The sequence below is a fragment of the Sinohyriopsis cumingii genome, chromosome 10 (assembly GCF_028554795.1).
Source record: "Sinohyriopsis cumingii isolate HCF-2022 chromosome 10, ASM2855479v2, whole genome shotgun sequence".
Taxonomy (NCBI): Eukaryota; Metazoa; Mollusca; class Bivalvia; order Unionida; family Unionidae; genus Sinohyriopsis; species Sinohyriopsis cumingii.
In genome coordinates, this window is record NC_142970.1 from 112,741,749 (window position 1) to 112,885,927 (window position 144,179).

The 144,179-nt window shown below is 36.9% G+C and overlaps 2 protein-coding genes across 7 annotated transcripts; both read left to right on the top strand.

The window, feature by feature from the left end:
- Positions 1 to 11,811: 11,811 nt before the first annotated feature.
- On the top strand, positions 11,812 to 44,811 carry LOC149791037 (sodium-dependent glucose transporter 1A-like). 3 transcript variants are annotated; one of them, XM_089972940.1, is made up of 4 exons: positions 11,812 to 11,929; positions 33,886 to 34,541; positions 35,686 to 35,971; positions 40,361 to 44,811. In XM_089972940.1, exons 2-4 carry the CDS (start codon positions 33,900 to 33,902, stop codon positions 41,425 to 41,427), a joined length of 1,995 nt encoding a protein of 664 aa, XP_089829066.1. In that variant the 5' UTR covers positions 11,812 to 11,929; positions 33,886 to 33,899; the 3' UTR covers positions 41,428 to 44,811. The 3 variants fall into 3 exon arrangements, with proteins under 3 accessions (XP_089829066.1, XP_089829065.1, XP_089829067.1); XM_089972939.1 differs by lacking the exon at positions 11,812 to 11,929 and adding an exon at positions 27,265 to 27,538; XM_089972941.1 differs by lacking the exon at positions 11,812 to 11,929 and adding an exon at positions 31,801 to 33,172.
- A 4,439-nt stretch (positions 44,812 to 49,250) lies between these two features.
- Positions 49,251 to 70,705, top strand: LOC149791038 (uncharacterized). Of its 4 annotated transcripts, none has more exons than XM_089972944.1 (6): positions 49,251 to 49,501; positions 56,500 to 56,588; positions 58,053 to 58,107; positions 58,350 to 58,456; positions 64,250 to 64,315; positions 68,458 to 70,705. In XM_089972944.1, the coding sequence occupies exons 2-5, from the start codon at positions 56,549 to 56,551 to the stop codon at positions 64,306 to 64,308; spliced, it is 261 nt and encodes an 86-aa protein (XP_089829070.1). In that variant the 5' UTR covers positions 49,251 to 49,501; positions 56,500 to 56,548; the 3' UTR covers positions 64,309 to 64,315; positions 68,458 to 70,705. The 4 variants fall into 4 exon arrangements, 3 of the variants coding, with proteins under 3 accessions (XP_089829070.1, XP_089829068.1, XP_089829069.1); XM_089972942.1 differs by having other exon boundaries at positions 64,250 to 64,304; XM_089972943.1 differs by lacking the exon at positions 49,251 to 49,501 and having other exon boundaries at positions 55,576 to 56,588; positions 64,250 to 64,304.
- Positions 70,706 to 144,179: the final 73,474 nt, after the last annotated feature.

Genomic DNA, 144,179 nt, shown 5'->3' on the forward strand with positions numbered 1-144,179 from the left:
GCATTATCCTGACATGAGGCCGACCAGTCCTAACACTAACCTCTTAATACTGAGCAACTAGTGAGTCAGCTGCTAGTACCATTTTTACAAGACTTTTGTATGACTCGGTCGGTGTTCGAAACAGCGACATCCCGCATCCTAGGCGTACGCTCTAACCACTTAGAGTTCTTGTGAATAATGTAACATTCGTCTACTTTACTAAAACACTCAAGTTTGGCCGTTTGCACTGCGCTTCTAAACTTGTTTTCGTTTTTCCTTCTTAGATTACATTCTTTTAGGCAATAGGGTGTTATTTTTCGTTGCTGAATTAAGTTTCTATTATTTGTGTGCATTCCACAACAGATCGATGAAGCGAATCGTTGCTGTAGTGTGCATGTAATTGATAGAAATCGCACAGCTCAATCACAATATTAGAAATATCCCAATTAGCCGTATCTTGGTAGTCCAATGGTTATGTCACTGTGCCCCAGACCCAAGCTAATTCCCAAACTAATGGTGACTACGATAACTTACGATCCAAGCTAATTATAAGGCAAATGACAGCATGATCTGAGATGAGAAGGCAGGGTGTTACTAATACTGGTGGCACTAATCTTTGGAGTAGATCAGCTTGAAGGTAGCAAAAAATGCAACTATTAGTAAACACCATACAATAATCCAATGTGAAAAAAGGAAATTACAAAGACTAAGAATAATAGCTGAAATAAGTAAAAAAGATACATATAAAATACAGAACATCTCGTATTTAGACGGCATATTTGACAAGGAAACACTCTATTTGATTACAGATTATATAATTGAGACAATGAAAGAGTGCGGACAAATCATTGTGATTGGAAGAGACTTAGTGCTGGGGGCGAGAAGGGGGAGGGGAGGGAGCCAGGGTATACCACCCCTTAAGGATGGATACCGGAAACGGACCTTGGCACCCCAACTCGCCCACCGGCTTAAACCTTAGTACTCAGAAATAAGAATCCAATCTCATAAAATGCCGTAAGTAAATTTTATTAAGAATGATAACTATCAACAAAAATAAAGGAAAAATATATACAAATATAGGGAAGGGACAGGGGACCTACATGGGGAAAGTACGAGTCGAAGACGCCATAGGGCTAAGTCACAAGGCGCTACGCGAAGTGGACAGGCCCATGAAAGAGCTTGGAAATACACCCCATATAGGAAACTATGCATACACACAGAAATAAAGGGGTGTTATAAATATAGGTTAATAGGGCTATTACTTACTGTCACTATACTATCCTTTCTAGACTATACAGCTCCCACTGTATAGTCTCCAACCCCCCTTGCGGGTTTGACTCCAATAAAAGTAATTTCGGCCATTTTGTTTCCTAAATAAAGTAGACTCGGCCTGCTTGAGCGAGGAGAAATATATACAAATAAATGAAATATGGATCTAGCTCGAGCACAGTCAGTCTTATTCTAATTTATGCGAGAAACGACATAAATAATTACACACATGAGACACTAGGCCCTTTTCTATTCAAATATTTACGCCGTTTACTCGGCAAAATTCAAAATTCAAAATACGTTTAAAGGAAATCATTAGAGACTACATCCAATAATCATATAATAGGACAACTGGGATTTTGAATTTGATTAATTGATGCTGTCCCCACATGAGAACGATATAGCATACACACAATATAGCATACACATACAGCATACATGGGCATAGGTGACCTCTAGCAAAGGTCAACTACATAACAAGGGAAGGAATTCTGAGAAAGGTGATTAAAACCTATCTCGGATGAACAACCTATAGCAACACTAGTGAACTGTAGAAATACCCCAACCAAAATATTTCTAAAATAAACCTTTCATTCAAAATTCTTTTTATAAAATTAACAAACAACGCACCTTTGGGGATACAAAAACACATAAAACAACCTTTCTATTTGGACTGGTGGGGGTGGCATCTGTCTGGTGCCCCCCACCCCGAAAAAAAAAAGGTAGAAGTCTGTCCGTTCATTTAATATAGCTGCTTAATAAAGGAATAAAAATAATATAATAATCTGAGTTTATTGACACTAGAAGAAGTAAAATATGTGAACAGTTAGGCAGCCTTGACAGGTATCGTTTGAAACTATTTTGCCAAAGAGTCGTTTAGTTTGTTTAACAATATGTGAGCTATATTCACTTCAAAATGAACCCAATACACCTTTTAATGGATTTAGCGTATAACTTATAAATATTAAAGAAGAAGATGTAATCAGTACAAAAAGCAAGCTGTAATTATGACAAAAATGACACAATACACATTTTAAGAATTTAGTCTATCACTCATAATTATTGAATCGATCAACGTCGACATATGTTCAGTATTCTGTGTAAATTAATCATTTTAGTAGTATCATTTACCAATCAATGACATGGTATAAGCCAAATGTACTCACCAATCCCATGATATAAGCCAATTGTACCAATTAGTAAATAATAATAATAATAATAATAATAATGAGGACTTTGTATAGTGCCTAATCTTTACAAGCTGTAAGCGCTTTACAACATTAGACAACACCTGTAACATACAAATCATATATAATGATGTGATTACACCAAAAAAATAAAATGAAGTTAGAAAACATAAAAATATGCTGAAAATATTTAAGGTAGGAAACATTATTAGATCTTTAAGTTGGTTCTTGCAGTCGAAATAAGTGAGTTTTGAGAGCCCTCTTGAATGTGATCACTGTGTCTTTGTGTCTAAGTTCAGTGGGCAATTCATTCCACGTTACTGGGTCCTGGTATGCAAAAGAACGTTGTCCATATGACTTGATTTTCATAGTGGGAATAATGAGTATACGTTTGTCAGAAGGGGAGCGTAAGTATCTTGCAGGTGTGTACACATGGGTGAGATCGGATAGGTATGTTGGACGGGAGTCTGTCAGTGAAACGTAGCAGAGAGAACAAATTTTGTGTTGGATTCTGGATCGAATGGATAGCCAATGTTGGGTGCATAGCAGCGGGGAGGTGAGCTTTGATCGTGGTACTCAAAGGATGATCTGAGCAGCTGTGTTTTGAACTTTTTGAAGTTTCTGGAGTAGATATTGAGATGAACCAGACAGAATTGAGTTACAATAGTACAGTCTTGAAAGTACTAATGAACATACAAGTGTTTTAGTGGCATCAACTGAAAGATATTTGCGAATGGAGCTGATGCGTCTCAGCTCAAGGTATCCAGTTTTGCATATGTTCATGACATGCTGGTGCAATGTGAGAGTACTGTCCAGAGTAACACCTAGGTTTCGTAATGACTGTGTGAATTTAATGTTGGTGTTGCTGATATTTATTGTGTGAGGTAAAGGATGTGAATAAGAAAGTCTTTGTGTTGTGATCAGAATGGCCTCATTTGTTCTCATCATTCATCTGCAGTTTGTTACATGCCATCCATGATTTCACATCAGAAATGCACCTCTCTACACCTTGGATGGTAGCATCAACTTCTGTTGGATGGCTAGATTTCTATATTTGGCTGTCGTCTGCGTAAAATTGGTGAGACACTGAATAATGATCTATGACATTTGAGAGCGACTGAGTGTATAGAATGAAGAGAACAGGTCCAAGAACAGATCCCTGTGGAACACCACAACATATATCAACTGGGCTGGAGTGTACTCCAGTTGCGGACACAATTTGTTTCCTGTTGACCAAATAAGATTTGAAGCACAGTAAGGCTGTATCATGAATGCCAAATACATGCTGGAGATGGTGAAGTTGTTGTTGTTGTTGTTGTTGTATGGTTGAACGCCATTTGTCAGCACACGATAGGCTATACATGGCGGCCAGTATTTAATGGTGGAGGAAGAACCCGGGAAAACCACGGAAAGAACCACCGACCCTCGAGAAGCTACTGACAAGCTTTCTCACATACCCACATTGGCCGAATCCGAGACTCGAACCTACGCAGACAGAGGTGAGATGGCAGTGATCCGCAACGGAGAGCGCTTTAGACCACTCGGCCACTCGGGGCCCCAGACGGTGAAGTAATATATCATGGTCTATTGTGTCAAATGCTGCAGACATATCAAGGAGGGTGAGGACTGTAATCTTTCCGCTATCCAAAGCACAGAGAATATCTCTACTTTTAGAAGAGTAGTTTCAGTACTTTGGCAAGGGCGTTATGCAGATTGTACGTTGCTAAAAAGACTGTTTGAATTCAGGTGAGATACAAGTTGGGATAGAACAACTTTTTCTAAGATTTTTTATGAATGGGAGATTAGATACTGAGCGGTAGTTCTTTAAATCGTTATGGTCGAGTGTTGGTTTCAGCAGATGCTTTACAGTGGGAGATTTGAAAATGATGTGAATTCCTCTGATGAGAGAGAGAGGTATTAATAACATCAGTTAGTGAAGGTAATACTGGATCTAAGCATTCAAGCAGCAGTGATGTTGGAATTGGATCAAGTTCACGTGACTTTGGTACACTCTTCATCAAGATTGTACGTAGTAAATCCATCGAGACAGGTTGAAATACTGCTAATGGTGCGGATGAAATTCTGACGATGAGTCAATTGAAATTGTGTTGTCAAGCTTATCCCTAATGCATTGTACTTTGTCACGGAAGAAATTTGCAAACATGTCCAGAAGGTCAATCGGAGGGAAGGTAATTGGAAGTGGTGCACATTTGTTCCTTGACATTAGCTTGTTAGTAATCTCGAAGAGCTCTTTGCAGCTGGATCTTTCCATGATCATAGTACTGTAGTGGGCTGATTTCGCTGCATGAAATATGTTTGTGACGTTCTTTTTATCGGCTTCATATATTTACTTATGTATAGTGAGTCTTTTGGAAATCTAAAGCCTCTCAGCTTTACGGCGGTCTCTTTTAGCAGTGCGAAGCTGGTCCCTAACACTGCTATACCACGGAGAACACTTTTGAATTGATACTCTGCGATTGATGGCTGGGGACAATCAATCATTTTGTATTAGCTAAATGTACCAAGTAATCACTTGGTATAAGCGAAATGTACCACTCAGTCACTTGGAGTAAGCCAAATGTGCCAATCAATCACTTGGAATAAGCTAAATGTACCAAAGATTTACTTGTAATAAGCCAAACGTACCAATCAATCACACGGTATAAGCCAAATGTACCAATTAATAACATGGTATAAGCCAAATGTACCAATTAATAACACGGTATAGCCAAAATGTACCAATCAGTCGATTGGCATAAGGCATATGTACCAATTAATCACTTGATATAAGCCAAATGTATCAATCAGTCACTTGGTATAAAGCATATGTACCAATCAATCACTTGGTATAAGCCAAATGTACCAGTCCGTTACTTGGTATAAGCCAAATTTGCCATTCAGTCATTTGACACAAGCCATATGTGTCAATCAATCACATGATATAAGCCAAATGTACATATGAATCACCTACAATAAGCCAACATATATCAGTCATTCGGAATAAGGCAAATGTATCAGTCATATTGAATAAGGCAAATGTATCAATCAGTTACTTGGCATAAGCTATATGTATCAATCACTTAGTTTTAGATAAATGTATTAATTAATCACGTGGTATAAGCCATATGTAAGAATCAATCAAATGGAATAAGCTAAATGTATCAGTCACTTAGTTTAAGCCAGATGTAGTGTGTGTGTGTGTGTGTGTGTGTGTGTGTGTGTGTCATTTCACGTTTTAACGAAGCTTTAATAATGTTTTAGTTATATCGCTACGATATCTGCAGTGTGACAGTTTATAGGGGGCCCCGAGTGGCCGAGTGGTCTAAAGCGCTCTTCGTTACGGATCACTGCCATCTCACCTCTGTCTGCGGCGGTTCGAGTCTAAGATTCAGCCAATGTGGGCATGTGAGAAAGCTTGCCAGTAGCTTCTCGTGGGTGGGTGGTTCTTTCCGGGGTTTTCCGGGTTCTTCCTCCACCATTAATACTGGCCGCCATATATAGCCTATCGTGCTGAAAAATGGCGTTAAACCCCACAACAACAACAACAACAACAACAACAGTTTATAGTGATGTCTAGCACTGGGGATCATGCCGCAGACATGTAGCATGATGTGCCACTCAGTCACTTTATCCTGACACGAGGCCGACCAGTCCTAACATTAACATCTTAATGCTGAGTGCCAAGCGAGGCAGCTGTTAGTACCATAGTTTCCTGTGAGTCCATGCTTCTATCTGGGGTCTTTCAGTACTCGTCCTTCACCAAATATATTGTCCGCCATGTATAGCCATGTGTGGACTATGACGGTCCAATTTGTTTTATATTATTGTGACACTTTTCAGTCAAGAACCACAGGTGATAGAGAATCCAATTATATCATCTTGCTACATATAAGAATGACGAAAATAAAAATATTATTTACTAGGGTAATATGTTAGGAAAATATAAATATGCAAACTCAGTCAAACTTGTCTTTTGTGTTGGAATATACTTTTTATCTTATACCTTTTATTTTTTTTAATTAAATGTTACTTGTAATATTTTCCTAGTATCAGTGATACCAGAAGTAACTTGTTTTCTGATATGGGGTACATACATACATACATACATACATACATACATACATACATACATACATACATAAATGTTGTGCGGTATGCATCACGGTATACCGCATTTATAATAGGGACCTAGAGTATAATGTTCTGGGGTAGGGCATGAAACATTTTTATTTAATTTCCGTTTGTCAATACCTGGCAATATATCTTGCTCTGATTTACAGTAAAATAACGTCATAATCATCCATGATGTTATTTAGAAGAATTGAATCATACGGAAGACTAAGAGATGTATTGTCTGGCTAATCACGACACACATTACAAAGGAGGAAAACGTCTACAACTATGTCAGACGACTGGGCTGAGGAAGGCCAACACTAGATATGGATCAGATAACGGAATAGATAAATTTAGATGTATCCGCGGTAACTTGGCCTCAGCAATAGATTATGTTTATGCTGACGTATGTGTTTTAAAAACTATATCGTCCTTTGACATAGGTGATAGACTGGATTATATATATGGGCCCATTGTATTTTTCTTTCACTGCATGGGAAAATTATAACATAAAGCTTTTATTTGACTGGGGGGGTACTGTATGTAATTACAAATAGAACAAGTATAACGGTATATGCTTTACATAAAAAATGCAAGAATCTATTATCTCAAAATATGGATACGATTTAAAGTGACATCAACGATAATAAACGCAATGTATGTGTCGCAACAATTACTGCTATTTACAATGATGTAGCAAACCCAATGCAGACAGTCGGTAGAAAGCAAAACCTGGTTGCGACTTCTCCAAGAAAACATCATAAATGTCGCTGTGGTTTTGACAGAGATTGCATAACTGACAAAAACAAAGCTTTAAAATATCTAAAAGGTACAATTGAGGCACATGAAGATGATAATTTCCATAGACATATGTATAGATCGCTTACAAGAGGTAAGCAAAATCAGTACGAATTTTTTTTTTTAAAAAAGCCTTTTATCTGCACTATACTCTAAATATATTCAACTTTGGTGCCTTGTAAAGAATCCGAGTACTGGTGTACAAAACAGTATCACACCTACAGCTTGGAATGATTATTGTGTTCAGAATTATTTACATATTTCAGTTCTGTTGTCTCACAAAGGAAATGAAAACATTTAACCAGTGAAGAGGTTTGCCATCCACTTAGTAACTTGAAACATGACAAATGGGCTGGGGGGGGATGCTTTTTACAGCAATATCTTTATATGCGCGGGCAACCTAATTGCACCAATATTTACAATATTATTTACTGAACTTTCAATGTTGGATATTATGAAGAATATTGGTCAACGGCTATCATAACTTCAATTCTGAAGAAAGGGGATGATGCAAATGGACACTTCCACTACAGATGCATTTTTACTCTACTGAGTGCATTAAGAAAATTCTTTACATCGAGTTTAAATAATATAATAAATGAATGGGTGGTCGAAAACGAATTACTGTGTGAAGAATAAATTGGATTTAAAGCGGGTTTTTCTGCAATATATAATATGTTTATATTATATACATTAACTTATAAATATTTAAGCAAATGGGTGGGTAGATTCCATGCAGTATTTATACACTATGAAAAAGCTTTTGATAGGGTAAAAAGACGTTTACTGTACTAAAGGATAATTAGTGAAAATGTTAGCGGAAATGTTAAGAATCATTACAGCAATGTATAATGGTTTAAAAGCGTGAGTTAAGTACAACAATTTTATTACCGGTTTACAGGGCTGTGGGTGTACATCATGGTTGTGTTTTATCGCCTTTACTCTTTTTTATTTATAAACGATTTAAAACCTATTGTAGCTGACGTAAACACGAACGTGTCTGTAGAAACATTAGAACTACTTTTACTGTTGTGTGCAAAAGATTTAATTGTATTTGCTGACACTCCCATCAGTCGCAAAACACGCTCAATAGGCTCATTACATATTAGCTAAAGTGGAAATTAAAAGTGAATATGGAAAAAAACAAGAGTGGTTGTATTTCGCAGAGTTGGTTATCTGAGAAGTTATGAAAAATGGTAATATGACCCTACAGAGGTAACGTTTGAATCATAATACAAGTATTCCTCAACAAAAAAAAAACTTCCGGTATGTGTGTCAGACAACTGTCTTACCAAGCTTGGAAGGATCATTATATGGAACGAAAAGTCTTTCAAAATTTGGCAGATTACCTGTAACTGAATTGCATCGTCTGTGTAGCTCCCGTTCTTTATTATAGGGCTGAGGTTTGGGGGTTTTATGAAGCCGATGATACTAAAAAACTATTTATAAATACATTATTGGTAGGTCTAAGTCTACTCCAAATGCATCCCTATGTAATTAATTAGGAACAGTTAGTAAGCAGAGCATAATATATAAACGTATTTTGAACTGTTTGTTTAGAATTTAAATTTTTACAGAAGGTTAATGATCTAAACATTGCTACAATTTACAGATGAGGAAAACTTGTGATTGCTGGGCTAAGAATGTTAAAAAAAAACTTATATTTGCGTATGGATTGGACAAAGTTCGATGTACTCAACGGGTAAATGATGAAATTACATTTTTTAGATTGTTTAGTCAGACACGTGAAAATAGACAAAGGCCGCAGTGTGAGATTACGTCAACGAAAAGACTGCGTTTCTATAGGTCACTGGGAAGAGAATTCAGTGGTCAAATTAATCAAGAATTTTGGCCTGTAATCACTATGCTTAGAGTGGGGAACTTACCCATTGGAGGTAACACAGGAAAATATGAAAAGATATGTTATGAAGAAAGATTGTTTCAGATTTGTAATGTTAATATCGAAAATGAATTCCATCTTATTACTGCTTGTCCTGTTTTTGGAGGTTTACGAATAAATATTTACATTAGAAACATTAAGTCTTTTATACAAAATGATAATGGAAAAATTCAGATGACTAAATTAGCATTATGTAAAATAAAAACCTTACCAATTATAGAAACCGTTCTATCACCAACTTCTGCTACATAGACACGGAGATCAATATCACAAAATGTTTGTTTGCTCCTTTCAAGCGTTATGGTTTACTTTAATCTACTGTGTGATTATTGTGCATTTGTATTTGTCTTTCACCCATATAGAAACAATATGTAATAATTGATTACTTGCATGTATAAAATTTCCAGTAAATACGATCTTTTTTCTGTTCATTCGTGATCTGTATCCTGGGCCAGTGGCTCGTATTACAAACATTCACTAATATAAACAGTTTACGTTATACCGCGGTATTTCTAAATATCAATGTATACCGCATTTATAATAGGGACCACCAAATTCAATGTTCTGGGGCCGCGACGTCATACTTTTATGTTTAATTTTCAATCCGAGTGGCCGAGTGGTCTAAAGCGCTCTCCGTTACAGATCCCTGCCATCTCACCTCTGTCTGCGTGAGTTCGAGTCTCGGATTCGGCTAATGTGGATATGTGAGAAAGCTTGCCAGTAGCTTCTCGTGGGTCGGTGGTTCTTTCCGGGTTTTTCCGGGTTCTTCCTCCACCATTAATACTGGCCGCCATGTATAGCCTATCATGTGCTGAAAAATGGCGTTAAACCCTACAACAACAACAATAATTTTCAATACCTGGAAAAGTGTAAGGACTGGGACAACAACATAATGTTGACTCTGATATTAATGTTTAAAAGTATATTGTATATTAGGCCTTCATGATACCTTTGTTCTTTTTATGATATTTTTTACTGACTTATTTATGTCTTACTAAAGAATTTGAAATCCGACATCATGCATTTATGGGCTTAAAGTCCATCTTATTATTGCAACAGATAAACGTAAGTTTTCATACTTATTATGAGTATGTCAGGTTTGTAGCCAAATGGCTTTAACAATAGCGAATCATAATGGAGTTATCTTCTTAGCGCTACCTTAATTTCACGAGGTGTTATGCACTTGCAGGCACTTCTCATACACATTCAAGGACAAGCTTTTCGAATATCTTTCACATATTTTAGCGTAAAATTTGGCTTAAAAGAGAAAGTTGTAGGACCCTTCTTTCCATTGTTTCTTATACATCATACCGGTGATCATGTTTGACCAAGTAATGTTACATAATGCAAATAGACCTCAAAACCCAATCTGGCATTCACACTTTGGTGTGAGACGCGATAAAAGCAACAAACAAAGCAAAATAAATAAACATCACAAAAAACAACAAAACAAACAGCAAAACGGATAACCCGAAAAAAGTGGATGCAGTTTGATTTTACCCGGTTTGGGTAGAATATGCCTCCAAAGAGACTAGATTTCGGACACAAATATTCGTTTATCTGTTTTAACGTAGCAGAAGGTTTGTGAAAGATAGGAATGCAAATGTGACGCTACTGATTTGTTATGCTACTTATCACTGTTTTCACCATATACATTTTTGGGGTGTTAATTACCTCTATTTTTACCATATAAATCTGTTGGGTGTAAATTACCTGTTTTCACCATATTAAATTAATTACAGTTAAGAAGGCTACACTTGTATTTGCTCTGTAAAATGCTAAGGAATAAAGAGTCACTTATTGGCGGTAGAACAGATTCATGTCATATAGTAAACTTGGTACATAAAACAGCTTAAAATGAAACTTTAAAAAAAAATACTTTCCCTGTTGAGAAGAGAGGCACAGTCTCTTTAAAAAAAGACGTGTAAGTTCACATTTTCTTCAATCTGGTGAAGGTATATACAAACTAATATTAGATATCAAACTTATTCGATGCTGCAGATATGTGACAACGAGTTCTGATATATATATATATATATATATATATATATATATATATATATATATATATATATATATATATATATACTTTTATAATCGTTAAGCCTTCTTTACATATGATTGATATACGAGTACCTTGTCCTGTATAATCTTTATGTCCCTTTATTATATTGCTGTTTAAATTAAATTAAATTAAATTACCATCCTTTAGGGTTGCATCTGTTACAGAGTATGGAAAAAGTCATACGTATAAAATGCTTGATTAAAAGTGGAGCAAATGCACCAGTTGATCAAGTGATATGCGGCGGGGTGGGGTGGGGGCCTTTGCAAATTTCTTCTGGGCGTCTTACCACCTTAATCCGACCTTGTACGCCGATAATATTGGTGTCAAAATCGATTCAAACAAACATATGACATAAATGGTTCACACTCATTAAATTTCACGGATAATAAAGTACTAATTTGCCCCGCAGGGTAAATACCTGGATTATGCAATAATTAAGACTTTGTCCGGAGAATACCGGTTTTTAATAGAGCGTATAATAGGCGGTGTTCTGGCGATAACTTATCAATTTAAACATTCCACCAAATAGGAGACCTCGAGGAAAAACTTGACATACGCAGAGGCATACAGATTCCGCCTAGTCAACGTTGACAGCTATAGTAGGGATTCCACCGCTAGGTAAGCTTTAATTACATTACAAAACTTTTCGGTGTGTAAGATAGAATCAAATATGTGTTATATTGATGACACAATTTGTTTTGTTTCTTTAGTTTTTTTGGGTGGGGTGGGGGGCGTACACACTGCACAGTTTACCTCCTACACGTTGGATTTTAAAAGATACGTATTGAACTGCGGGTCGAAATAAAAGGAGAGAGAGAGAGAGAGAGAGAGAGAGAGGGCCGGTGTTCTTTTCCTCTCCAGGCTTTGTTGTTTTTTTTTTTAAGCAATCCACGGTTGAGATATTGTTCTGGCTAAGATCGAGGCAACTATTATCTCCGAAACAATCAAGTATTGGGCTGAGTATTGTATATGACTGTGACATTGTGCCAGATTTATTCATCACTACATCACTGCAATTATGCCATCGGTATTATTGAAACAAATAAACTTAGACCACAGAGATTTCAATGTAGGAGCAGGTATTTTTGTTATGGACTATGCACATTTGGGTCTGTGCCGTTATACCGTATTTCAAAAAGGTAATTTGTTTAGTATTGTTTCTTTAACAACATCAAACAGCATGCGCTTTATTGAAAACTGAGTGCAAATATCGATCTGATAAAAAAATCTAGTTTATAAGACACTTTAAAACTAGTTATGCATTAAAGTCACAAAATAGTGATACATGCAAGTAATTATAACAATACCTTTTTTCTCTGCAGCATAATATTAATTTTTAGGCTAAAAGTTTAATCTTACTTTTAACATTATATATATCATCAATTTGACATTAATAATGCAAGCACATCCAAACTATTTAATTTAGTATGTACATAAAACATCACGGAAAAGTGCTTATAAACACCCTCGTTTACTTCAGGCTCTTGAAAGTTTGAATCTCTCATATTATTTAATTGATACTGAATGTCTTTGGAACATAAGGCGCAATTCAAGACGTGTTTTGTTTGTAGTATCGGTGCATCTGACGTATAGATGTTTTTCATTAGGTATTATTGTGTCTTTTTGTCCAACTCAGCCTATTAAACTGAAATAAAAATTGAGAACTAGTAAGCACGCGTTCACTTCGATAGACCGGTTATGGGTGATCGAGGGGACAGCAGCACGGTTATTGATATGCGATCTAATTGCTGGCCTAGATAATTATTGGCCTCGAACTGCGTTCCATGACCCGGTTTTGTTTAGAAAACGACAGACTGCATTCAACACTTTTATTATAGGGAAGGTTACTTTACAGCAGTTGCTTGATAGTTGGCGAGGGTCCATAGGAATTTTTGCATAATGGTGGGTGGCGACTGTGGAGTCCGCCTTCTCATGAAGCGAGTTACATCAATGAATGTATATGTTTTGCTGAAATTATAGAAGACTACTTCCAGTCCCATTTGCATCAGTTTCTTCGTCAGGGGCGGATTCTTTCTCCTCTTCATCTTTATCCTTTCTAGCTACTTGTTCGCCTGTTCCTATTTTCTGCACTCCTTGCTGTTGAAACAGGTGTTGGGTTAAACTGCAGCGCTCATATCAGACTGCTTGGAGGCAGGGAATCTAAGCGGAGCCATCTTCCTCGTTGTTCCGTTATTTCTGGTATTTGTGTTGATGGCGTTGCTCGGGTTATTTCTGCTCTTGCGGGCGTTGCAGGGGCAGGGCTGGCCTATGGATCCCGTTTTATATGCATGACCTATGTGTTTTGTCTTTACTGGTTCCGTTCAACTCCAGTCTGACCTTATGGGTAACCCATTGTTCTGCTGTATCTATATTGCGGTGTTACATTAATCTTTTTGTATACATTTGCTATTGGCAATGCTTCCAAACCACGAAGCTTGACGCAGAAATTATGTAGTACAAGATGTACTATCATGAACGTTGTGAATGATCTTCGGTGATATGCGATTAAATCCGGATTGCGTGGTCTGGGTTCCAAGGACGTCGGTAGGTTAATCCGACCATGGAACCCATTTATGTACGATACGTCTGACTTCAAAGGATACTTTGTAGAAAGTTTATCCTTCTGTCTTGTGTCGTCAGATGTGTTTGAAAGAACTTGTTCTATAACGGATAATTAGTTCTGCAAAGAGCACAGTAGAACCTCACTTCACATACATGCATGTATATATACATATTATACATTAACATACATTATGTATGTCTATTCCTTAGGGAGAAAAGAGACTGACCAGGAAATATGTGTGTATGTATCCATGTGTGTGTGTGTGTGCGTTTGTATGTGTATGTATACTTTATTTTCTTAATATCATATTGACACAACGTTCAAATTACTTGTATTTTAAATATTAAAGGAAACAAAATAAAACCGCCAAAAATGTTTTTATTTGCCTCTCAACATATTTCACACAAAGCAGACTATTTTCCTCCAGGTTTAACTGCTCCATTGCTCAACGAATATTTTAGACATATGCCCCTGGTAAGTCTCTTTTGAAACAAATCACTTGTCCTTACTTATAACCCACTTGCTTGAAAGGCCATGTTTTTTAAATAATATTTTGATCCACCCACACCGTCTAGAAAAATAAAATGGGCCATCTCCGTGATATTCGTCACTGAACCCTCTGTTAGTTTCTGCTTTATAGGGGCTCACAACTAACGAGGTCTCGAACAATTTCTGCATGTTCAGATGTTAAATTCTAAAACATTGTGGCATACAACTCTATTCTTGTGATTTCTGACTGGATATCTCGAGCCATGTCTTCAGGTCGATGGTCTGTATTTTATCGTATCTACTTGTACGGATATGTGTTTAGGATATTTCGGCTTCTGAAAGCTGCAAAATACTCCAGGTTTCTTGAATATGGAAATGATGAACCGGAGAGATATTGATTTCTTTTATATCAACCAATTAACTGGTGGATTTAAGTTTGTATTTTTTGTGATAGTAATCTAGATACGTTACAATTACCGAAAACACTCCGTTGGCCTGGTACCCTGGCCTCCCATGATGCTCCGTACACGAGGCCAGGCATGCACCACTGAATAGCAATACCATCTGAGAAATTAAAGATGGCGGAGGTAATACAAAAACATTAAACCGGTTATTTCCAGCTGTGTCGCTGCTGACATTAGCGTTGTATTAGTCGTAACTATGTAAATTAAGGAAGTACTGAGTGTTTGTTTAAAGTGTCGCTATGTAGTACTGTCACTTTCAGCAAATGTGTGACTGGGGGGTGGGGTGGGGTCAGCTAGAGATTTTTGAATTGTATGGCTGCACTTTAAAAGTGCCAAAAGATGCTTCATTTACCGGACCGTTGTGTCGGTTGTATCTTACCGTTATTTTACATTACGCTCCAATATTTTCGAGTATATCGTCTTTCATGTCATGCAGCATATTTGTACCGGAACCGGAAATGGGTGTGGTGTGTGTGTGGTGATATGTTGGTAATGTAATAGATATATAGTTATGCAATGAAATGTTTACAGCTTTTTTATATACTATTTACTATCTATTTTATGTTTATAAAAATAATATATTGATAGTTACTGTGCTTTAGGCACGACTGGATTGTTAGTATCAATACTGGTCTGGATTTAATACATGCTCAGAGAAAAGATCGATATCTTAAATCACAGGTTTACTTTTGACCCATAAATTATTGGATTTATGTCACTATACATGAGCAATGTTAACATCGAAAAATGTGCCATGCGGCAAGATAGATGCTAGTTCTACGTGTCGCTGTTAACCACTAACAATGTACAAATAAAAAAGCAATTTTTGGGGGGAACTAAATGTTCCTTTTTAATTTAGTGTGATATTGATGATATTTTGATTTAAAACAACATTATCAATTTATGCAATTTTGAAAATGGAAAATATTGTTTGCAGCAAACTGGCCGCCAAAAGGAACTTACAATTACCACTTTCTGAGACGTGAATGAATACATATTCCTCGTGGTGCAATTTGTAAAATGCCACCAAATAAGTTACAACATAATTATATCGAATGAAATAAGTCAGCACAGACCTAAGGTGCCATTATTGAAGAAGTTTCTATATTATAAACTGCTGCTTCTTCGTAACTTGAACTATAACCGGTCAAATATGCAGGGATCTTAGTATTGTCTATGATCTTAGTGTTGTCTATGATCTTAGTGTTGTCTATGATCTTAGTTGTGTCTATGGTCTTAGTGTTGTCTATGGTCTTAGTATTGTCTAACTTAGTGTTGTCTATGATCTTAGTGTTGTCTATGGTCTTAGTGTTGTCTATGGTCTTAGTATTGTCTGACTTAGTGTTGTCTATGATCTTAGTTCTGTCTATGATCTTAGTGTTGTCTATGATCTTAGTGTTGTCTATGGTCTTAGTGTTGTCTATGGTCTTAGTATTGTCTGACTTAGTGTTGTCTATGATCTTAGTGTTGTCTATGATCTTAGTATTGTCTGTGATCTTAGTGTTGTCTATGATCTTAGTTGTGTCTTTTAGAACCTGCTTTAAGTGTGATAATACAAGACTTATCACGATACCACTCCTGCAGATCTGAAAATATTCGATGATGTCTAACATTTAGTTCACTATCTGGGTGTACACTTAGTTCACTATCTGGGTGTACACTTCACTATCTGGGTGTTAAAACATGAAGCTGCTCTTTATTTGAATATATCTACACTATAAACTGATGGCTATCAACACATTTTTCTTTCCAAATGAAATATTTTAATATTATAGCGATACGGAGTCTTCATTTTTCAAGGTTATTAAAGTCAAATTACATGAATGAATTGCACGATTTTCAAGGTGCAACAGTTTACCTATACAAGCACGGATACCATGCAAAACGTATACACTAATATACCCATAGATCACCAGAATAATCATTGTTATTACCAAGTGTATTTTTAAAGTTTCAAAATTTTTCTAAGTATCGTTTATCTTGCGAGTACGTCATATAGAAAATATTTTTAAAAGGAACTAAACAGGTGTAGATTCTGACCAAACATTTTTCTCAAAAACATAGCTTGAATAAATAGTTATATATTGTATTATCATTCTACTTACACCCATCCCACCTCGTTTTCTCTTCTAATGCATTCTAAAATACGAGTATGTTCAATGACGTGAAAATCGTTCCTTTTAAAACATTTTAAACTCTATGTAAAATGACGGTAAAATGCAATCGATCAATGTTGAATTTTAATGTAAAAAATTAGTAAAATACATTCGATCAATTTTGAAACTTAACGAAAAATAACGATGAGAAACAATCCATCAAACTTTCATTAACACAAGGTACAGACATGCGATTTTGCAATCTCTCACCGTGACCAACGTGTTGGTTGAAAATGACTTTTGCTAAGCGACAGCTTAAACACGTAGGGCAATAGGACATAGTTACTACTAATATAAACGTTAATTAAATGTTGCCATCATATATGAAACACACACACACACACACACACAAACACACACACACACACACGTTCACTATTCGATGTCACATACGTAGATTTCTACACAAAATTGTTATAGTTTATTTTACGTAACGAATCGTCATACTGTGGAAGAATTTAAACATGGGGCCCATCAGGGAGCTGAGTATTTAATAATGTACCAGTATCTTTCAGCAGCTTAAAAATAAAAATGCAGCATTTCGTCAGCGGGTTCAGTATTTTTTCAGGCTTAGATAATTATATCAACACATTTTATCAGGGGTGGGTGGGTGGTTTGGAGAGTCCCCGCAGACAGCTCAGTCATATAAGGGAAGCCTGATCTAGACCAGAAGAACCCCGTATGTTGGTCGATCGGACCTTTTAGTTTAGCTATGACATGAAAGTGAAATAATCCTTCCGAAAAACGGACAATGTTCTGCTTACTCAAATCTATGACTTTTATTCAAAACCAGATGTTTCTGTGATGAAAAGCCTCCTATTGATTGACACAAGATTCATTAGCGAAGTGCTAACATTTACTAAAGGTTACATAAGATACGTAATAATGAAAATTCCTCCTATTTGTCCTACTCATTTGGCTAATTTGTGCCCGTTACGTAATTTGTGGCGTACCCGATTATGCAATGGCTTCGCACGTGCTGGAAATTAGCGGTTCACGGAATGTCTATGCTAGACAATAGCTGATATACCTCGGCCAATGAGTCGGTTACACAATAAATCATAAAATATTTATAGGTTACTGGCCTAGTTTTGTTTCCTTTAATATATTAAGTACGCTCAGTCTGATAAAATATTTAGTCATTTAGAGAAACATTGCATCTGAATTGATATAGCCTAGTTTATTTGCAGTATAGCGTAATACATGTGTACATTTGGATTTCATCTGAAAAAATGCGTTGAAATGTAATTCTGAACATTAGCGCTTTTATGATATTTAAATTAAAGCTGTGTTTGGTCGTTCGAATATGGACTTGAGCCATCTGCTTGTTTGGGGATGTTAAAATTGGGCCATACCGTAACTTCAAGCAGAACCTCTCGACATTTTCTGTCAAGTCGAGAACGAAGACTCAGATGTTATTCGTCGCCATTGAGATCCATATTCTAAACTATACATTCGCTCAGGTAGGAAAATATGGTGGAGAAGGGAGACAAAGTCCCAGTTGGAATCAGGTCACAATTATTTTTGTTTGTTGTTTTCTTCATTTGTTTCTGAGTACGGATCTTTCAACTGTGTCCAAATGATAATAAATCATATATTATCCTAAAGTACCGTCAAAGACGAACTCACGGTGAAGTTCTTGTCATTGGTTATCTGGCATGTTTTTTGAGAGGCTGGATTATAAAAACAGCACCGCACATTGGGTCACATATTTCACTACCGGGTCATCATCAATGCCTAATGCTCACTGTGCACTGTCGCCAAAATGCATACAGACAACCAAGTCATATTGCTCAAATGTTAAACAAAAATAAGCAATTACTTTTAAATCAACACCAATAGTGCCTAAATCTAACTCTTGTTTCACCAGCAAAAGTCGAGAAAGGATAAAGTGCCCTAACAATACACTGGGACTACTTTACTGGCTACTGAACCGGAAGTAATATTTGTGATCTGATTTTAATTGGCACAAATTCAGGCGAATAAAAAAAGGACACATGCAATTGATCTATATTCCTATAACTACTTCCGATGCTTATTTCACGATCTGACGGAAGTGACTGAGTGATGTTTCGATCGGCTGTAAGTTGTGGTTGTTGGCGGTTGTCCACGACTTAGGAACCATGATAACTGCATGAGTCACTATCACTCTTCACGGAAGAATAAACTCAATACCGTTGTGGTTTATACAAACAAGTATATACATTTGCTTTTATCTCTATTACTGTTGGACTCACCGATAATAATTCATAAGTCAATATACATATAGACGAATAATCAAAGTGAATTATAAAATTAAACACTTAATAATTGACTAAAAATGTTTCGGAGAGAGAGAGAGAGAGTTGTAACCATATACATTACTTATTGTATTTTCCGATTATTACATTTTTGCATTTATGGATTTTTCATACGGTTGGTTAGGATACAGGAGTTATATCAATATGAAAGCAGTCGCATTAACTCAGTAATGTGTGTCCATCTGCAGAAGACACCATGCAATTGGGTGTGGATGGAGGCGTCCACGTTCATATTTATTTACTTTTTTATATGCTTTTGTTAGGGTGAGAAGGGAGGTTGGAACGTCTTTACCGTTGGTATTTTGTCTTATCATCTCATTATATATATATATATTTTTCCATCGGTTTGAAGGAATTAGGGTTACTCTAGATTTTAACAAAGTGCTTGACCAAGTCATTTGTTTCTAACTAGTTTTTTTTTTCGGCGCTACACAACCAGGATTGTGCTGATGAAGCCATTTACAAGTATCAGACAGTTGATACCATTTCTATGATTTTATATCTGGTTTATGTTTAAAATAGGTATGAATCGCTTGATAATGCTAACAAAGTATTTTATAACATATGTGCATGGTTCTTTCTTAAGGAAATTATGATGCTGCAAAGAAAAATAAATTTGATGTTTGCTTCTCTAATTCGTTACGTGGGCTATGAACTCCCATCAAAGACTTATATACATATTCGGCTAACTCTCACTATTTTAATCACTTTGACTTTTCAGCCTTAATCAATGTTATTTGTCCGTCTTTGACGCTTTGCTTCGTGTCAGAAAATATTACTTAGTAGCAGAATCAGAGGCAAGAATGAACCTGAAATGGTACGTGTATTCAACACTGTATACCAAAGTACCTGAAATGATACCTGTATTCAACACTGTATACCAAAGTACCTGAAATGGTACGTGTATTCAACAATGTATACCAAAATGATTATCATCTTCCATTTTCTTTGCAATGCCTTTTATGCAAATCTTAGAAGCAGATTCATACCAGGAATTTTAGCGAAAACCGCCGTGTTAACGAATATAATTAATTGATTAATTCAACGAACCATGTCGTAATAGCTGACCTTGTACAATGCGTATTTTTGGCCTTACGAGGAGAGATCAAATAAATGTATGTGTAGCTATGTTGTTTCAACTGGAATATCAATAATATTTAATGATCACTCCATCCATTTCATCTTCCTACCTAGTTTGTTTCCTTGACTTTTCCTTTTATTTTCATTTGTCACCTCACCGTATCAAATATGTTGTTTTATTTTTAAATATGGCGTCATACATTACTGTATTATTGATGTGTAACTGCATCATTATGGAACCATGGTCTTCACTGCCAAAAAACTGTTATCATTGTCTTTATATTCAATGTGGCAGCGTCAATACGAAATAAGTTTAGGCTCGTAATTTAGCTAGAAGCAATTGTTCGCAAAACTATGTAGCGCACCATAGAATATGTGGAATATTAGCCATTTACTGATTTCTTTAACCATTTCCACCAACTGACCAAATTAGAGATAGCCACGCCTAATATATAGCATACGACTGACCCAGATAACAGATAAACACTTATATGACCGCTGTCTAGTCTTTCAAACTTATCACCAGACACGTTATTACCTAATACAAATATAAAAAGTCCAGTTTGGGACACGTCAGCTGTTAATTCGAATGCTCAACAAATAACACACAACTAGCATCTTGTGGTACGTAGATATGTATCAGACATTCAGGGTGGTTGATACATAGAACAACTACCAAACATTTCGAAGTATTCTGTTTGCTCCTGTCGTTGGATGAGATTGTTTTACGCATTGCAATGAATTGTACAGGTTAACCTTTGGAATCCCGCTCCATTGTATTGCTCTTATTCTCTGCCAATAAATCAACATAAAATGTTTAGAACAATTTTCTTACACGGCATATTTTAAATAATGATCTGATCCTTGTATCATAACAAACAGATCTCCCCTTTCCTACTTAGGACACTGGAGATCTGAGTTTTAATATTCACTTAGGACACTGGAGATCTGATTTTTAATATTCACTTAGGACACTGGAGATCTGATTTTTAATATTCACTTAGGACACTGGAGATATGATTTTTAATATTCACTTAGGACAGTGAGGATCTGATTTTTAATATTCACTTAGGACACTGGAGATCTGAGTTTTAATATTCACTTAGGACACTGGAGATCTGAGTTTTAATATTCACTTAGGACACTGGGGATCTGATTTTTAATATTCACTTAGGACACTGGAGATCTGATTTTTAATATTCACTTAGGACACTGGAGATCTGAGTTTTAATATTCACTTTGGACACTGGAGATATGATTTTTAATATTCACTTAGGACACTGAGGATCTGATTTTTAATATTCACTTAGGACACTGGAGATCTGATTTTTAATATTCACTTAGGACACTGGAGATCTGGTTTTTAATATTCACTTAGGATACTGGAGATCTGATTTTTAATATTCACTTAGGACACTGGAGATCTGAGTTTAATATTCACTTAGGACACTGGAAATCTGATTTTTAATGTTCACGTAGGACACTGGAGATATGATTTTTAATATTCACGTAGGACAGTGGGATCTGATTTTTAATATTCACGTATGACAGTGGGATCTGATTTTTAATATTCACTTAGGACACTGGAGATCTGATTTTAATCCGATTGCTTGTTGTCTTAAACCTATGTAGGAACAGTGAAATTCTGCATTAAATGGCCATTTCACAATCTAGCAGTATCAGTTCGGAATTCGCAAATAATCGAAACCGACGGACTTAGTTAAAGACACTCTTCTGTAAGAAAAATGACCATTTATCAGTGTTTGAATTTCTGTCTTGGACTCCTTGCCCCACAGAAATTTGGCTAAAGCGAGGCGACTTTTAAGAGGACAAGCTAAGATTTGTATGTTTTCCTTTAGACTAAGTAAACAATAATTGTCACCATTTTCAGTTTAAAACTATATAATCCCAACCCAAGTCGCACCCTTGTGACTTGTTGTGTAACCTAAATAGCAATGTAACCCGAAACTCATAATAGCAATGTAACCCGAAACTTATAATGATAATTTTTTTTTTAGCTGAGTCAGACGTATCGTCACTGGCAAGGAAAGTGAACGTCGGTTACCCAATATAAACTGGTTTCGACATTGTTTACTTATAATGCATATTTCATTTTGTACCTTGCTACCAATCTGCACACCCACCCATATACGTACATACCTGCTTACATATCTACCTGCCACTATGACATCAGAATGATAAATATTTTCACCATACCTACCAACCTGCCTTTGTATCTTCCCTCCTGCCTATCTACTGATGTGCATTCCCACTTACTTACCTATCGCCACTTTTAAGCACAAGAACAACACTTGTTATCAATGTTTGTTGTCAGACGTGCCCAAATTTGATAACTGTATTGCGTATCCATGCAATTTTAGCTTAACGGTTAACAGGTACTCGTGATACGATATCGTGTTGCCCGCTAATACCATTTGTTGCAATCTCTCAGCTGACTGCTGGTTATTTACCGCCGTACGTTTTTCTGAAAGCGTTCCTTTTACTCTCGAAGAATTATTAAAATGTTTTACACCATCTTTTTCTTTAATGTTTTAATAAAAAATGACCTTTGAATTTTTGTACTTAGACGACCGTCGAAAGCACGTGTTTTCTGTTGTTGATGGTTTTATTTTAAGCATCATGGTGCCTCTACAGTCCAACCATCTCCTGGCCGTTCCTTTACCTACTTCGCGGTTTTTCATCACGAGCGCTCACTTTCACGAGAGTCTACTGAGCACATCGCGATTTCGAATAAGGTTTAATGAATGTTGTTTCTTGTTGTTTTCTCTTTCTCTTTGTCTGTGTCAGAATGGTGCCATGTTAGGATGATCTTGAACATATGCTCTTGCAAGGTGGATATTCAATATAGTTTCAACGTTACATCATGTGATGTGCCATATTGATATTGTAGATACAGATTTGGGATGGGTGTCCCGGGTGGCTATGGTGTCTCGAATAGGTTCGAGTATCGCCTTCACAAACGTCGATATGTGAGATAGCACGCCAGTAGCTTCCCGGGGGTTTGTGGTTTTCTCGGGGCCTTCCCGGGATCTTCTTACTCCAAATATAGTGGCCGCCATGTATAGTCTTTCATGTGCTGACAAATCCCATTTCGAAAATTGATTGGCTCTACTCATTAGTGTAAACAAGAAAAAATAAAGGAAAGGAAAGAAGAAAGGAGTAAAGAAAAAAGTAAAAATAAAAAAAGAGGACAACCTGTGAACATGAATATACGTATAATGTAAAACGAATAATTCTTGTTCGTGATGATACCGATATGCTACTGTTTTGTTGAAACTAATCTAAATAACTGTTATTCGGACTAGTTTGGCTATGTCTGCGAGACACATATATGCATTGTACATATATTAGCGCAGTAATTGACAGAAAAATCATCCCTGAACAGTATGACAATAGCTCTCGTTGGATCACATCGGCTATATATAGAGACAGATTGACCGAGATGTTGCGAATGCGTGGAACTATTTTTTCACTCGCAATTGATCTGTCAATCTTGCAGGCAATCCAGTGGTAGAACTGGAGGAGTTGGTCCTAATGATTGGAGTTTTTTACTCTAACGGAGAAATTTCCGGCGAACAAAATGTATAATTTTTATATTTGCAAATCAATTATACGACATACACAAGAGGGAGGCATTTTCTCTTCCCACAGAAATAGCCGAGAATATTAAAAATATACAGGTATGTTACAGATATTACACAGTTAATATGTTTAAATTAAAATCTACTAAAGTATTAGTCAAACTTTCTTTGATAAGCCTGATAAGCCGCGTTATTTTCTTCAAAATGTCTATTATTTTCTCGGACGGTACATCATCATACATTTTGTTCTCATCAAGTTTACATCTAAACACAAGCTTGTCGCGTTTCACCCTTCAAAAGAAATGCATGACTAAGGTATGCATGACTAAGGTATGCATGACCAAGGTATGCATGATTAAAGTATGCATGACTAAAGTATGCATGACCAAGGTATGCATGATTAAGGTATGCATGACTAAGGTATGCATGACCAAGGTATGCATGACCAAGGTATGCATGATTAAGATATGCATGACTAAGGTATGCATGATTAAGGTATGCATGACCAAGGTATGCATGACCAAGGTATGCATGACTAAGGTATGCATGATTAAGGTATGCATGATTAAGGTATGCATGACCAAGGTATGCATGACCAAGCATGACCAAGGTATGCATGACTAAGGTATGCATGATTAAGGTATGCATGATTAAGGTATGCATGATTAAGGTATGCATGACCAAGGTATGCATGACCAAGGTATGCATGACTAAGGTATGCATGACCAAGGGATGCATGACTAAGGTATGCATGACCAAGGGATGCATGACCAAAAAAAGAATGCATGAGTAAGGTATGTGTGTCCGTTACGTGAATGCACGAATCAAGCAATGTATCCGATACGTGACTGCAATCATATGGTATGTGTTTCCGTTACGTGAATGCACGAATCAAGCATTGTGTCCGATACGTAACTGCATTAATATGGTATGTGTGTCCGATACGTGAATGCACGAATCAAGCATTGTATCTGATACGTGACTGCATTAATATGGTATGTGTTTCCGTTACGTGACTGCATTAATATGGTACGTGTGTCCGATACGTGAATGCACGAATCAAGCATTGTGTCCGATACGTGACTGCATTAATATGGTATGTGTGTCCGATACGTGAATGCACGAATCAAGCATTGTATCCGATACGTGATTGCAATCATATGGTATGTGTGTCCGTTACGTGACTGCATTAATATGGTATGTGTTTCCGTTACGTGACTGCATTAATAAAGTATGTGTTTCCGTTACGTGAGTGCACGAATCAAGCATTGTGTCCGATACGTGACTTCATTCATATGGTACGTATGTCCGTTACGTGACTGCATTAATATGGTATGTGTTTCCGTTACGTGACTGCATTAATATGGTATGTGTGTCCGATACGTGAGTTCCTGCGTAGGATTTGTGTGTCCGATACGTGAGTTCCTGCGTAGGATTTGTGTGTCCGATACGTGAATGCCTGAGTAAGGCATGTGTCCGACACGTGAATCAATAGATAAAGTACCGTGTCCGATGCGTGAATGCATGAGTAAGGTACCGTATCCGATACCTACTGGCACAATATCTCACCATCTCTGTTCTTTGTTCATTACAAGGGCTGCCACTCACTAATGGCGGGTTTAATGTGACGTTTTCTTTCAACTGAACTTGGCAAAGGTGAGGAAAAGCAGTGACTGGAACACACACACATAGACACAGGTGTATTGGGGGCCCCCGAGTGGTCGAAAGCGCTCACCGTTCCGGATCACTGCCATTTCACCTCTGTCTGCGTGAGTTCGAGTCTCAGGCTCGGCTAACGTGGGTACGTGAGAAAGCCTACCAGTAGCTTCTCGTGAGTCGGTGGTTCTTCCCGGGGTTTTCCAGGGTTCTTCCTCCACCAATTATACTCGCCGCCATGTATATCCTATCTTGTGCTGAAAAATGGCGTTAAACTCTACAACAACAACAACAACAACAACAGGTGAATTTAGATAAAGCATTGCAAAACGTGATCCACGCTATCGTACTTCCTCACACTGCGGATCTTACCTGTTCATTGTGTAGACTATTATGGTTTTGTTGCCTTTACAAATTGTCCTGTGTACTTCATATATCAACGAATCAGTATCATGCATACGCAGTAAGTACCAGACCTTTAGGCTTTTAAGAATTTTCTACATGTTTATATGTTCGTGAAAAGTTTAAACATTAGCATGTTGGTGAAACTTAATGACGATTATTAGTTAGATGTTTGATTTTAAGTACATATACATTTTTTAACACATTATCTCACCCGCAAACCTTGGAATCATTTCCAGCGCTCTAGCTTCCTTTGTGATTCTGTGCCCGTTTTTTCAAAATTTACTACGTAAACTGATAGGGTTAATCTGTTTCAAAACAAATGTAAAGTGAAACATAACTCTATTGACGCATTTATATGAGGGCATATGTTCTAAAAGGACACCTCATTTGTGTACCTGGATATTTGACCTACATGCAATGATACCTGTCTACACAAAATAAAATACTGTGACCCTTGGGGTGTCATTTATAAACAGTGTTTCACTGTATTTGTATAGTGGTCATCGTGAGGAAGCCTTTCAGATATGACCCTTACAGTTTGGACAAGTAAAGAGGTCATTATTACTTGTGAGATATAATCACTAGTAATCCTTTTTAGTCGGTGTGAAGTGTAGTCACTAGAATCCCATTAACAGGTTTGAAGTGTAATCACTCGAGTCCCATTAGCAGGTTTAAAGCGTAGTCACTGGTAATCAGTATTTAGGAAACTCTTGCCACCAGCATAGACCTAGATATGCCGTCCCATAATGCACTGGTGGATACGGATCTTTGTTAGGTGAAACAAGAAGAATCATACATGTCGACCTCTTTTTAATGCCAATCTTGTTTAAAAGGGTCCAATCCAGTACATTATCGTCCCTTATATTTTCTGGGTGTCAAAGGTGTGTCATGCTAGGGAATTGTGGGATCATGCCGTCCCCCCCCCCCCCAACCTAGCAATGCTTGGCATAATTTTCCCAGTATGTTCTGATCATTACGGACATAATTATCTCCGTGTAATTTAAATTATGACGGACTAGACAGTGTATATACATTGCATTGTGGCATATAAGTTAGAAGTCATTGTACCCATAACAAACTAAACTATTGGTGTCTGTTTTTAATTGTAGATCTGAATCAAAACGATGAAAAGTACTTTCATTGTTACAGGTCATTGATAAACATACGACCTTTACCTAGTTTCGAGCCATCGCCCTCAGATTGATTTCATATCACTGTCTTACACACGTGACAATGTAGCATCTCAGTTAGGTACCCGCCTGTTGCGTTCAGACTAGGTTGCACTTTCGTACTGAGACACTCGACACCGTTACAGTCGGATGGTATCGCTACGAATATCAGTGACACTTGAACACCGGGTAGAACTGGTTCTTGACGGATAAGTAAACCATTGTACATTCAACCTATGGAAAATGTGTGGTAAGATTGGGACATGACTGCATAGTTGGAGTTTCAGAGGAAAGCGACAGTCCTGGCGAGGTCTGGATCATGCCGTTTTGTTTCATTTTCGAGGTGAGTAGGGTGTGGGGTGAGTTGAAGTATCGTCTGTGCATCCGAGGACGTTTTCGTTTCTGGCGCATGCCTCGTAAATTGTTTGGTGCATTTCGACGAAGTTGAACGAGTTGCGTAGAGTTCTCATAGAAGACTGCTACTATTCATAGATGTAAGCTAGGTACTTAGTCTAATAAGGAGTAATGGGTGCAATGATCACAATCGGATTTACTGTGTATATTGTCGTAACATGCGATTGTTAAAAAAAAAAATGTTATTAAACCATTTAAAAATTATAACAAGAAAGGGTGATGATGGCGTTTGAAATCAAGATAATACAGGCATTCGTTTTAATTTGATTATTAAATGACAGAAAAAGCCACGCAGATTGTCTAATACATGACTAAACTCACTATTTGAATAACGTTTTCCCACAAAATGTAAACTGTATTGACAGTTTGTAGCAGGTGTTATGGCGTTAGATTCTGTACGTGACAAGACTTCACAAAGGTATGCATGACAAATTACTGATAAAGGCATATTATTCAAGAAGTTGATACACGTGTGTGTCTGTGTGTCTTGAAGAATTATAAAACGTCTATTTTGATTAAGGAATCATGTCACGTGGATCACTAAAATATTGATTAAAGCAGTTATGCTTTTGCCGCAGATCCCTGCTAAATTTCCGAACGTATCGACGGGATAGATTACTTGGAGTGAACTCCTGAACACATTCAGTCGGTTTGTCAGTCAATACACCAGGAACAAATGTTCTAATTAAAGGGTTTGTAACTACATGGCTTTTTTATCCGAGGTGTTTTTTTCGTTGTCTTTCTTTACCCCTTTTGGAATTGGCTAACATTTTGAGTTTGGTCCTATTTATGTTTAGCTCCAAACTGATTGTTTTACCATTAATTATATTATATATGACATTCCTTTACCATTAATTATATTATATATGACATTCCTTTACCATTAATTATATTATATACATATTACACACTCTCTCAATCTGCTGCCACAGAATAATTAATAGCTGAATAAACCAGAACGATGAACGTGTACTTTTATGTTTTAATCCACAAGGGAATTAACATCTGTCTGTAAATTTCGCCTGATGCATTCACTATGCTGCGAAATTTATGTGTAGGTAATCATTTTAGGCAACTAAATCATTTACAACAGGGCCTTTTTATTCCGATAAATAAAATGAAGACACTAACTTATGATAATTATATTATATCACTTGGAATTATGTGCAAGTTACGGAAATGCTTCGTTTTTATCTCACCTATGACGTATGCGAGAATCTTGGCAGTGGCTTCTAGTTCTTGGTTTTTCATGAGTTCTTCCAATTATACTGACCGCCATTTATAGTCTATTTTTTTATGTATAGCCTATTTAATATTATGATCTGAGAAATGGCAATGAGTTCTGATACGACAGTTATTATAATACTGCGTGTAAAATTTTCTTACCGATCGATAAATGCACTGTCCGATTATCACTGGGATAAACAGTAAGACATTTCTTGTCTCATTTGAAGGGGTGATTAACCAGTAATTTTTCCTACATGTTTACTAAACTCACTGTCCAAAATATCTTTTATTAGCCTTTGTCTAGAGTTTATTTTTAAATTTATATTAATATTACATATTGTATGTTATTTGTGTGTGGTTTAAATTCATATTAATATTACATGTATGTTATTAGTGTGTAGTTTAAATTCATATTAATATTACATATTGTATGTTATTTGTGTGTGGTTTAAATTCATATTAATATTACATGTATGTTATTAGTGTGTAGTTTAAATTCATATTAATATTACATATTGTATGTTATTTGTGTGTGGTTTAAATTCATATTATTATTACATGTTGTATGTTATTTGTGTGTGGTTTAAAGTGCGTACCGTTACCGATCACTATCACGTCACTTCTGTCCGCGTAGGTCTAGGGCTCGTCCAGTGTGGGTATGTATAAAATCTTGCCAGTAGCTTTCCGTTTGTCCCTGTTCTTCCTCCATCAAATATACTGGCCGCCATGTATAGCCTATCATGTGCTGAAAATGGCGTTAAACCAGTATGAACAATAAGAGCAATAGCGCCGTCTTTGAAAATGCGTCAAAGATATTTCTGTAAATAATTTACACATTGAAATCACCAGTTATCTTGGCGTGAAACTAATTATGCTCTGTACACGAGGATGTGACAAAAAATTAAAACCATTAATGCCAGCGGCACATCCTTCTGCAGTTATTCGGTTATGTGAAAATCAGTGTCGTTTAACTAGCTGCCGTTGCTCGAGGGCGTTAGTTCCTATATTCGGACCACTTCCTCATTATTAAATCTGGACGACATAGAGGGCCTGCGATCCATACATGTGGATATTTTCCCGATTGCAAGGATTTGTGTCATAGATACAGATATAAGTTTGTGTTTCAGTTACTATTTAGTATTTGTTTCTTGGAAAGACGCAAATTTGTACAATAGATTTACTGTGTTTATAATTTGTACTTACAATCGTACATAACTATTTTTACTATCAACCAATTTAAACGTCGAGATAGAAACCTTCCCGGGATTTTTGCGTTTTCCTGGCATTTGTATATTTTTGGTAAGTCAGTTTTATTTTCGTTCAGTGTGATATCCAAAATTCATATGACAAATATACCTTCAGAATTGATATTACTTTCGATAATCATGCGAATAAGAATTTGTAGGGAAACTTCACGTCGATATCTTGGTTCTAATCCAAGTAATTGTAGTCTTAACGTGCAAGGTTATTTTAAGTCAGAGTAATAAATATGTTAGTTAGTTCCATTTTTTATATAACCTTCAGGAAATGTTTCTTGAATTTTTGTATTTGATTAATACCTTATTAATTTCTCCTAGTATATTTTGTATGAAGTCTGTCTACCTGTTTGTATCATGCCTATTATTTATTTTATTTTTTATGTCATCTCATCACTCGGATAAAATATCGCTGCAGCTGTTGCTGTCGTAATTTCTTATCACACTGCCATTTAGACCACTCGCTATTGCTGTCGTCATTGCTGGCGTGGTTTCTTATCACGCATGGTAATTTAGATCACTAACTATTGCTGTCCTCGTTGCTTGCGTTGTTTCATATCACAAGTTGTCATTTATATCACTAACTATTGCTGTCGTCATTGCTAGCGTGATTTCTTATCACACTAGTGGTTAGTTCTGCATGATATTAGGGCGACCACACGTCAGTAGCAAACTATCCGTATCAGAAGGCAATGACTAAAGCGTGCAGTTCACGTGTTGAGGAGCCTAGAATGAGGTGTGTTTAGAGTTGTTTTCTCGTAGAATTTCACTGTCAAGTCGTAGAGACTGACATATGTATGCAAATAAATAAATAAATACATAAATAAACAAATATTGTACGAAGAACTAATTTTTCAATAAATGATTGGTATCATAAAATAAATTAAATAAATTAAATGTTATGCTATTTTTCAGGTGTTTTTATTATTATTTTGGTTATAAGTTGGCCATTGGGTCCGGGAAGGCCATCACAAAGTGAAATTTCAGTGAAACGTAATCTGGGGACAGTGAATGTCGAGTACAGAAAGATAGGAGAAACAAATAATAACAGAAAAACCTCAGGCATGCGTACATATAGTACAATCTTTTTTTTTTTTGATGCATAGTTCAGATATACAAAAATATATATAGCAGCGCCTAGGTGTTATAGACTAGATATTATAATTTTTCCTTCCTATTTTTCATCAAAATCAGACCCACATAAATATTAAATATTTTTTTTTATAGATTTTATCTTATATTGCAACATGCAGTATGACATAATGTTGCTAAACATGCATTAAACATGTAATATGGTTCTCACTGTTCCCAAATCACAAAAACTCTTTCTCTTGAGATTTTATTGCAATATATATTTATAAATTATTATGGTCTTTTGGCACAACAAATGTTTGTACGGTCGGCCGACCGTCGCTGCTTTTCGTTGCCGACCCTAGCACCCCCTTCCCAGCCGCCGCCCCCCCAAAAAAAACAAAATCATAAAATGTGTGCATCTAACTGAGCCGGTTTCTGCCGGGTATTGGTTGCTCTCATATATAAAAGCGCAACGGGAAACACATTTTTGTGTTTGGCCTTAAGAGAAACGTGCAGCATATCTTATTTAGTCATATCCTTGTTGATTTGTACATATGTAGCATATGTCATAAGAAAACAAATAAAAGGATTCATATATTCGTGGGAGGTGCCATCTGATCATCGTTATCGGAAACGTTATCTTTCCTCCATTTTTGATACAAACACTGCTTAGAGGCTTTTGTGCACATATACTGATGCGGTGGGAGATTTGATTCTATTTGATTGGGTTTGGCCACGTGACTTTGTTTTTTAGTATCTGAACTGATTATGAAACCCCAATTTCTGAAGTCGGCACAGATGCACTTCGGTTGGGTCCGACTGCTGAGCAAGGAAATATTGTTGACATGTATGTATGTATGTATGTATGTATGTATGTATGTATGTATGTATGTTTTATTGTATGTTTTATTATATTGCATTGCATTGTATTCTAATGTATGTATGTGTCTGTGTGATTTGGACTTTTTAAACGTAACTTTAACTGTTTTTCAGTCATATCGCTACGATGTCTGCAGTGTGGCAGTTTTTAACGGTGTATAGCACTGGGGCATCATACCGCAGAAATATGGCATCACAACCCTACCCAGTCACATTATCCTGACACCAGGACGACCAGTCCTCCACCACATATACTGGCTACCATATTTAGCCCATCATGTGCTGATGAGTAGCGTAAAGCCTTAGCAACCAACCAAGTAACCTTTCCACAGAAGAGTTATCTTGAGCTAAAAAATAAAATATTAGCCGTCTTAATATTTCTTGTAGGATTAAGATTAACTTTCTGAGGGGAATGCAAAATACGGCCTGCCAGCCGGATTAGACCCTTTTAACGTTTTCATCGGCCCGCGATGACTACATGCAGTCGAGAGAAAAAAATGATCGTGAGGTAATTTCATTAATATAGTACAAATGTGCAGCCAGTGAGCACAATTCTAGTATCCCCCACCGATAAAAACCCCAACAAAAACTATTGGCCACATACGGTGTAGAGGGAGACAGTATATACAGTGTTTAAATACAGTGTACTTGTTAACCTCTGAATAATCTTTTCGACATTAAGTAGGCCACCTGCAACTACATTAACCTGACAACGTCGTTATTCGGGCACTCACTGATTAAACATCCATGAAAGCAAACTTTTTCCGGGTGTCTGAGGACAACGGTTTAATTGGGTCAGTCCGTGAGTATATATCCATGAAAATAAACATTTCTCGGTTGTCTGAGGACAGGGCATAATATCGTATAAAAAAATGTTTTGGTGCTTTGTACCTTCATGACGGTAAATATCAAGTAGTGTAAAATCCCATGTATGCCGGTACACTGTTCTTTTTCAAACTCGAACGTTAGATTGAAAAACAAAACAGTGAGTGAACCTGCAACAAAAGGTGAGGATCAAGTTCAGCTAATTATTCAGACGAACACATCAACACATACAATGTGAATGAAATTGGAGCTACGTTCGTTTCCCAAGGATGTACCAACGCAGCCAATCTGCGCAGGACTCGGTGGGTATCTAATCCGTTATCTTTGGATTACGAGAACGACAACGTATCAACTGAGTTTGTGCGGCTTATTGAAGCAGTAAATGACCGAGGGATATTGCAATACCATAGGGAAAAGGGTCCTACTACTATTTGTGAAATTTACAATTGGATAAGAGTATTTATGCAAATTAGTTTTCGGTCGTATCTAGTTTGTATTTATTAGATCACTAACATAAAATGCGTTATACAGGGATTGAAGAAGTAATTCCAGTGATACATTGTCTTAGAGCGATTCTTGTTTAGTACCGTAGCGTGTTCATAGTGAGTCCAAAAGTATAATATATGCCAGGTACTCTCAGCAATAAAGAATGGAATTTATGATCTGAGTCAGAACTCGGATGTTTGAATTCATAGTTCCACCGAAAATCTACAAGACTACTGAATTAGACCGATGTATCAGAGCTGAATTTTTTTTAATCAGGACATTTCGAGCAAATGCTGAATTTCAGTATTATTAACGGATTCGGGTTTTAATGGAGATAGTTTAGCAATTTGTTTCAATATTTATTATTTTACTCTAGTAAAATAGGTAATGAGACAGTCTGGACATATTTTACTAGTTTTCTACCCCATAATTTATGTTTTGAAAATGTTTTTGAATATTTTATTAATTTTAAAACTAGCAGTAATTAAAACTTACGATAACTAAATTCCTGAATATAACTTTGTTTCAGGTTAAATATTAAAGATGTCAGGTGACGTAAAGCTGGAGGCGGAAACGTCTTTATCTATAGAAGGTGATGGAGAAGGAAATCCATATTGCGATGACTGCCCGACTGAAGATGAGCGTCTTAAATTAGAGGAACATTTCGAGGAGCAGAACTCTGACATAAAGAAAGAAGACCAAGTTAAGCTTCATGTACCACGTAAACATATAACCTTTGCCAAAGAAGACTTCATGGAGGGAAACGAGGCAGCGGAAAGAGGTCACAATCATCATGGAGACGAAGAGATACAAGGCGATCGAATGCAACTGCTAGATGACCAAATAATGGTGCCAGATAGGGAGACGAAAGAAAATTCTGTTCCGTCTCCGGACGAAGTATTTTGTTTAATCCAGAATAAAGCCGATGGGCACCAAAGTGAGGGACCAATCGTCACAAAGAACCGTCAAGCCAGTACAAGAAGCAGACAGTCCATTCAAAGAAACAGACAAGCCAGCACGAGAAGTAATCGATCCAGCACGAGAAGCAATCGATCCAGCACGAGAAGTCGACGATCCAGCACAAGCTATGCAGACCTCCCCTTCTGTGAAAGACTGAAAAAACATAGAACTTTCCGCCGCAAGGTCATTCGAACGGCATGGCTGTTAGCATCATTTGTGATATTGGTAAGTCAAATTCAGCAAATATGCTTAGGTCATTCAGTACATAGATCTGAAACCGGATAACACCTAATTTCGCAGACAATTATTTTACAATGCTTCCAGATTTTATTTTAATTTTATTTGTTAAATGCTGAAATGACCAATATGAAAATCCAAGTCGAAGTTAAGGTACATCTGCAGTGGTCCATGGGTCTAGTTTAGTTCATTAATCGCATCTGTAAATTGTTTTGATTGTTTAGCACAATTAGCCCAGTAGTTGGAGGAATCAGCGATTTTACGTTTATTTTGAGGCAGGATGTTCGTCATGTTCTTGTGGAAGAGAGCTGCATTTGTGTCGTGTAATCGGCTAAGCTCGTTAGTCACGTGTTATTGATCTCAAACCTGATCCTCGACACGCTTGTGTGTTTGTTCGAGAACACGTGTGTGAGTAAGTTCTGTGCAACTGGACTGCACGCATTAACATTAAAGAATGTCCACCAGAACCACGAAGTTACATTTTATGTCCAGGTTTTTTAAAAGGGCTTCCCTTTACCGGTCACTGTCATCTCACCTCTGTCCGCGTCGGGTCAAGTATAGGCTTGGCCAGTGTAGGTAGGTATCAGAGAACGCTGGATAGTAGCTTCCCGTTGGTAGCTGGGTCTTCTTAGGATTATTCCTTGTTCTTTTTCTGCTGGTTACAATGGATGCCATGTATAAGCCTCGTGTGTGGTGAAAAATGGCGTAAAACCCCACTACGACGACGACGACGAAGTAACATTTGAGAGAATGCTTGGAATTTTAATTCCGTTGCAGATTACTCTTTTTAACAAGGTCTCGTCGAGCATGTCCTTATATAGACCTGATCTGTCAGCTCATTACGAGACGGTATCTCAGGGTTCATGTTGTTTAGTTTGACTCAACTTCTGCGCCGATAAGTAGAATTACAGATACGGTATATCAATGTTTGACCCGGAACTCTATTAACTTTGAAAAGTTATTATTATTATTATTATTATTATTATTATTATTATTATTATTAATCAGGAAAGCAAACAATCAGGCAAATAATTAATGACATTTATTGATAATGCCTCCTAAATAAGTCACCGTATTTAAGTATATTAAATGATGCATTTTAAAAAAATCTGTTATGCTTTGTGTATTGCAGGGCTGGGTAGTGGCACAGATTGGTCCTTCTCTGCCTGACCTTATGTACCTGTATGACCTGAAACTTTACACAATATCATGGTTGTTCACGGCTCATACAGGGGGCTACATAGTTGGGTCCCTAATCGCAGGAGTACTTTTTGACAAATACAATCGCCTGTTACTGCTGTTCTTTTCCATTTTCGGCATCGCCATAACAACATCTGCGTGGTCATGGAGTATCTATTTCGAAGCTATGGCAGTTATCAGATTCCTGGATGGAGTGTTTTGTGGAGGTCTCGACACAGGTATTTGCTTCGATTTGCTCCTTTAGCACTGTTTTCCTGTTTTCATTTTCTTTATTTAAATTGAAAATGTATCATACACTGCATTAGTCCGAGAAATCAACCCGCAAACCTGATGTCACATATTCGTTAAATTGCGACATTGGTGCAGTTGAATGTGTTGGTGTTCCTTTTTCTTTACCCTTAAATTTATGTTTTGCAGTTTTTCAATTATTGTCAGTCGTATGTGCAGAATATGTTCCGGATCATAATTTGTTCGGCAACTTGTAAATCCGCGAGGAAATACATACTCCTACACCATGTGGTCATTTTTAGGAATTGTATAATCCTACATCCTGTGGTCATTTCTAGGAATTGCATAACCCTACATCCTGTGGTCATTTCTAGGAATTGCATAACCCTACCTCCTGTGGTCATTTCTAGGAATTACTTAACCCTGCATCCTCTGGTCATTTCTAGGAATTGCATAACCCTTCATCCTGTGGTCATAGGATTACATAACCCTACATCATGTGGTCATTTGTAGGAATTACATAATCCTACATCCTGTGGTCATTTCTAATTTCGTGGGTGCATCTGCTATTCCACCAAATCGCAAAGTTGACTAAGGAAAAAAATTGTTCCTAGACTGGCAAGCTTACTCTTTCGAACTATCTGAGAAGTTCAGAGATAAAATAAATAATTTAGAACCTAAGACAGTGGCTAACACTTTTGTTTACATAAAACCGTTTTCCTTCAGTATTTCGTATTTTGTTATATATCGTAGGAGACTGCATCTTTTATTTACATTTAAGTTGCATTGCATAATTATTTGTGACCTACACAAAACACCTCTCAGATGTATTGAAAACTAAATACGATTTTATAGCCCAGCATAGAAGACCTCTCAGTATGTGCATGAGTCCGTGTCAACTATCAAGACTCGTTGCCCATTTCAATTGCATGTTTTTGGCACATCAAGTAATGCACGTCGGATCGTTTCATACGAAAATCGTCACAAAAATGTGATTTATGTACTCTACACTCATACTCACTGGTCTCATGAAAGCGATTAAAATGGAAAAAAATGCACTTATCTTCGTTAGTCAAGGTTCCGATATGTTAACCTAGTTATACCTTTGCGGATCGATCCGATATTTCAGTGATTTGTATTACTATTGGGTTTAACGAGTTAATGTCATCTAACGAATATAATAGCGTGCAACAGCGGTGAGTGGAGGCAGCCGACAGGTCGCCATGCTGTTGACATTGACAATGATACATGTATGGACGATTTTGGTTGGATGCCTGTCGCTTGCATCACATGAATTTTAGACCGGAAGCACTGAAATACCGGATTGAGAAGCCACATTTTAGATAGGTTTACATATCGTTGGGTAGTTCAACTTTCTGATAATTGGCCATGCAATCACAATGCTCTCTGAGCATTGGCTCCCTAATAATGAAACTGTCAGACTATTTGTCCATTGTTCTAAATCATTGAACACCGACACTTTAGTGATGAATCTGCCTGAGCACTCGCTCTGATATCTTGAACTTACCTGAGCACTCGCCCCGATATCATGCGAGACTTACGCAAAATTTGTACGAATTTGCGGAATGATAGAGTAGTGGTGAGATACCTCCCGCAAATTTAAAATGTACTTTGCGAAGTATTCTATTTTTATTTAGCTAAAGTGATCTTCGTGATATGAGTGGCGCTACCAGCTGAGGTGTTTCTCGCTAAATATCTTTGCTCAGGTAGGCAACTATTTACACTGGTAGGTACTTCGTAGTGACGAAATTGGTTGCCAAACTAAATTTGATTTGGTAAACTGGTCAGTAGAACACGCATTCTTTAGTTTTAACACCATATTCATTTTATTTTAGAAACACATGTTTAAAATATGGGCTACATACAAAACCCCAAACTGCTGACTCGCAACATGATTCATCTATAGATGATTTGATTCAGCAAATAATGGCTGATAATTCCGCTGATGAATATATTTGTTTTTCAGTTTTGAAGTATATACATTATTGGAGCAGGAAAGAAAGTACTGGAAAAACCAGTGCGTGATTTTGAACCAGAAAATGATGTTGAATGCAAGTCAGATCACAGTAGTTTATACAGTTGCTTACAAATATACCTATGTCTATGATTTATATGTAAATAGTAAGCATACGAGCGCTTGTGTACATGCAGGATTGACAAGAACAGACGGTATGCCAGTTAAGTCCCTATTCAGCGGCGTTTCCAAATTAAATGCTGAAAAGGCAGAATACCAAACCTAATTAATATACAGGTAATTTGAAAGTAGCGAGCAGTTATTATGATTTTACACAAACAGTTCAGCATTTAAATATCTTATGCGAAACGATTTTCTGGTTGAAGATAATTTCGTTTAAAATACCAAAAATATGTAAAATGTTAGGATATTCATTGGATCCAAATGCATGTCTGAACAAGAAGACAATTACGGCGATGGTATTGCAATCCTAACATAGAATTGTAGAACACGTCCGATTTCTGGTAGTGTACCCTTCAAAGCCCCAATTGAAGAAAGTTCTTTGGCAGAGTTCATGTTAGTACATACTCATATTTTCAGGCAGAGATATCCAAAAGACAGTAGTATGAGCTGTAGACAATCATACACAATAACCATAAAGAACAGTTGTACAGTTTGTACACAATAACCATAAAGATCAGTTGTACAGTTTGTGCAAGTTTGCCAAGCTTGCTATGAATAGGCCTCTTCAGATAGCAAACTGAAATGGGTTGTCAGCACAGAACAATATTCACACATATAAGGAACAGATTAACCTTAGAAACAATAAACAGATTAATGCTTATATAATTAGGGAAACCATCTTTTGAGGATTTTTGTTTTCAATGGAGCTTTAACGGAATGGAGTAGGCAGAAAGTCGGATATTTGCATGTTAAGTAAATATTGAACTTTGACCGTTTCCTGCCCTCCTCTCCTCTTTTTCCTGCTCACCCATAATTTGGTGACAAGAGTCCCTCCCCCCCCCCCATTTGATAAAATCCTGACAGCATATCTGATTTAGTCCTGCTGTTTTCTGAGCATTGACCTGGTGGTAATCGACCGGTCTTGGCTGCTGAACCATAGTCATGAAACTAGATGAGCATTAGACCCGTAGTTAAGCAACTGAGTACCGGCCCTTTTGTTACGAAGCTGTATGAGAACTTTCCATCATCCCATCATCTTGAAACTGACCACTGATCCACTTGCAGTTAAACTGGCTGAGCACTGATCCACTTGCAATTAAACTGGCTGAGCACTGATCCACTTGCAATTAAACTGGCTGAGCACTGATCCACTTGCAGTTAAACTGGCTGAGCACTGATCCACTTGGAATTAAACTGGCTGAGCACTGATCCACTTGCATTTAAACTGGCTGAGCACTGTACTTATAATCACAAACTGTCTAATTACTGGCCCGGGTCATGACGGTGGGCAAGCACGGGATCACTAGTTATCAAACTGTACTGACCCCATAGCCTAAAATAGTTTTGTAGTTGATTATTATACGATTTTGTTTTATGCATCGGAAACTTTATTCAGAACCCTACACCTTAGCAGGTAAATGTTTTAATGCATCGGAAACTTTATTTTAATCCCTACGCGTTAGCGGGGAAAATGTTTTAATAGAGTGGAATCTCGTATTTTTAGATTTGCACATTAGCGGGGATGAAAATTTAGTTTGATCCCTACGCGTTAGAACGAAAAGTTTCAATACAGGGAAAACATGTTTTTTCGATCCCTACGCGTTAGAACGAAAAGTTTCAATACAGGGAAAACATGTTTTTTCGATCCCTGCACGTTAGCTGGGAGATGTTTGAATACAGAAAAAGTTGTATTTTGATCCCAACGCGGTAGCATGGAGATCTTGTAATACAGTGGAAAGTCGTATTTCGATTCCTACATATTAGTGGGGATATATTTTCTGTACTGTTGAATTTATATGTGGACCTTTACGTGTTAGCGATGATATGTTCTAAAACCATCTGTATTATGCCCAACTGTATGGTCGTCCTTAAACTCGATGTTGAAATTCACAAAGATGGGTACCTATTTTGAACAGGTCGCGTGATCCCCAATGTCCCGTTCTCCTCAAGGGTCCCATGTGGAAGGCGGTATGAAATATAAAATGCTCAAAATAATTGTAATTTTATAGCTTGCTCGAGTTTGGTCATATAATATGGTTACGACCTGAAAAGGGGCTTGGTATTAAGAGGAATCGTGTAACTGGAAGCTTAGAGATTGTCCATGATGAGATACGGAAGTAAGTCTCCTTATTTTAATCCCTAAGCGTTAGCGGGGAAAATGTTTTCAAAAAAATAGGTTTTCAAATGGTGCTTAGACTAAACAAGTGTTTTCGATTTTCAGGTGGTAATACGGAAGTAGCTTCACTTTGGAGGGAGGAAGGTCGACCATACATGCAAGCTCTACACTTTACGTTCGCCTTTGGGGGAGTTCTTGCCCCGATGGTGACGGAGCTCTTCATGACACAGAAAAATTTTACAGAGCTACAGAAGAGGAAACAGATCAGAGTAGAAGACTTTTATTTGCCATCCAGTGGGGTAAATAACTCCAACGTGAATGATACAGGCGTCTCAATGACACTGGGAATAATGGATTCTGTTTTTGTCGTACCAAACACAACCGATCTTACAATGGATAAAAGTGACACGAATATTCGCTATTCTTTTCTTGTGTCTGGTTGTCTTGCATTTATTGCCTCCATTCCTTTCATCGTTATGTATTTCAAGTACCTCAAACGGCTCGTTCTGATGGACAAACCGAAACCAGAAATAGAGGAGAATAAACTACACGGTGGACAAATACTAGCCCTGGCTGTTATATCTTTGATCTTTTTCTGCTACTATTCTATTGTGGAGTCCTTTGGTGGCTATATCATGATGTTTTGTATAAGTGAACTCGAATTTAACAAGGTATTAGGTTCGGTTGCAACTTCTGTATTCTGGGGAGCATTTGGAGTGGGACGTTTTTTCGGTATTTTTGTTATCCGGTGCCTCAGTCCCAATACTATGCTGATTGCCTTCTCTGTGTTCGTTTTCTTCTCCCTGCTGGGCCTCATTTTGGCCTGCGTGTTCAAGGTTTTCTTCCTGATGTGGATATTCACAGTACTATTTGGATTGTCGACGTCTGTGATTTTTCCCACACTGTTCACATGGACGGAAGAAAATGTACAGCACGTCAACGGGAAAATATCGTCGTTATTTTTAATCTCAGCTTCATTTGGCATGATGATTCATCCGATATTCCTTGGATACATGATGGAAGTGTATACTCCGTTATGGTTACTATATGTATTAATTGCTGAAAGTGTTCTTTGCCTGTTTCTACTCGGAGTGTTACTATTTGTACGCAGAACATGCGTCAACAAGCCGATCACCAAACTTGTGGGAATGGAAGTACATGTACAAAGGTAGCACTGCATTGAAAATTTTGGTAAAAGAACCAGTTCATTATCAGATATGTAAATTCGTTTATGTAATGACAAACATGTCTTTATTTCATCCCTTAAAAATTGTACATGTTGATAAAGTGATAAAGTAATCATTAACTTATTGCTTATTTGTAACAAGGAAAGGAAAGGAGTATATAAATATAAAATGTAAACTAATGACATTTCTGGGAATATCTTTCCGATTCCATTTAACATTTTTACATCATCACACTTAATGTATGTTATAGCTATACTGTATTACTTACCGAGCGAGCCATTACAGGTAGAACTGATGTAAACCCCACGAAAACACACATAAAATTTATGTTTTTAGTGTCTAGAAGCCCCATGAAAACTTATGGAAAAGCTTTTACTGATACCTGGAATTTACCAAACGAAAATATTCATATACTTAAGAATCACATTTGAGAATTTAAAACAAACTTCTTTTTGCATAACATTTTAGAAATATTATATTTGTAATGAGGCTTAAAACTTGAATCGCCACCCCCACCCCGCGTGTCTAAAAAAAGGTTTGTTAATATTATGCAAGTCTTGCATCCTGAATAAGTTTTTGCTTTCATACTTTTGAAGGATTAAGTATCAGAGCTTGCAAAGAATAGTGACATCAGCCCTGCTGATTTTGACTGAGGTTGCAAAGAATAGTGACATCAGCCCTGCTGATTTTGACTGAGGTTGCAAAGAATAGTGACATCAGCCCTGTTAATTTTGACTGAGGTTGCAAAGAATACTGACATCATCCCTGCTTATTTTGACTCTGATATTGTAAAAAATATCAACATCAGCTCTCTCGATTTTAACTAATCTTGTAAAGAATACTGTCATCAAACCTGCTGATTTTGACTGAGCTTGCAAAGAATACTGGCATCAGGCCTGTTGATTTTGACTGAGCTTGCAATGAATACTAACATCAGCCCTGCTGATTTCGATTTAGCTTGCAAAGAATATTGATATCAGCCCTCTGCTGACTTTGACTGAGCTTGCAAAGAATACTGATATCAGCCATCCTGATTTTAACTCTGATAAATAAAGAATTGACATCAACACTGTTGTTTTTGTCAATCAGTGAAAGTGTAAATTGTCCATGATGTATTTCAGTGGAGAATGGTAAATTATATATGGTTTCAGAAGTTAACGTAGTTAATTGTAAGTTTTCATTTTAATGGGAAAATGTATATAAAAAAAACTTTTGAAATGCAAGATTGCCCCCACCCCTTATTTTTCAATCAGAAGTAGCGACAAAATATATTTAGAAGTCCAAAGTTTTCAAGATAACTTTTTAGTTTGAAACAGTCTAGGATTTTAGAAACTATTTGAAACTAAATAAATATATTTGTAAAGATAAATCAGTCCAGCAATATTTTTTAAAAATAAGATGATCGTAGATGTAACATTATTTTTCAAGAATGCGATGCACTGATAGTCTTTTTTACAAAGTTGTTACTTTGGTGGGATTTTTAACTGTTGTAGGTGAAAACAACTGGATCTTGCATATGCATCAAAATTTCCATTTCCTTTTAAACGTTTTACTGATATAGTATGTTTTAATTGTATATATAAATTATCCATGCATGAATCGTTTTATTCGTAACAAAATGTCTTGATTTGTTTCTTTGTTTGTGTAATTTCCAAATGACGTTTTTCTTTTTAAATGTAAAATATTTTCTTTCGGAATAAAAAAAAATATCGATCGATCCAAAGGATTTTGTCATAGGTATACTTACATCAACGTTATTGTTCGGAAAGTACATATCCACTAGGACAGAGAATCAAGACACAGTGCTGTGAAGGAAACTGGGAAAGCCACTTTAAGAACAGATTTTCGTTTCAAAATGATTACACCATGGAATGTGATAGTGCTACGGATAAGTAAACTCGATAGAAATTATAAAGAGAAAAGTAAGAGAAAATTGCAGAGACGTTCCAATAGGTGCTCGAACGTAAGCGGGATATATATATATATATATATATATATATATATATATATATATATATATATATATATATATATATATATATATACTTATTTTTTTGTGATTTTCTGAGAGGTTGGGGGTGCACTCATGTTTTATAGCGATTGGAGATTGCGCTAAGTCTTTGACCCCTAGCCAGATCCATACGCATCGACACTCTGTGACCAACACTGACTTTTAATTATCCCGTATCTGTAAGGATTAAACTAAGTCGATAAGAACATTTTAGGAATATTATCAGTGAAAGTAATATTGCCAGTGTAAGTCTTATCTCGGTTCTTTTATGTATGGTCTCAGCTTATCTGGAGAAGAGACGTTTTGCTACCTGGTGATAAGAAGTATTCATTTGTACTCAGTGCTATCGGTTCCAGATAAGAAACCATCTCCATAGTTTGGGTTGGAACACACAGCTGTTGTAATGATAGAGGCTTTATCACTTGCTCTCATCTGTCAAACTTTACCACCTGGACTCATCTGTCATACTTTACCACCTGGACTCATCTGTCATACTTTACCACCTGGACTCATCTGTCAAACTTACTTGATCATTGATCTTATTATAGTCGACTGATCTTTAGTAAGTGCTCTACTGCCCCGCCTCGCTTCCTCCCAATCTCTCCAAGTGTGAGCCAATACACAGGTAGAACTTTTCTTTCGCAAAGCTCACAAACGAAACAGCCTAAACACAAACAAGCAACTAACCCAGGACAAAACTAGTCGGGTCCAACTGTAAACAAGACTCGGATCTGCTGTCGCATAATACACGGGCATATCAGGTTCCATAGTATTTGCTCTAATGATTACCACTTACAAACTACGTTGACGCGTATCTGCCCGTACATTTGGTGATAGCAGATTTGGATCGGAGCAATTGCATTTGGAACCACCTTGCACAGAAGTATTTGTTCGGGGATATCTCTGTTATGATTTTGATACGTCGATTGTCTCTAGCAAGCGACGATAGCGTTGAAATAGTTATTTGTATGAAATTCGAGTAGTACTCAAATAAATCTATTTCAATACTGTACCGTTGAGGCTCGATTTCGAATTAAGTGCATACAGATGCAATGAAGATTGTACAGTGTCATGGTTCTGATTATACATGAAACAACATTCAAGTGGCTGTTCTCAACTGTACGGGAGATTCCTTATTTTCGTGCAGGAGTTTTAAGGATGCGTTTTGTGGCGGGTATATATATATACTGATTTATTAGCTGATCTGTACCAAACTTAGTTCAGCTTCTTTGCGTGTTTTTATGTGATTTAAAATAATAGATGGAATTACTGGTGTGTTTACTTCAGCGTTCAGAAAACGAAATGTACATTCATTGTGATTTTTTGTTGTTGTAATAAAATAAAAGAAACTATCTTCATCCTCGTTTTGAGAAATGACGGCTACCCAGACATGACAAAATAGGTTAGAACGTCCGCCTCGGATGCGGGAGATCGTGGGTTCTATCCCCGGCCGAGTCATACCAAAGACTTACAAAAATGGTACTAACAGCTTTCTTGCTTGGCGCTCAGCATTAAGAGGTTAGTGTTTGTACTGGTCAGCCTGGTGTCAGGATAATGTGACTGGGTGGGACATGCTACATGTCTGCGACATGATGTCCCAGTGCTAGACATCACTATAACCTGTTACACTGTAGACATCGTAGCGATATGACTGAAAATTCATTAAAGCAACGTTTAAAATCCAAATCACACATAGACACAAAATAGGAAATTTTCTTGTCACTCATCAAGATCTTCTAGAAAGTGTGGAATTAATCTTGGCCCTAACAATTACAATAGATTCGTCGAAATGAAAGAAACATATGAAATTAAGGAAACATGAATAATGAAGATGACGCAAGCAACACTTATACGTGTGAATATCCAGCGAATCCCATATAATAAAAATAATAGTGGACCCAATTTACAAAACTAGTCCATGCTATAAATGTTTGGTAAATACTGTACAGATGACGTCTGTTCATAAACTAATCATTCGCAACATCTCCCTACAATTAACAAATATTCACTTACACCATCAAACATATCAGTGGAGAAGTAATTTAAGTTTATTATGCTATTTATTAATTTATTTCATAACACTGCTATAGCTAAGGCCAAGCAAAACGCTTTTGTAATGCATACAACTTAAGCAGGGATAGCAAAGAAGAATTATCCAATTAACAATCTAAATAAATACGATACGATATATATGACACCTTTGAATGTTTGGATCTTTGTCCAATGCATATGTTAAACTAAAATATCTATGCCATTTCCTAACCCATTAACCCTTGGTGCCACGTTTGTGCGTCAGGAGATAGTACCCTACTTCCGAATTCTGAAGCGTCCATGTCATTTAAGTTGCACAAAATGGGTGGTGGTACAGAAAAGGAGACAGTCTTAGCTCTTCAAAGATACCAAATAATCTTGACCTTCCACTCGCATTATAAAATAGAGGGAAAAACGGAATTTTTGAGACTCGATATTTTTGTCGTTGGAATCGGATTTTGTGTCCCGATTTTAGACTTTTTGGACTCGGTTCTAAGACAGACCGGACTGAACTGCAAACAGACAGGCGAACCTTTGCAAAATGTTGGTTAAGATGGGGATTTCAAATAAAAGTGGCCAGGACACGAAAATGATGGGTCCAATAAGCACAATGAAACCTCCATCCTATGCCCGTCTGCACATGCGCGAGTGAAATAGCCAATGGAAAACGACGTTTTTAACACAGGCCAAGCGGAAATCACATGGATACAGATTTATGTGGAAGTATTTTAGAAGCAGCCCTCAAAATGTGTTTTCTATTATTTCGGTCGAAAATGACAAAAATCTCCAGAGGTTAATGAGATAAATCATCTCAAGTTTTAACATATGGAAATATATAAGTACTATGCTTTACCTTTTTCCTTTATTTAGTATACAATTTATTTATATTTGGAACAAGGTAATCTATAATAATAACTCCTAAGGCTCACATACCGTATCCGTCTTAGCATGGTATTGGCTTCTGTGTACAACGGTGACGTTATATCTTGTGTTCCACCTCTCGACTTAAATGTGTACACACCAGCAAGATACTTACGCTCCTCTTCTGACAATCGTATACTCATTATTCCCACTATGAAAACAAAGTCATATGGACAGCGTTCTTTTGCATACCAGGGCCCAGCAACATGGAATGAATTGCCCACTGAACTTAGACACAAAGACAGTATCACATTCAAGAGGGCTCTCAAAACTCATTTATTTCGACTGCAAGAACGAACTTAAAGACCTAATAATGTTTCCTACCTGAAATATTCTCAGCATGTTTATTTTTTAATGTTTTTCTAATTTCATGGTGTTTTTTTTGTAATAACATTATTACGTTTTTTATCTTATAGGTGTTGTCTAATGTATGTAAAGCGCTTAGAGCTTCTAGAGATTAGGCGCTATACAAAGTCCTCATTATTATTATTATCAAATCGGTTGATCCATGGATGTTGCCGATAAACATGGAATAAATTCGAAAGCATTTTATTAAATGACCTCATTTCCACGTTCGATGAAGAAATTGCTCATGATATGAGGAATCGTCGATATTATCTAGTTTTAAAGGAGCCCAACGATGTTTATGACATCTTTCAAGATGCAGATGGATTGGCTCTCAAGACATGCCGTTTTGATACGGATCCAACACATACAGATGGATTATCTCTCAAGACATGCCGTTTTGATACGGATCTAACACATACAGATGGATTGTCTCTCAAGACATGCCGTTTTGATACGGATCCGACACATACAGATGGATTATCTCTCAAGACATGCCGTTTTGATACGGATCCAACACATACAGATGGATAGACTCTCAAGACATGCTGTTTTTATACGGATCTAACACATACAGGTGGATTGACTCTCAAGACATGCCATTTTGATACGGATCTAACACATACAGATAGATTATCTCTCAAGACATGCCGTTTTGATACGGATCCAACACATACAGATGGATTATCTCTCAAGACATGCCGTTTTGATACGGATCCGACACATACAGATGGATTATCTCTCAAGACATGCCGTTTTGATACGGATCCAACACATACAGATGGATAGACTCTCAAGACATGCTGTTTTTATACGGATCTAACACATACAGGTGGATTGACTCTCAAGACATGCCATTTTGATACGGATCTAACACATACAGATAGATTATCTCTCAAGACATGCCGTTTTGATACGGATCCAACACATACAGATGGATAGACTCTCAAGACATGCTGTTTTTATACGGATCTAACACATACAGGTGGATTGACTCTCGAGACATGCCATTTTGATACGGATCTAACACATACAGATAGATTATCTCTCAAGACATGCCGTTTTAATACGGTTCTAACACATAAAGATGGATTGCCTCTGGAAACATTCCGTTTTTATACAGATCTAACAAATAAAGATAGATTGGCTCTCGAGACATGCCGTTTTGATATGGATCTAACACATAAAGATGCAATGGCTTTCATGACATGCTGTTGTGATACGGATCTAACACAAAGTTGAATTGGATCTCAAGACATGCCGTTTTAATATGGATCTAACATATAAAGATGGATTAGTTCTCGAGAAATGCCGTTTTGATACGGATCGAACACAAAGTTGAATTGGATCTCAATTTATGCCGTTTTGATATGGATCTAACACATAAAGATGTGACAGTTCGTTAAAAAGCACCAAAATAAAAACATTCCTCCACATTAAATTGACATAGAGTTTATCTGACAATGTAGTCACGAATAACATTACGAAATAGAGATAAGTGTGAAACTGCACATTCTCTAGTTACATACCTAATAAGTTCTTGTATGTGTCTAGTGGTAATATTTTATGGGCTATTAGTAATGCACAATTCACCTAAGGTATGTGGTGGATGGTACTTGATTGTAAAGAAATTGGTGAACATTATGGTAATAGTGATGTCCCATTTCTTTCAGTTAAGCCATCATGCACCATTTAGCAGTGAGTATGCGAAATAATAACCTGTAATAAAAACAATTTTATACTGCTTTTTGTTCACTGACTTTAATGCAATGTACAGCAGTATGGAGTATGTATGTATTGGAAAATGAAATGGCACTAACATTTATGAATAATCCATCTATTGCAAGAAGAATTTGATTTTGAAAAAAAACTCACATAAACTGAATATGACGTGGGTTTTTTCACATACTGTTTGCAAACAAGATGGATTCTACTCAGCCTTGAACAAGCTAGACCTAACAACGTACGAAGGCCTGTCTTAGCCATAAGCAGCATTTTATGATAAAGCCAATAACACGATTTTCTGTGTATTTTGGTAATAATAATAATAATAATAATAATCCTGATATAATGCTAGTACCAAACATTATGATGTTTCCCAAAGCAAAGAGTCTGAAACAGGGGTCGACAACCTATGGCACGTCAAGAGGTTTTGTGTGGCACGCGAATGGCAGTCCAAAAACTCCAATTTAATAGTGTTACTCTCTTACTGGTGGCACACACTCGTTCATTTTGTAAATAATCCGTAACAAAGTGGCACGCTATATAAAAAAAGTTTGCGGACCCTTACGTGAAGTGCATTCTCCCACATTAGCGGAAATGCATTCCATAACTAGAATAGTTCTCATACTTGCAATTATATTTTATATTCATCCTATATATATATAGACATATAAGGTCTATTTAGAATAGATAGTTAATGGCAAATGGCAAGTACATTTCGTTATATATTGACTGGCGTTAAAAAACTGATGATACTCGACTATATTAAGTTTGGCGGCTTAATACTTAGAAAGGTACATGCGATAAAGTTGAGATGAAAAAAAGTAAAATGTAAACAAGCACATAAACCATTTTATTGACTGTGTTAAGGAATGTTTTCTTATTCTCTTTGTTTTTATCAGTACCGACCATAACTGTACTTCCAATAAGGGTAGTTTGATAGACATCGGGTAACAGGTATGCTTGTAATATCACAGTCAGTCAAGGGACCGGGTTGACAGGAAGAAAATAGCAGCATATTTTGGTGATGTATGCTTAGTCATAATAGAATATATCATTCTCTCTCTCTCTCTCTCTCTCTCTCTCTCTCTCTCTCTCTCTCTCTCTCTCTATATATATATATATATATATATATATATATATATATATATATATATATATATATATATATATATATATATATCGTTAAACAGATTGCTCCTAAACATTTAAATGACAGTTTTGTAAGTTCATATTATACAAGTTTAAACTTATTAAGTACTATACGCGATATTTGAGCCCATAAAGGGTTTTATACCCCTAATATTCACTCTATGCATACTATATTCATGACTGAACAACTATAGTGCCAATTTGTGTCAGGTACCTGTGAGTTGAACAATTTAATATAAAAGCTGCCCATTAAGCTTTACTAGGTTATTTTGAGACAGGAAATAATGAAATAGATACAAAAGAAGCCTCAGTTTACCGTTCCGGCCATGCCTCGTGTATATAGTATAGTACGGGGTTTAGGGGATAAAACAGTACAGCGTGACAAAGAAAAATACGGTCATTTACTGGATGTCACGAACAACGTGAATGATCGTTTACTGCCGGGTAGAAGCGGCCTCTAAAATTACCATTGGTCGTGTACACTACAAGTGCACTAGGACAGCACTATTACATCTCTCTCTCTCTCTCTCTCTCTCTCTCTCTCTCTCTCTCTCAAACCAATTGTTTTCTTATTAACCAAATTATCCATATTTAGGAGTGTTCTTTTTTTCACAGATATATTGGTGTCCGACATGCAAATGTGTAAGTTTTAATGATATTGAATATAAGAAACCAATAACGATGAAATTCATTATTCAGACCACATATGTATCAGTTTGTAGAATAGAGTATGTAAATGGTGGTTTATTGCTGTAAAACCGAGTTTCTGTGGCCAATAAAATATAGGTATGCAACAATTTAAGGAAAATTAAATTCATAAAGCTTCAAGTGCAACATGTTTATCTGGATTCCACCAAGAACATATCATTTAGGCATAATTATGAAACCACTATGAAGGATTCTCTAAACTGGTCCCACTGTAACCTGGCTTCTTCTTGCTGACAGACGGGCCAAACATTCTTGCTCCAGCTATTCAATTCTGTCAGTAATCAGACCCTAATATACTGGTCATCTGTATCACCATCATCATCCGTATTTCCTTCTAATGCAAGATTAAGTGACCTAACATGCATACTCAAATCACTTTACGACAACCAGAACATGTCCATAAAGGCTTTCCTTCCCCAAAAGAAAATCCTAAACAAATCAAACTCAAAGAAACAAACAAAATACAGAACAAAAGAAAGTACGATCACTAATGAAAGATGTTGTTAAGATCAACAGCCCTATCTTATGCAAAGAAAGCAGTGAGTAGCCGAATGCAGCGATGATTTTATGTATACACAAATGTTAATAAACTTTAAGTATGACCACATGACACAGTTCAAATATTAGTGTTTAAAATAGTTACATTATTGTACATCATTTTGGTTATAATAGCGCTTTACTGGCGCCACACAAACCCTTTTATAGATGGAGATGTAGCACGTTTTAACTCACCAGCGTCCATTTTCAAAATGGCGGTTCTAAGTGATACATTGCTGTAGTTTTACTATCCTCCCAAAAAATAACCTTGGACCAATTAAAAATGCCCACTGCATTCACCGATGATCAATTAGAAAGCACATTATATTCACAGATGTATTAAAATACGTGTTTATGAACAAGGTTTTCAATGGTTGAATGTCCAGACTGAAAACCAGCTCGTTCTTATTCCAATAATGTTTCCATTCCCGCTTATTTCAACCTGTAATGTAACAGCTGTGTAAATATTTTACCAGAAGGGATAATAAGCTTGTACGTCTGCAATTTTCAGTGTAACTGGGACCAGCATTGTAGTCCTCCTCTTTTAAATATATCACGGGGACCACCATTGTAGTTAACTTCTATTAAATATGTCACTGGGACCACCACTGTAGTTCACATCTACTAAGTATATCACTGTGACCATCAGTGTAGTTCACTTCTATTTAATGTGTCACTGGGACTAGCAATGCAGTTTACCTCTGTTAAATATATAACTGGGTCCACCATTTTAGTTCACCTCTATTAAATATGTCACTAGGACCACCGTTGTAGTTCATTTCTTAAATATTTCACTGGACTACTATTGTAGCCCACTTCCATTAAATATATCACTGGGACCAGCTTTATTTTTCACCTCTGTTAAGTATCTAACAGATTGACCATTACAATTGAAAATGGCCTGTTTATGGATCTGTGCTCGAGGGGAGTAAGCAACAATTCCACACAACCAGTTTAAAAAAAATAATAATAATACCATTTACTGTGCGGCAAAATATGTACAAATTTACAACGTCAGCAATTAAAGAAAAAAACGATTTCGTCAACTGGCCACCTATCAATGAAGACAATTTTATTGGTACGATGCACGACTGCATATAACAGTGTGCTTAGTCGTGAGGGAATATGGGCTCGTGTGTGCAGGGAAGGCGATGAGTGCCGTTTACCCGTGGACCTCGGTTCGAATCTCCGGAGAGTACGAATTTCAAATTCTCTAACCTGTATGATATTATTATTTGTATTAAAATATTAATTCTGCCTACTATTATCAAGTATTTTTCTATGTCAAGGGATATCACTTTCCTTTCTGTCTGGTGTATATTTATAATTCTCCCTCCCACTCTCTCTCACTCTTTCTATATATATATATATATATATATATATATATATATATATATATATATATATATATATATATATATATATATATATATATATATATATATATATACACACGAATCATATAACATTCAAGACAAATAAATTCAAACAATTATCTTCCGATCTGATATCAAAGGAAAATTGTATGGAAGTTAGATACGGTTCCTTGCTCTCTTTTTCCCATTTTCAAAATCGTCTCTTTACTCTTGGGCAAAATTGACTCTCAAGACTTTCAATACAGGTCCCTTGGACTTTGTTTATCGAGAAAAACTACTCTCTATTCTTTATCGTAGTCACGATTTCAGCTAGACTAACTTTTTGTGCGATGCAGAACATTTATAAAACACGATTTGGCATTGGAAGCTAACCCCTTATTTAGTTTAGGCATTCATGATTAGATGTATCAAACCGCCAAAAAATAATTTAAGACTTGCCCAGGTATGTCGGGCTTTAACAATAAACTGATTTCTGGAAAGTTTCATAGTATGACACGTATATCTACAAGTATGAAAGTTGCCTCTGCATCATTTCATTTCTTGCCATTTCCCCAACACTTAGAACCAAATTTACCTCACCTTGGCTGATCTGTGAGATGGTTATCAAACGGAATTCTTATTACAAATCAATCATGCACAAACCAGGAGCATTACAGCATATTATTCCAGCACAGGCACTAACCTTAACACTGTATCTAAACTTATACATCAACTTAACTGCCTATGAGGTTTGCTGACCCTGCAACTTTCACAGTTAAGTGTTGCGGTCACATCTTGCAAAATTCACAGTTATATATTTAAAATGCCATACTTTAACGCTGCTAGTTATGTGGGCGACGATTTAAACTCTTATCATACTCATAATCATGTCTAAATAAGAAGTAGAAATCGAGATGGGCGGCCGTTGACTGCAAACCGAAATGAAGTGACTATTAACATTTGGCTGTTACAGAACTAGATTGCAAGCTTGACAAAGTCACAAAAAATTCATGTTTGAATGCAGAAATAAAGAAAAAGAAAAAACCGATTCATACTAGGTAAACTTTTACTATCATCAGTATCGTTAGTGTGACCTGAAGGCTGTTTGATACGACCGTTATGTTGTGATGCTTAAGCTTAAATATGTTCTCGAAGGCTGTCGGATCCGATCGTTCTGTGATGATGCAAGTCCCTAAACAAAAACTGTTTGCTCTCAATCAGCTCAAAATATTTAAAGGACAATTAAGAAAAATCATTTAATTTTATTATGAAAACATTTATTATTTTAACCAAAATACGTATTTTGAAAGATTTTATTTAGGATATAAACGTGCAAAATATTAACGTCTTAAATTACTGTAAAATTGCCGAACTTCAAATCATCATTGTAATGCAATTAATTTTTCTAACCGCATTGGCACATACTGGAAAATAACCCAAGTACGTCGACGTTCTCTGCCTTCAAAACTGTATAATGGCAAGGCAACCTACATTATATTTAGTAGATATCTGGAACCATTTCTCTAGTTTATTTCACTCGTGGCTGCGTAATTCGTGACCATACAACGCTTCAATTTTCACTCGTGGATGCGTAATTCGTGACAATATAACGCTTTAATTTTACCTCGTGAAAAACAGCTTCATATATACTCAGATAAGGTAGATATGGTCCAATGTCAATATGACATCTAATAATGTGTAATAAGATAGGTGTTTTGACCGTCTAGCACTACGCATACTATAATGACAGTTATTGATGATTATGTTGTTGTTATGATAACTATGACAATAATATGATAGTTATTGTCTGTCGTTAAGTCATTGATTAATACAGCTTCAAATAAATTTTAAACTATGTCTTAAAATTAATAATAACGGCTAAACAGGTAATACACGTGTTTAGACTAAGTATACTCTTGATAATACAGGTGTAAAGGCTGTTACTGCTATGGTAATACAGGCGTGTAGACTGGTCCTGCTGCTGATGCGGAAAATTTTACTGAACTAAATCCACATTTCCTAGGAAATACACAAAACCATTCTTGTCTCCATAATGTTGCGGAAGCTGCACTAGTTGTGTGTTTTTACTTTAGCTGGGTACCACAAAAGGTTTTTGCATAACGATATAGCACGGTATTTTTGAACATACCGCGATACGTATAATGGTTTACCGAAAAATAAATTAGGGACATACAAGTCAATGTTCTTGGCTGGGGCCTGACACATTTGTAATCAAAGAAATTCCTTCTGTCAGTAGCAGGAAAATATCTTGTGTTAATTTACAGCGAAATAACTACATGATATATCCATTATATTATTTGGATAAAAAAATATCTTGAGATAAAGGAAACAAATATCCCAGCTGAAATAAATTCCTAGCCTCCCCATTTCGTAACAGAAGATGTATCTGATATGTGTATGTTAATATTTGTATAAACAGTTCTCTAAAATCTATAACTTAGGTGGGACGATTATGCTTACGATAAATATGACACCCTGTAGCTAAATGGGGACGATTAATCTTACAATATGGCTGACACCTTATGAAAGGCATCTTGCTGATATATGAGGGTTTTGATAAAAATTATGAAGTGATGACACTTAAGCCAACAATTCACCAGCTGCACTATTGCTATAATAGACAAGGAAACTTTGTGTGAGATGCCAACACCGGTACACTATATGTGTCAGAGAGAGAGAGAGAGAGAGAGAGAGAGAGAGAGAGAGAGAGAGAGTAAATATTAAAACACACATACTCAACAAACCAGAAAATATTTAGTGGACGAAAGAAATTGATTCATATTCAAACACCCAACCCACCAAGAAAATACACCATGTCTTCTCTTGAAAATCTTAGGATGAGTTATATCTTATAAAAGAATGCAGTAATTAACATATTCACATACGCTAATAAATGACTAAAAATAATTTCATTTATTTTAAATCCGAAATGTTTTCAAAACCTGCATTTGGCCCGAACATGTCTAACAACATCCAATTTGGCCATCAAATTGCCGTAAGTCCGACGTGTCAAACATGCTTAAAGTATCATAACTCTAATTATGGTGTAATATTTAACATTTATTGGTGACAAAACAACTGTATTTAACAAAATAATATTTTCTTGAGTTATGTTATCATAAAAAATGAAAACATGCTGTTAATATCATTAAGCTCATTACAAGAATACTAGGGAATTTCCGTACACTCCTTACTGACGTAAACTACCAACGTACCCGTACACTGAAAAAGTATTGAGGTGCATATCCGGTATTTTTTTTTACCGCGGTAGAACGTAATGCCGAAAATAACGCGCACCTCTTGCTTTATCTATGAGGCACACATGTCTACCCACTTCTCTCTGATCTTCAGTGATACTAATGTGTTCATAAGTTACTTTTGTTTTGCAATTTCATTGACCATATCTGCTTTCCTTCAACGCACATTGTCAAAAAGACAGGCGGTAAATTTCTCTCAATCTTGTAAATGGTATGTTTTTCTTTTAGTATTTGTTCATATTGAATAGAGTTAAAAGTATAGTTTGGTCCAAATATCGGACAACGAAATACTGTTACCAGTGCTAAGATTCATGCCAACAAATATGGCGAAAATGTAAAATTATTTTCTGTATCGGGTCTTTTTCTTGAAATGTTTTCTGATGTATATTAGTCTAAATATGTAAAATTCATTCTTTCCGATTAAGGATATTTTCCGACATACTCAAATGCATACTCACTATGGCGTTTATTATAACTTTAGTAGTACTACGGTGAAATATTCGAATTTGGATCTTTGTTTTATTATAAAAAAGATATTTTCATATAGGTAAGGCACCAGGCAATCGTAATTTATTTAAAAGTTAATGCCAATGTGAATTTGCTTGCTCTTCTCCACGTTAAATAACTGTCTCCACGTGAACGAGATTACACAGAAAGGGTATTACACAGAAATGTGTGTGGGGAAAATTACCCTATCAATAATTGACCATTAAATATAAGGTGAATGAGCTGTACAAATTCATCATGTTTGTACAGGTTCAAGATCATGGATGCCTCTATTCAAATAAAGAAAAAAAACGGATATATGGTTTGTTGAACAGTTTTCAGTATGGCACAATTTGTGAGATCACATCGGTTTTCCGCAACCAAAATCCTGTGTGAAGCAAATTTCTAATAACTTTCAAAGGTCTAAAAGAAACTTTCTGCTAACTGTATTGTTTTCTTTCATATGAGTTATTGCCAATATAGAAACTATACTACTTTTTATTTTCATTAGGAGACACGGGTGTCCAAGTGGTCTAAGGCGGTAGCCTCACATCACACCTATGTCCGTTTGGAATCTCATTTCGGCTTCGGCAAACGTGGGTACGTGAAAAGCTTTCCATTAGCTTCCCAAGGGTGGGTGGTTCTTCCCGGGTTGTATCTAGAAGTCTCAACTATATAATTTTATATTCAATCTGAACACTAGACTATACATATTTCATCCATGCAGACTATTGCGGTCCTTGCCATATCGTTTTTGTTTAAGGAATTTCTTGTACATTTTTTCTATCAAGATTGATTCCGTTTTTGTACTTCTATAGAAGAGGAATAACCTTTTGATTTTAAAACAGATTGCTGTCAAACCGTTTGTTTTACTGCTGTGGACAGCCATTTGTTCCAATTTTTTTAACCTTTGAATTTAGCGGTTTATTTCATTAAAAATTTTATTATCATCGACCAGCATTGTTACGTTGTCTGTTGATATGTTTTCCAGTATCTATTTTGAAGCACGGTGTATGACGTATGGTTACAAGCTATTGCATCACAAAAGAAAACGTTTCTATAAACGTTCAATCAAAGCGTAGATTACATAGATGCGTAACGGAAACCGGGTGTCCTGACAAAAACCAATCTTCCTCGGCTTCAGTGATAACGTTCTCTACCATTTCCGTCGCATGCTAGAAAAAGACATCATCTGTAAACAGTGGCCATTTTGAACTGTCCACGTGCCGGTAGTTGTTCATACATCATAATTAACTATTGGATATCACAACAATTTGATGACTTGTCAGCGCTGTTAGCAACAAAAACAATTCTTTGAGGCTATGGAAAACATAATTCAAAAGTTACAGGAATTAAATTTAAAATTAAAAATGCAGGTATTTTAATGAATATTTAATATTTCATCGAATTGTTATCTGCACCGCCACTATTTTATTATGAGGATTCATTCTTCGCATATCCAGCTGGTCATTTGGCCACCAAAATCTCACAAATTTGGCCACCAAAACCTAAAAAATTTGAAAACTATCACTAGTACTACACTTGAATCTCTTATTAAATGTCAAAGTTATTCAAATATTATTTTAAATAGACAAGGTTGTTTCGATTGCCCAAGAGTACATAGAGCTAAAATCCACGTTCTTTTTTTTTTTTTTTTTAGTATAATGATATAGCTATTCAGTCATTCCAAAGGCCTACTTTTCTATAGCAGGATGGGTTTTCTAAGGAAAATCAGACTTTTGCCCTCTGAAAGATTTCATCATATCTTATTTTAATTGAATAATCCGTAATTATATCAAATATTCTGAAACCTTGTCGCCTGGGACGATTTTCACCAGAAAACCTGCAACATGTAACACATCAGTGATACATTTTTTTTTCTGTAATAAAAATTACAGTTGGTTTATCGTACACCTAGTTACACCTAATTAGACTTAGTTACAGTTGTGTCATATTAGTTGAACAATACTTGGGAAAATGAATCATAATACATGTTGTACACATTTTAAACATATTTTTATGTCTGTCCTTTGAAGTCGCAAATTTTGAAACTTTCCATTTCAGTTGCAATGCCTTCAATAGAGGATTTCAGAGCTTTGTATCAAGACAAGTCAAGCAAGTGAGCAACCTGCAAGTATAATATTTATCAAACCTTTCTTTTAAAGAATTTTGTTTATGGTGCATTAAAAGTGTCAATGGAACCGATTTTAATGATGTAAATGTAAACATCATAACCTTCAATCATGCTTTTTTGGAAGCCTTTATTAACCCAAAGTTTTATTTTGTCTGTGAATGTTTAGAACTTACCTTTAATCGGCACCACATAACCATTATTGTACTGACTTGTCGTTTAACTTTCAGTCTCAGGGGCTCCGAGTGGCCGAGTGGTCTAAAGCGCTCATCGTTACGGGTCATTGCCATCTCACCTCTGTCTGCGTGGGTTCGAGCGTCGGGTTTGGCCAATGTGGGTATGTGAGAAAGCTTGCCAGTATCTTCTCTTGGGTCGGTGTTTTTCCAGGTTTTTTTTTTCCGGGTACTTCCTCCACCATTTACGCTTGCCGCCATGTACAGCCTATAACAACAACAACATTATCCAATCACTAATTCCTCTAAAATGCGCGTTTTACCGTGCCAACATACGGTACCTATTCAAATAGCCATGCAAATTGTTTTATGGACAAATGAAAACAATATTAAGCCCCTTTTCAAATAAATAGATGGTTAGGTTCATCATCATCTTTATTTCCTTCCATGGAAGATTACATGATATAAGAATAAATCATCTGAATACAATCAACACATATTAAAAAAAAAAAAAAGTTCTATATTGGAATACAAATTCTTACACAATATCAATCAACAAAGTGTTCGTCAACTCATAAGTTGCAAGTTTCAGTACCTTATTTACAGAAGATAGCTGCACACTGCATGACAAAGTATGCTGCATACAGGACGAATAGCTTGGAGTTTTCTTTGTCGATTACTCCTGATGGTAACCTTTTACCTAAAAGATATTGTAGTTGCAGCTCATCTTCTGCATTAAATAACGTAATGTGCAGGCTCAGGGGAAATTTATCAGTAAGGAAATCCCAGAAAGAATTTCGAAAGTTCGACATATAAGGACAACTAACACAACAATGAAGTATCAAGTCTGTATAAACATTCCCACATCTAATACACATATCAAGCTGTGTTTGTGGAACAGCAGCCCATAGTTTAGCTACATATGTAAATACCTTAGTGTGTTGTCTAGTTTTAGCCGACTGCCACACTGAGGCAGGTCGTAAGTATTCGTGTATCGAAGAGAATCTATCAAAATCTGCTTGATTAGACATACGAACTCTCCAGAGGCTATTTTCAAGACCAACAATTTTTGACCTTACAATTTCTTTCCAATTATGTTTATCTGGAATTTCAGAATGATGTAAATAATCAGTTAGATACCCGAGCAAGTCAAACTTCTTTGAGGTATAATATAAATTTGAAATTAACCCTGAGCTTGACATGCATCCGCTCAGAATGAAGTGAAATAACGCAACGTTAAACACGTTTAGTATGTACATGGTTAGGCATCAAACACAATCTGTGTAAAAACATCAATTTTCTTCTATCAATTTCGGACTGCGCTGATGTCCATCCTAGCATTCCCAGGGCAATGTCTGATCTTGTATGTATTGGAAAACCTTGTAAATGTTTGGCAAAATACCTCAGAGTTTTATCCAATAAAGCGAGGTCACTTTTTGAAATGTTACACCATAATTCACTTCCATAAAACATTGAAGGGAAAATTACCTTTTTAATTACATTTGCAGCAACCAAAGGATTTAAACCATTCGGTTTAATGCTAATACCAAACAGACCGTGAAAAGATTTTTTTCCCTTTCTTGCATGCATCGAGTATTGCGTCATGCGACGTCAGCTTTGAGTTAATCCGGTGACCCAGGTGTGTTGCCGAATCGGTAACCGGCAAACATGACGGGCCAAGATACCATTTCATATTGATAAAATTCTTGTATTGGGGTCCGAAAATGATAATGTATGACTTTGTAACACTAAGCTCGAATCGCCACTTATTACTGTAGTCGTATGCTATATCTAACAGCTTTTGTAGATTGCTAGGATATATAGCCAAAAGTGAAATATCATCAGCTAGGGTTGGATTTCCCACAGCTAAGGATCCAATCTTTGCTCCAAATCCACTATTTTCTAACTGTAGCAGCAAGTCATTTATAAATATTGTGTACATCAAGGTTGACAAAACACCCCCTTGTCTCACTCCTTGGCCAATTGAGAACCAATCTGAAAATTGCCCATTTACAAGAACTTTACTCTGTAAATTTGTATACATGTTAAAAAATATCAAAAGGGATTTACCCGTAATTCCCAACGTGAATAATTTAAAAAGCAGTCCTTCGTGCCACACCGTATCAAATGCCTTTTTTGTATCAAGAAAAGCAGCAAAAACCCGTGAACCCATGTTTACATTATATTGTACTGATTGCAACAGCACAAAACTCGCTGTTGTGCAGCCTAAACCTTTTTGGTAACCATGTTGTTGTGAACTGGGTATACTAGAATTAGTATCTTTGAGCCAAGTTACCAAACGTTCATGAATAATTTTCTCAAAGGTTTTGTAGATAACAGGCAGTAAAGTAACAGGCCTGTAACTTTCGAGGGAGTTCTTTGATTTTCTGTTACCTTTGTACAGTGGTATTACTAACCCTTTTTTGCAATCTACAGGTATGTAAGATTGATCAATCATCCGAGTAAAACAAATTGTCATACACTCGATGAGGTAGTCGCTGCCATAGATCAAATGTTCATTGCAAATTTGATCATGGCCCGATGCTTTTGATTTCTTTAGACCTTTAATGATTTCTCTTACTTCATTTAAACTGATACTGGTCTGTAAGGCCTCGATATGGCTTACTTCGTCCTGTAGACCCCGATTTAATTCTCTCTCTATAAATTCATAAAAGTTTCCGTCAAAACTATGGTTTAAATTCGGCGTGTGAATGTCCTCATAGTATCTAGCAAAGCCATTTGCGATGGAATCATCATCACGGACACAAACTCCATCAGTTGATAGTTCCTGACAAAAATTTGTATTGTTCCCTCTCTTAATGTTGATCATTTTCCAAAAGTGTCTTACATCGCATTCATGTGCTTTTTCAATTTCTTCATACACCTCCCCCATATATTTTTCCACAGCCAGTTTTTGAACGTTTCTAAAGTCTCTCTTCTTATCTTTATATTCTCTGTAAGAATTAAATTGACTACCCCTCGGTCTTCCCTCATTTATCCAAGTATATCTAGCTTGTCTTTGAAGTTTATGTGCTTCTTTGAGTTCATTTGACCAGTATGGTTTGGCATGATAATTGAATTTAGACTTTGGAAGCGCGATGTCGCTTGACTGCTGTATTGCATTAACAATGTGCTGGTAAAAGCTATCAACATTGTGCGAAATAGTATCTATATCTAAAGTTTTCAGGCGAAGGTCCAGCTCAGATTGATAGTTTTTCAAGATATCAGCGTTTAATTTATTCCAGGCTATGTTGTTTCTCTTCATAGACTGTCTGAAGTCTCTCCCACAGGTCACTGCACGAAGGGAAGTAAGGATAGGGAGGTGGTCAGATATCGCGTGCTCTTCGTGATCTGAAACAATGTGCACACTTCGTAATCTACCTATGCATTGATCCGACAGTACAAAATGATCAATCATCGTTCTTGCTGGGGTGAACGTATAGCGGGAACCAGTGCATATTATTAAATGTCCAGCACTCACTAGATTATTATATCGCAAGAACTCATGAAATACTCTATCTTTGTAATCTCTGAAAGTGGCTGGTTCAGCTACTGCATTGAAATCACCAGTAAAATACACGTCCCCCAGCTGTGAGTACTGATCATAGAGATTTTGAATCAACTCAATTTGCGCTTTGTAACAATCTATGCCATATAATAGGGTCGGCATATATACACAAAAAATATATACATTTTGCATATCGGGAAATTTGAATTCTATGCCAACAACTCTGTCACTATTAACTTCATCTATAAAGTTAGCATATCTCATGAGAGAAGTTTTGCAGAAGATTGCAACTCCTCCTTTACCACATTTTATTAACATACAAATAGAGGAAATATCCTCTGCCTTAGCAGTGCATTTATAATCAGAACGAATAGTATCGCAAAATGGAAGTATGTGCTGTAATAGTTTATGTTCAGTTACGCAAGCTACGTCAACATTATATCTATCCAGCATTGCCGTAAAGCTAAGAGCAGAGGACATAATTCCTCTAACATTCCAGGTCAGTATATTAAGATTCATATTAACTTGCAATATAGGCATATTAATACTTATGCATCGTGAAAGCAGGACTAAAATGACAAAGATGACAAAACACATTAACTTACGACAGAGCATAATGGCAAATTTATGAACAATTAACTGTCACCCTAGTCACAGAATATCGCATCCTGCACCTTCATTTGCCTCCTGATCGCGATTGCTAAACCTGTCTCGCCAAGATTGATTCCCATACCACCTTCTTACATAAACACCTTTTGGCCATGTTACATCATTTTCAACAGTGTCGCAGTCTGAATTATATACAGTCAGCTTGGCCGATAGACAATTACGTCTACTGTGGATAAACTTTATGGATAACGGATCTATATCGTATTCTTTCAAGAATTTACCGAGGCCTTCAGCAGTAGATTTGACGCCAATGCCACCCACATAAAAGCGCCTTGTTCTACGTCTAACTACACCTTCAAATACAACATTCTCATTTTTGTCATCAACATCCTCATGTCCAACAATACTCTCTGAACCTATTTCTAAACCTGATTTACCAAATGATCTAGGTCTTTCTACCTGACCCCCAATAACGGTAGGTATCTTGCTAGGAGGGGTTTTCAAGTCTATACCTTTCACATTACTGTTGCTAGTAATCGGATGCCTAGCGTTCTCTATCCTGGTCGAAGTCGAAGTTAACAGTTTATTTTGATTCTGAATGGGTGTGCGTACAACATTTGTCACATCAGGATGAACACTGGCTTTATAAATCTGTGGGATATTTCCATCGAAGGGGGCGATATGTCTTCTAACAAAAGTCTGTGAAATTATATCCGAACTTTTTGAAACCAGAGTTTGCAGAGCACTGACCCCACTCTTTTCCATAGTTGGTTGGGCCGTTACACCGGTTCGTGACTCCACTGCCGTTGTACCTGGTGTAGAGTCGTCAGCCTCAACCAACACGGGAGACAAACAGTTGGACACTGCAGTTCTGTTCTGAGATTCACTTGATAGGCGGCAGTGTGTATCGCAACCAGTTTTGTTAGAGTCGATCAAGACGGAAGATGAACAGTTAGACACATGAATCTTGTTCTGAGCAGCAACTGATGGAGAGCTATCACCACATCCATTGGGACTACATGATAGGTTACTTACAGCTGGACTGTTCGTGCGAACGACATCTGCATAAGACATGGGTTTACTCAAAGATTTCATCAGCTTAACTCTAAGTTGCTCGGTGATGGTGTGGAGAGTTTCATTTTCTTTCATCAACACGCTTTGAGTAGTCTTCAGTGACGTAATCTCATTACGGAGCAGTTCTATTGTTTGAGATTGTGCCTGTACCTTATTATTTACATCAGCACGGAATGCATTAAGGTCATTCATATTCACCAATGTGATTTGGGTTGCCTTCAGAGATATAATCTCTTCTCTGAGTGAAACAACAGTTTGTTGAAGATGACCGCAATCACTCTTGATTTCCGCTAGCGAGAGTCTTGCTGAATTAATCACTTGTTCTGCTTGCCCTGAGCTATGTTCATCGTCATGTTCACAATGTTCAGCTTGTACATTAGGGTTTGATTTCTTCTTGCTAAAAATAGAATCGATCTCGCAAGGATCCCCTTTTATAAATATAGCTAAAGAATAACAATCCCTTGCATATTTTATTAAACTACTTACACCATTTCTGTTTTTTCTAACAACCAAATATCCAGATGGACAGCCAGGAAAACCTCGTGCTCTACTAAATAAAACTGACCTGTACCAGGTTACAATATCTTCACTGTCGTGTGAAACCTCTAGCAATTTCTCAATATACATGTCTCTGGGTAGATTATCTAGTTCCTGATCAAGTCTTCTAATATAGTCCTGATTGAATCATAATACATGTTGTACACATTTTAAACATATTTTTATGTCTGTCCTTTGCAGTCGCAAATTTTGAAACTTTCCATTTCAGTTGCAATGCCTTCAATAGAGGATTTCAGAGCTTTGTATCAAGACAAGTCAAGCAAGTGAGCAACCTGCAAGTATAATATTTATCAAACCTTTCTTTTAAAGAATTTTGTTTATGGTGCATTAAAAGTGTCAATGGAACCGATTTTAATGATGTAAATGTAAACATCATAACCTTCAATCATGCTTTTTTGGAAGCCTTTATTAACCCAAAGTTTTATTTTGTCTGTGAATGTTTAGAACTTACCTTTAATCGGCACCACATAACCATTATTGTACTGACTTGTCGTTTAACTTTCAGTCTCAGGGGCTCCGAGTGGCCGAGTGGTCTAAAGCGCTCATCGTTACGGGTCATTGCCATCTCACCTCTGTCTGCGTGGGTTCGAGCGTCGGGTTTGGCCAACGTGGGTATGTGAGAAAGCTTGCCAGTATCTTCTCTTGGGTCGGTGTTTTTCCAGGTTTTTTTTTTCCGGGTACTTCCTCCACCATTTACGCTTGCCGCCATGTGCAGCCTATAACAACAACAACATTATCCAATCACTAATTCCTCTAAAATGCGCGTTTTACCGTGCCAACATACGGTACCTATTCAAATAGCCATGCAAATTGTTTTATGGACAAATGAAAACAATATTAAGCCCCTTTTCAAATAAATATATGGTTAGGTTCGCTTGTGTGGAGTTAACACCATTTCCGAGCACATGTTAGGATATACATGGCGGTCCATACATTTGTAAGAGACAGAACTCGGGAAGACCCTTGTAAAAGCTACCGACACAAAGGAAGTTAATGGGACGCTTTCTTATGTACCCATATTGGTTGAACCAAAGCTTGTAATCATGCAGGCATAGGTGAAATGTGTGAGCGAGTTATTGACAGACCACTCGGCCACTCTGCGCCACTAAAATAGACGAACTAATCCCAGACATTGGCGAGTTTGTTTGGGAGTACGTGTATTAACTTGTCCTCAACCACTTAATTGGTTACTTATGATTTGTAAACAAAATCGCAGTCCTTATTAAGTACTGCTGATAGAACGTTTCAAGTGTTTATATTTCGAGTCACAATATAATTAATAAAAGTCAGAAATATGCATCCGTTATTACGTAAAAGCTCAACAGCTCACTGTATAAATTCTGTTAAATGGCAGAACCAGTCTCGAAATGGAAGAGGATAAAGAAAGAGCACACATGGGTTTGGAATGAAATGTTTGGCTGATATTAAAACCTTAAAAATGTTAGTAAAATGAATTTTACGAGAGCTTACCCTATTTGTAATTGAAATAATAATGTTGACAATGTTTTATTAATGGAATTTGTGTTCGTTTATCGACTTGACTTTGGAATGTTCACTACTGACATTTTCGTCCCATTTTCTGGTGCGGAACTGAGATCGTGTTTCAAACACATGTTGATGAAAATGTAGCAAGACATATGGTTTACTCCACACCTAAATTTGCATCAGGGATGGGATCATACTGTGATATATATATATATATATATATATATATATATATATATATATATATATATATATATATATATATATATATATATATATATATATGATAATGATCATTTCGAAATTTAAAGTTTATGAAATTTTAATGCATCATGGAGTTACTATGGGAAATGAATATGTACCGTATGTCCCGTAATTACATCCTTTATTCGGAGCTGTCACTTTGCTGATTGTAGTAGTTTGCCCAGTCTTGTTGAAATCGTCTCACTTAATCGTCTGGCAATTTTAAGCAAAGAGAACGGATTATTAATTTGGAATTTTGTCATTAGCAGGTAGTGAAGATTATGGTTATACATCTGAATTCGTTGGATTAGGCCATTTTGAAACGTATACATTGTTTAAACTCGCAGACGTTGGGGAATAATCCAACTATTTGATAAGCGGTTTAATGTTATACTTATCTGTTTAAAAAGGGATTCAGTTAGAGAGAGATGATTCGAATTATTTTGGCAGGCTGGGTAAATACACGTTTCAGAGGGATTACTTACAGCACACCCGCCCACTTCCAGCTAATACATACCACTAATTGTCTGTTTGTCTGTATATATGTATGTGTGTGTGATTTTGATTTTTAATGTAGCTTCAACAATTGTTCAGACATATCGCTAAAATGTCTGCACTGTGTCAGTTTAAAGTGATGTCTAGCATGATGTCCCACCCAGTCACATTATCCTGACACCAGGTCGACCAGTCCTAACATTAACCTTAAAGGGGCCCCGAGTGGCCGAGTGCTCTAAAGCACTCTCCGTCACGGATCACTGCCATCTCACCTCTGTCTGCGTGGGTTCGAGTCTCGGGCTCGGTCAATGTGGATATGTGAGAAAGCTTGTCAGTAGCTTCTCGTGGGTCGGTGTTTTTTTCCGGGGTTTTCCCGGGTTCTTCGTCCACCATTTATACTGGCCGCCATGTGTAGCCTATCTTGTGCTGAAAATGGCGTTAAACCCTATAACAACAACAACACCAACAACATTAGCCTTAATACAAGTGAGGCAGCTGTTAGTACCATTTTTGTAATCTTTGGTATGACTCTTCCGGGGATTGAACTCACGACCTGTCGCATCCGAGGCGGACGCTCTAGCCACTAGGCTACCGGAGCTGTACTGTGCATGTATGTATGTATGTATGTATGTATGTATGTATGTTATTTTTATTGGATGACTTGACAATTGTAAACAACTGTTTTTCAAAAGTTTCTTTACAGCAATGTCATATCAAACAAAACATACGCATGACAAGACCACAAAAATAAGACAACAATGACATGAAAAGGAGGCAGTAACAAAAAAGCAAAATATTCGTTGACCTTAATATATATTTATATTATAGATATACGAATATCTAACTATATCGGTATAGCTTTTGCTTACATATTTCAAAATACACAAGCATATGGGAAGACAATCGGACATTTGTTTTTCCAGGGAGGCTGGCGGCTGGTGTTTCTTTCCAGCTCGAGACATAACTTCTTTGCCGTATTGTTCTATGGTCCTGCATTCTACGTTAACAGTCGCAATCAGTTGTATTATCTCTTCTTCCAACCAGTTTGGAAATGTAAATTCTGTTTACATAAAATGCTGGATGCGCTTACTTATAAATATACACATTAGCTTAATTGCCTTTCTGTTTGTGCCTTACAGCTAGTTTTGGGGTCAAATGTAAAACTTCATTCGTGGAATCTATTGACTGTCTAAGCAACAAAGTATGAGACCGTGTCACGTGTATTTAGCTTGCAGAGTATTTTCCTTAATTTTTGAACTTACAGTTTTGTAATCTCACTTTTCATTTTTGTTTCATCACAAATGTGCTTTGAGAACTGCGAGATGGTTTAAATCGCCCTCAGCTCCTTATTGTTTTAATCATTGGTTGTCTGGGAGCTTTACTCCTACTGTCACAACTGCTGATGTAAGCACTTATTTATTAAAACTTCCATTTGGATGCTAGCTATGGGGTCCTTGCTGTTTAAACAAGGTATAATTTTCAGAATCATTTTGCCCGTAAAGCTTCTGGTCGTCTATGAACAGCAGCTGATCGCGTTCTTCCAGAGTTGTTATCCTACCTTCAGCTGTACAAGTACTCCTGCTAATGAAGTGGCTTATCATTTGTAATTTTACTAATTATTGTTTTGGTGATGATTCCTTTAATCACCACCACCACCACCTTCATCCCAGCATCATCAGCATCTGTATTTTATGTTGGGGCAGGTACCACGCTTCTCTTTAATTTAGCTATATTTTATGTTGGGGCAGGTACCATATTTCTCTTTAATTTAGCTGTATTTTAGGTTGGGGCAGGTATCATGTTTCTCTTTAATTTAGCTGTATTTTATGTTGGGGCAGGTATCATGTTTCTCTTTAATTTAGCTGTATTTTATGTTGGGGCAGGTACCATGTTTCTCTTTAATTTAGCTGTATTTTATGTTGGGGCAGGTACCATGTACTTCAGATATTGCATGATAACCTAGGTCTTTATTATCCTTTCACATACGGACTGTATCATGTACAAAACAGGGACAATTTAGCTACTTGATGCAATTTGATTCGTTGTTAATTAATACGGCTCATATGTCACCACTTTGTCTATGCACCTCTACCACAATATAATTTGACTCCAGCATTTTCCTTACAGTACTTTTCTTGCGTGAAGTTGTGTAAACAAGGTGCCTAACTGTGTCTATGACCTCGTTTTATACAGATGCGGATCCAGACCAACCATAACCGATGTAGGAGCCGTCAAACCAAGGGACAGGACGCGTCACTTGTACCACCGGCCTGAGCCCCAAAGCCGTTCTCGATCTCTGGTCTTAAAACACAGGCAGAATCACGGAGCTTTCAATAAAACATTTCAAATGATGAATATATACAGTACTTGTAAAATCGACATGGAAAAGGGCGACTCTGTTGGTTAATATTTACATCATTACTTTGATAACGTCATACAGGGACCAGTTTTTATGGTAATGGATTTCAACTGAATGAATAAAATCAGTGTTCATGTGATTTACAAAATATATTTTAGGTTTCAAAGATATTGTAATGATTATCATTTGTAAGTTTTCATTACTAGACATTACTTTACTGATATATATTCAGGGGCAAAGAATGCGCAACATAGATTGCAAACCACGAACTGGGGATTATTGCATTTTTGCCTGGAACAACGGGATCACTGCAGAAGCAGCACTGTTTATAATACTGAGTGTACGATAAAGCAGGACTTTCTATAACAGTGAGTGTATGTTAAAGCTGGACTTTGTATACCAGTGAGAGGATGGCAAAACAGGACTGTATATAACAGCGAGAGGATTATAAAGCAGGACCTTTTTTTTAATATTGAATGTATGATACGGCAGGAGTTTCTATAGCAACTAGTGGATGATAAAGCCGGACTTTCTATTACGCTAAATATGGAGAACATGACGGAATTAAATAAGGAAATAAATATTGCAACTCATAAGATTATTATTTTCGATCTATACCGTTTTTCCTCTGTTGAACGTACTCTCTAAATCATTGAGACTATGATGAAGCAGGACTTTTTATAACAGCGAGAGTATGATAAAGAAGGACTTTTTATAACAGCGAGAGGATGACGAAGCAGGACTTTCTATAACAGTGAGAGTATGATAAAGCAGGACTTTCTATAACAGTGAGAGTATGATAAAGCAGGACTTTCTATAACTGAGAGGATGATGAAGCAGGACTTGCTGTACTAATGAATGTATGATAAAGGAGTTTTTTTTAAATATTTTATAACATTCAGTGGATTATAAAGTAGGACTTTCTATAACACTGAACATAACAAAATTGACAGAATTAAATAAGAAAATAAGTGTATTCAGCTAACTTTGATCATTATGTCTGATCTAGACGGTTGTTTGCAGCAAAAATAAACAAAATATAAGATATAATTTCACGTCGTACTATGCACGCATACATTTCGCAAATGGGTCATACAATTTATATTTTTTCCGAATAATAAGTTGAATATAAATATTGATATCTCAAGACTTCCCTGACTGCTGCATTCCATGATTTTCAAGTAATTACAAAAAATGTGAAATAGCAAATATTTCATCTTTCTTTCCAATCAACTCTCAATTGGCCCATCAGTAAAGGTCGTTACCCCATCTCAACAAGATCGTTACGCCGTCTCATCAACACAATATGACAAGTAAAAATCAAATACGTTTCTTTATAAATTTAAGAATGGTTTGAAAATTTAAATTTAAATTGTCTGAAAATGTTGACGTATGTTGCATTGTGGTATTGGACTAGTATCAGACCATCAGTAAATTTACATACGATACACTCTGAGAGTTATCTGTGGTACTGGTACATAAAACCTAAAGGCACATACAAACTTTCAGCGTGGCTATTCTTATTTAATCATTATTCCTCCAATTTGGCGAGCAACGATATACGTCATCATTCTAAGCATATTTGTGTATGAGGTCAGTTATGTATAAACCCGCGGAACACAACCGATAGATTATGGCGTGACAACCAGGTGAGTAAAACTGTAATATTGAAAACAAAATGGGACACACTAACTTGTGAGATTTTGAAATGCACCGTGCTTGCAAAAGCCCATTCGGTGTGTTTTGGAGTAGCATGGTATGAGTTGTTGTTGAACTGTAGACAAATATAACAAGTATGTCTTATAAATTTGGTTGCGGGGATTTTATTTCACTTGTAATTTGAAACAAGCAACACAAATTTTAGATATATACGTCAGCTTTCTATTATTTGTGCATCATGTTACCGTCTGCAGAATGTGATTAGTTTGTTTTTGCGTGTAGGGTACAAATATCAATTGGTAGGTATTTTGGCTTAGTTATTTTTGAGATATATGTATTATTATCACTGTCAAATTTATGTGTTTGTTTTAATAGTTTCGTGTTGAAATTAAATGATTTATAACATTACTGAACACATTTTCACATATCGTTACAGTTTTCTATTTACTATGGTCATATTGTTAAAAAAAAAATCATTGATAATTTCAACTCTTGCAAAAATGTCCCTTTTAATGAGTTGAATTGTGTCAGTCCAGACCGCTCATGTGGCCTAGAAGTTAGAGCGTCCTTCTAGGATTCGGGAGGTCGCGGGTTCGAACACGGCAGAGTCATAGCAAATACTTAAAAATAAAAGGTACTAATGGCTGTCTTGCTAGGCGATCAGCATTAAGAGGTTAATGTTAGGACTGGTCGGTGTATTGTCAGGGTAACATGACTGGGTGGGACATCATGATACATGTCTGCCGAATAATGCCACAGTGCTAGACATCGCTACGAACTGCCACACTGCAGACATTGTAGCGACATGACTGAAAAATTGTTAAAGCTACTTTAAAAATCCATATTATATTGGGAGCGAATGAGTATTACTTTGTTATTATTGACAGTAAGGGGACATTTGTGACACCATTGTTGAGTCAGATTACGTTTTTCCTGCCAGGAAAGGAACATTTGGTAGGACCATGCGAGAGTATAATTATATTATTGTTAACAGCAAGGGGACATTTAATAGGACCATGAGAGTGCAACCATTATATATTTTACAGTATGAGATCATTTGCTGGGTTCATGCAATAATCAAGTAATGTTTTATCGTCAGTAATAAGAAGCATTTGTTGGGACCATGAGAGATAATAGCAATGTTATATCTTAACAGTGTAATGGTGAAAACTTTTGTAGATAATTTCGCAGCACATTCTGTCGTTTTCAGCGTGACACGTAACCATTAAGACTGATGTATGGGCTAGGCTCGCAATACATTTCTTCCTTCAAAAGTTGGAATATGCACTGTTCGGAGCGTGATTTTAATTTTAAATAGGACCCACATGGAAAACGGTCCAAAAGATATGTCAGTGTATGGATAAGTGTAGGAAATTACAAGGTTTAGACAAGCCAGAGCAAACTTTTGGGACATCTTTGGCCATTTATAACAGGTGTTATAAAATGATATTTTCCAGAATGATTATTAATAAAAGATGTCATGAGAGAATTAGTTTTACTTCGATGAGAGTATTAAAATATTTTTGGTCGGTTAGTTCAAGTAATGCTGATAGACTAAGCTAAACAAGTGTGTGTGTGTGTGCGCGCGCGCGCGCGCGTGTGTTCCCAGATGAAATACAAGGTTTAATTAGTATCCCTCGTGAAATTGGCCAGACTAAGTTAGGAGGAAGCCAGAATTAGCGCCGAAGAACAGCAATACGTAATTTATCTTGTTAAATAAATTGTCAAAGGAACTTGAGTTTGGAAAAAATTAAGAGACCCGGAAACAGATACAGGTTTGGCTTCATAGAAAATGAAGCGAGTTTCGGAAAAGGCACAAAGGCATTGTGTCAGTCATATACAGTATATACTGATATACGTTAGTAATTATTTGTTGAATGTATTGGCATTAACTTTATAATTCAATTTTCCTAGACTTTCGAAATATCCGAATATTCATCTGTCTTGAATGTATATAAATCAAGTATTATAGGAATTTCATGCATTACTTTGATACGCATTATGAGAATTACTTATTTGACTTGAATGTTATAGGAATCATGTATACTAAGAATTCAAGCATTTCTTCTGATGTCAGAGACAGTTATCTATCTTAAATGACTTTTATCAAATATGTTGAAAATTGATTTTTCTATATCTGGAAATGTATGTCCACGAATCGCTAATTAGCAAGGCACGTATTTATCAGGAGTGAAGTCCATTAATTCGTTTGTGTAATTAAGTTGTGAATTATTTTCAACCGAGAATCAATGGTTTCATCATTAGGAACGTGTGTCGACTGACATTGTGTGTTAGTAATTCACAGCCCATAGCGATGTGTAATGGTCTATCTAAGTGGTTTAAGTATGTCATCGAACGACAGGAGCAGCCAAAAGTAGACAATAATTCACGTTAATAGGTTGGCTGTGTATCATTATCAGGTTGCGAACTAACTGTCCATATCTTGGATCTGTTGAGTTACGTTAGACGATTTCTGACGTACAAAGAGTGGGAATATAGTTGATCGCAGGAGATGAAATAACCTGACACTCATTTAGGTTGGGTATTTTATTTATTTGAAGGATAAATAGCTCTATACCTGTACTGCAGAGTGGAAAGAGCGCAGGCTAAACGAAGACGGCTGATGATTCGAAGAGGCCTGAGGATGAGAGCGAAGGAAGTAAAATACGGCAACGCCAACTTATCACCAATGCTGATTTGGAAACGACCAAAGCAACCAGATAATGCGAACACGACGGCAATTTGGGTTATATCAATCACTCGATTATATGGTGAAATCGGTCTTATTGGTGGGATAATCGAAGTTCGCATACATTTTGTAAATTTTCTTCTTAGAAAAAATAAATCATTCAAATGTCATGCTGAATTTCATTTATTTTATGTAATAGATTAAATTGTTATATATAACATACGGGGGCTCGTGTTGTTCTATTCTGTATCTATGCTCAGATCTGTTATTCCATCCATTAATTGCATATTTTATTTCTTTGTTTATTCGATCCAGGCAATAACATCATGGCCGATCATAACCTAGATAACGATAATCAAAGCACCACAAGGAGTGGAAGATCAAACATTCCCCCCACACACACACACACACCTCGTACCAAACATCAAGGGGACATTCGTTGGGACCGTGAACGAGTGAAACTATGTTGTTTTTGACAGCACATCCTGTTTGCTCAAATAAGATAAAGTCGTCGTCTGAGGCTAAAACTGTCAACCGGAAAGATCAACCTTAGATAATGTACGTTGCTCTTTGTTGGACTGCATACAAACGTGAGCAGATCAAACGTCTACGTCAGATGATCTATCGCCACAAAATGTTTACTACCGTCGCTATGATATAATGCTGGATTTTAGATGTAACGCTACAATTACAACATGGGAGGATCTAGGAATATCGTTTTTTTGGTGGGTTTCTTTTGGATGGGGGTATAAACAAGTTTGCAAAGAGTCTGTGGGAGAGAACCCCTAGTGGGTGTCCAGGTTGCATTATGGTGCTTCCATAGCATACCATAACCGTCTGACTCTAAGAAAATTTACTCTTTGAAACGTTCCGGTTGTTTGGCGCTAATTTTTCTTGGTGTGTTAGTTGGTGGAGAGGGAGAGGATAGGGAACGTAAGATTCGTGCCCGTCCCCCTCCCGCACCATGTAACCGATATGACACATCTATGAAAGAAACCAAGCCTAAACAAATATACATGGCTAACGACTTTTAAAGTAAGGCGCTTTACTCCGGTTAAAGAAAATGGTGTTGTTCAGGGTTATAGGGTAGAGGTGGGCTGTATTACTGATATACCGGTGTTTCGTTTTTTCCCGTCAGTATGGAATGTACGGAAATTTCCGAGTAATTTTTTAACAGATTAAATGATACTATCAGCATATTTTCATGACAAAGTAATTTGATTTTTTATATATTTTGTTTTTTGCAAAACAGTTGTATTTGTCAAAACATTAATTTTGAATATTACAAATATTAATATTTTATGAACCTTTAATCACATGCTTGACACGTGTCACATATGCAAGTTTGATCGCCTAATGAGATGTCATGAAGGATATTTGGATATGTTTTTTAAAAAGCATAAGAAAATTACTATTTAACTATTCGCTAGTGTGTGTGTTAAATACACGTATTTTGTTGAAAGGATGAACATCATTCTACTACATTAAGGGAGCAGTTTGTTTTCTGTTTGAAATTTGTCTAGTCCACTAAATGTTTTTTGGTTTGTTGAGTAAGCGCATTTTTAGCTTACTGGTCCTCTATAATAAATATATTGCACGTGTGTTTGCATCCCACGTATGTATGTATGTATGTATGTATGTTTGTATGGATGGATGGATGGATGGATGGATGTCATGTATAGCAAGTGAACTGTAGGCTTCAGTGTCAAAATTTCCTATTTGTATCAACAAGCTCTCTAATGCCAGTAAAATGACTTTTACATGGTGTAAGATATAAATATAAGCTTAATCATCCCACTCTAGTTACAGTATTATATTACAACTTATACAAAAATTAATATTAACGTAACAAATTCATCTACTATATGGTACTTACCATATGGTACTTACTATTTCATTGTCAGGGAGGGAGCAGCAGTTATCTTTAATCGCAAGATAATTAATTTTTTCTTCAATTCTATAATATATATTGTTATGCATATCTGATTTGTTTTGTCTAATAGGTTTTCTCCATGGATGTATGTCGTGTGTGATCGTAATTTGGACTTGACCTTGTCCAAAATCATATTCGTTGTGTACCTGCATGTAGCGTTTTTTTTTTTTTTTGTTAAGCAAATAATACATAGCTAATATTTTCTCTATGAGTTGGGGTTAAATATTAAAATCATTATCTATAGTAGTAAACATATGTATTAGAGCCTATGTCAAGGTTATTGGAATTCCCCATAAAAGTACATAGCCTTCATGATGCTACCTCATTCTGTAATTTTAGTAAATAATCTTCTTGAATGGAAGATTGCATTAAGTAATATTATTTTTGTATAGGAAATGCTAATTGTGACATATACCAGGTAGAGAGCTTTATAATCTTGTTTATCTAGACATTATGCATTCGCGCTATAAGTTCCTGAGGCAAAATCATTTATAATTTTCAGTGTTTGATTAGGGCTGAAATTACTTGGAAAGAGATATTAACTGAGAATTATAGTGAATTTATAAAATTATTATAGTACTGTGATTTAACAAAAGTCTGATGGCACATCATTACAACTCAGGTCAGTGGTACATTTGTACAGCATACTCACATCAACACCACCGTCGTTCGAAATGATTTGGAATACCACACTAAAGCTTATTCAGAACTTTTCTCATTAGGACTTGAGTTAGTAATTCTAGGATCACTTGGGATTTAACACAATACCATAAATAATTTTACATAATCCATTTTTATTCTAGGGAAATGAGTTATTTGATGAATTTTAAAAAAAATTCCATTACAATATAGTATGGTGTCTTTTTTTTGCTATAAATCAGAGCAAGATATTTGTTTCAGATATTGACAGATGAATATTTTTAAAAAAAATATTCAGGCCCGATCCCCAGACAGTAAAGTGTTGGTCCCTAATATAACTGCGGTATATTGTGTTACGTATGTTTGTATATTCAGAAATATCGCGGTATACCGTGGTAGATATGGTGGTATGTTCATAAATACCGCGGTATACAATGTTACTTAAGGCGGTATGTTCATAAATAAATACCGCGGTATGCCGTGTTACGTAAGGCGGTATGTCTATAAATACCCCGGTATACAATGTTACGTAAGGCGGTATGTCTATAAATACCGCGGTATATCGTATTACAAAATGTTTTCTTTGTAGCCAGCTTTATTCTAGGGCATGTGCCCCTACAGCAACAAGATTGGACTATTACCGCCTCAGCCTCATGCAAGCGTTGTTGTTTTTCTCTCTCAGCTGATATAACGACAGTTACATATCCACCTACTTGCCAGCCTATCTACCTACATATACTCCCAATCACACGTAATTATCTAAACAAAATCATCAACTATTTCAATTACATATATGCACAGAGCGTTATAATAAATAGTTAGATTTGTTATCCAGTATTGGCCATAGGTCTTCGATATGGACGAAGACTTTTAGATATAAATGCTAGCTACAAAACTACATTAATATTTGTGTCAAATGTTAAATATACAGCGTGTACATGCTGAAGATATTGTAAATATTAAAAGGTAAAGGTTATCTCCCCTTTTGGGGACTTTGTCTTGTTAACCTTGGTAAATTTCCACATGTTTACCGTATATGCGTATTCTACATCAAAATGATGGAGATGAAAGCAATATCTAAAATGATACACACTTTCTAAATAAAACCTAGCATACCTTGAAAGATTTACCTTAGGACAAACCCAGCTAGGAACAAAACAAATATATCAAATGTCTTAAGAACATGCGTCGAACGAAAACCCGTTAATATAGTTTACGAACTAATATGAGTCCTGTACTTTAGAACTTTCAATCTATTCATGATAAACAGCTTTTTTGAAATAAGTGAACGTATGGCGGTCCAACTGTGTCATAATATTTTAATTATAATACACATTAGATATTGAAATATTTAAAGTACCCATAATATGCATATGTTAGATTTTAATACATTTTGTAGGACATGAACTAATGAGGGAAAAAAGGAGGCACAAGTAGACTTCATGTTTCTCGTGTGACATATTTACGCCAGTTAGAAAAAAATGAAACAATGCAGATTTGAGCAAAAATGTGAGTGCTAGAGCATCTTTCAGTGATGACCATGAAAAATCCCATGCTGGGGTCTACTAGGAAACATCTGCCGCCTAACCCTTGCTCCCGACTCCCCTCACCCAATTTAACTCATGACCGGTTATCTCAGTTTAGTTTCCTACTGCCTTGGCATTATTCAATACTGAGTCATTTACGAGCTATGTAAGTATTCTATTTATCTCCGTATGATTATGTACAGGTATTCAGTCTGAGACAAGCCGCATCTGTCAAGGTTTGTCAGAAAATATTTCAGTGTGTGACTACTACAGAACTATTTGTACATTATATTATGAATACACTAAGAGTCACTAAGAAAGGCATCCAGTAGTAGTAGTAGAAGTAGTAGTAGTAGTAGAAGTAGTAGTAGCAGTAAAAGTAGTAATATTAATATTCGTACTAGCTTTAGTTTTACAATACCAACAACAACTCTTTCAGCACGTGCATTTTAAAACAATACAACTTTAAAAAATGAGGAATTAGCAGACAGGACAATTAGCAAAGACAGATATCATAGCAGATCGCACTTAACAAGTTACGCGTGATTGTTATATGTAAAACTCTGCCACACTGATTGAATGCACAGCCAGTTGATAACAACCAACTGTGTAGCAATTACCAGTATCAGATAACAGTTATACACCCGGGAAGAGCCGCTGTCAAAAAAGTTCTCTATACGCTGAATATGATACGCTTGGTGGTAGTAATGAGCATCACTAGATGATTTGAAGAGACAACCACCCCTACTAAACAGTACAGGTATCCTCAACAAGTAATTTTGTATTGGAGGTGGAAAGAAAATATATGTATGATATGATGGAGAAAATGTCTAAATAGCTCACTGAGGCCACGAACAATGAACTACGTTCCCTGAGGCAAGGGTTAAACAACGTAAACAAGTGGAAAGTGTTAAAATGTGTAAATAAGTATCAAAAGATCAACGGTGTAAACAAGTACCAAGAGTTAAAAAGGTTGAACAAGTACCAATAGCGAAACAGTGAAAACTAGTACCAATAGTAAAACAGTGAAAACAAGTAACAATAGTGAAAAAGTGAAAACAAGTAACAATAGTTAATCAGTTTCAAAAAGTACAAAGAGTTCAACAGTTTCAATAAGTACCAAGAGGGTTAAACAGTGTAAATAAGAATCAAGATTTCGAAAGTTGCAGTACGAATCAAGAGAGTTAAACAGCGCAAATACGTATCAAGAGTAAGACAGTTTCAATAAGTGTCAAAAGCTACATAGTTTCAATAAGAACCAAGAGTTAAACAGTTCCAATATGTATCAAGAGTTAAACAGTTCCAATATGTATCAAGAGTTAAACAGTTTCAATAAGTATCAAGAGTTAAACAGTTCCAATACGTATCAAGAGTTAAACAGTTCCAATAAGTATCAAGAGTTAAACAGTTCCAATAAGTATCAAGAGTTAAACAGTTTCAATATGTATCAAGAGTTAAACAGTTCCAATAAGTATCAAGAGTTAAACAGTTCCAATAAGTATCAAGAGTTAAACAGTTCCAATAAGTATCAAGAGTTTAACAGTTCCAATAAGTATCAAGAGTTAAACAGTTCCAATAAGTATCAAGAGTTAAACAGTTCCAATATGTATCAAGAGTTAAACAGTTTCAATAAGTATCAAGAGTTAAACAGTTCCAATAAGTATCAAGAGTTAAACAGTTCCAATAAGTATCAAGAGTTAAACAGTTCCAATAAGTATCAAGAGTTTAACAGTTCCAATATGTATCAAGAGTTAAACAGTTCCAATAAGTATCAAGAGTTAAACAGTTCCAACAAGTATCAGGAGTTAAACAGTTCCAATAAGTATCAAGAGTTAAACAGTTCCAATATGTATCAAGAGTTTAACAGTTCCAATACGTATCAAGAGTTTAACAGTTCCAATAAGTATCAAGAGTTAAACAGTTCCAATATGTATCAAGAGTTAAACAGTTTCAATACGAATCAAGAGTTAAACAGTTTCAATACGAATCAAGAGTTAAACAGTTTCTATTAGTATCAAGAGAGTTAAACAGTGTAAATAAATATCAAGAGAGTTAAACAGTGTAAATAAGTATCAAGAGAGTTAAACAGTATAAATACTTATCGAGAAAGTTAAACAGTGTAAATACATATCAAGAGAGTTAAACAGTGTAAATAAGTATCAAGAGTGTTAAACAGTGTAAATAAGTATCAAGAGAGTTAAACAGTGTAAATACTTATCGAGAAGGTTAAACGGTGTAAATACATATCAAGAGAGTTAAACAGTGTAAATAAGTATCAAGAGTGTTAAACAGTGTAGTTTCAATAAGAGAGCTAAACACTGTAAATAAATATCAAGAGATAAACAGTGTAAATAAGTATCAAGAGAGTTTAAGAGTTTCATTATGCAACAAGAGTGAAACAGTGTTAATATGTATGAAGAATGTTACAAAGTTTTGAAAAAGTATCAATATAATTTAACATTTTCAATAAGTACCAAAAGAGATTAAACGTGTAAATAAGAATCAAGAGAGTCCAACAGTGTAAATAAATATCAAGCGTTCAACACTTTCAATAAATATCAAGCGTTCAACACTTTCAATAAATATCAAGCGTTCAACACTTTCAATAAATATCAAGCGTTCAAAACTTTCAATAAATATCAAGAGAATTACACGTAGTTAATACGTATCAAGAGAGATAAACAGCTTCAATAAAGATCAAGTGTGAAACAATGTCACTAAGGATCAAGCGAGGTAAACAGTGTAAATAAATATCAAGAAAGGTAAACAGTGGCATTACGTATCAAGAGAGGTAAACAAGTTAAATAAATATCAAGAGAGTTTAGCAGTTTAAATACTTATCGCGTTAAACAGTTTCAATAAGCATCAGGAGAGTTAAACAGTGTAAATACGTATCAAGGGAGTTAAACAATTTAAATATGTGTAAAGAGTTAAACAGTTTCAAAAAGTATCAATATAGTTTAACAGTTCCAATACGTATCAAGAGTTTAACAGTTCCAATAAGTATCAAGAGTTTAACAGTTCCAATAAGTATCAAGAGTTTAACAGTTCCAATAAGTATCAAGAGTTTAACAGTTCCAATAAGTATCAAGAGTTTAACAGTTCCAATAAGTATCAAGAGTTAAACAGTTTCAAAAAGTATCAAGAGTTAAACAGTTTCAAAAAGTATCAATATAGTTTAACAGTTCCAGTAAGTATCAAGAGTTTAACAGTTCCAATAGGTATCAAGAATTTAACAGTTCCAATAAGTATCAAGAGTTAAACAGTTTCAAAATGTATCAGGAAAGATAAACAGTTTTATTAAGTACCAATAGTTCAAGAGTTTCAAAAAGTGCCAAGAAAGATAAACAGATTCAATAAGTACAAGAGAGATAAAGTCTCAAGAAGTGTTTGGTTAATTCGTAGTAAACTAGTGCATGCATTCATGTGATATTCTAGATTTTGCAACTGTTGAATTGAATTGTAACTTTGGGAAATGGTTACAGTGTGTAAAATTAGTTAATATGGTTATTTGAATATTTGTGTACACTTGTGGGGTGTAATGTACAGAGATATGTCTGATTGCTGTGCTATTGGTCAGTATACTAAGATTAAGAATATATATAAAAACACGGATGTTAGCATATTTCCTTCCCATCGCGTTAAACAGTTTCAATAAGTATCAGGAGAGTTAAACAGTGTAAATACGTATCAAGGGAGTTAAACAATTTAAATATGTATAAAGAGTTAAACAGTTTCAAAAAGTATCAATATAGTTTAACAGTTCCAATACGTATCAAGAGTTTAACAGTTCCAATAAGTATCAAGAGTCTAACAGTTCCAATAAGTATCGAGAGTTTAACAGTTCCAATAAGTATCAAGAGTCTAACAGTTCCAATACGTATCAAGAGTTCAACAGTTTCAAAAAGTATCAATATAGTTTAACAGTTCCAATACGTATCAAGAGTTTAACAGTTCCAATAAGTATCAAGAGTATAACAGTTCCAATAAGTATCAACAGTTTAACAGTTCCAATAAGTATCAAGAGTTTAACAGTTCCAATACGTATCAAGAGTTTAACAGTTCCAATAAGTATCAATAGTTTAACAGTTCCAATAAGTATCAAGAGTTTAACAGTTCCAATAAGCATCAAGAGTTAAACAGTTCCAATAAGTATCAAGAGTTAAACAGTTCCAATAAGTATCAAGAGTTAAACAGTTCCAATATGTATCAAAAGTTTAACAGTTCCAATAAGTATCAAGAGTTTAACAGTTCCAATAAGTATCAAGAGTTAAACAGTTCCAATAAGTATCAAGAGTTAAACAGTTCCAATACGTATCAAGAGTTAAACAGTTCCAATAAGTATCAAGAGTTAAACAGTTCCAATATGTATCAAGAGTTAAACAGTTCCAATAAGTATCAAGAGTTAAACAGTTCCAATAAGTATCAAGAGTTCAACAGTTCCAATATGTATCAAGAGTTAAACAGTTCCAATAAGTATCAAGAGTTAAACAGTTCCAAGAAGTATCAAGAGTTAAACAGTTCCAATACGTATCAAGAGTTAAACAGTTCCAATAAGTATCAAGAGTTAAACAGTTCCAATAAGTATCAAGAGTTAAACAGTTCCAATACGTATCAAGAGTTAAACAGTTCCAATAAGTATCAAGAGTTTAACAGTTCCAATACGTATCAGGAGTTAAACAGTTTCAATAAGTATCAAGAGTTAAACAGTTCCAATACGTATCAAGAGTTAAACAGTTCCAATAAGTATCAAGAGTTAAACAGTTCCAATAAGTATCAAGAGTTAAACAGTTCCAATACGTATCAAGAGTTAAATAGTTCCAATAAGTATGAAGAGTTTAACAGTTCCAGTATGTATCAAGAGTTAAACAGTTCCAATAAGTTTCAAGAGTTAAACAGTTCGAATACGTATCAAGAGTTAAACAGTTCCAATATGTATCAAGAGTTTAACAGTTCCAATACGTATCAGGAGTTAAACAGTTTCAATAAGTATCAAGAGTTAAACAGTTCCAATACGTATCAAGAGTTAAACAGTTCCAATAAGTATCAAGAGTTTAACAGTTCCAATATGTATCAAGAGTTAAACAGTTCCAATAAGTATCAAAAGTTAAACAGTTCCAATAAGTATCAAGAGTTTAACAGTTTCAATATGTATCAAGAGTTAAACAGTTCCAATAAGTATCAAGAGTTAAACAGTTCCAATAAGTATCAAGAGTTAAACAGTTCCAATAAGTATCAAGAGTTAAACAGTTCCAATAAGTATCAAGAGTTTAACAGTTCCAATAAGTATCAAGAGTTAAACAGTTCCAATCAGTATCAAGAGTTAAACAGTTCCAGTACGTATCAAGAGTTAAACAGTTCCAATAAGTATCAAGAGTTAAACAGTTCCAATACGTATCAAGAGTTAAACAGTTCTAATAAGTATCAAGAGTTTAACAGTTCCAATAAGTATCAAGAGTTAAACAGTTCCAATACGTATCAAGAGTTAAATAGTTCCAATAAGTATCAAGAGTTTAACAGTTCCAATATGTATCAAGAGTTAAATAGTTCCAATAAGTATCAAGAGTTAAACAGTTCCAATACGTATCAAGAGTTAAACAGTTCCAATAAGTATCAAGAGTTTAACAGTTCCAATATGTATCAAGAGTTAAACAGTTCCAATAAGTATCAATTGTTAAACAGTTCCAACAAGTATCAAGAGTTAAACAGTTCCAATAAGTATCAAGAGTTAAACAGTTCCAATAAGTATCAAGAGTTAAACAGTTCCAATACGTATCAAGAGTTAAATAGTTCCAATACGTATCAAGAGTTTAACAGTTCCAATATGTATCAAGAGTTAAACAGTTCCAATAAGTATCAAGAGTTAAACAGTTCCAACAAGTATCAAGAGTTAAACAGTTCCAATAAGTATCAAGAGTTAAACAGTTCCAATAAGTATCAAGAGTTAAACAGTTCCAATACGTATCAAGAGTTAAATAGTTCCAATAAGTATCAAGAGTTTAACAGTTCCAATATGTATCAAGAGTTAAACAGTTCCAATAAGTATCAAGAGTTAAACAGTTCCAACAAGTATCAAGAGTTAAACAGTTCCAATAAGTATCAAGAGTTAAACAGTTCCAATAAGTATCAAGAGTTAAACAGTTCCAATAAGTGTCAAGAGTTAAACAGTTCCAATAAGTATCAAGAGTTAAACAGTTCCAATAAGTATCAAGAGTTAAACAGTTCCAATAAGTATCAAGAGTTTAACAGTTCCAATAAGTATCAAGAGTTAAACAGTTTCAAAAAGTATCAAGAGTTAAACAGTTCCAATAAGTATCAAGAGTTTAACAGTTCCAATATGTATCAAGAGTTAAACAGTTTCAAAAAGTATCAAGAGTTAAACAGTTTCAAAAAGTATCAATATAGTTTAACAGTTCCAATAAGTATCAAGAGTTTAACAGTTCCAATATGTATCAAGAGTTAAACAGTTCCAATAAGGATCAATATAGTTTAACAGTTCCAATAAGTATCAAGAGTTTAACAGTTCCAATACGTATCAAGAGTTTAACAGTTCCAATAAGTATCAATATAGTTTAACAGTTCCAGTAAGTATCAAGAGTTTAACAGTTTCAATAATTATCAAGAATTTAACAGTTTCAATAAGTATCAAGAGTTAAACAGTTTCAAAAAGTATCAGGAAAGATAAACAGTTTTATTAAGTACCAATAGTTCAAGAGTTTCAAAAAGTGCCAAGAAAGATAAACAGATTCAATAAGTACAAGAGAGATAAAGTCTCAAGATGTGTTTGGTTAATTCGTAGTAAACTAGTGCATGCATTCATGTGATATTCTAGATTTTGCAACTGTTGAATTGAATTGTAACTTTGGGAAATGGTTACAGTGTGTAAAATTAGTTAATATGGTTATTTGAATATTTGTGTACACTTGTGGGGTGTAATGTACAGAGATATGTCTGATTGCTGTGCTATTGTTCAGTATACTAAGATTAAGAATATATATAAAAACACAAGGGTGTTAGCATATTTCCTTCGCCATCTCGTCTCACACTAAACCAACAATCAATCATCAGATAAGGCTATTACATTTTTCGGTCACGCATTCGTGCTCTTGTATGGTAAACAACGTCGTAATAAAAGCACGGTATCAACTACTTAATCATGCAGGCATCAATAATTGCGTAAGTACCAAGAGAGTTAAACAGTTTCAATACGTAACAATATAGATAAAGAGTTTCAATCAGTACCTATAAATATAAACAGTGTCAATAAGTACCAAGAGGGATAAACAGTGTCAGTAAGTACCAAGAGGGATAAACAGTGTCAGTACGTACCAAGAGGGATAAACAGTTTAAATACGTACCAAGAGGGATAAACAGTGTCAATAAGTACCATGAGGGATAAACAGTTTCAATAAGTACCATGAGGAATAAACAGTGTCAATAAGTACCAAAAGGGATAGACAGTTTCAATAAGTACCAAGGGGGATAAACAGTGTCAATAAGTACCAAGAGGGATAAACAGTGTCAATACGTACCAAGAGGGATAAACAGTGTCAATAAGTACCAAGAGGGATAAACAGTGTCAATAAGTACCAAGAGGGATAAACAGTATCAATAAGTACCAAGAGGGATAAACAGTGTCAATAAGTACCAAGAGGGATAAACAGTGTCAATAAGTACCAAGAGGGATAAACAGTGTCAATAAGTACCAAGAGGGATAAACAGTGTCAATAAGTACCAAGAGGGATAAACAGTGTCAATAAGTACCAAGAGGGATAAACAGTGTCAATAAGTACCAAGAGGGATAAACAGTGTCAATAAGTACCAAGAGAGTTGAACAGTTTCAACAGTTTCAATAAGTATCAAGAGTGAAAATGTTTCAATAAGCACCAAGAGAGATAAACAGTTTCAATATGTTCTAATGGAGATAAACAGTTTCAAAAAGTACCAAGAGAGTTAAACAGCGTCAACATGTACCAAATATTAACAGTTTAAACAAAGACAAAGAGTTAAACAGTGTTACCAATTACCAAGAGCTACAGTTTAAACAAATACCAAGCGTTTAACCGTGTAAATAAGTACCAATAATTACACAGCGTAATCAAGTAGCAAAGACCGTCTAAATAAGTGCCATGAGGTACCAAGAGTTACAAAGTTTAAATACATACCAAGAGACAAACAATGTAAATACATATGAAGAGGAACACTGTTTAAACAAGTATCAAAACTTAAACCGCGTAAACAAGAACCAATAAGAAAAGCGTGTTATCATAAAAGATGATAAGAAAAATTTAAAATTAGTGTACATAATATGGATATGCCAAAATTTTAAATCTAAACCGGATCATATTTCATTCTCATTTGTAATCAATATTTTTTATTTCTGTATACGTTTCATGTCATTAATTAATGAAATTAATATGTTCTTATACATGTATTATAAGCCATGAAAAGTAAATTAAATATGTTTGAGTGTTACTCTTAGAAAGTGTGAGTCTAAAACAATCATATAATTAATTCTAGTCCATATCATTGTGCAAAGTTAAAGTATGTTTTCCAACTTGAGTGAGTTTCCAACTTGAGAGCGTTGTCTAACTTGAGTGCATTTTCCAACTTCACCCAAAGAAACAAATTATCATTAATTAGGCACTTAAGTGCAAGAACAAGTGCTGAAAACAGAAAGTGTTGAGTTTTACAGATGTTTGTAGAAATGCGAAGCGATTAAAGAGTAAAGTGTAGTTTTAAAAATTGGCTGCCATTGGCGCTTGAACTGAAATATATCATGTGCTAAAAAAGGACCATGTTGTCACTATGCCCGGCTGCCGCCATATTGTTTTCGGACAAAGTACGGAGACACGTTTAGTAACACCTAGTAATTCACGACATATATGCAAAAAATAAAGTTGTTTTTATTTACTCTTCCCCCACTATGCAATCTTTTGATAAAATCAAAAATAATATTAATGTGTACAGTAATAATTTTATATATATATATATATATATATATATATATATATATATATATATATATATATATATATATATAGTGTATGTTTGTGTGTGTTAGTCCCATATGAATGTTTTGAAGCCAATAATATTCATTTATATCTACTTTGTTCCCTTTTCAGTTAGATTTTGTGTGTAGAATTGTAGAATGTATATCATTTTAAGGATGGTTGTCGTCATTAGGGACAGCAGTTATTGTATTGCAGTTTCCATCAACATGCATACAATTATACTTCACGAAAAAATGTAATTGCATATATATTTTAATTAATGAAATGTATTATACACGTAGTATAAATATAATTTTCTGCTCTTTTCAAAACATAATAAATTCTTATAAGTTCTAAAGTGTGATTCAAAATAAGGATTTGTTTGTAGCACTGACACTGAAATAAACTTAAATTTTCTTTCCTCTTTTCTTAAATTTGTTACCGATTAACACATCAGAAAAAGAAAAGATTAATAAAATCACTAATGCGTACTAAGAAAAAAACCCAAACAAACAACAAAACAAAACAAAAAAGAAAACAAACATTGATGCATTTTTTTAAATATATGAAATATATATGGAACATACCTAAATTCTACAATTCTACATGCACAGCATCACATCAACTAAGCAGTTTGTAATTTTATGCGATAAGCAAAATATAAGAAATCTTCATTTTTCTATATGCATATATGTTATAACATCAATTACTCAATGACATATAAGAATACTTCATTGACATTATCAAATGGGGGGGGGGGGGCAGTTGCCTTTGAACGTTCATCTCAAAATATCCAGTTATATATATATATATATATATATATATATATATATATATATATATATATATATATATATATATATATATATATATATATATATATATCGGTGGTAAAATGCAAGCAAGTTGTGTTTTATACTGTGCTAGAAAGATTCATCGTATTTGATTATATGATTTATAAAGTCTGCAGGCTTAACCACCAACGTAAATGAATATTGGAATGCAAGTCTATATTCATATGAACAAATTTAGCCCATGAGACATGGTTTTCAGTAAGAACAATAGCACGAAAAAGATCACTGAACGCCATTACGCCAGTTCGCCTTGTCGAATTGCTACTTTTGGAAACTGATATTACTGCGTGTCACGTTTCATAGAGGCAAAAAGTACAAGCGCCATTAATTAATTGAACCTATTCTTAATACTGTATAAACTTGAATCCCTTTACTACAAGTGATAAGCTCTTCACATTCGAAGACGCGTTGCTGTGTTCGCCTTTCTGCCCTGTTGAACCAGCTTTTGGTTTCTTTCGCGCACTACTACTACTACTTTGGATTAAAATCGCGTGCACCATTCGGTACGTGCGACTGGTTAATTTGTACACGTTTGTGTAATACTTGATTTTTGCGATTCACCGCTATTAGTACAATGCCTCCCAAGCAAGCAACAGAGGGCAGGGCTCCAAAAATGCTCCCCTACTGCTTCCAGGGCTGCCACCCAGTATACTTTTTACGATAAATATTAATTCAAATATATGCCCAGTTTCCTAAGTTGCCGTGCGGTCCCTAACTTAATGCCAAACATGTGAAAGTCATATCCGAGTCAAATATTCCTGAGTTGTGAATTTGCCTATTGTTCAGTTATATAATTTTCGTGTACTACGAGTACTTGTGTTTTCCAAAATTTATCCAATCAGTTTGGCTCATAGTAGCCATGCCATTTTTGTCATCTCCATTAGGGTCGCGATTCATGAGTTATTCAGCAGCATGCCAATCGGGATCTTTTCAGGGCCATAGTTTTGCCTAAAAGAGCTTTCGGGGGTCAGAATCAAAGCCTTATCTAATGATTTCTTGCCTAAGAGGCAATTTTGATTATGTCAGCATTAAACTATTATGAATGTATTCTGGCGATTGTCATAGTCCCAGATTTCAGCCACTGTATGTTACTCCTCATACGTTTATGTGGGTATTACCTCATACCCATATGATTCTGCTAACGTTTGGGCAAAGTTCACCAGGTAAGTGAGCGTGGATTCCTCATATGCCTTTGGATAATACTGCGATAGTATACGTTGAGCGAACAAGTACTTCGGGGTGGGGGTGGGGGTAGGATTTTTCTTCTTTCTAAGTGACCTCCAGGCCATGTACTTTACAGAGCTGATAAAGGTCTTCGCTTTGTTGGATTCACTTATAGTGTCATGCATGCCTAGTTCTATTGATCGCTGCTCAATCGTAGTCTCCTCTCTGTTATCCTCACCAGTGTTTTCTTCTTCCGCTGATATCTCTTCTGAGTGCTCTTTTCCCATTTTTGACGGAGTCTCAGTAGTAGTAGTATCATCCTTGGTGGTAATTTCCATCTGCGTTTCTACGTCTTTCAGTTTTCTTAGCTGCTGACTGCTAGTCTGGGTAGCTGTAGAAATTCTAATCATTTCGGAAGCCTGTGTCGAGTGTTGATGTCCTTGTTTTCCGCTTCAGTTAGTATATACAACATACAAACACAAACAACTATACAACCGACTAAAACAAAAATCGGCAAGAAAGCAAATCTATTCTAGGCATATGAGTGGCGCTGAAAAATGGCCTTTGGTTTTTTTTGTTAAACCATTTCGTTAACATAGACCGCTTTGCATAGGTCTTCTTCTGGTCCGTAAATAATGATTCTCTTCAAACAGCCTTGTCTCTCCGCATAAATATTCTTCTTTTCCAAACGCTTGAATCGATGATCCGGATGATTGTCCATGATGATCTCAAATACATGGGTACGTCCGTACGGAACAGCATCGAGTATACGAGGGTAGATGATTCTACGTTTGTTCACATCTTATAACAAGAACAGCTGAAGAGAATGAAATGAACGCGGTTATTTTCACTGGAAGAGCGGATCGAAACCGATTGAGCATTTTCACCAATCCCAATATGCGCTACAAAAAACAGTCACAGTGCGGAGTCTGTCTTCCAGTTAGAAGAGAGTTTCTAGCAACGTCACATTGCCTATATACATGCGATAGCATATGTGCGCAGTGAATCAATGCGACAAAGTTTTCAAACATGACGGAATCTACGAAGACGCTGAATTGGGGTGCACCGGCGAAGGAGACGAGATGCGATAGCATAGCAGCGGCTACCAAAGTAAACACAGTCCTACTTCCAGAAGAAACTGATTTTAATTGGGATTTAGTGCAATTTCTTTCTTCGCAAGACCTTGTTCCGGTAGCAGGATCTTCGCCAATTTCCCCTTCTTTACCACATTTCGATGATTTTAGAAAGAGACAGAAAGAAGAATTGGAGAAATGCTTACATCAGCAGAAAGAAGCAGAACAAGCTTTCTTCCTTCAACAGCAACAGTGGGAAGAAGAGGCAAAAAGAAGGAAACGACATTAAGAAGAAGAAGCAGAGAAGAAACAAGGTCTATGAGAGAAAGAGGAAAGGGACAGTCAAATGGTGACGGTACTCTTTGATATTTTAGCAGAGTTAAGGAGTCAGAAACAAATATATCAGACTTCCATAATACGACTCAAGATAAAAAAGACCTTCCCGAGCCAAACAACCCAACCCTGTTATTATGCCTGCGATACCACTCTTCCTCTTGCTCCTGTTGTTTCTTAGGGCATTCTGAAAACCAGTGTCCATTCTTTTGACAATAATAAGAGGCAACTTGACGTTTGTCTCTCCTGACACCTGTCTTGCTTTTTACGGTCTGGACATTATGTAGCCCAATGTCCTTTCTTCTTAAGTTATAACAAGTATCTTGACTTTTATCTCGAAGGCAGGTGAGTTGTCTGATGAAAACTTTCTTATGAAACTTCGCAAAGCTCTGATCAGAAGTTCAATCTGTGTGGGCTCTTCCATCGTTCTGGTCGGCTTGAGAGTGAAATGAATTCTGGAAGGAAAGACACTAACCCCTTATATAAATAATATATATATATATATATATATATATATATATATATATATATATATATATATATATATATATATATATATATATATATATATATATGTATATGTATATATATATGTATATATATATATATATATATATATATATATATATATATATATATATACATATACATATACATATATATATATATATATATATATATATATATATATATATATATATATATATATATATATATATATACATACACTAGTCTGACGTGGATACAAAGATAACGCATAATGTTTAAAATGTAGTCATTTGATTTTTGCAGAGTAGATGAAACGATCGCATCATGTCGTGGAGAAGTGAAAAGAAATTGATTCAGAAACGTGATTTATCGCATCGTACAGTAGTTGAAGTCCTGGTACAAACCCAGAGAGTCTACACTTAACCAAAGTTCGCCACCATTAATTCCTGAAAACTACTACCACATTCGAGAGACGGAAAAGCGCTCCTCTAGAAAATTTAGAACCACGGCTTACACGTACACGGTGAAGTTTAAAGATACCATGTCCGAAGTACCATTGAAAAAGGCAGAATGGTTCATCACCGAGGTATGTGATTCTTTGTTAAGCACACTGAAACGACAATTTCAAACCAAAGAAAACAATCGCTTGAGACTTTCCATTCATCACGACAGTTTAAAGTCCACAGTTAGGATCGAGTTTAGCAGTCCGGCAAAATTAACGCCTTCCAAAGTCATCGACAAAATTCAACACGTGCAACAATCCAACAACATGTTTTCCATTACCGATGGAAAAGCGACACTGTTCATGACCCACGTATCTCTTCCCCAAGGGACCGGACGCATAAAAGTTGTGGACGAAAGGTGGACGAACTTCGCAGCACCAAAAAGAGTCTCGTCCGAATTAACAACCCTCAAGACAAGATGTGTTTAGCCCTTGCCATTGTGGTGGGACGAACTTATGTCGACAAAAACGAGACGGTATAATGGAAAAGAGCTTGGCAAACAATTCAAACATGGAGCCTAGCCAAACAACGAAGAGAAGCAAAACTCCTGTTAAAGTAAGAGGGGTTATCCAACGACACACCCTGTGGCATTCCTAAAATGCAAAAATTGCTAGACGTTTTAGCTCCACGCTACACCTTGAAAGTGCACCCTCAAGAAGTGCATGGACCTCTCTTGTTTCGAGGCAAATATTTCAAAGACGGAAACTACTTTCACGCCTATCATCATGACGAACATTTTGGACATCAGTTTATTTAGTGATGTCTAGCGCTGGGACATCATTCCGCAGACATGTATCATGATGTCCCCACCATGTCACATTATCCTGACACCAGGCGGACCAGTCCTAACACAAACCTCTTAATGCTTAGTGCCTAGAGAGGTAGCTGTTAGTACCATTTTTGTAAGACTTTGGTATGACTTGGCCGGGGTTCGATCCCACGACCTCCCGCTTCCGAGGCGGACGCTCTAACCACTCGGCCACCGGAGCGGTCGGATCCATTCTATAGTAAACAGCGGAGTAATTATCTATCCCTAGATCCAACAAGGAGAAAAGTATGAATATGAAGTGAAGCCACTCATAAATATTTCATAATCTATATAAATCGTGTTAGAACGTTATAGTAGAGGTAAGAATCCATGCCATAAGTTATTCTCTGTCTCTCGCAAACACACTCACGCGCATAATACACTCTCTGCTGCCTATCAGTATTCTAATTTCAGATGGGTACAAAATGTGAAATCTTTCATATTACAGGCGTTCGTAAAATTACGCATGTCTACAAGCTCGCTTTGTTTCGTATTATTATGCGTTATTTGGGCATACCAAATATGTAATAACTTAACATTTATGTACGAATAACATAAATTCTAATCAAAAAGAAAAAATGAAGAAAAAATATTCATGGGGTGGAAATCAATACTGATGACTTTGGTTTTATGTGAAAAATGATAAAGTTAAAGAAATAAATGCATCAACGAATATCCTAGAGTGCGATAATTTACACTATCTTAAAAATATACATTGGATAGTTATGTCAAATAGTTTTAACCGTTTGGATTATGAGTTATCTTCTCTTGGTAGAAAACAGCAGTCTAATGTGCACCATCATATGTTCGCTTTTGGGACTAATTAAATGACTGATTCATTTATATTTGTATTTACTCTCTTGAATGACGAGTAAACTTAACGTATGAAGTAGTACAAAGGAGTATGAACAACTATACAAACAAACGTTTTTAAAATACATTCAGATAACTGTGATATTGGAACCATTAAAATATTTGGTCTCACCCTGTGCTTAACGCGATTTATGCTTAAAATTACCTGTGTCACCTGTGCCATTATTATATATATATATATATATATATATATATATATATATATATATATATATATATATATATATATATATATATATATATATATATATATATATATATATATATATATATATATATATATATATATACATACATGCATACATACATATATATATACACATACATACATACATATATATATATATATATATATATATATATATATATATATATATATATATATATATATATATATATATATATATATATATATATATATATATGGGGGTGTATGTGTGTGTGGGGTGTGTGTATGTGTGTGTGGTGGTTGTGTGGGTGTTAAAAATTGTTATTAAGCCACTTGTTTGATATTGTTTTTATTTGCTGCTATCATGAAAATGTTAACCCATTTTTGTGAATCAGAAAACGTGTTAAACAATTATCAGTCGCATCTCATTTTGTTTTTTGTGCATGTCTCTGTATGGTCTTTTACCAAAATGCACAACTGTTTTGATAGTAGACGCTAATCCTAGTGTTAGATGAGTATACACTTTTGTTTGATTTTTGTTGTTGTTTTGTTTTGATTTGGTTTGGGTTTTTTTTGTGGTGGTCCTTTTTCTTCGAGGATATTTGTTGCCCATATAGGCTAAACTATTTATCTGAGAGTAAAACGTCCATTCTTATCTCGTACAATAATTTGGTCGATTTCTCTAAAATCGTCCGCTCTACAAATCTTGTATTATAAGCCGATCCTTTGTTGATGTCCTAAAATTGATCCGAAATTATATTTGGAAAAATTTATCTTCTACGGCAAGTGGATATAATATCTTTTCCGTTCGATAATGAGTTTCGCATATATTTTATGAGCCTAAACATCGACAAACAAATCACCCACGATAACAAAAAGTGGAACAGCATGACAGAAACATGTAAATCAAAATAATAATGTTCGTGAATTCCATTTGTAAAAACCAAACTGGCCCTGTCCGATTTTCTGACGTAAATTGCACTCCAGGTTTTCATGTAAATTGCATGTGTTACACCCAGATTGGCCCTATTTAATATTCTAATGTAAATTACGTTTATACAAAAATGACCATGTCCGAGTTTCTGACGTAAATTGCATGTGTAACACTCGAAATAGTCCTTTTTCAGTTGGTCATGTAAATTGCATTCACAGCACGCAATACAGCCCTGTCCGAGTTTCTGATGCAACTGCATTCACAACACAAACTGACCTTGTCCGATATTTTGATTTAAATTGTATGTATAACCAACAAAATTGCCCGTTCATTGCATTTATAACACATAAAATATCAGATTCATATTGTTCGTGTATAACGCACAGTATGACTCAGTACAAGTTTCTAATGCCACTCCACCTTAAATGTCTGGTATCATGACGAGGTAAACATAACCTCATTAATATTCATCTCTGTATATGGCCTGGTGTTATTTTCTTTAAAAAAATCAACTAATTCAATGTCTGATGGCAGAGTACCGTAAAATCAAAGTACGAAACTTACTTCGACGATCTGAAAATGCTTGGTTATGGTTGTTTGCCATTTCAACTCCGGTATATACATCAGTGTTGCTTTTAAGTTTTGATACAATTTCGACTATAATTGACCATGAATTATCGATTAAACCTGCTCTTTTTTGTTGTGTTATTCAAAAGAAAGTAAAACGGACACGATATTCGCATAATTAAAAACATCAGCGACATTATAATAAAACACAATATATAAAAAAGGTACAAATCACAAAGTGATTACTCGCTGTTATGGGTTATTGGTAATCTGCTGGAACGGTTAATATTACATTTTTTAACTTTTGGAACCATATTAAAAGGTCATCAATTAATGGATGCCTACCATTTGTTAAACATGACATTGCAACCCTTATCGTGATGAATATTGGCAGAATGCTTAGCCATGTCTGGACGTGTCCCCTCCGATGAGGTGTTTCCGTTATTTAAATAACGCGTTGTTGTATGCGCTCATTATGAGGTATGCTCTTTGTACGATGTATGCGTAAGCGTTATGATGTCTTGGCTTACCGTTTCACTCCCGCTATCTAAATCCAGTGGCCCATTTGCCGGTAGCTGTACATGATGTTGCATTAATGCACATTTTGTATATCGCTTTGTCACAGTCGGTCGAAGATCCAAACCATTTAAAACCTAACATTGTTAGGAACGACAAACAAAAACTCTATGTGTGTGTGTGTGTGTGTGACTTAGATTTGTAACGTAGCTTTAACACCTTTCCAGTCGTATCACTAGGATATCTGCAGTGTGGCAGTTTAAAATGATGTCTAGCACTGGGGCATCATGCCGCAGACATATAGCATGATGTCCCACCCAGTCACATTATTCTGACACCAGGCCGACCAGTCCTAATACTGACCTCTTAATGCTAAGCGCCTAGCGAGGCAGCTGTTAGTACCATTTTTAGAAGTCTTTGGTATGACTCGGCCGGGGTTCAAACCCACGATCCCCAGCATCCAGGCAAACAGAAACTAACCAAATAACCAAAACAATAGTATCTATAAATGCTTTTTCTCGATAGGAGTTACAGTTTTCTATTAATTGTTTTAACGATGTTGATTGTGAGTAAATCTGTATCCATTAACATTAACATATTTTATTTCCATATCCATGCTATGACAAACCAGAAAAAATATTGCTAAGTGGTAAAATATGTATTGCATGCTTCCTAGACAATATGCAATTTTTCTTAGAACTGGATAATTTTTAGAACCAAATAAAAGTAGAAAAGAGTGTTGTTGATATTGATTAGTGGTCATTTCCGGAGGTGACCACGAAGCTATTTTGAAATCCTTCTTCCAGCTGTCCAATCGTCCGCCTGCCTGTATGTATCATTTCATTTGCGTTCACTCATCATGCATTCTTTCCAGACTTCATCATACGGCATCACACAAGACGGCGATGTATTTTCCACCGTTATTACAACGTACAGAGACCACGCTTGCGCCAAATATTTATAAACCTTCTATCCAGCTGTCATATCCCCTTTACGATTTTTGGACTAATACGGCAGAAAGCTGAACATTTAATTTTTAATGACTCACGAGCCCACAGTCAGCATTGCCGACAGCAAAAATATATGAACAATTCCAGGTAACATATATACTAATTGAATCAATATTAATAATAAATTAAACCATTCAAGTAATTTCTTGATATAAATCTTCAAATTATAATTCACTAATAAATTAATACATTAACTGGCCTGTTAACAAATGCCTTTCTTTATTTCATCACATGAATGTTAACTTCCTGAAGTGAGCGAGTCTCCTTTCAGAGAATACTACCTTGTACTATTCTGCATTCGTTTCTCTCTTCTTCTATTCTCCCTTCTACTTCCCTCCTGCACTTTTCCTGCGCCTCTTTGTGTGCTGTTTTGTTGTCCTCATGTACCCTTCCCGTGCTACTTGTTGTACTCTTTCCTTTTGGGTCTGCTTCTGTTCTGATTCTTGTACTTTCTCCTTCCCTCTCTTGGGAGCGCAGTGCCGTCTCTTACGTTGTTGTTGTTGTTGTTGAAATGGGGTTTAACGCCATTTTTCAACACACGATAGGCTATACATGGCGGCCAGTATTAATGGTGGAGGAAGAACCCGGGAAAACCCCGGAAAGAACCACCGACCCATGAGAAGCTACTGGTAATCTTTTTCACATACCCACATTGGCTGAATCTGAGACTCGAACCAGCGCAGACAGAGGTGAGACGGCAGTGATCCGTAACGGCAGTGATCTCTTACGTGCATCCTGAGAGCTTGCTGTGTAAGTCTCCTATTTATTTCCCATTTCTATTACTCGCCCCCCTTTTCTCTAACCTCATTCGCTCGGACTGGTCTGTCCCCAGAATCTTGTTGATACTTCCTTGTAGTTCAAATACATGCCGTCCTTCGTAAGCGTCAGGAAACCACTGATTAATTTTGCACAGGTGAGGCTAGATATGTTATTGTCCCCTTGTCTGTCTGTTGTTGTTGTTGTTGTTTTAGGGCTTAACGCCATTTTTCAGCACATGATAGGCTATACATGGCGGCCAGTATTAATGGTGGAGGAAGAACCCGGGAAAACCCCGGAAAGAACCACCGACCCACGAGAAGCTACTGGCAAGCTTTCTCACATACCCACATTGGCTGAATCCTAGACTCGAACCGCCGCAGACAGAGGTGAGATGGCAGTGATCCGTAACGGAGAGTGCTTGTCTGTCTGAGAGATGAGCTTCTTCTATTATGAGATGTTTTAATTCCTCTAATCCCGATTGGTTGGTATGCCCCGTTTGATGTTCTGCATTGTTGGGGCACGTATCTTTTTTTTTCACATGTAACTTTGAGCGCAGAAATCTGTCCTTCATAGCGACACCAAGAACTTAAATCCTTTTGAAGCGACTAGCCGACTCAACCGTCTCATTCCTACAAAACCCATAGCCGGTCATCTGATGTTGGCCTCACAAAGCCTTTAGTCGACTGACATAAATCGTATGTAACCCTTTAGCCAGCATGGAAGTTAAAATCACGCACGTAAAGACGGACAAAGTCTGACATTTTTTCGTCACACCAGTTTACTTCCTTCTGTGCAAATTTCTCTTGTCCGTACTGTCTCTCGCATGACCTTGACTGAAAAGTTACCCCATATTGATTAAGCCGGTGATAGAAGAATTGATGCGTGAATCTAACAGCAGTGCTTCATAATGTCTTTTTTATCATCAAATATTAAAGTTACACATCAGCGACAGCTTAAGTTAAGCGTTTTATAAAAGAGTGGTGATGGAAGTGTCTGTCACTGGATCCAACAGCATGATCATTGTCAATATGACGTGAAGTGTCAATATGACGTGAAGTGTCAATATGACGTGAAGTGTCAATATGACGTGAAGTGTCTTACAAAAAGAAAACAATGGATTATCTGTATCAGTGTATAGTATATGTTATGTTTATGTTCATAAAAGAACAAAATGTAACCAAGGTATAGGTCATCTCTCTCTCTCTCTCTCTCGCATCAGTGTTGCTGTGTTGTTTGTTGATAGGCCTCCCCTATCTCGGTGTATGATGCTTGAAAAAAATAATACGACGTGACAAGTCTTTTGCATTCATCCAACCAGAGCAGCAGGTGCATCGATACAGAACGGGATGTATTGAATCTGCCCAGTTGTTCGTATACAGACTGAAAAATGCATTTTCTTGACATGACATAATTCATATCTGCGTGCGTTACTGCCGTGATTAAATTTGCCTACTGCTTGTTTCAAATCTGTAAACAATCATTTTTTAGGTGCAATAAAAGTTTAGTACTAAACAATAAAATATAGATATACAAAATGACGAACAAACCACTCATTCGTCTCCTAACTCGTGAACAATACCTGTTACACAACTTGGCCTGTTAATTTGCAACCATTTTAAAATCGAACAAATTTCCCCACAATTACTGAATTAATATGAAATTATAACGTTTAGGTTGAAAGCATCCTCAAGATGATTTTTATTATCGGCTATACAAATTCTGTAAGAATTTATATTTCAAATGTATATTGTTCCTTGAGTGTTTAAATATCTTTACATTGGAAGCACGTAGAAGGCCATAAAGTTCCCACAATTTGAAACTTTCTAAGTTTGTTTCTCACACAAGCATTGATTTAATGTATTTTCTATCAATAGGCCAGCCCACAGCTTAAGAACATGATATTTATGTAGGACTAAGTAAGAAACCGCAATAGAAGCATACATGATGGATTTTCATTGACCTGTCATTTCAAATAAAAGTATTACACAGGTTGGATAATTTCATTCCGGTAACTATTCGACGTTTCAGAAATTAATTTGAATAGGACACATATGTAATAGTTTTTTCTTTCTTCTCTAACGATGATAAATGCTCATTGTATTTTACCAGACCGCAGAATAGTGTACGTGAAATGACGTTTAAATACAGTCGCATGCTTCAGCAGTTACGCCTTTGATTTGCATGACTTTGAGATGTGTTATTAAACGTATAACAGATATAAAATTTGTGATGTGATGTGATGTGTGATGTGATTTGGATTTTTAACGTAGTTTTAACAATTTTCCAGTCATATCGCTACGATGTCTGCAATGTGGCAGTTTATAGTGATGTCTAGCACTGGGGCATCATGCCGCAGACATGAAGCATGATGTCCCACCCAGTCGCATTATCCTGACACCGGGCCGACCAGTCCTAACACTAACCTCTTAATGTTGAGCGCCAAGCGACGCATCTGTTAGTACCATTTTTGTACGTCTTTGGTATGACTCGGCCGGGGATCGAACCCACGACCTCCCGCATCCGAGGCGGATGCTCTAACCACTAGGCCACCGGAGCGGTTATATATAAAATTTGTAACAGCAAATCAATAGCACATAATTCATCTAATACATAACTGATAACGTCACATCATGATATCAATTTATATTTAGTGTAAGAGAGAGAGAGAGAGAGAGAGAGAGAGAGAGAGATTTGAACAGGCATGAAAACATATTACCTTCCTATGTAGTGCAGCAGAACTAATCGAGTGACGACTTTAGTTTACGTGACCTAAATACTTAATGCATAAGATACATAAGTCCATGACACGTATGGCATGCGTTGAAGTTCTATTTTAATGACTTTCTATTCTATATGATAAATAGTGACCTATTAAAGAGGTTTGCATCAAATGACGATGTGCAGTAAACCTTGCAGTCTTTTCGTTACTCGTTCTTCCTTTTCTTTGTAGTCGTCTTCTTCGTCTTGCACCAGTTATGCTCATTATATTTTGCTCATTATTTTTTAAGATAATGTGAATACCTCGTCAAGTAAGTCATACTGGCCCCATCATTAATACTTCACCAAGTAAATATCACTAGCCACACTATTAATACCTCACCAAGTAAATAACACTAGCCCCATTATTAATACCTCACCAAGTAAATAACACTAGCCCCATTATTAATACCTCACCAAGCAAATAACACTAGCCCCATTATTAATACCTCCCCAAGTAAATAACACTGACCCATTATAAATACCTCACCAAGCAAAAAACTACGGACCCTGCATTAATACCTAACCAACTAAATATCACTAGCCACAATATTAACACCTCACCAAGTAAATAACACTAGCCCCATTATTAATACCTCACCAGGCAAACAACATTGCCCCAATATTAATATCTCAGCAAGTAAATGATACTGGCCCCATCAATAATACCTCACCAAACAAATGCAAATGGCCCCAGTATTAATACCTCATTGAGTAAATAACACTGGCCCCAGTATTAATACCTCACCAAGCAGATACAACTTGCCTCAGTATTAATACCTCACCAAGCAAATAACACGGGCCTCAGTATTAATACCTCACCGAGTAAATAACACTGGCCCCATTATTAATACATCACCAAGTAAATAACACGGGCCTCAGTATTAATATCACACCCAGTAAGTAACACGGGCCTCAGTATTAATATCACACCAAGTAAGTAACACGGGCCTCAGTATTAATATCACACCAAGTAAATAACACTGGCCCCATTATTAATACATCACCAAGTAAGTAACACGGGCCTCAGTATTAATATCACACCAAGTAAATAACGATGGCCCTAGCTTCCCCGCTATGTAAAATGTGATGGAAAGAGCGATTATTTAAAGTATCATATGGCTCAGAAAAAAATAAAGAAAGAAATACAAGAACGTTTATGTATATTTTAACTCATTAACCCCTTGAGCCACGTTTGTGCGTCAAGGATAATAACCCTACGTTCTAGCTCTGTAGTACCAAGGTTATTTAAGTAACACCAAAGCTACTAATATTACAGAAAAGTAGAAAGATATAGCTCTACAATGATACCATATATTAGGACAGAATATTTGAGTAAAAGTAATAAAATTAAAATTTTCTCTAAATTGCATTAAAAGTAAGTTTTCATTAAATTATATTGAAAGCAATTTTCCACTAAAATATATTGAGATTAATTTTATATATTTGTGTAACACAACTGTAAGCTATTTTATAAAGATCGCACTTTACGAACAGGTGCAGATATCTATGAAATACATTTCTCTTGTATCTAAAGGTCAGGAATTTAGATCTGGTGGGAAGCTGCTGAACAGGCGAATTATTAAATCAATAATGGATGAGTGGAGCAAGATGATTCACACGGTCTCCGTGGGAAAGATCGAGAGCCTTGTTCTGATCCGACAAGTGCGAAAACAAACTGCTTATAAATAGAGAAGCAGACTTACGCAGGATCAGTTCGTTCCTCGAGCCAAAACAGCTGTCTTTTCCTTACAGCGATTCCGTACATCATTCCCCATTATGTAACCGTATCTACACACCGTTATGGGTGACACCCTCGTTAGAGAGCCTGAACTCCTTCTTTCTCTCTCTCTCTCTCTCTCTCTCTCTCTAACCATGGGCAAAGACATTTATTAATTTATGAGTAATCCTTTCTCATAGCAAGAGATGAGAAGAAGGTTATGATACAAACCATATCATAACACATATAATCTGGACTTTCTACTCGCATTACAAAACACAAAGTGACAACCGTACTTTTGAGACCTGATTTGTTTTTCACAAGATATTCTCCCGTTGTCGGAATCGGATTTTATGTTCGGATTTTCGACTTTTTGACATCAGATCTATGGCAACCAGTCTAAATGCACAAATACGGGAGAATCTTTGCAAAAAGTATCATAAGTTGGTGGGGATTTTGATTAAAACCCGATCAGGACCACGAAAACGATGGGTCAAAAGAAAAAGTAAAAGGAAAGACCTAACTTTTACACTTCTGCTATTGTGCGAACGAAGTACTCATAAAAAACGGCTTTTCTAAAACAATTAAGCGTCAGTCTGAACGGAAATCTCTTGGAAGCAGATTTATTTGGATGTAATCAGTCTGAACGGAAATCTCTTGGAAGCAGATTTATTTGGATATAATCAGAAGTAGCCTCCTACCTGCATTTCAGGCGAAAATTTCCATGTGTTAATGAGTTAATATGACAGCAATATAGTCGAATCAGCGGATATTCCTTTTGTGGAGATTTTTCTTTATTCCAGCTTTCACTTATCACACGGATTATGAACATGTACACTTACCACACAGATCATCAGATGCGCAATTACCACATAGAACATCAAAAGATACACTTAGAACACGGATCATGGATCATGAAAAGGTATACTTATCACGCAGATCATCAAACCATACACTTAGAACACGGATCATGTAAAGGTATACTTATCACGAAGATCATCAAACCATGCACGTAGAACACGGATCATGAAAAGGTATACTTATCACGCAGATCATCAAAACATGCACTTAGAACACGGATCATGACAATGTATACTTATCACGCAGATCATCAAAACATGCACTTAGAACACGGATCATGAAAATGTATACTTATCACGCAGATCATCAAACCATACACTGAGAACACGGATCATGAAAAGGTATACTTATCACGCAGATCATCAAAACATACACTTAGAACACGGATCATGAAAAGGTATACTTATCACGCAGATCACCAAACCATACACTTAGGACACGGATCATGAAAAGGTATACTTATCACGCAGATCATCAAAACATACACTTAGAACACGGATCAGGAAAAGGTATACTTATCATGCAGATCATCAAACCATACACTTAGAACACGGATCAGGAAAAGGTATACTTATCATGCAGATCATCAAACCATACACTTAGAACACGGATCATGAAAAGGTATACTTATCACGCAGATCATCAAAACATACACTTAGGACACGGATCATGAAAAGGTATACTTATCATGCAGATCATCATCAAACCATACACTTAGAACACGGATCATGTAAAGGTATACTTATCACGCAGATCATCAAAACATACACTTAGGACACGGATCATGAAAAGGTATACTTATCATGCAGATCATCAAAACATACACTTAGGACACGGATCATGAAAAGGTATACTTATCACGCAGATCATCAAAACATACACTTAGAACACGGATCATGAAAAGGTATACTTATCATGCAGATCATCAAAACATACACTTAGGACACGGATCATGAAAAGGTATACTTATCATGCAGATCATCAAAACATACACTTAGGACACGGATCATGAAAAGGTATACTTATCATGCAGATCATCAAAACATACACTTAGGACACGGATCATGAAAAGGTATACTTATCATGCAGATCATCATCAAACCATACACTTAGAACACGGATCATGTAAAGGTATACTTATCACGCAGATCATCAAAACATACACTTAGGACACGGATCATGAAAAGGTATACTTATCATGCAGATCATCATCAAACCATACACTTAGAACACGGATCATGTAAAGGTATACTTATCACGCAGCTCATCAAAACATACACTTAGGACACGGATCATGAAAAGGTATACTTATCATGCAGATCATCAAAACATACACTTAGAACACGGATCATGAAAAGGTATACTTATCATGCAGATCATCAAAATGTGAACTTACCACACGGATGATCAAAATGTACAGAAAATTATTGTTATCCAAACACTTTTTGTGAACTACGTGTGAGCTTTCGTGCATGAATAAACGGAGTTTGCACATTTCCTATACCGTTCAAAATGGATATTTGAAACTTTCGAATGTGGTTGAAGTAGTTTTGTAAATGTGCCCAACCATTTTAGCGTCAATGGAAAATACATTACAGACCCTACTTGGGAACGATTAGAGTTAAGACTTTTTAGCATACCCTGGGAAAGTTTAGCGACATGGGGAATTTAACATGGGGAATATTGGATATGTTGTATAGGGTAGCGGGTAGCTAGTAAGTTCACTGGGTACGTTTAGCGTCAATGGGAATTGAACATGGGGGAATATTGGACTTGTATACCGACAAGGGCAAGCTGGGTTGTTGTATAGGTCAGTGGGTGGAGGGGTAAGTTCAGCTAGTTTAGCGGGTAGAGGGTATTGGGTGGCGGGTAAGTTCAGCTAGTTCAGTGGGTAGCGGGTAGTGGGGTGGCGGGTAAGTTCAGCTAGTTCATAAACTATACAACTTTAAAATATCCTTAACAAAATCTGACGGTGTTACTTCTATCTCTGCTTGCCCATATCGACTGAATAAATAAACTATATGCCTTGACTCATATTCAGGAGAAGACAATCCCAAGGAAGGAAAATCTCCTTCAAACCCATTGTAATGCAAACAGGTAGGCCCGCCACCCACCAGCGGTTCTGTCCAGCGATGAAAGTCTCTACGGGACCTGGAAGATTCCACTAACACTAAACATTTATCCGCCACTCGCCAACAGCCCTGTCCTGCAATGAAAGTCTATACGAACGAGACCCTGCACGTTTTAGGCAAAGATAATAAATATGTTTTCGAGGCATATGAGTGGCCCTGAAAAGAGCCTTTGGTTTTCTTTTTCTTAGTATTCTTTTAATTTCTTGTTTTTCTACACCAACGTCTTATTCTTTATCCTGCTTTCTTAACAAACCCAAATATACTATTCACAGACGGCAAGAGGAGAAGAAGAAAATAAGTCACAAATATCACTGGACAACAAATTTTTACAAAAGTCATGTTACTGAAATAAAATTAGTCAATTCTTATCAATTTTTATGTGCTGAACACGAATATGACAGTCAAATTGCAAAATTGGCTCTAGTTTTTTTTGTAATCTGCAAGAAATTAATGTTTACATAACGAAATGCATTCCAATAGTAAAAGGTCAACTGTAATAGCCTACCTATAAAAAATCAAGTCATTGACTACATCTTAGATTTCTTCGCCTGTCTCTTGTACAGCTGTTCGGGAGCATCTCTGAGGAGTGTCCAGCAGTAGTCAGCCAGCATTGTAGTGGACCATTTTCCCTGGTATCTTTGTTCCATTGTTGCGATATCTTGATGAAAACGTTCGCCGTGTTCATCACTAACAATACCACAGTTGCTAGGAAAGAAATCCAAATGGGAATGAAGGAAGTGAATCTTTAGAGACATATTGCAGCCAAGTTTCTTATACTTCATCAACATGTCTTCTACTAGTTCCTTATAGTTTTCTGCCCTAACATTTCCGAGGAAGTTTGTAGAAACTAGGCGAAAAGCATTCCATGCTTGTTTCGCGTCACCTTCCAGCAAGTTGTTGAACCGGTCATCTTTGAAAAGCTCTCGAATCTGAGGACCCACAAAAACTCCCTCTTTAATCTTTGCTTCGCTGAGTCGAGGGAATTTTTCATGCAGGTATCGGAATGCTGGCAAAGTCCGGTCAATGGCTTTCACGAAGTTCTTCATCAAACCTAGTTTGATGTGAAGGGGTGGTAGCAAGATTTTCTGAGCCTCAACCAGAGCTGGGTGTTGGATATTCTTCTCTCCAATGGCTACATTCTGCCTGTGAGTCCATTCCTTCCTCATGTAGTGCATTTCCCTTGCTCGGCTATCCCACTCGCATAAGAAACACATGTATTTTGTATATCCTTGCTGCAGTCCCATTAAAAGGGCAACTACCTTCAAATCACCACAGAGGTGCCAGCTGTACTTGTTATACTCAATGGAATTCAGTAGCTGCCTTAAGTTATCGTATGTCTCTTTCATGTGGACAGCATACGCTACTGGAATAGATGGAAGAATGTTTCCATTGTGCAAAAGCACAGCCTTGAGACTCAGTTTCGAAGAGTCCACAAATAGTCTCCATTCTTGTGGGTCATGAGTGATTTTTAAAGCATTCATGAGGCCCTCAATATCGGAACAGAATATCAGATTACTTTCCTTTCTGAAGAAAGGCTCCAATTGCTGGTGGCGCTTTCGATATGCAGTAATTGTGACATCTTCTTCTAGAAGATTCCATTGTTGGAGTCTTGATCCTAGCAATTCTGCCTTGTTCTTTGATAAGTCCAAATCACGAATCAGGTCATTTAGTTCTTCCTGTGTTATTCTGTGTGGGGTTGATGATGCACCACAGTGAAAATCTGGATCACTGCATGCTGATGGACCAGGAGAAGAACAGGTCGACTCACCTTTGTCTTCGTCAGATGAATCAAGAGAATATTCCGCTGGAGGTTCTGGAATAGGAAGTCCCTCACCATGTGGAACTGGTCTCAATGCAGACGGAATGTTTGGGTAGACTATTCTCGACTTCTTTCGCTTCGTTATTCCGCCGGAAAGAGGAGGAACCAAGCAGAAGTAACGGTCATTTAGGTGGTTGCTTGGCTCTCTCCACACCATTGGGACTGCAAACGGCATTGATGACCTTTTGCAATTCAACCACTGTGAAAGCTGTGTTGTACATGTAGCACAGCATATATGCGGAGCCCAAGGCTTGTCTTGGTCACCAACCTTGCATCCGAAGTAAAGATGATATGCTTTCTTCACTTGAGAATTGATACTTTTCTTCTGGTTGGCAAATGTCACTTCCCCACAAATATAGCAAAAATTGTCCGCGGTATTAACACACTTTCGAGGCATTACTGTTCTTTATTGTACGTAAATGGATAAAATAATAAGTTTTATGTAACAGTAGCTTGAACTGTCTCGCACAACGTCTAAAATATTTTAAATGCTGAACCTATCTGATTGGGCTTTATATAGTACACTGCTTACGTCAGCTTCAGCAGCCGCCTGGCATTAGTATAATAGGCCTACACATGTATAGTACACTGCTGACGTCAACTTACTTCAGCAGCCGCATGGCATTAGTATTGCATTGCATCAGAAAATGATGCAATCAACTGTGGATGATGTGAGCACGATGGTATTATGCAATGTTACATCATTATTCCGGATGTTGCTGCAGTCCTACTGGAGAAATTTACACAGTGAAACATAGAAAATGAGGTATATGAATATCTTCAAAACGAGAGCCAATACAAATTTTTCACGGTTATATTCGTGTTCGGCACACCAAAATACTACAGATTAGGGCCTTTTCAAGTCAGTAATGATTTCACTGTTGACCAGTGTATGCTATCCACACACGGGTAGGAGCAATAAATAAAACCCCCAAAATATCAAACCGAAAATGTATTATCCACACAGAGGGAACGAGAAAAGGCAATCACAAATTTACTATTACACACATAAGGAAAAAGAACAATATCTACTATCAACAAAAGAAAATGTACGCAAAATCATACCAACCCAAAATATGCTATCCACAAAACGTACGACAACTCATACAAACGCCAACATATACTATCCAAACAACATACGCTAACACATACAAACATGCACTCTACTATCCACAAAGAAGGGAACAACAACCCCAATATCTACTATCCACACACGGGAAGGAGAAAAAAAAACCACAATATCTACTATCCACACAAATGTACGCGAACGCATTCAAATCCAAAATATTCTATTAAAAATTCCAATATTTACTACTGACGACACACGCGATGGAAAAAAAACCAACAGAATATCTACTATCCACACAAACGTATGCGAACGCATACAAACTAAACAATATACTCTCAAAAACCCCAATATCTACTATCCATGCACGGAAAGGACAAACAAAACCCGCAATATCTTCTATCCACACAATCGTACGCGAACGCATACATACCCCAAATATACTATCCACATAAACGTACGCACACTCATACGAACACACACTCTACTATCCAGACAAACGTACGCGAGCTCATACACACACACACACACACACACACACTCAATCACATCAGTAAAGGAGTGAGTATTTATAAGCACACTACTCGACACTCACTCAAATGGGCAACTTGAATAGTCTCTTTTCTAGAACCTTGATTAGCTCTAAGAATGCTTTTTTTAAAACTTTAAATACGCTTGGGTAATGCTGGCATCTTCCAGGTCTGGCCCCACACACGCAACGTCTACTCCGGTCCTGCTCAAATTTACAATTGTTCTTGGGTGCGAAAAGGTGGGTTGAGTGGCCACATTATCCCAGTTTTCATTTTGTGTGATAGTGAAGACTTCCTTCTGTCTTCTATTTTGCAGTCGGGGATGATGAGGTCTCCTTATCCCTGGCACTGGTACTGGTGTCTGTAGCTGACGTTGTTATGGTTGTGGTGCTGGTTGTCGTGCTAGTTGTAATGGTGGAGGCATCTTCACCTCAGGCTTGACTCCACACAGAGGTCTCATCATGAGGTGACACAGAATTCTTACTTCCTTCTCTTTCTTCTTTTTCCTCTTCTCCTCCTCTTCTATTCTCGCACTTTCTGCGATTGCCTCCATAGCGAGATCGTCCAGGAGACGCCTGGCATATTCGAGGTGCATTTGGAGTTCAAAGAGTTTTGTGATTCTGCTACTCGTTTTATTGTTTAGAGTTGATTAATCAATGATGGGTAGCCAGACAGACGAGCGCGCCCCTTTATATTTGTCAAGCACAGACTGAAAGAAAATATCCCTACGATATTTTGTTGGGTGAGAAAGCTATGATAGTTTGAATGTAGGGTGAGGGATAGAGAGAAGTCAAAGAAGAGTATGTATCATAGCACAAATTTGAAAACAAACACAACATTTTTATTCAAATAACAAACAGCCAACAATTCACCGTAAAACATTTTGTTTACAAACAAACAAACAAAAATTCAAACAAATAACTATTTTTGTGAAGTGAAGTCTGAGATTTCTACTAATGGAAGTCGTTATAATTTGTCATCGTTTCTAGAAGAGTGACGATCAAAATAAATCAAAAAAAGTTCTAAAGAATATCCAAGACTGCGTTGATGAAACAAGTACACACAATATTGTCCACACACAATGCAATATGTGCCTTGTAATTTGACATCATTGAATCGTGTCGTCCTGGTATTTCTTCTCATAAATTATGTCGTCTTCTAAAGGTGGCAATCCATGCGAATTAAAATAATCCACAAACCGCTTTAGGGAAGTAGACGGCTACCCAGTTGGTTCCTAGGAGATGACTGTCATCCGTGTTAAAGACATAAGCTTAATGGTCATGAGGTTTGCGATGAGGCATTTCATCTTTAGCACACACGACTGGATTCCAAAAAGCAATGTGCGAACATTGGTTCAAAAGGCAATAAAGTTCCCAGGCATCCATTTTTGAGGTACTGTTTTCTTTTTCTTGCTTGTTTTTCACAAGTAATGATAAGTCATCAATTCGATCTGAACTTTTTGCGTGAAAATCTCTAACAAGTAACCGTTTCTTCGCTTCGTCTCCGCACTCTGAGCCAAGACAGCTTCGATGTGATGGATTTCTAGAGCCATCAATGTAGGGGAGGCATGATCACGCAAGTGTTTATACCACTGATGCAACACAGCTTCTTCCGAGATGAGACTCCAAGCTTCGTCCAGATACTCGTCCAATTTTTCTTCTTGACTCATCATCAGACATTTATCGCGTTGAATTTGACTGTGATGATCGTTTTGACATCCAGAGGAATCTTTCTTGACCAATTTCGTAATTTTATCCGCCAGGTGTTTGTCCAAGTAAGAGACTAAATGTTGTTCTTGTTCTGGCCATCTGGACTTCATCACCACGTCCTCTTTGTCTTTTTCTTGGGGTTTGGCTTCCACGGTATCCTCCCATTGTATTTCTATAGATTCTCAACCATTCAAAGAGGGATACGTCTTCTCCTCGGCACTAAAGTCAGGTTAGAAAGGCCTGATACACAAGAGTTTGCCATCTCGACTGACTTCGATCTTGGACGCGTTGTAGTGCTGAAACTCAAAATGATTTTTCTCGAAGGCTTCATTGAAGGCTGTATTTTTGACGATACCAATGCTAAAACGTTTGGGTAACTGTCCTTCAAGCAGATGATCTTTGATCATCGATTGATATCAAGCGGGTAAGGTAATAGTTTTCATTTCCACGCTCGTATCGGATACTTGGCAGTCGTTCTACTCAAAGTGTAACTGATGTCGTTTCCCCCTTTAGGTAACACTTCCACACGTCGTACGTAGAGTCTGGCTTCTTGAATGCCTGTTTTGTAATAGGCAGACTCAGTTATCAAATGGAAAGCGGCACTGCTACGATTCAGTCTCAGACGGACAAAGACATCATTTAGCACATACTTCTCTTGCTACCACACGACTAAATGCAAAAGATCCATCAGTTCAACAACAAAAAAGTGGGTCATTATGTTCCGTCAGCTGTTGAATCCCATATTGTGGTTCGGTTCTTTATCTGTAATCAAATCAGTATCTATGAATTTGCTTTCTGTGTCAGGTTTCCATACCACACAAACATCCACATAGGTGTTCCTGTCTTCTTTTCCGTACGTCACGAGATTTTCCAGATACGCTCGGTAAGGATAAGTGTCCATGCTGATACTGACCAATTTGTTATTCAAGTACAAATCCACTCAACTGAACAATGAATGCATACAGTTGTTGACGGGTGCTACTTTATTTTCATCTTGTATATCGGGACCCTCCGTCGATGTGTCGATCACTTTCACTTTCAGGTACAAGTAACTACTATTCAGATCGATGTCGTCTTCGGGATGTCCTTTAATCTCAAGTTCAATGGGAGCTCATCCTGAATCATTGACAGTGGAAACGGGATGAAATTCGACCCATTGGGATTCTTGCATCGTCATCATGGTGGGTGGCATGGCGAACATATTCAGTTACGACTTTGAACAGGCGCCATACTCTCGGTGCATCATTTCCTTTCATTCTTTTTTATCTCTTGACTTTAATAATAGAAACGTCAAAGTCTCGGACGGTTCTTCTTTTCTTTGTCTTTCTAGCTCTGAGGTATGAAGGCCTCTGGATAGGTGTCTTGGTCGTCTCTTTCTGCCTTGTCCTTTTTGTGGTGTCAGGGAAGCAGGAATGCTTGACTCAGCAGCGTCCATGATATTTATAGGAGTTTCTCGTCGGCTCAAAATGTATTTACCTGTTCGAAGCAAGACATTTTTGCCTGCTCTCAAGAAAGCTTCTTTGGGGTTTTGATTGTCGATGATGACATTTGTGAGAACTTCTTTGCCGTTCGTCAATGCGGCATGTTTCAAATCTTGCACAAAAACGATGCCACCGAACGAAGGCCGATGGCAGCATATCTCCTAAACCATGTCCTCGCTGTTATGCGACGCCTCGGTACACATGATACATGACTTACAAGTCATTAGAGAATCGTTTTCGAAAATGGAGTTTCACTGTGACTTTCCCTTTGGAGAATTGAATATTTTGTCCCAGATCTCCTTTTATAACAATGTTGACAGTGTCGAAATACGACTTACTGAAGTGCAAATACAAATTCGGTGTGAAAGTTAAAGGTGTTTTCACCTTCCAGTCATTGGTCGTGGTAGAATCAACTCTGAACGGAATGACACACAGTAACGGTACAGAGGTGTGTCCCACCAAGTTGTACTCCACCACATCAGAGTACACAAAGATCAAAATGAGCCATTGGTTCAGTTCTACAGGGCATCCAAAAGCCCCGTAAAAGTCCATATTACTGTTGATCGTCAGGCTCAGAGTTTGTGCTACCATATGTGGATGTCCACCCAAGCATTCAAACAAAATACCATTAAAACTGATGGACAACGTTTCGGTATCCTGATAGTGTATTAATAGGGGACGCTCCACTTTATGTTAAGCAATCTGTTAGCAATTGTGTCCACCAAATGTTCACCTTTAACATTAAAGCCTGCCGAACATTTCAACGTGTAGATGATGATGAATCGCCTGCTGACATTGTGTCACCTGAAAACCCGATTTTATTCATTTCGTCTTGCAATTGGACGTTCAGGATTTCGTCCTGGAAAGATTTTTGAGTTTCAGTATGTTTTAATTTGTGCAAGGTAAATTATTTCCGGGGAAACCACTTTCCGGTGGGCTTCGGGATCTACTTGAATGGCCTGATGTAATTAACCGTGTAACATCACAAATTATTGTTGGGAAACGCCGCCATGGAACTGTCACTGGGTAAAATTAAGCAAAACTGGTTGTTGTTGTTGTTTTCATAATTCCAGAGCTCTGCTGCTGTCCGAGGGGTCACTGGAAGTCAGATGAATGTCTAAACGAGGACTGATGTTGTGGTTATTGTTGGAGTGGTGACTGATGTTGGATGCAAGACTCCTATTGTTCCCGATTGAGGAGTATTTCAGGGAAGGATTGGGAAGAAGGTAAAAAATGCAAATGCTCAATAAAATGGTCCAAATTGTTTATCTCCTTGTTTCAAACTCAAATTGGCAACGGCAGTATCGATGACACAATACACCACAAAATATGGCAGTAAAAGACGATTTGCGTTTTAGGAAGACGTTTTCTACACCACTCCCACAAGGGTTGTTTTTGTAGATCTTGCTACTGGGCGAAAAAGTCGTCGCGGTTGTACTGGCAGCTGTGGATGTCTTAAAGGACATGATGGTCTCTTCGTTTTATTCTTGATGACTTGTGAAGCGTTGTTCCGAGAACCAAAACTGGAAGGATATCCTTCCAACATACATTGACTTCTTTGACACGGCGTTTCCCTCTTTTTTATGTTCAAAAATGAGTTTGATGTCGTACACTTTATCTTCTTTTTTGATCACGTGTTGTAACTCGGTCAAGTACAATATTCCTTTTAACACTTCCACGTTTATTTTGTTCCAATTTATAGACGGCAGGATGACTGCCCACCACTCGCCCAGTGACACGAAACAATTCGGTTGTCCAGTTGGGTAAGAAACCTTTGTAAAAACTGCGCTTGGTTTTGCCAATGCGTACTCAATCCCCCGCTGCCAACACTCTACTTTCTTGGGGATATTCACCGTCTGCGACGTACCAAACAGGCGCTCAAAAAACAGTCACTTTGTTGTCGGTATTCACTTCTTGTTGGGCACATCCGATGCTTCGATGGTAAGATTGGTTGTAGGCGTGGACCAGGTGCGGGAAGACATCAATGTACCCGAAAGTGTGCTGATTCGTAAAATATTTCGGGATTTTTGGTGGTGGAAAATGAATGTCTCTTTATTTCTGTTTGAAAAGCTTTATTCAGAAATTCGTTGCCTTTGTCGGTTTGCCATCGAAGTGTGTGACGACCACTTTGTTTCAACACCAGTTTCAGTGCTCGCACTAACTCACTGCTCGATTTGGAAGTCAATGGCACGACCCATGCAAATGTGGAAAAGACGTCGATGACACAAAACAAATATTTGTAGCCACGATTGTAGGTGGCCAAATGAGAGACATCTGCTCAGTCGGCTTGTCATTGATAATATATGCCCACTACTCGGTGTGACTTCGTCGAATGGGTTTGTGTAAAGTGTACGTGGCTTGTTCTTGTTACCATCGTTGCACTTGAGGTCAACGGAGACTTTTCAGACGGGTTTTGTCAGCACGATACAATTTGTGAATTTCTCGGTAACCTGCAGGATGGGCTGGATTGTAGTAAATGCTGGCTAACACCTTTTCGATTTTTTTTAATCAGTCACCCACTCTTCACTGATATTTCTTGGATGGGGCGAAATGATGGTTTGGAAACGGCTTTTACGTGTCCTATGTGCTACGGGAGTAGACGTAGAGGGCAGTGGTGGCGGTGGTTGTGGTGGTAATGGGATAACTTTGGTCCTCTTTTCTTTTTTCACTTCTGGTTTCCTTTCTTTCTTTTTGACTTCCGTCGAAGGAGGAGTGGTCATCATCTTTTTAACGTAAGCTTTCAGTTCTTTTCGTTGGTGAGTGGGGGAAGGGTCAACAAGGACGCTGTAATCTTACTTGGAATGGAAGCTCATGACGGTGTTTGAAAGACTTCTCGAACATCTTCTACCTCAAACATTCGTGGCACTGCGTCTGTCATGACCGCTGCGCGTGGTGTTGATGGTGGTGATGGACTTTCAATCAGAGCTTTAAAATCTTTCAGAGTCGGTAGAGCTGTTTTGTTTACAGCTTTCTGGTGAAATAGTTGCAGATGTTGCAACCTTTGACCGTACCTTTGCGATTTTTCTGTTTGGGACAAATCGTTGAGATCTATCAACGATTGCAATTTGTGATGTAACTGGGACATCTCGGTCAAATGAGGATTTGGAATTAAATGCGGACTCCGTTGTTCATGCCAACGATTGTTTTCAATACATTGTTTGTAAGGTACTAAAGCCAGTTTTCGACCTTCGATTCGGTTTCAATGGTCACGTCTGAAATCTTATTACTTCAGGTGTCCCTTTTATCTTCTAAGTCCTCTCAGCATTGTTCCCAATACTCATTTCAGCAAGGGTCCTAACAACATGTGTAGAATTCCTCTGCGGTGCACCCTCTTTTTCTTTTGACGAATGGGTATTTTCTTTTGAAACATTTCACGAAAAACGTGTCGATGCTTGGCTAATCATCTTTTCTGTTGTGGGACAAACGTATCGTGCCTTTCACGACGTTCAGGCATCATTAACACATGGTATCGACGACATCTTTGGAGGCTGATTGGATGAGTTGTCGCATGGGTGAAGCAGCTGAGGACATGACATACAACATGTCACAATGGTGGGCTAAACGAGAAGGAAGTCCTTTGCTTTTCTTTCTCTTTTTAGCCAGAGATTGGTGTGCTCTTCTTTTAGGAAACATCTTTGGGCGTTTAGAATCAATAAAACACTGATCCCCATAATTTACCGCAGGTCTTTTCATACTGGGATGCGTCGTCACTGAATTTCTTTACTTCGTATCAACTTGATGCCAGGCATCACACGCCGTGGAGGGGTACGCAACGGACTGTATCCTGCTTGGACAAATCCAATAAATTCCGTAACATGGCCGATGTCTCTTGGATTTCACTTTTGGGGCTAGGTACTTGTGATCAGCTGCTGCTGGAGGAGGTTGTCACTGATGGAAGAGATGTTCCTATAGACAGATTTCCAGAGTTTCATCGTCTTGGGTAAACACGATCGTTGTGCTATTTTGCCCCACAAGCAATTTAAGATCACTTTGGCAAACGATCGCCTTCCTTCGTTTTTCTCCACGTGGTCTGAAATGATGCTTTCCTGCTCCCAGTATTTCTCTTTGAATTTCCCTTGATTTTCGGGAGTGTGCACCAGGAAGGATAGCCTCTGGCTTCTTGTTTTAGTTTTAAAAAGGCAAGCACGTCTTTCTGAGGTTGGTCGCCCTTGTAGTATTTTCTATCTTGGAAAAGTGGTAAATTTCATACACTTTTGACAGTTGGTATCCCAGGTCGAGAGATTTGAACTATTCCACGCTGACCCAGGTTCCTGTCAAGGCGCGTTTTTCCTGGGCGTACTGACAAGGCTGGTCTTGATTGCACGTTTCGTGACAAATAAGGCACAAGAGAAACATCCTTGGCAGTAGTGAGATAAAACGTGATGGCACAAGTCCGTGGGAGGCAAAACGTTTCACTTGACCAATCCTTCGTATTTTCCACGTCGATGTATTCGGTCAGCAATTGCATGTGCCTTGCGGGAAGGTGACAATATTCGTAAACGTAATGACAGAGCGAACACACGTCCACATATTTGACATCTTTTTCTCCTCGTCGTCTTGGTACAGCAAAAACGTGCATTCTTCCGTCCTCCGTACCAACTGTCCCGTCGGTTCATAGGGTCCACCATCTTGTAAATTTTAACGATGCGTTTAAACTCGGATCGGTTTTCAAACGTTGATGGTAAACGTGTTTATCAAATTTCCACCAGCTGGTATCCTTGCTGTTCAAACTTCAAGCGCCGCTGACAAGTATCCGGGTACACGTCTTCCATGGTACGTTGTAAAAACTGATTTTTAGTGTCACTTTGAGGATAGCAGATGGGACATAAATAAGCACCCGTTATACACGATCTTGGCGGGGTTTTTTTTAGTCTCAGACATCCACTGAATGCCTTCCGATGGTCATTTTGCCTCGTTTTTTGCGGGCATATTGAATTAATTTCTCTTCCTTGTCGCACAGGTAAAGTAAACAGCGCCGGGCTTTGACCGAGTATCGACGGTTGACAAAGTTGGTCGTTATAGGGTGTTTTCGGGCATGAATCGTTGGTGGTACACTACGGAACATGCTTTACCAACGGTGCAGGCTTCTTTAAAAGGATTGATCCCTCCTTGTTCCATGAATAAATCTCGACATTTTCCACAGCAGCGCTGTAAAATTTCCAAGTTGGAACGACAATACTTTAACATTTATTTCTAAAAGTCGAAGGGGTCAGAGGCGTGAGTCAGTTACCAAGCGTAGAAAGCTTATCGTTCTTCGGTGCGCATGTAGTCAGAGTCGTAGTAGTGGGTCTCATGCAATTGGGGTAGAACATCGTGTTGATTGGCTCCGGTATTAACAAAAGTGTGGAAAATAACTTTTGGCCATTTCTGTCACTGTAGACTACTGTGAGACATGGACCATAGTTCACATACACGCCTTGGGGGCGGTTTCAGCCAGTGCGCGGACTGAGGCTCTTCACTCACATGTCACATGCACGGGTGTGTGGGAGAGATGGCTTTTTATATAACAATCGATATCTCTCTTTAGCTTAAATACCCTTACAAAACTAACATATCGAACTTCACTGTGCAAGAAAGGGAAGCACACGAGCTAATCATAATTATAACATTTATTTATATTAGGTACAACACGGAATACAGACAAGGGACAGGGAACCTGCGTAACGGATGAGTAATGAGGGTAGATAACACAAGACTATGTCACAGCGCTATCCGAAGTGAACAGGCATGTGGGGGAAGCCAGGAAACTCCGGTAGCAGTAGATGCACAAATAAACAGAATAAGGAAACAGAAACATAACACTAACAAATGTTTCCCTAACACATAATAGCGGACACAAAGACATATATACATAATAATTTTTTTAATACTTTTTCTTTGGTTTTGGAATTTTCGCTATCTTTTGTTATACCACTTTCAAACTTTCAGAAACACGAAGTGCCAAACTCTGCCCCAAATAAAGAGCAGCACGGTTAAAAAATAAAGGTAATGCTGCTTTTAATATCAATCTGGAAAGCATAATCGGAACTTTTTTTCACGAATGAGAGATCAAAATACATACAACACACAATCATAAATACACAGAATATAATTCTTTTTAGCTTTTAATTTTGATAGAAGATACAAAAATCCTAATGCTCAATTTACAAAAAGGAAATTCTCCGAAATTTAAAGCAGTTTTAGTCTCTTAACTAAAGAAACTTAAACCAAAATAAAATAGAGACTTTTTTTTCTTTCTTGTTTTCTTCTCTAAAAGAAATAGACAACCAGGGGGAGAGCATGACACAACAGCCGTCCTTACACAAACATCTATAACTTACAAACACTTTAGCAAATATATACATAACACACATAGGATAATAGGAGATCCTTGGCAAAGATTACTATAAAAAAAAATCAGGGAAAGGAATCCGACAAAGGCAGAGGTTCGTTTTGGTTTGATGAACTTTCCCCACTAGCTGAGAGGAATCAGCCTGGGTACCTCAACATTAGGGAGAATCTCCGAATACAAAACATAAGCATATCTAAATAAATGTTTGCTCAAAAGTTTCTTTTCATTCGCAACAAAACGCTATCAAATCGTAGGGCGATACACCTATATATAAAAACTTCTTTTTTTTGTTTTTTGAGTTAGAAATGGGTGGGGGTGGCGGTACAGCGCACCCCAGACAAACCTTTGCACAGATCTGGATTTATCTATATGGGTCGAGGAGACGAAATACATTTTTCAGTATTGTATGAGGGTCTACGATTGAGGGCATAACTATTAAACTTTCCTGGAACATGCCAAATGTTTTCCGCACGTGACCACTTCCATTTTCTGAACAATGATTATTATTCTCATGGAAACTTTTAAAGAGAGAATTTGTAATTTACCCTCTGAGCTGCGAAAACGCATTTTACATATATCTTTTACACATCCAAGTGAAACGCCAGAAAAATTGCATCATTTATAACTTAAACGTTTTAACCGTTCTTATCTGAATGATATAAATAAATATAACTACTTTGAATATCTTCAAATGGTCAAACATTGTTCGAAAACAATCTGACTCCTGTTAGAGTCTGTCTGAGAACTTGAAAAAGATAATTCACGTCGTTTGTTTCTAACATAATTCAAGATGACTTCCTTCCAATTTCATCCACCTGACAAATTCATTCTTACACTATTTGCTATCAATGCCATAAAACTGCACAAGTACGTTAGCATTGATTACAATCTAGTCTCAGAGTAGAGTTATAATTCAGGAAAGTTTAATATTCATACCCCAATTGTGGAGCTGAAAACCAAATCTGAAAAGTGTGCTTCGTCTCTTCGTCCCATATAGATAAATCCGGACCTGGCTAAGGGTTTGGTAGTGGGTAAATCATCTAGATCTTTAATTCATTTTTTAATGTCTGGAAGTCTTGATATCACAATAGCACGTCAATTATTGCAAGGTAGATCTAAGAAGTGGTACTCAAGTCATTTTGGAATCTGGTCGAAATGGATATTTAGTAGAGGGAAATATTTCTTCACGTTTAAAATGGGATGCTAATGTCAAAGCTGAAAATTTCAAACCCATAAAAGACGGCAGACCAAAAAGGAGTGAGGCGATGGCGGTGCAGCAAGTTCACAAAAACCATCTCCATGAAAATGTACAAGAAATAAAAACATATGCTGCATAAAAGGAGGGGCCCCGAGTGGCCAAGTGGTCTAAAGCGCTCTTCGTTACGGATCACTACCATTTCACCTCTGTCTGCGTGGGTTCGAGTCTCGGATTCAGCCAATGTGGGTATGTGAGAAAGTTTCCAGTAGCTTCTCGTAGGTAGGTGGTTCTTTCCGGGGTTTTCCCGGGTGGTTCCTCCACCATTAATACTGGCCGCCATGTATAGCCTATCGTGTGCTGAAAAATGGCGTTAAACCCCACAACAACAACAACAACATAAAAGGAGATACTACCACTAAAACATGCACCCAATCAAGAAACCCCAACGCTTGATGACGCTTCGCCTGCTGCTTCAACTTCTTTCATGATGATTCGAGCCAGAGCTATTTAAGACGAGAGTTTCCTAATTTGATGAAATAGGGACATCCATGTCTAAATGAACTTCTTCTACTTCTTAAACAACGACAATGTCTTCTTCTACAATCGATACTGTGTGCAACTGTTGTTTGAACGTTTTGAAACGAACAGTGTGTTTGAATAAGAGACATCGTAACCTTCTTCGCAAATAATATTTAAAAAAAAACTATCCATCGTCACACAAACAAACAAATGTTCTCTTAACGAGGAGTGTTTACGCTTGTGGTGATGGGACAACTCTTCAATGGCTCCTCCTATATTAGGATCGATCACTGGACCTCTTTTAGGGGAAACGATGAGGAAAAAGTAGATACGAAGTACACTTGTACCTTTGGATATTATGGAAGGACGATATTATGGAAGGACGAACACTAACTCCACCAGGTGTACAAATGACGGGTATCTCATTTAACTCCTATTCCAGTGTCACCAAAGATTCAGAACTGCAAAAAGAATGACAGTCGTTGACAGATTTGCCTGAAGAAAGAAACAAATATCAACGGTGCGAACAATTATTTCAACGCCTTACAACTGTGTCACCAGAAAGCTTCAGATAAAACTGCGCAGAGAGTTGTTGTTGTTGTTGTTGTTGGGTTTAACGTCATTTTTCAGCACACGATATGCTATACATGGCGGCCAGTATTAATGGTGGAGGAAGAAACCGGGAAAACCCCTGAAAGAACCACCGACCCACGATAATCTACTGGCAAGCTTTCTCACATACTGACATTAGCCGAATCCGAGACTCGAACCAACGCAGACAGAGGAGACACGACGAAATGAATGACAGAGAACGGAGGTGAAGAGCAATAGTTTTAAAATCCACCAGCTAAACAAATACATAAATTGATAACACCTGTACCCCTAACTGTGTGAGTCAAAAAGGTGTTGTTCACACCATTGTCAGCAGAAGACAAAAACCAAATAAGTGAAGACAAAAGTCAGCCCAGAACCGTTTGCACCTGTTCAGATATTATACATTACACCTCGTGCTCGTCAATCACGTACCATAATAGAATAAAAAAATGTTTTATTACAATCCTGTCAATGATGTTAGCTACTGAGTACTTCAAGACATGTGTCATGATAATACCAATCTCCAAGCCAAAGTAGATGGCATCGATCATCAACGGCAGTCAGATTTAGCTGATGGTTCTCATTGACCAGTTCCGTTGACTTAAACAATAAGTTCAGAGTTAGTGAGAGCTTTAATCTGATTCTGAACAAAGGGTTCGTCATTCTCTGCTTTAGCAAATATACAAGGGCACCGAAATTTTACAAGAAGCTTTAAAATAAAACAATTGTATAAGACGCATTCACTGTTTCACACTGAAATTCCTAAAATGAAAGCGTTCCATTTTGTCAAATAACCTTGAACGAATGAATGTGGAAACGCACATCAGCACATTCTCAAATGCATTGACAAGTTACCATGTCTAGTCAAAGCCTATTATCAATCGTACCATCAATGCATCGGATGTACACTGAAGTAATGCCTGAAAACAAAGTTAATATTTTTGAACAATCGTCTCGAACGTCACAAACATGAAAAAATAAGAAACTCTTAAGACATTAGATTGGGTTCGCGTTGGAAAAACAAAAAGGCACTTCTAAGTTATAAATGGACACATACATACTAATATAACAAAAACTACCAGTACATTCAAATTCAACTCTCGCTATAAACGGGAACGTAAATACAAACAGCACAAAAGCTACTTAAGGTTCAACCAAACATGACCCTGCTGTGACTGGTACATCAAAGCTGCAAATTCTCATACAATAATACCAGGTTATAAGTTCATTCAAACACATCAGAATCTTCTCAATCGAGCTCATTATAAAGACGATAAAGTATGTCAGGTTATTCTGTTGCTCACATGTATACACTGGCGCAGTAATGGCGGCTAATAAGCTTATTTCAGCAGCCGCACTATCAGCAGTCGTGATTTCACTCACACGAGCGTTTCCAAAAGAAGTCCCGCATTCTTACGGCGATCCAAACCCAAACATTAGGTCATTTTTGCATCTGAGCCAATATACTTTACCCCTGACAGTACAGTCCGTATAATGTCAATATACGATAAAAATAATAAATGATATGCAATAGTAACACTTCCAGTTTAAACACGACATTCCAATTGCCCAGCTTCTAACTGATTGTTGTTTGCTTTGAGCAGTCTCCATGTCTTTCCCCAATAACCATGATCTGCAGATACAGAACAAATGTCAAAGTAGGAAGCACTTCTCAACAAAGAGACCTCTAACGGGTAAAAAAACGCGGGCTTCCACTCACTCTGCTTACCACAACGAAATCTCGAGTACAAATATTGCGGTTTCTAAAGGACAACGCATATCTACCAAAACCCGAAAGTTGCTCAGTATCTCACCGCCCATAATAAACGTCGAAAATATATCCTCGCCACCAAACAGTGCATCTGACACTGGATCCTCACTTCTACATCATCACAGCGAGGGTTGTTATGGTTAGGGTGGGGTGCTCACAATATTGTATTTAAACTATTATAGAAGTCCCAGATATGCTCGATTTTGGTTGGAAGATACATTAGTGAAAGCTAGATGCAAATCATCGCGCCCCCAGTCAGCAATGTCGACAGTTAGATGGTTATTTACAAAAGGGTTGAAGTTCAATGAATAGCAATTTAATACCAGCTCAATGATCAAATGATTCATATTTCCAATTACACTTCTTCGCTCGATCTTTTAATAACCTATTGTATCATTTGATTAGCAGTGTGAGATCGATTTCCACTGGTCCTTGTATTCTACTCAACTGTGGTATTCTTCTATTTCCAACTTCTCTCGATTCCTTCTTCTCTACCTAGCCGACTTTCTCCAAATTCATTCTTCTCTTCCTCCTCGACTTCTTTATATTCCTCCTACTCAAATTTCTCCTCCAGGCTCCTTTTCCTCCGCCTCCACCTTCAACTACCTTTTCTCCACCGACTAGAATTCCGTCGACTTCGACTTTTTCAGCTAGTCTCACTTCCGTCTCCAACTATGAAAGACTCGGAATCTGAATCTGGCATAGTGCCTTTGAATGTGCTTTAGAATCTGACTGTCTGTCTTTGAATGTGCTTTAGAATCTGACACTCTGCCTTTGAATGTGCATTAGAATCTGACACTCTGCCTTTGAATGTGCTTTAGAATCTGACTGTCTGCCTTTGAATGTGCTTTAGAATCTGACACTCTGCCTTTGGATGTGCTTTAAAATCTGAGACTCTGCCTTTGAATGTGCTTTAGAATCTGACATTCTGCCTTTGAATGTGCTTTAGAATCTGACACTCTGCCTTTGAATGTGCTTTAGAATCTGACACTCTGTCTTTGAATGTGCTTTAGAATCTGACACTCTGCCTTTGAATGTGCTTTAGAATCTGAGACTCTGCCTTTGAATGTGCTTTATAATCTGACACTCTGCCTTTGGGTGTGCTTTAAAATCTGACACTCTGCCTTTGAATGTGCTTTAGAATCTGAGACTCTGCCTTTGAATGTGCTTTAGAATCTGACACTCTGCCTTTGAATGTGCTTTACAATCTGACATTCTGCTTTTGAAGTTACTTTAGAATCTGACACTCTGCCTTTGAATGTGCTTTAGAATCTAACACTCTGCCTTTGAATATGCTTTAGAATCTGACTGTCTGTCTTGGAATGTGCTTTAGAATCTGACACTCTGCCCTTGAATGTGCTTTAGAATCTGAGACTCTGCCTTTGAATGTGCTTTAGAATCTGACACTCTGCCTTTGGATGTGCTTTAAAATCTGACACTCTGCCTTTGAATGTGCTTTAGAATCTGACACTCTGCCTTTGAATGTGCTTTAGAATCTGACACTCTGCCTTTGAATGTGCTTTACAATCTGACACTCTGCTTTTGAAGTTACTTTAGAATCTGACACTCTGCCTTTGAATGTGCTTTAGAATCTAACACTCTGCCTTTGAATATGCTTTAGAATCTGACTGTCTGTCTTGGAATGTGCTTTAGAATCTGACACTCTGCCTTTGAATGTGCTTTAGAATCTGACACTCTGCCTTTGAATGTGCTTTAGAATCTGACATGCTGCCTTTGAGTGTGCTTTAGAATCTGAGACTCTGCCTTTGAATGTGCTTTATAATCTGAGACTCTGCCTTTGAATGTGCTTTAGAATCTGACACTCTGCCTTTGAATGTGCTTTAGAATCTGACTGCCAGCCTTTGAATGTGCTTTAGAATCTGACATTCTGCCTTTGAATGTGCTTTAGAAAATGACACTCTGCCTTTGAATGTGCTTTAGAATCTGTCACTCTGCCTTTGAATGTACTTTAGAATCCGACACTCTGCCCTTGAATATGATTTAGAATCTGACTGTCTGCCTTTGAATGTGCTTTAGAATCTGAGACTCTGCCTTTGAATGTGCTTTAGAATCTGACACTATCTTTGAATGTGCTTTAGAATCTGACTGTCTGCCTTTGAATGTGCTTTAGAATCTGACTCACTGCCTTTGAATATGTTTTAAAAATCTGACTCGCTGCCATTGAATGAGCTTTGAATCTGACTGTGAACCGATCCAATCAAACTTAGCAGACAATGTCCCTCTCTTAGACTGTCAACGTATGTACGGTTAAAAACACGCCTCGTTCACCCCATGGGCTTCAATCTGATCTTAGGGCTAAGCTCTATGTGTGATACGGTAAGCCTTTGTCAAATGATACCAGCGGTCACCTTCGCCAACTCAAGTTTTCGGTCTCTGGTGGGTCATGATAACATTGCATAACAGTTTGACACTAGCCTGCGGAAATCTTTAGACATCGAACACATGGCCGCGATAATACGTCCAAGACAGTCGATTATATCATATACATTACTTCATAGCTGGGGCTTAGCAAAGTGACAATTATTAATTTACAAATACTACAGTGAGTGAAACATATTTACTGGCATCTAAACAATAATGAGTTAAAGTCTGCCCTTCAAAGCGAATAAACCAATTCTAATGGACACAACACTTGCACAAAGATGCCAACCATCGACCTAAAAACAATACAAGTGTCTGATTTCACAGAAGAATGTTAGAATCAAATAAATGTTACATTTACACCAGGGTTCTTCATAAGAAATCAAGCACATTAAACTATACATTCATGACTCCAGAATGGGAAGAAACTCATTATAAAAATCATTTTGGTCATTATAAATCACCGTTGGAGATTATGAGATTTCAAAAACATATTTTCTAACCTCAACTGACCTCATGCCGAGACATAAACAGTGATACACATTTAAGAAGCAGTACTTCCTCTATTATTTAAACGAAAATATATCATCTCCCCCCATTATATCCTACCAGTAACAGCATCCGCTCATAAATAATTATATCTGATCACATTTAAATGCAAAGCTGAACAAAGAAATAGATCTTATTTCACGCAATAGATGTTGCCAGGCGTGAAGTGACAATTTCCAATGAAACATTTAACTTCCTAGATGCCATCTTTGCCTTCTATTTGCCATGTCCAATAAGCTGACTTTAGTTTCTCTTCTTTTCATAGACACAAAATTGAAACAATAAATATTACAAAGCTTCCAAACTCCCACTGTTACCAGCAGATAAATATTTTTGTTACATGCAATGGGAATCTCATATGAGTGTGTCAAACGCCTGTGTGCGTAACAGGAAGTCCAATGGTTATCATATTTTCCAAGGATCTCAAGAAATCAGTCGCTGTCAACTGGAAGGTTTTCAACGCACAAATACTACAGTAATTTCTTTAACTACATAATGACAATACATCGCGATAAATACGTATATTGATTCCTCAGTGAGCATTTCCGTGTTGAACATTGATACTTCGCTCATGTAATACAAAACACAACCCTAACACCAAACACAGAAAATTATTTCTATTTCAAATTGCTAAATACGTAAACCTAAGAATATCCAGATACTTTCTATGAAAAGTAATTAGGGAGGGTACATTTTATGAAATTAATGCACGTGGTTATAAAGTATGTCGAATGTCGTACATTATGACGTCAGCTTCTAACGAATGGCAAATTACCCGTGTTCAGAAATATTTTGTCGAGAACGACTTAACGTAATCAACAAATAATTACTCAAATTTAGCAATCAACAAATAATTACTCAAATTTAGCAATCAACAAATAATTACTCAAATTTAGCAATCAACAAATAATTGCTCAAATTTAGCAATCAACAAATAATTACTCAAATTTAGCAATCAACAAATAATTACTCAAATTTAGCAATCAACAAATAATTACTCAAATTTAGCAAATCAACAAATAATTACTCAAATTTAGCAATCAACAAATAATTACTCAAATTTAGCAAAGCTATAAATGCAGACGTAAATACAAATAACACACACCAAAGATTGTTACAGAATATTTTTATGATTTTGAGAAATTATCATTGAAACACGTGATATACAGTTTATGTCATTGTATTTATTATTGGAGTTCCGATAAATCGCTTTCAAGAAACGTATATTGCATATAAAACTCCCACGTCAGTAGTGAATGGGGATACCCTAGCGTCAATGGGAATTAGCATTACAGAGACCCCTGGGACACTCTAGCGTCAATGGAAAATTAACATGGAGAAAAATCGTGGGACAATCTAGCGTCAAGGGGAATTTAACATGGGAATAAATCGTGGGACTGTCTAGCGTCAAGGGGAATTGAATATGGAGAAAAATCGTGGGACTGTCTAGCGTCAAGGGAAATTGAACATGGGAAAAATTGCTGGGTCACTCTAGAGACAAGGGGAATTGAACATGGGAATAGAGTGTGGGTCTGTCTAGGGACTAGGGGAATTTAACATATGGAAATTGAACATGGTGGTCTGTATAGCGTCAAGGGGAATTGAACATGGTGGGATTGTCTAGGGACAATGATGGTAGAGGGTCAAACACAACAGAGACAGAGACATACGTACACTAGTACAAGCGTGAGATTTATATATAAAGCATTACCAAGACCTGAAATCTTGCTGGGGTGTTCAAAAATTTGCATAATTGTAATGATGCTATAAATAGCTATAATCAAGGAAATGTTCAACGACAAAATGGATGTGACTAAAAGTAACGTTAAAATGACGAAATTGTCCCAGAATTTAAAGGAAAATAAACATATCCCCGACAATTAAGTTACAATGGTTTAGACTAAAATGGATAAAATTAGTAACTACTTACAATATCAACTTCTGTGACGATCGTGGATAAATACCTATGTATCTATAATCAGCTGAAATTCCTATGAAATCCCACTATCTATTTATAGCTCCAACTTGTGGGTTTTTCCTTTGGAAAATCCCACTATCTTTTTATAGCCTCAGCTTGAGTGACGTTCCTGTTTATGAATTCTACTATATATGTATAGCTACAAAATGTGGAAATCCCCAAGTCGATATTTATAGTCTCAAAATTTCCAGCGTCAGTGACGTCACTGTACTGAACACTAGGGGATAAACGGCAACAGTGTTGCAAGTGGCTGACCTGAATACGCGCTACTGTAGGTAGGTAGGTAGAGTGTATCTGATAGGGATAAAGTGAGTTTTATAAGGACAAACAGAGACCAATACACACACACACACACACACACAACATACGCGCGCAGACTCACACACACACACACACACACACACACAGAGGGAAGAGGAAAAAACAAACCCCAAAATATACTATCCACACTCGGGAGGAAGAAAAAAAAAACAACCAAATATACGATCTACACAACGTACGCGAACAAACACACACACACACACACACAACATACGCGCGCAGACTCACACACACACACACACACACACACACACACAGAGGGAAGAGGAAAAAACAAACCACAAATATACTATCCACACTCGGGAGGAAGAAAAAAAACAACCAAATATACGATCTACACAACGTACGCGAACAAACACACACACACACACACACACACACACAACATACGCGCGCAGACTCACACACACACACACACACACACACAGAGGGAAGAGGAAAAAACAAACCCCAAAATATACTATCCACACTCGGGAGGAAGAAAAAAAAAACAACCAAATATACGATCTACACAACATACGCGAACACACACACAAACACACACACACACACACACACACACACACACACACACACACACACACACACACACAGAGGGAAGAGGAAAAAATAAACCCCAAATATGCTATCAACACAGAAGGGAGATAATACAAACCCCAAATAAACTATCCACACAAACGTACGCGAACGCATACAAACCCGAAATATACTATCAACACAGAAGGGAGATAATACAAACCCCAAATAAACTATCCACACAAACGTACGCGAACGCATACAAACCCGAAATATACTATCAACACAGAAGGGAGATAATACAAACCCCAAATAAACTATTCACACAAACGTACGCGAACGCATACAAACCCGAAATATACTATCAACACAGAAGGGAGATAATACAAACCCCAAATAAACTATCCACACAAACGTACGCGAACGCATACAAACCCCAAATATACTATCAACACAGAAGGAGATAATACAAACCCCAAATAAACTATCCACACAAACGTACGCGAACGCATACAAACCCAAAATATACTATCCACACAACGTCGCTAACGCATACAAACTCCAAATATGCTATCCACACTCGGGAGGAAGAAGAAAAAACAACCAAATATACGATCTACACAACGTACGCGAACACACACACACACACACACACACACACACACACACACACACACACACACACACACAGAGGGAAGAGGAAAAAACAAACCCCAAATATACTATCAACACAGAAGGGAGATAATACAAACCCCAAATAAACTATCCACACAAACGTACGCGAACGCATACAAACCCCAAATACACTATCAACACAGAAAGGAGATAATACAAACCCCAAATAAACTATCCACACAAACGTACGCGAACGCATACAAATCCCAAAATACACTATCAACACAGAAGGGAGATAATACAAACCCCAAATAAACTATCCACACAAACGTACGCGAACGCATACAAACCCCAAATATACTATCCACACAACGTCGCTAACGCATACAAACCGCAAATATACTATCCACACTCGGGAGGAAGAAGAAGAAAAACAACCAAATATGCGATCTACACAACGTACGCGAACACACACACACACACACACACACACACACACACACACACACACACACACGCACACCACAGAGGGAAGAAGAAGAAAACCATTATACACTATCCACACGCAGTGAAGAAATAACCCTTTATATATATACTATCAACAGAGAGTGAAGAAAATAACCCATTATATTCCATCAACACAGAGTGAAGAAGAAAAAGTTTTTTGAAAGCACCTAAGCCCTCACCTGCAATGACCAACTCTGCCAAACACCTACACCCCACCCACCCCCACTCCCAACACTACAAAACCCATTTAACCCGTTATTTTATGGCATCAGTGTGTGATTTAGGAAACATCAAGACACAAAATGATGGACGAATAGACTGACTATTGTTTACGGACTTGCATGCCTAAAGAGCGTGCGTGAAGGAAAACATCCTTCCATTTCAATTCTAACTAAAACATGATCCAGAGGGATAGAGAGAGGTGAAAGAGCACAATTTCATAAAGTGTGAGTAAAAACAAAACACGCCATCCTTATTATACAATGTCAAGACCAAGAGACACTTACGTTTTCTTTCTGGTCTATTCTCTTTTAGAAGGTAGTATGAAATTTCACATCAGGGCCAACGCATCGGCTCACATTGTCAATTTTTCCATTTCCATGTTTTTACTGGCACAAGTTCTTCATCATCTTCAATTTCTTCTTCTTCTGAATCCCTCTTCTCTGTTTCGTCTTGTTTTTGTTTCTTCTCTTTTCTCGTAGGGCACTCTGAATTCCAGTGTCCTTTCTCCTGACAACGATATTAGGTATCTTGACTTTTGTCTCTCTTTCTTAGACGAAGCAGGTATTCTGGAGACAAATACCCATTTACCTTTGCAGATATAGCAAACTTCATTAGCACTTACACACTTTCGTATGACTCTCATCAAATCAACGACCAAAAGAGTAAGTTTTGTTGCCACTTTCGCATGTGAATTATGCTTTCGTATGACTTTTAGCAAATATTTGACCAGCAGGTCGATCTGTGCTGACTCTTCCATCTTCTTGATCGTTTGAGAGCGGAATGAATACTCTGACGCTAAGACACTCTCCTTATACACATGGACCTGCTGCGTATGAAACCTAGTCAAATGTAATTTTGCAATAAGATGAAACGATTTCATTGAGGAAGTAAAAAGCAATGATGTACCGTATCGCCTCACACAAAACCTGAAGTTTTAGTTCAAATCCGTGTCAGCGATTTCGAAGACGACATAACTGAGCTTTAATCAATGCTCTCCAATTATGCCACAAAACCACGAGTCCCGATTCACGCCAAAAGAAATTTCGTTCGGTCCATAAAAAATAGTATCACATCTGAGAAACGCAAAAACGAACTTCCAGAAAACTGAGAACGACGGCTTACACCTACAACGTAAATGTGTGAGTTCAAGTAGTGCGTAAAACTTAGTCAAATTAGATTTTTATAGTCAAGACGAAACGATCTCTTTTCGAACAAGAAAGCAGACACCAAGCGACAATGGCGATCCGTGTCACACAACACTTTTCAAAATGTATATTATCAGAGGTTTGTTCTAGCGATCTGCACGGTTAAATTAAATGTTGATGTATTTTGCAATAAGACGGACACAATTTCCATGGGATCGCCCATGGTACGATTGTTCGTGCATTAGTTTAATTTTTAAAAATATTTTTTTATATAAATCGCCTATAGGATAGACCCAGTAAAGCATGGCCATTCTCGTCACTGTCTGAATAGCTACTCAAGTCAATTCGAAGCGAACGCGGTAAGAAAATAAGTATAGCCAATGAAATGGCTTACAACGGGTGATGCATTGTTTTGTTCTAGGGCTGTGTGGCATAACAATCCCTATGTTCTTGCGTTGTTACCATTACAGTGCAGACAGACTGAAATGTGAACTTACAAGCCCTCTTTGTGTGTGTTGTACCATTTCCTCTTACCACATCAAAATACTGAGCGTCACAGTATTGGTTCGCGTTTTCAAGCTGACCATTTTTTTATATCTCACTTAAACATTTCGACATAAACACTCACATCGGTAGAGTCAGAACAGACGTGTTACAGTATTGAGGGGCATGTTATCTTTTCTTTTTCAAACTAATAAATTTGGTGTTTGTATGAAGTAAAGAACCGAAAGTACAGTGAAACTCAAGGATGATGACCCAATCTGTCTGTCTATTGATGCGTGTATTTACTTAAGAAGAAATATGACCTCTAAAACACAAAAAGATACGGCAAGCATGATTAGATTAAACACAACGATGTTTTCCTTCACGCCCGTGTAATTTAGAGTTTCAATCGTCTTTGAAGACAAACTTGGTCTCCTTTTGTAGGGCTTGAAATAATAAAAAAACTGAAAAATCTTAAGCACTTTGCTATAGATAATTTCATCAACAGACCAAACAACATAAATACCGTTACAACAATAGAAAGCCTTAAATCTTCTATCAAAAAGAAATGCATGAAAAAAATTAAAGATTAACGATAACTAACCAATGAAACCGAATTTAACAAAGGCAATGACATGTGAAGAAATGCCTCTCACTTTGGAAAGGTAGGCGAATGTACTCTGTCATGCACCGTCAACTTGAAAAAAATTATAAACAGAGAGAAACCTGAATTCAAAATTCAGTTGTTTCTTTTTCTTCAAAATTATTTCGTTTCTTTTTTCTTTTTTTTTTTGGAACAAATCTAAGCACTAATATAGAGTGGAAAAGGGAAAATGCACATACAAGCTTTGATATTTCTGAAAAAAGGAGGGGATATCCCTAACGTTCATAACCACCTATATATGCTTGGACTTGTCTGTGACTTATCCACAAAACAAGATATACATATTTCTGGTCAAGCTGCAAGTGTGTGCGTGTTTTTGAAAATGGTAAAAATTGGATATACAATTTTCTCGTGACACTTATAAAGTGAAGAGTCTGTGCAAGTGTCAAAAGCCAAAGTCATATAAGTTTTGTATTTTGTACGGCTTGTAAAGATTTCTACTTTAGAAAATGTGAAGTATCACAAGTTATTATCACAAACAGAAGTGGAACATAGGGGCTTGCAAGAAAGAAAATAACCCAGACAGTTGGTGTCATCAAGAGTGCTAGAGACGGTACCCGAACTTGCTTGCCTGCTTACTTGAATTAAAGTGATTTTCGCTCTAATGGAGCATGTATCACTGGTTTAATAACGCACCGCGTGATTTTTAATTACTCCTGGGGAAGGAAAGAGAGCCTCATCCCCCAGGCTTTTATGTACTCACAGACTATTTTTAAATTTAGCCACTCAGGTGTAGGACTAACTAGTCCTTAACAACCTGACTGAAAGACTTTAAACATGAGTGGGAATTGTCTCACCACACACTCATTTTTCTGTCCGAGCGTGGTAAAGGAGGAAAAAGGTGCTCAGCAAGACAGCCATGGATGTTAAGTACTCACCAAAACGCTAGCCCGTACTTATTTCAAATCAAGTCCCGTTTTTGCTAATGGACAATAAAAGGTACCAATAATGTGTTAACCACCTGTGCAATTAGTTCAAATCTAACGAGTCTGTTAAATTTCCTACTTCCTAACATATCTGTCTAATATTAGTACTTAGTGTACATAAAAATAGCCATACTGATCTTATTTTAAATTATTATGTCTAAGCGACATATACCAGTTTGGTCACTGTTAGGTTTAAAAAGTTAAGTTTGTTGTGGTGTTCCAATGGGTCAAGTTTGTTTCGAGAATAGTTTAGTCAAGGAGGGATACCAAGCCAAATATGGTTCCCTATTTAATAAAAAGCAATCTTTTGGAGCCCTAAAAAAAAGTCTGTTTTTTTCGGTTAGAAGGTAACACGTCTCTCTTTTGCTTTCACGTTCTTTCCCGCACTCCTAGTCTCATGATTCTTGATATCAGGAAATGCGTAGCCATGATGGGCGGTAATGTAAGCAACGGTTTCTACCAGTTGACTGAGGGGGTATCCAGTGTAGGCTTGTCTGTAGAATTGGGGAAGAACTCTGACCCCTAATCCCCATTGAGAAGGTCTTGGTTTAAAGGTGTCTAGAGATTTGTAGGCAACGTATTGTATGGCTGTAATAAACTGCCCTGCTATGTTGACGTCATACAATGCTTGATCTAGCCCCATTTCGGTGTACTTCTCAACGAGGGTCAGCGTCCCCCTCCTCCTCAACCGCCTCAATTTCCTCTTCTGGTTCTGATACTAATTCTTCAGTTGAGGTAGATAGTTTCAAATCCGCTGCTATGGTGTCTGTCGCTGTTATTGTTGTTGTGGTTGTTCTTTCAGCTGAGATTGCCTGTAGTATCGGAGTGAGAAAAGAACGTAGTGCCTCCGATAATTACATTTGAGTTTGCCATACCGTTTGTGTAACATAATTGGACCTTTGTTTTGCCACCACTCTTTCCGGGACGGGTTGTTTGTTAGTTATAGTCGCCTGTTGACTAGCTGTTATTTGTGTTCTCGAGGTGGGTGGAGTGCTAACTGGCTAGGTCTGCATTTCTTGCTCCCGCTGCTGTTGCGTATATTTCTTCCCTCCACACCGAGTTCTGGACCTAATTCTTTAAATTTCGTTGTACCCGAACTTACATTATCCATATTATCAGCAACAAAAGAAAACAAAACGCACAGACCTAAAAGAAACACTCATTCACTTTTTACAGAACATTACTATTTTTAAAATTTTGATAAGCGACGGAAACGAACAACTTAGAGTCACACTTTCTAACCAAGATAAAGAAATCATGTGCTGATAGACTCACTTCTGTATTTTTTCTTCTAACTGACTAACGTATCATAGGCAATGGAATGTGATTTCTTTTCGAGAGTATGGGGTAGCCCTGAAATTTTTTTTTGGGAAGTTGAAGCTATGGCGATCGCTTAGGTTATAAGATGACGGCCTCCTCTGACGACAGGCGTACGTTTGTGTGGATAGTTTATTTGGGGTTTGTATTATCTCCCTTCTGTGTTGATAGCATATTTGGGGTTTGTTTTTTCCTCTTCCCTCTGTGTGTGTGTGTGTGTGTGTGTGTGTGTGTGTGTGTGTGTGTTCGCGTACGTTGTGTAGATCGTATATTTGGTTGTTTTTTCTTCTTCCTCCCGAGTGTGGATAGCATATTTGGAGTTTGTATGCGTTAGCGACGTTGTGTGGATAGTATATTTTGGGTTTGTATGCGTTCGCGTACGTTTGTGTGGATAGTTTATTTGGGGTTTGTATTTTCTCCTTCTGTGTTGATAGTATATTTGGGGTTTGTATGCGTTCGCGTACGTTTGTGTGGATAGTTTATTTGGGGTTTGTATTATCTCCCTTCTGTGTTGATAGTATATTTCGGGTTTGTATGCGTTCACGTACGTTTGTGTGGATAGTTTATTTGGGGTTTGTATTATCTCCCTTCTGTGTTGATAGTATATTTCGGGTTTGTATGCGTTCGCGTACGTTTGTGGGATAGTTTATTTGGGGTTTGTATTATCTCCCTTCTGTGTTGATAGTATATTTCGGGTATGTATGCGTTCGCGTACGTTTGTGTGGATAGTTTATTTGGGGTTTGTATTATCTCCCTTCTGTGTTGATAGTATATTTCGGGTTTGTATGCGTTCGCGTACGTTTGTGTGGATAGTTTATTTGGGGTTTGTATTATCTTCCTTCTGTGTTGATAGTATATTTCGGGTTTGTATGCGTTCGCGTACGTTTGTGTGGATAGTTTATTTGGGGTTTGTATTATCTCCCTTCTGTGTTGATAGCATATTTGGGGTTTGTTTTTTCCTCTTCCCTCTGTGTGTGTGTGTGTGTGTGTGTGTGTGTGTGTGTGTGTGTTCGCGTATGTTGTGTAGATCGTATATTTGGTTGTTTTTTTTTTCTTCCTCCCGAGTGTGGATAGTATATTTGGGGTTTGTTTTTTCCTCTTCCCTCTGTGTGTGTGTGTGTGTGTGAGTCTGCGCGCGTATGTTGTGTGTGTGTGTGTGTGTGTGTGTGTTTGTTCGCGTACGTTGTGTAGATCGTATATTTGGTTGTTTTTTTTCTTCCTCCCGAGTGTGGATAGTATATTTGGGGTTTGTTTTTTCCTCTTCCCTCTGTGTGTGTGTGTGTGTGTGTGTTTGTTCGCGTACGTTGTGTAGATCGTATATTTGGTTGTTTTTTTTTTCTTCCTCCCGAGTGTGGATAGTATATTTTGGGGTTTGTTTTTTCCTCTTCGCTCTGTGTGTGTGTGTGTGTGTGAGTCTGCGCGCGTATGTTGTGTGTGTGTGTGTGTGTGTGTGTGTGTGTATTGGTCTCTGTTTGTCCTTATAAAACTCACTTTATCCCTATCAGATACACTCTACCTACCTACCTACAGTAGCGCGTATTCAGGTCAGCCACTTGCAACACTGTTGCCGTTTATCCCCTAGTGTTCAGTACAGTGACGTCACTGACGCTGGAAATTTTGAGACTATAAATATCGACTTGGGGATTTCCACATTTTGTAGCTATACATATATAGTAGAATTCATAAACAGGAACGTCACTCAAGCTGAGGCTATAAAAAGATAGTGGGATTTTCCAAAGGAAAATCCCACAAGTTGGAGCTATAAATAGATAGTGGGATTTCATAGGAATTTCAGCTGATTATAGATACATAGGTATTTATCCACGATCGTCACAGAAGTTGATATTGTAAGTAGTTACTAATTTTATCCATTTTAGTCTAAACCATTGTAACTTAATTGTCGGGGATATGTTTATTTTCCTTTAAATTCTGGGACAATTTCGTCATTTTAACGTTACTTTTAGTCACATCCATTTTGTCGTTGAACATTTCCTTGATTATAGCTATTTATAGCATCATTACAATTATGCAAATTTTTGAACACCCCAGCAAGATTTCAGGTCTTGGTAATGCTTTATATATAAATCTCACGCTTGTACTAGTGTACGTATGTCTCTGTCTCTGTTGTGTTTGACCCTCTACCATCATTGTCCCTAGACAATCCCACCATGTTCAATTCCCCTTGACGCTATACAGACCACCATGTTCAATTTCCATATGTTAAATTCCCCTAGTCCCTAGACAGACCCACACTCTATTCCCATGTTCAATTCCCCTTGTCTCTAGAGTGACCCAGCAATTTTTCCCATGTTCAATTTCCCTTGACGCTAGACAGTCCCACGATTTTTCTCCATATTCAATTCCCCTTGACGCTAGATTGTCCCACGATTTTTCTCCATGTTAATTTTCCATTGACGCTAGAGTGTCCCAGGGGTCTCTGTAATGCTAATTCCCATTGACGCTAGGGTATCCCCATTCACTACTCACGTCATCTGTGCGGACAATTCAGATTCTGAAAGTGATCTCATTTTAAGATGTCAAAAGACTGCACTTGACATATATATAATCACAATTCATACAAGGGATACATAGCAGGGATAGAGGCAAAACAAATCTTCTCCACACAAACGAGATTGCAGATCAGGACATATATAACGATCCTACCGATTTTAAGACACGTGACCTGTTTTGATAGCATAGAAGTCCTAATTAGAGATAGTATTTTAATTAGGGCTAGCATTAGTGGATGGCTCCGTCCCACTGTTTTAGGGAGATGGGTTGTGAGACATTTTATTCCTTTAAGGCTATGGATAATTTCATAACATAAAAGGTCTGACCTCCCAACTGTTATCGAAGTGTCCCTTATGCTATTCATACATGTATAAGTATTAGGATAAACAGTGGTCAGGTAAAAAATGTCTTTGACAGGATGTCAAGCATGGATAGTTTAGCCCATTTATAACCGATGATAGGGATCCAAAATCCTATAATTTTTTCTTGTGTGTGTGTGTATTTGGATTTTTAACGTAGCTTTAAAAGAATTGCAGTCATATCGCTATGATGTCTGCACTGTGGCAGTTTATAGTGATGTCTAGCACTGGGGCATCATGCCGCAGTCATGTAGCATCATGTCCCACCCAGTCACATTATCATGACACCAGGCCGACCAGTCCTAACACTAACCTCTTAATGCTGAGCGCCAAGAGAGGTAGCTGTAAGTACCATTTTTGCAAGTCTCTGGTAAGACTCAGCCGGGGATCGAACCCACGACCTCCCGCATCCGAGGCGGACGCTCAAACCACTAGGCCACCCGAGCGGTCCCTATCATTGGAATCTGATAATTATAATGGTAGATTTCCTCCGTAGTTCTAAACAGATCTTATGAATGGGAGTACTTTCTCTTAATTAAAAATAATTATTAAGGACTTTTTAGGCAAATTTTAAATAATTGTGATATTTAAAGATTCTCTAAAAATTACGCCGAAGGAGTTCAATTGGTAGATATAGCATGATCGAAAAGATGCAACTGCAGGTCTATGTGACAATTGATGTATCTAACCTTTAGATAAATTATATGCAACACTTGGTTATCATGCAATTACTGGATTTAACGAAACCTTCGAGGTTTAGGGAAAATAGGATTATTTAAATATTTAAATTCAGCACTTATGTATGTTAGACCCTCACCAATTGTAAATTTATATGTATGATGTTTTTTCTACTCTATTTCCACATTTCCAATAAACATTTTAATCATGCTGAACGGATTTGCCGTGAAAATACCTAAATACACGGTGTCATCCGCAGTGTCATATGCATGAAGAAATACCAAATCAGAATCAGCGTAAAATGCACTTTGCTTTTGCTACGTGTTGCTTCTGTTCACACGTTGACGTTTACAAGCAAGATTATTCTTTGGGATCATTCGGATCAAAAACTACAACCAAATGACGATTATGACATGTCGAAACAGCACAGTGCATTTATTCAGTCAATTGAATTTTGTTAAGACACATGCATGTGTCAAAAACCAAATCTTGAGAACTTGTGCAAACAACAGCAACTGTAGTAAAATGTAGCAAAGGTATGGTATTTCCCATACAAAATCTTTGACATTTTCCTCTAAGACGAATGCAGTTGATTTTTGTGACGGTGTTAAAGATTAGGTATGAATGGTGAAGGCGTATTAAAAAATAACTTTTCTCAAACTTGTTGCATCCAGCCGACTTCGTCTGCATAATCAACAAAAAGATCATTTTTAAGAACATTATCCATCGTTCTTTGTGTTTTTATCGGAGTGGGGTGGGGGTAATTGAAATGTCTAAAATGTACGCGTAACTTACAATCAATGTATTACATGGCAAAACTCAAAACACAGTAAGTAAATTGTAAATGTAACAAAAAATATCTTTAATCGTGAGATTTTGCATTTACGTTTGAATTAGCATCAATTTTAAATGGAAATTGTGCAATTTTTTGACAGACGGCAATTTTCGGCAACATCCGATACAACTGATATGCAAGTGCGCGAAAGGATTTGCTCTGAATATTTTGTCTTCATTTTGCAATCTTATTTGCTATTTGTCCGCTTAAAACCACAGGCTTATCTCATTAGTGTGGAGATTAAAGTCTCGACAAAGAGATTAGGGGCCAGGACAATGTTATTAGAGACTATTAAATCTTATCAATTTTGCAGAGTCAAAATGTTTAAATAACATATCTTACGTTTTTCATTTTGCAAACAGGTACATAGCAAGAAAGAGCACATGATGTTTGTTATTTCTCATTTAGAATTCTACAATAGTTTAATTGACCCCTCAGGACAACGGGATATTGCCTGTCTAATCATTCACATATGGGTGTTTATTTAAACTGACACTGCTTGTTTTGATCAAATTGCCCAGTGATTGAACTACAATTCCTATGACTGCTGCGATTATTTGAAGAAAAATTGTAAATGGTGTCATACAATTGATAAAACGCAACAAAGGTTTGGCACTTCTCCCACGAACGGTTTGGCCTCATTATATTTAGATATTCAATTACTTCATTTACCTAGACTACCGCTGAATTGCAGTACGACGGCTAATTGACCCATGCCTCCCTTAGGCGAGATGTGAAATCATGCAGAGGTGGCAAAGCCATTGACACCTGTGAGAGTAATATTCAACAGAGATCCCATCTGGAACTTGTGCAGGATAACTCATCTACTTTTGTGGCATACTTCTCCCTATCCGATTGTTTCCTTCATTCATTTAGAGGCTACTGGAAACTTGTAGGAAAATAAATGAAATTATCAACATGAATTTTTTTCCCTAATTAACCAATTTAAGAAAACTGTCAATATACGAACGAAATTTTATATTAAAAATACTCATATCATCAGATAACTTAATTACATTACTCGACATTCTCATTACTCCACTAACAAATCTTAATCTAACATGCAAGAGTGCTCTTAAACATGAACAGACTTACAAACTTCATCATGTTTAATTTCACGGTATATATATACTAACTAACGGAAAGTGCTAGCCCTGGGTTGCACAAAAGGATACTTGTTAATATCTAGAGAATTTTATAAATATTTATAAATGAAAATAAATAGCATTATCACACAGGATAGAAAATATGTAATTCGTACTATAATGAGATTCAAACCCGGGTCCGTGAAGCAAAGGGTACCTATCACCTTGCCTGTGCTCAACTTGTATGATAATTATATATATATATATATATATATATATATATATATATATATATATATATATATATATATATATATCTATTTATTTCCGTGTTGACTAACATTGTAAAACGCTTAGAGCTTTTAACGATTAAGCGCTGTACGAAGTTCTTGTTATTGTTGTTGTTGTTGTTTGTTGTTGTTGTTCTTCTTCTTCTTCTTCTTCTTCTTCTTATTATTATTATTATTATTATTTTTATATACTCCAAATAAAAACCAAAACAAAAAATGGCCCTATTGCCTTGAAGTCGCCATAAGGTATAACCATATATAGCTATACACAGTTTGATTAAAAACATAGTGTATGAAATGTTTAAAAGTATTTGGAGTACCGTGTATAAACAGATGTAAATTAACCTGTAAACCGCGTATTAAACAGATATTAAATAACTTATATACTGTGTATAAACATGAATAAATTAACTTTTATAATGTGTTCAAACAGGTATATATTAACTTTTATAATGTGTTCAAACAGGTATATATTAACTTTTATACCGATTACAAACAGTTATAAATTAACTTGTATACTACTAATACTACGCTGGTGAAAGAATGTCACAGATCATGCATACTAGGCTAAGAACAAATTGTAGTAACTTAAATTATGATTTATATACAAATGATGTATCTAGTAATAGGTATTGCTCCTGCGGTGCAGTTGAGAATGCAAAGAACTTTTTTCTATACTGTTTCAAATATTAAAATCTTAAAGATAAAATCCTATACACACTCCGTTTAGTTTTTAGGATTGAAATATTTTTTGCAACCCTTTGTTAACTTTAAAACAAAACAACACATACACATATTTTTAACTGTTCAAAAGTATATTAGGAAGACTATGAGATTTAATTAATTAAATGAACTCACAACCATTTGAAACGCAATTAAGTAGTTCTTATTTCTTGTTTTGCTTTGCATGTAAGTGTATGTGTATTTTCTGTAAAGCCATTGTTACCGGCATCGTTATCACTGGTGTTATATTTTCTTTTTTGTAACTGTTTCGGAGACAGTGCTTTTCGCTTTTTACTGAATCCCTTAAATTATTTGCTTGTAATTGCACGTTATAAAATTGCTCAAATAAATATAGTTTAAACTAAGTACAAATATAAATTATTAATGGTGTTAGTATAGCAGATATAGATAGGAAAAGGTGGAATGGGTCACCAGCTGTACGGTAAAGCGTGGTTGGTAAATACGTTTTAAATATCGTACAACTTGCAGTTTTAAGGGTCGCAGCAAACGCTCTACCGATGGCTTACAAAAGTCACTTGTATCTCCTTCTGTCTGTACAAATTTGTACTCCTTTTCTAAAACTGTCTTTTCGAATGATTGTTGTTATCTTATTAAAGTTATGTCACTAACATCTAAAATTCTACGACAATAAATATCGCAGTCATATCCAATACATATGATTATTTGACGATAACATGGTTTCAGTGGTAGCGCCAACAGCAGTAGAATTATTAACGTTGGCATGACACTTGCTCAGTCACGCTAAACGTCATCCATTGTGCTGAATGGTGATTACACAACGAATTTTCATTGGCTGAACCAGACAAAGAGTGCTAGTGCTGTAATTGGCATGGTCCCAACACTATTAGCGGTCAATTCCCTCCATATATAAGGTGTGGTTTTCCAGTCTTGCTACCCATTGCCATAGCGTCAACATGAGTTTAGAAGAGAAAATCAGTACAGCAGTAAGACGTTTGAAAACGTTAGGAAATTTCCTACATCGGATCGCATGCCGGGTCATGGACATACTTTCTGCTAGTGGAAGGCAGCAATATCAACCGGACGAGCCATGGCTGGTCGTAACAATGACTAGACAGACCAGGCGACGAAATGCTTAAAGAGCTGCCGTCGCTGTGGGGTTCTGCCTTGAAGGTGCACCTGTCCTCACTACTATACAACGGTCCTTCCTAGGGCCAACCTAACGGCCCTTTTCAGGGCCACTCACTTATTTCAGAAAAGAGATATTAGTCATTGATTGCCGTTCTGTTTTCTGTTTGTCTGCGTGTGTGTCTGTGTTTGTATATATCTGGAATAAACAATATTATCCCCTCCCTTACAAGTTTGTGACAGTGGGTTTTGAATTATAAACATTAGTATTTGCTATCATAAGACATAAAATATACCCCGGCATTCACGAGTTTATAAGTTGTTGTTGTTGTGGGGTTTAACGCCATTTTTCAGCACACGATAGGCTAGGTATGGCGGCCAGTATTAATGGTGGATGAAGAACCCGGGAAGAACCACCGACCCACGAGAAGCTACTGGCAAACTTTCTCACATACCCACATTGGTCGAATCCTAGACTCGAACCCACGGAGACAGAGGTGAGATGGCAGTGATCCGTAACGGAGAGCACTTTAGACCACTCGGCCACTCGGGGCCCCTAGTTTGTAAGTTTGAATGTTATATTTTAAAGCTGTGACGCACACGTGCATATATTATGCAAATGTTGTCTAAAGAAGGAAAAATAGTAAGTTTAATGATCTGTTTTGCTATCATTAAGAATGGAAAGTTTTGAGCACTTTGTCGATAATTACCGCCGAGGCCATGCTATCTATTCCATCCTTGTTAGCTCGCATGTAAACAGAGTCATCTGAAATTTGGAATCACAGCTTATAAAGTTTGTCATTAATGACAATGTTGATACAAAACTCCAATCTATTCGTATTCACATTGCACATTAATTACACATTAATTATCATCTTTCTGATTTTGATTTCTGTCAATTAGATTTTAGCAAAAATGTTGTATAGTATTAATATAGCTTAAGCTAAATCAAAATTAATCTAAAATTATTTTTGTTAAATATAAAAACAGCAACCTACTTGGATGACAAGCATATCTTGATCCATCTTCCTACATTTATTTTGTTCATGCGATTGAAGGTAACTGGATTTTATCTTTCTGTCTTATGATTCTATTAAGAATTTATTTTAAGAATATAGAAGGCGGAAAATATATGACTGAGAAATTAAAATAATAAAAAATATTCGACAGGCGGTATAAAGTACGTCAGGCAATAAGAAAGGCAGCAATAAACATAATAAAATTTAGATTTAATTAAATGAAATTCAAACAGTTATAATTCATAACATTTAGTAAAATAATCTTTATAAAATTACATAGATCAAACATTAAATTTCAAAGGAATTAATGAACAATGTTAAAGAAAAAACTATCAAGTGACATATTAAATGGATCAATTTTCAGTTATTGCAGGTTAAAAGCAAAGAGTATGTGAAATGCCACTAATCAAGGCTATAACACCAATGTCTCCTCTATGGTTTTGTTGACACCTCTTTGCCTCTTTCCAGCATGTCTTGATGGTTAGGACTTAGAAATGATTCCCCCCACCCCCGTGTTCCGAAAGTGTTATGTTTTAGAATGTGTAATTCCCTGTCCTCCCTTTGATGTTTTATGGTGTACAAGAATAATAAGTTAAAGGTAAGACTTTGTTAGGGTTAATCTTGGCTTTGTTGTGTCAAAATAATCGGGGTTATTTTATCCCATAAGTTCCTAGCAGAACTGTACATTCTTCCCTCTGTCGGCTTTACAGTGAGCCTGGTTTCTGTGTTCTCGCTTTGCTTAGAACTTAGCATAATACTCCCTTCTCTTTTGACACTGTGACCAGGGGCTGGTTTCCTCTCCTATGCCCCCATGTTGTATTAAAGGTTGACATGACTTTTTTTACGAGAGTCAAGTTTGTTCTTCTGTAGTGTCTCATTGTGAGTTTTTTTTAATTTAATTCCAAAACACCAATCTAATACTTAGAAACACAAGGGCACATTTCTAAGTTCTAATTAGCATGACATGCTGGGACGGGGTTAAGATATGCCTACAAAACTTATATGTCGTCTTGAGCGAATTTTAGAGTCTTCTTCATTATCATGGCCTCCAAACTTAGAGGTTAATTTCCATATTATCTACGGAGCAACAGTCTCTCGAATATTTCAGGATATTTACCATATTGGGAGAGGGTCCCTGACATTTTTTATCTCAAGATAGGTGAAAACGATAACAGTTAAATCCCTCCCAGTGAGGTAGTTAGCTCTATTCGCCAATGAGCGAGAGATTGCTCTTGTTAGGCGTGCTCCTCGTCTAGGTTACAGCTTTGCTTTCACGCACTTAGCCATGCAATATGACCTGTAGGACACACGGTACTAATTATACGGAAGAACTGTGAACCAGTCTAGAAATGGGTGAAGAAATAATAGAGTATTTACAGGTTTGGTGGTCCATAATTGGTTAATAATGAAAATTAAAATTTTAGGAAAAATATCTTTTGAGAGCTTATCCTATATGTAATGTAAAAAAAATATTGACAAATTTCTACTGATGCAATTTTAGCATTTTTACAGGCTTGACTCAGGAGTACTCAATACTGAAAGTAGCACCTGATTCATTTGGTGCAGAATCAATAACACGTGTTTCATGCACATGTATGTAAACAAATTGCCGCGGGTCATATGGTGTTCTCCACACATAAGCTTGCACCAAGGTTAGATGTGCACGAAAAATTATAGGTGTCATTATCAGCACCCATAAATTTTAAGTTATTGAATTTTGAATATGATAGTGTTTCCATATGTTTACCACTGGAGTGGAATTAGTACCGTGAATCCTGTAGGCAGTATCTATGCGTCATTTCTCGTGTTAATTCTATCCTCACTCTGTGTTCCGGCATCACCCCAATATAGTTCTCGAGTAGCATTATAGGTCCCGTTACACTTACCTTGGTTATGGCAATAATTGTTTGCTTAATCGTGTTTTATGATCGGCATTTTTCAATGTAAGGAGACTCTCGTTTCTCCTTTTTTTTCTTCTAAAAAATGATCTATAGACAAAAAGGCCAAATTTTAAACAAAAAAGTATTTAAAAAATGGAAAAGGGATTGCTTTTCCATTTTCGTCTGCGCGTTTTGTTTGCCTGTGTGGGTATCTGTGTGTGTGTGTGTGTGTGTGTGATCTGAATTGTAACTTAGCTTTAACAATATGTCAATCATATCGCTACGATGCAGTGTGACATTTTATTGTGATGTCCAGCACTGACGCAGACATGTCCCACCCAGCCACATTATCCTGACACCAGACCTAAAAATCCTAACACTAACCTCTTAATATTGAGCGTCCTGCGAGGCAGCTGCTAATACTATTTGTATAAGTCTTTAGTATGACTCTGCCGGAGTTCGAATCCGCGACCTCCCGCATCCGAAGCGGACGCTTTTCATTATTGATTACAAGTTATTATTATAGTCATGGCCTTGACATGTAATGTTGATCAAGTAGAAAAATGGAAATTTCAAATTTGTTCAAATGAGCTCTAAAAGTAAAAAATAGGTTTTGATTAAGGGCATTTATCTAATACAAGCGTGAAAATGGAAATTCGTAGAACATTTCTTTCAACTCGCATTAAAATATCGACCAAGATATGCACAGATTCGTCTCCATCCAGTTGGGAAATGCTAGTTTTTATATGGAATACTCTTCAATAGGCAGCGGCGTCAATCGAAAAAAAGTATCTTCAAATAATATTGAGATTTTGTTCAGTACGTCGACTTATTAGATTTGGGTTCTTTTTAAACTTGTTAAACACCGCTCCGGTAGCCTAGTGGTTAGAGCGTCCGCGTCGAACGTGAGAGGTCGTGGGTTCGATCCTTTGCCGAGTCATACCAAAGACTTACAAAAATGGTACTAACAGCTGCTTCGCTTGGCGATCAGCATTAAGAGGTTAGTGTTAGGACTGGTCTGCCTGGTATCAGGATAATGTGACTGGGTGTCTGCGGCATGATGCCCGAGTGCTAGACATCACTACAAACTGCCACACTGCAACCATCGTAGCGATATGACTGAAAAATCGTTAAAGCTACGTTAAAAATCAAAATCACACACACAAACTAGTTAAACGCAATAAGTGTATCATAAGACGCAATTTCTAAACTTTAGTTCATGGAAAATTTCTGGTCCAATGTAATAAATAAATCATTTAAATGGAAATGTACTGAAAGTCGCAGAAGAAAAGAAGGAAAATAAAACTGAACAATCATAAATAAGACATTCCCCGACGGATCAATTAAAACTATTTAGATGATACAATTATATGATATGAAATTCGGATGCATATTTTGTGATATTTTAAAATGACGGGAAACATACCTTGCTGTATTTGTTACTCAGCGGATTTACAAAGACAAC

What these genes read in the sequence shown, in the direction of transcription:
- LOC149791038 (XM_089972942.1), top strand. Translation starts at nt 56,549, where the DNA reads ATGTCCGTTTGGAATCTCATTTCGGCTTCGGCAAACGTGG. An exon ending in TATCAAGACAAGTCAAGCAA is followed by an intron (nt 58,108 to 58,349) that starts GTGAGCAACCTG and finishes TTTAACTTTCAG; the next exon opens with TCTCAGGGGCTCCGAGTGGC. An exon ending in GTCGGGTTTGGCCAATGTGG is followed by an intron (nt 58,457 to 64,249) that starts GTATGTGAGAAA and finishes TTTCCATTTCAG; the next exon opens with TTGCAATGCCTTCAATAGAG.
- LOC149791037 (XM_089972940.1), top strand. Translation starts at nt 33,900, where the DNA reads ATGTCAGGTGACGTAAAGCTGGAGGCGGAAACGTCTTTATCTATAGAA. An exon ending in TAGCATCATTTGTGATATTG is followed by an intron (nt 34,542 to 35,685) that starts GTAAGTCAAATT and finishes TGTGTATTGCAG; the next exon opens with GGCTGGGTAGTGGCACAGAT. An exon ending in TTGTGGAGGTCTCGACACAG is followed by an intron (nt 35,972 to 40,360) that starts GTATTTGCTTCG and finishes TTCGATTTTCAG; the next exon opens with GTGGTAATACGGAAGTAGCT.